Below are 141,275 nucleotides of genomic sequence, written 5' to 3'. Positions count from 1 at the left end.
TGGGCCACATGGTTCTTCAGTAAATGAGAATGTCTTTCACAACCCTTGGGCAAGATGCAGCACACCTCGACCCCACCAGCCCTACCCCAACCAAAACTAAGAGAAAGCTTAAGGTATTCCCAGTTCCACCACAGCATGAACCTTGATAGTGGTTTAGGAGACACAGCCTGGCTCCTAAAGTCTGCTCACAGGGGCTGCTGATTAATCACTGGAACAGCAATCTAGGGCTGGGGTTGCAGCTCCAGATAAACACAAAAAGCCCACCTTGTACCTCAGCTTTGAAGGGAAGCAGTGCCCCAATCCTGCTCAGTTTCGCAGGCCTCTGGGATGGTCTGTCAGGCCAAACTGCTCCTGCTTTACTCCTGATCTCTGGAGGAGGCTCTGCAGTGCCTGGTGTCTGATGGCACACTGAGGGCTGGGAATGGCCTCTAAAATTGGTGGGATCCGTCCAGTATGGCCACAGGTGTTTTGAACTGCCCACAGGCCATGTCCTGTGTACTTTGGGAAACCTGGTTTATAGTCTTGGCCTGCCAAAGAATCAGGGCTGCTGCAGATGCCAAATATGACACCTCCCCTGAGCACACTGAGGGCATCTCCACCATGATGGTAATATGGCTGAGGCCGTCTCCTCTCAGACCTGTAGGACAGTCATGTACCAACTCGGTGTTTCAGATGTTGTAAAGCAACTCGTGCTTCCACAGTGGTGAAATTGGTCATAAGAGATGAATGAAGACTTCCAGGGTTCTGTGTGGGCTGGCTGCTCCCTAAAGGACAGGGAGCTGGAAGCCAAGTGTGATAGCACAGCCATGGGAACAAGGCTCCCCCCAGGGATCTCATCCCACTATACCTGATCAAGGGGAGCAGAGCAGTTTGTGGGAAGTAGCCAGGCTCAGCCACCAGTCCAGATCAGCAAACAGGCAGATGGGGATAAGGCAGATCCCAGTTCAAGCTGGGAATCAGGTCCCTGGCTGGGGGCCATGTGAGTGGGTGGCACATCCAGGTATAGGCATGGCTGCACTGTAGCGCAGGCAGGAGCCAGGAATGAGAGCCTCAGCTTAAAAGCAGCTGCTAAGCAAAGGAGGGAGGAAAATGCTGAGGATCCCTCCAGGTCTTTCCCAGGAACAGCCTGTATCTGTGAGCTGACCTTGAGCAGCCAGCTGGGCTTCTGGAACGCTGGGAAGCTGTGTCCTGTCGGGGACACCACAAACCATCCTACCACCTCAAACCTTGTTTGTAACTTGGCTGCTTTAGCTAATGCACGGTTTGCCCTCAGTTCCACCCCACTGAGGCTCCTCAGGAATGGTACACAGTTTCCTTTCCCAGCATTCAACCTGGCATTACAGAAGCCCTGCCTCAGCATGACTGGGCCAGTTCACATAAAAATTCAAGCTGTCAGGTTGCCCATATATTATTCAGAACTTTATTATAATTACTGTAGTTCTCAAGCTCTTGAGGAACTGAATAAAATTTCTCCAGAAACAGCTCCTCTCCATGCATCTTCAATGCAGCACTGCATTATCTGGGTTACATGGTCCCAAGCTGCATGCATTCTGCTGCAGAACCAAGGCCACCATGTCTGAAGCCCTCTGAAACATCGCAACTACCTCTGTTTGGTACCAGCATCTGTGTGAGGAGGTGCACGCTGTGGTGCTGCCTAAAAAACTGCCCAGGGTTCACACAGGATGTAGAGGCATAGAGGCTGCTTCTCAACTGGAGCCCATGTACTCACTTCTCTTTGCGCACCATGCTTCCTCCCCTCGCTCCGCATTTCTACCCAAGGACAGGTACAAGGGGTGTGGGCTATTTGAGTATAACATTTTCTACCTCCATCAGTACTGCTACAGAGACAAACCTGACAAGCCCATCACAGCTTATTGGCCTGAGGTTCGCTCCACAGCATGTGTCACCTCTGTCATTTTGTGCCTCCTTGACTGGTGATTTGAAGTAAGCACTGTAGCTCATACAAAGTTAATGCTCTGAGCACTGTCAAGCCATACAAGTATAGACATAGGGTCTTGCTGGTACATACTGGAGTTTCTTGGTGTTTTCATTGTTTTGCTCCAAACACTTTATCACCTGCCCGCTGGGGTGTCTTGCTGGCTTTGCAGTGGAATGTCACCCGATGTTACCTTGCGTACCCTCACCTCCCTTTCTCCTGTGGGTGCTGGAGAGCCTTCCATCCTCCTGACCTTGCCTCCAACACTGCGAGGACAGCTCTGACCCCTCTGACAAGTTCTTTGTGTGTCTCTGCCCTCTGAGCTAAAAAATGCAGTGCTGGGCTGTCTGCTTTTCACTGACTTCTCTTGTTCCTCTTTGCCACTCTGAAAGCAACTGTGATTAGGAAACTGAACTTACATTTCAATACTTGTTTCAATACCTCTGTGACTCATCTCTGGCAACATTTTCAACCTGTCTTGACCAGAAGTTCTGGCTTTATTTGAGCTTTCCTTATCTAAATGGCTCAGGGGCTCTCCTGGGGAGGGGAACATCAGCAGCCCCAGGTTCTCTCACATTTTTTCTGATCCAGCTCATCATTTGCCTCCTTCCAATGTTCTGCTGCACTATCCTCGATGCTGAACTTTCCACTTCTCACATTTTTGTCTGCAAACCTGTCCTTCATCCAGGGTGCATATTTTGGGCTGACTTGGCTCTGTATCCAGTCTTGACTTTCTCCTAGCCTCTTTCTGTGTCCACGGACATCCTGGATCCCAGCAGAAACAACGTTCGTCATCACCCCCTCAATCTGCAAAGAACTTTCACTTCTCCATTTCTATCACACAAGCGTGTTATGTGTCATCTTTTTCAGTACCCAGTTCAAAGCTGCCTTGCCCTTTGTCTCGACAAACTTCAGTGGATTCACACTGACAGGTCACTGATGTGACCTCTCTGCGCTCTTCCATCTCCCCCCTGCAGTGGCCTTTGGGTCCTTCCAGTACAGCCTCCCCTGCCTTGGTCTCCTCTGCCCATTCTCCAAGTGGAAGTGGCCATGCAGCTCCTGCTCATCTCCTTTCCTATATGGGTTAAATTACTTTGAATATAAGTCTCTCCCCATACATTTTTATTTTAGCTCTGTTCTTTAACTTTGGGGACCATTGGTGATGTGCTGAAGTCACAGACACCAGGCATTTTCACATTATCCTTCCACCATATGTTGCGCTGTAGATGGATATAGGACTTGATAATGCTAATATAACAAGAACAAACACTTGCTCTATTAATAAAAACTGCTGAGACGCAAAGAGTGAGGAGGGCTACCTACCCACAGATGTTGTAGATTCCCTCTGTAACATAAAGTCTTCAAATCAAGGCTGAAAGTGTTTTTAAGAAATGGTCTATAACTCATCCAGAAGCTATCGGCCTGATGCAGAAATCAGTTGGTGAAGTTTTGTAGCCTACTGTATGCTGAAGCTGAGGCCAGAAGGTTGCAATGCTCCCTTCAGGCTCTGAAATCTTGGACTCCGCAGAGCTCACGTTGTTTGTTGGATATGTTCTATCTAAAAAGAAGCCTTCACTCACACGTAAGAAGCTCCTGATGTCTATTCCAGTGTCCTGCTGAAAGTGTCATTTTCTTTACATGCCAGTGTATTGATTTCTAAATAATCACTGGAGATACAAAGTGCACAATGGCAAGCAGGTTATGGCACCTGTCATGCCCACAGCTCTCAGCTGGCAGCTGCTGGCTGAGTTACTGCAGCCCTGAGCAGACCTCTCTGTTTCTGCCTGCTCTGAATTATCCTGGTAGCTTCGAGCTGCACCTCCTAACCCCTGCATGATGTCCTCCTCCTACTGAAGGGCTAAAATGGGGCATAGGAAAGTAATGATGGACATCCTACACAAAGCTGCCATGAATGTACATAAATATTTGCTCGATTCACTGTGACTGCTGCCTACCTCGTTAGCCATTTAATTTCTATACTAATTTTTGGATGAGGTTGTCCTGCTTAGCTTTAAATAATGCTTTGGCATATAAGCACCTCAGGTAAATTATACACTATGACAAAGGAGTTTCTCTGATGCATTGTCCTTTAACTATGCTAAGTGTTCCCTTCTCTTGGTTTGCAAAATCAGTTTGATGTCCTTTCCATCATCAAGTGACAGAGTAGTCTGCCTTGTTTAAAGACAAGTGTGTGTGTTTGGAGGGAAATCCAGGGAGATCTAGTTTTGTACCATTAAGTCTTCAAATACATTTAAAATTGGGAAGCTCAATGGCGAGCTTCCAAAAATCATCCCCTGTATCTCTGTATCTACTGAAGATAGTAGATAGAGTGGGCAGTTCTGGGAGACGGCTCAGTCTAGAGCAAGACAGTAGGAGAAACTCTCTAACAGTAAGTATTAGGACAGGATGACTTTCCTCTGTAGGACAGGCATTAGGATAGGACACCTGTCTTGGAGATACTTCATTGGGTAGGTTAAGGACATTAAGAACAGGTTACACAAACCTCTGACATGATTGGTTTGAGTATAGTGAATCCCACATACAGCTGGAGAAGGTCTAGAGTGCTTGGTGAAGTCTTTAAGAGCTGTAATTGCTATGTTTCTATGAATAAGAAGTTAAGATGCCAAGAACATCACTTATTCCACTGCCATTCAGAAGACAGAAGCCTTCTACCAAGGGTGAAGCCTGATGGCCCAGTTTGGGAAGATGAGTGCCCTTTTTTTTCCCCAGAGGAAACAGCCTCGTTCTCCAGACCCCAAGCATTAAAACTGTATCAATAATATGAAAATTACAAGATGAACATAAATGATGTCGGGGAAGCTAAGTATCCTGACCCACCAGTGCAGTAAAGAGCTGCTCTTATCAATGTCACACTGCTAATGGGCACAGTTCAAATTTCACTGTCTCTCAGTCTGGAAACAAGATTACCTTTCATACTGGAAGGAGAAGCCTGAGCAGGTAAAGGCTTGATCTTATGGATACACCAGATACCTTTCATGAAGTTGCTTGTGAAGAAACTCAGCATCTTCCTAGTTTTTGCACATATGGTTGGCTACAACCCATTGCAAACAGCTTCTTGCCTAGAACCTTGCCAGGGACTGGATTTAACTTGTGGCTGTAGCACTGGGAAGAAGTACTCAGTGGGATTTTTCCTTCAGTGCACCTACAAAGGTGTTGGTGTTTCCAAAGCTGGAGTGCACAGACAATCTGACAATGATCTAACAAGGTGGTGGGACCAGCTGCAACCTTCCTCACTGCATCCTATGGTGAGGCCCTTAAGGAGCACATGTGAGGAGGCAGGGTGCTGCCCCTACCCACACCCGTGACCCCACCATTGGGTCCTGCACCTCTTGTGGGTCCAGAGTGTGTGTCATACCTGGAAGCTGCTTTCCCATGTGCTGGGTGTGAAGCCATGGGAAGGGGCCCTGTTGCCAGGACATTAGGTCTGTCCAGGCAGTGGTCTTGGAAGGGCAGAATGCCCCAGCAGAGGAGATGGTTTCCTGTCTGCCTTGACCCACTCCTTTTGAGCTGCTCAGGCAGCAGGGAAGGAGGGGAAACAGCTTCCAGACTTGTGGTCTGGGTTCCTGTGCACAACATAACCACCCTGGGTGCAGCTCCTCCTTCAGTGTGCAGCACTCTGGGCTTCCAGGTCCCAGAGGGGGCAGCTGGGTGAGCTCCTTGGGGACCCTCCCTCTCAACAGGGTGCTCCCATAGATGGACCTTGCCCAGGTCCCAAACTGGGCATCCTGCCATGTCCAGCACGAGCTCAGGGTTACACAGGGAGCTGCCACAATGTGTTACAAATCCTGGAGCATGGGGGAATCCGGAATCCCAACTGAAGTGTCTGGGTGGAACAGAGACACTGTGGGCGCGTGGCACCAGCTGGGGCAGGGATGCTGGAGCCGGAGGCAATTATTCAGACGCAGGCTGGTATAACCTCAGATGCACATGGGTTTGGGGATGCAGCACAGTGCCATGGCAGGGCATGGGTAAAAAACACCTCGGGGAGGCAGTGGGTCAGGAGCAAAACTTCTTCCCTGCAGGTACTCAGCACCACATCCTGCCTTCCCTGGTGTCCAGAGAGGCTGTGTAAGCCCCTGCATACCAAGAAGGACCAAGACCATCCAGTGGCCTCCTTACTCAGAACCCTTTTAGGAGGGATTTTAATTTGTGTAAATGAGTGTTTTTAATTTGTTATACTGGCCTTTATCTCTATTACCATCTCATTTGCTTTTAAACCTAGTTTTGCCATTCTGACTGAATTCCATTTGATGCATTAGGAGTAATTCTCTTCCCAAAGGGTTAGACATTTTCTCTCTACATAAAAGTCGCTTATTTTGGATAAAGAGACGATTAGATTTATCTTTAATATTTTAATGGCAGCCAGGATTATTGGGTGGGCAGCCCCGGGTTTGGTTGTTGTTGGGGGATTAGACTCTAATAAACTCTTCAGATTGGGATTTTTTTTCCCCTGTTTTGCACAAAGTACTTTATTTTAAAAATTCACTTCTTTTTGAGTCATAAATTCCATTTGCTGCTTCCTATTAGTATTAAATCAAATTGATTAAATTCATAGTGACTATTTGCACATATATCTTTTTAATTTTAACATCCACAACATAAAATCTTTAATGGTGCAATTTGAAATACCTGCAACATACATTGCTTCTGCTGTTTAAACAGATGGAAATGAGGCTCCAGAGGGAGGGGAGAAGGGATGGGGAGATGGGTGTTGAAAAGGGGGTGAAATGTAATGTTAAAGATTTAGGGGTTTATAAGGAGATAGAATCTGGAAAGAGCTCCCTTCCTCCCCTCAAAGTCACCAGCATCTCTGGTCAGCAGCAGGAGCTCACAGCCCTCCCAGGGCCACAAGCCCAGCAGCTCCCCTCATAGCCCTCCCAGGGCCAGGAGCCAAGCAGCCCCTGGAAGGTGGTGTTCGTTTAGAGCAGATGCTTGCGGGGCTGGGCGGTTGCAAACCCAAAGAGCAGGCGCCCCTCGGTGCCCCGCACCCTGCCTTGGCTGTCATAGATCCTAGTTTAGGCTAATCGGAAACTTGGTAATAGAATAAAATGTCAGCAAAGTAGAAATCAATAAGTGTTAATGCTCCAGGACTTTCACTGCTGGGCTGCCCTCTCGGGCTCCCCCCTCTCGCACCATCCTGTCCCTTTGATTTCAGTCCCTTCTCTAATCCCCACCTCATCAGCTCCGGGAAGGGCTGATCTGCAGCAGAAAATCCCTCATTCGGGGCAAAATCAGCTTAATTTGCAGCAATTTGTAGCAGGTCTTTGCTGGGATTTGAGTCTCAAAATTATCCCGCGCGTGGGGGCCGGAGCCCCTTGCAATATGGGCAGAGATTTCCCCGCTCCTCGCTTTGCAGAGATTTGTCTGGGCAGTAATTACAGGCGGGGGGCGCAGCCCGGCCCGAGCCCCCGGTCCCCGGCCCCGCCGCTGCGCGCCCCCCTCCCGCGGGGCCTGGCACGGAGCGAGCGGCCGAACACGCAGCCGCCCGGATTAGCAGCATTAGCAGCCAGCGCCGAGCAACAATTAATCATTTGCTGGTAAATACAAGCGGCGGCCTCTCCCGGCTGGCGGGGAGGGAAGGGGAGAGGAGGGGGGGTGGTTCCTTACCCCGCCCGGCGTGCAATGGAGCAGTGAGGAAAGGGAAGGGATGGGATGGGATGGAAGCACCGGGGACCTTGTGGCCTCGGGACAGGAGATCAGAGCAGGCAACTTTCCTTCCGCTAATGCCGCTAATTACCCGCGGCAGCTCCGGCGTCGGCCGAGGAGGGCTCCGGACACGGGGACCCCCAGTTCCCCCAGAGCACAGAGCGCCGGGCGAGCACCTTTCCCGCGGAGCAGCCTCCGGGGGAGCCGGACCAGTTCCAGGCTGTTGCGGTGCCGCTTCGCACGGCCTGGGGTGAAGGCGCTCGGATCCACAGTACCAATAACCCCGGGGGATGCATGCCCAAAGGGGAGCATGGTTTGGAGTGCAAAGCGTTTTCCAGGAGGGGAGGAACAAAGTGGAGTGGAGGGAGCTGTTGTGAGGGCGCATTTAGGTGTCGGGCTAGCTGGCAGCCAGCGACTTTCTAGGAAAGAAATTAGCTGGAGGTGCACACATTAAATGAATTAAAAGCCGACTAATCAGTGGTTCTGAAAAATTCACCTGGGAATCGTCTGTTGGCAGAGAAGATTCAAAGATGGGTTGCCTAGAAATCAGTTCTTGGTCCATACTGCGTAGTATCTCTGTGGCAACTCAAGAAAATACAAAATCAATGCTGGTAATGATTTCTACTTGACATAAAAATTGGTGGAGTGATAAATAATGATGGGAGCGGGTCAGATACTGAGCAATCTGGATCACTTGGCAGGCTCTGCTCATTTAAACAATATGTGATTTTAATATAGCCAAATGAAAGATCATATATCTGAGAACAGAAAATGAAGGTCACAGGATGCTGTCATGGGAAGCAGTGGCTCTGAGGAAGATGGAGGAGATGTGGCACATAATAAAAACTAAACGTCTATTTTTTGTGTAATCTGCTCTATTGGAATTATGCAATTTTGGGATGCATTGGCAATATTACCTAACAGGATGAGATGGTCTTGGCAGCCCAAGATCATAATGATTCGTATTGTGTCTGTTGCTGGTGTCTGCCTTTCCCAAAATAACACCAAACAAGTGAAAACTGTTCAAAGAGCTTCAGGAACAGCCCACAAGCTGGGAAACCTGCAGTACAGTGAGAATGGGCAAGCTCAATCTTTTCAGCTTGTTAGGGAGAAAATTAGGAGGAGGCTTAGTCACCCTCTGTAAGCAGTTAGGAGACGCTTCTGGAGGGTGGAAGGTTCTTTAATTTTTAGACAAAGGCATAACAGGGCTCAGCACTGGAAGGTCAAGCTGACTAATTAATAATTAACGTAATTAATTTGATTAAATATAAGTATTAATATAAGGGAGGATAATTAGTAGAATAGGTGAGACATTTCTAAAAGAGCTTCTTGCTGGAAAAAAAGCTGTTTTGATGGAAACGTTTGGGGCTTTTGTAGAAAAATAGTCGCTCACAGAAATTCCTACAGCAATGTATCCTGAAATAGTTTCACAAACTTGGTCTGAAATGTATTTTCTCATGTTAATTTATGGATTTTCATTTTATATTATTGTCCTATTATCACATGATATCATGAAAAATTGTTGAAATCTATTTTCATTTTGATTTTTGAAATGTTAAGTACATTTGCTACGTACCTACTGAGTGAATGCCAAACTGATGGAAAATCCTTTCCTTCGCACACAGCAGAGAATCTTCACGCTGCCACAAGTGTGAAATATTTCATGTGCCATGGAGTTCCGGATGACCTTAATGATTTTAGAAGATAAGATAGGAATCACTGGCTCCGTTGTCAGTCACGGTGTGTTGCCAGCAATAGGTGTGTATACACTGCAGGCAGCGCTTGCTGTCAGCTATTGCTGATGACCTGTAGGACCAGCAGAAAAAAACTGCAATGAAATTACAAAACAGCATCTTAAAATTACAACGTTAATTCTCCATGGAAAGAAAATACTTCACAATGATAGAAGTTCCCACAGTATGAGAAAACCTGATTTACAGCCACAGTGGTAAAACTGCTTACCTGAGGAATGGTCTTTTCCACTTAGACCTTCTAAAATACGTGTGCCAGCACAGACTTACAGCCCTGGCACAGGCTGAACTCAGCAAGTAATGACTCTGTCTACATTGAACAAGGGTTTTGGAACCAGAGTGCACTCTGCATTTGAAGGTCCTGATTCACCTCCACTGCTGCCCTTTGCGTTGGGCAGGGTCGTAGCAGACACAACCTGGTGCCCTTGTGGATGAAATGGGATAAGAGGATGATGTGGTATGTGATCCCCCTTCCAGCACCCTCCACCTGCTGATGGGTCCTTAGTCCATGGCACCAGAGAAGAGCTAATTCAAGGAAATGTCCAAATTCAGTTAACCCTAATTCAAGCTACAGTGGAGAAGCCAGATCTTCAGCACCCGCTGCCATTAGTGCCTCCTCTAACAAATTAATAACCTGCAGGGCAGACAGAGCCACAGAATGCCTGCAGAAAATGTGGGCATGGGCAATCAGGGTGGAGGGAATGGAGTCAAAAGATCCCTCATGTGGGCAGCCTCAGGAGGGTTTAAATGGGCGATACTCCCAAGCCAGGGCTTCCTGTGACCCCATGGTACCCTTGCTCCTACAGCAGGCAGGAAGGTTGTGCTCTACGTGCCCGGGCTTCTAGCAGAAGTTGTCACTTGCACCACTTTGGTTTAAATCACTGAAGTTCCATCAGCCCTCTCCTTCCCCCTTGGTGACCCGAAGGACTTGGATGGAAAAATGAGCCCAGGGTGCCTTCTTGTTTCCTCAGACTTCATGTTAGCAGCTGGGATATCTCATGGCTATCCCGGCTTTGTGTTGCTTGGGGTAGGTCCATGATTTATGAATGTACCTGGGCCTCTTCCTCATTTTACATCCTTGCATAATATCTTCCAATATACACCCTATTTTATTGGAAAATATGTCCCCTTCTGTTAGAAAATAGCCTCTATTTAGCAACACATCTCTGCCTTCACCCTTGTGTGAAGCCGAGCATCCCATCTACAGGTCAGCATGGATTTCTGAAAATGCCACAGTCTCACTCCCCAGGCTCTTCACAACCCAGCCCAGAAGACTCAAAAGAGTATTTTGGCAGCTTGCGATGGGGGAAGCCTCTATCAGTGCTGCTGCTCTGGTATGGTAGAAATGGGCAAAGCTGGCTTACAGCTACCTGCCCCGGCTTTCATTTACAAGGCAGAGGTGGGGAATGAGCCAGAACATAGGCATGTTTGTTAGGTGGGAATCAGTTAAAGAGACAAGGAAGTGCTTTGAACTGAACTAGATGGTTTGGAGGCCCTGGAGGGAAAATGGTGTTTGCTCTCCAGGGTTGAGGCTGAGCAAAGCCACTGGTGCAGGATGGTGCAGCTGCCTCTCCCGGACAGCCTGCAGGAGTATCAGCTGCAGGAGGTCTTCACATGGGCTGGAGATGTCACCTGGCTTTAGTGTGCTAAAAGCCACCGTCTTCTGACAAAGCAGGGATATGACTGAAGTTCAGTGTTCCTGGTCCCTCTCCTCATGCCATGGCACTGCCCTTCATCTTCAGACTGCTAAGAAAACCTACACTGAAAAGCAAAGCTAAACATTGCTCAGGGCATTGCAGTATGTTCTTAGATCGGTTGAAAATGAACATCCTTTCCCCAGAAACCTCCATAACAACCATAAAAAAAACAAACAAACAAACAGCTTCAAACTGAGGCTCCTCCAGAGGTTAATAACCATTAGAAAAGCAGGTACTACAACCTTGATGGAAACAATGCAAAAGAAAGGAGAATGGGAAGGTAATGCATGCTAAGGGTTTGATTATGCCTCACACATCCCCTAACATAAATCTAACTCTAGGAAAACTAACAATAGAGAAACATTTCAGTAACCCCTTTAACTTTGAATCTCTGCAGCAGAAATACCAAGGTGCTTTCATGTGGACTTCAGAGGTGGGCTTATAAAACAGAAGAAAACACTATTTTCTAGACATAAAGCACGAGTATACCTTCAGTAACTATACATGTTTTACATTAACATAAGGGCAGATTTGCTATCTCTCCTCATATTATCATATTGAATAATACTCACAGAAGCCAATGGAACTACTTGTGAGTAAAATATTACCCAAAAAGGTAAGATTGTCAAAGCCAAATCATATGTAAATAATACCTTCAAAGCCTGCTGAACACGTCTCCTAGCCACAGAGCGCTAACATTTTAATTACCAAAACATAAAAATTCTCACTGCAAAAGCCCAGGAGCCCAAAGTTTTTGAATTAAGTCCATAAAAAATAAATATATTAGGTTGGAAATTCTGGAAGGCTTTAAATAATGCATTAAGCTTCTTTTCTTTTTTGAGCATTCGAATGGCTCCAGTTGGTGCTGTCAAACCTTTAACAGCAGCAGTGGCAGTGGAGACACATTTCAACAGAAGCTGAAATTTTCTTGTAATCTCTTGGCTCTTAGGGGTCTGTGAAAACACAAATACATTGAGAAGCAAACCAACACTGTGAACTTGGACAACTACTTAGAAATTACAACTAATGAACTATTTTGCTTGCTCCTGTAAAGGAGATGTCTTACCATAGCAAGATCTTGATCAGCTTCCTTTGGAGCTGATTGGTAGTTCGTCCTGGACTATCTGTTAAGTTACTGGTTAAGCAGGGAATAAATATGGACCCTGTGCCTCCAGCACTTACATGGACTAGCTCACCAGAATAAAGCTCTGTAAGTATTTTTGAAGGGCAGGGTGGGTTTTCCACAGAAAAGACAAAGTAACTGCCCCAAGAGCGCATGTTACTGGAATGACAAAGTAAATCTTCTTCACATTTACATTTGTGCTGATGGAAGAGGATGAATGACAGCGTAATCAAAACTTCACTCATTTTGTAGTAATTAATTTCTATTACGTTCTAAATGGTTGTGGGTTTTGATGCTGACATTCTCAAAACCAATTTTGTGAAATGCTTACTGGTTCTTGTTACTAGTTGTAGTATTCTTTTATGTCTAGAAATACTCTTCTATTTTAAAGAAATTAAAGGTGCATTAAAAGGTAAAATATCCACCAAAATATCCATCCTAATGTCATCAGTGACCTCACCAAAATGCACTGCAGCCCATTAAATTGTATGTTAAATTTTCTCTCTGGCCTTTAGGCCTTTGGTCTCTCAGATATCTGCTCCTCCTCAGTAGAGACAAAAGGGTTTATGCTGTTAAGCTGCACAGAACCAGGCTGGATACCTCAAAATGCAGCAGCTCCTTTAAAACTGGCAGTACAGTCTTTACCTAAGATGAGGAAGTCTGCAATAATTAAAAAGGCAGAGAACTGATCACCATACCACCTCTAAAAGAACCTCCTCCTTAAAGTTTTCTTTGACTAAGCAGTGTAGAAGATAACAGAAGTACCAACATGCAAAGTGTTATTTATATCAAATGATCTGTACTGAATTGCATTCATAGGATGCTTAGATGCCGTGGCAATGAACACAGCACAAAAGTCTAGATTGGATACTTCAAGTAGATGTTTGTGAATAATACTTCCATGTACAACACTGCTGCATGGAGCCTGAGCCATGCTTGGTCCTTCTCCTCTCCCTGTTAACTCAGACCTCTCTGCAGCAAAGGTGAGACCTCAGCCTTGAATTCCTGTGCAAGTGTTGAGCCTGATCAGATCTCACCAATGCCAATGAAACAGGGTAGATCTTAGTACAGACACAGCTTGGGAATGTGGATTTAAATGTATGTTGGAGAAACACAGGAGCTGATTTGTCTGACTTTCCAAACACTGCAGTTGTCCCTGAGAGATGGAGCAGCCTTTTGTGGACTGGTTTTGGGAGAAGGGATATGGACTGCGGATGGCTTAGCGGTTAGAAAAGTGAAAGGTGGACCTTCTGCTGTAAGCAGTGTTCTTAAGGGTGAAGTCTGAAGAGGGAGCAGACCTTTTAACTCAAATGGGGTGTCAGGGAAGATAGCATTCACATATTAAACCAAGACATTGAAGGTTTTAAATACCAGGTACTTTAGTACAGGTACCCGAGGTTGACAGTGAATAAGCCTGGGGTTTCAGCTTCATTTTTCCTGTAAAAAAAGGGTTTCTCTAAGCCATATCCCTAATCAGCATTGCCCATATCTGACAAGCTCAACACTGAGCTAGGGGATAAATCTAACTAAGGTTGTTAACTCACAGTTTACAAATGAAGTTATGAAATTACCTGAAATAAACAGTCCACTCCGGTTTGGCAGTGACCATGAGCAAATTATTTTATTTCCTTGTTCTAATTTACAAGAGGAGTAAAAATAACATAATAATAGTTTTTAGTTATTCAGCTTCATGCCATTGCAAGTAACAGCGAGCAACGGAGGTTTGCACCAGGAGTCCCAGCTGACATAGGTGGGTGACAGCTAGGAGGGAGAGAAGGAGGAAGGGAGCTCTGTTAGACTAGGTGGGGGACCCCCAAGGAGCATTCAGGTTATCAGAATGCTCTACTTTTCTCTCTGTTGTTTTCTGCCTCCAATCCCCAGAGCTGCACGCTCAGCCTGGCTCTGGAATATTGTGGCTGTAGTCTTGGGAGAGGAGGAAATAACACTGAAAAAATAAATCCATGACAAGTTTCCTGGAAAAGTCTGTGTTGTGCTTCTCCAGGGAGAGACACTGTGGGGCTCAGGGACCTGCTGCTGGTTCTTCCTGGTGGAAAAGGAGGAGCCTCTGTGCTGCTTATGATTTTATTACACCCAGCACAATGTAGAAATGGCTCTGCACAACTCCAAAAGACACAGAGAGGGAAACCTGAAAAAAAACCTGGCTTAGGAATCCAGGGAAAAGGCAGCAATTCCCAAAATGTTTAACAAAAAAGTGAGAGTATAAAGACCATCATCAACATGGCTTGAAAAACAGGGTGTTAACACAGTCAGAAGCTCTTGCTGGTCAGACCTGCCAGGACATCCCCAGCTACACGCGTGTATCAGCAGCTGGGGGTGGGGGGGGGCAGTTAACTCTGTTGACACAGGAGGAGAAAGTGGAGAGAAGGCACAGGAAGCATGGAGACCAGGAGCAAAAAAGAAAGAAGAGAGAAGGCAGGGAGAGAGAGGAAAGAAAGGAGGGAGAAAAAAGGGAAAAGGAGAAAGAGATAAAAGTGGGGAGGGGGGAGAGAAGAAGAGAAATGGGGAAGGCAAGCAAGCGAGACTGTATTTCTATAATTACTGTGGATTGGCTCGGATTAAGGGCAACTAGCTATCTCTTGGTTTTTCCTTTTTACATAACAACTAATCTCCTTCTAATCGGTTATTATTAAATTATATTCCATTTTTAATTCATTCACAGATCACTGATGGCACAATTCGGACATCTGGACAGATAATTGAATAGAGATAATTTATGTAAATGAGGAACAGTTGTGTACAGAGTTGGGGGAAGGGAGATTTCGGCTCCTGAGACCGCTGACCTAATGAGGAGTCTCCAAAAGCTGCCCTTGCTCCCTGGGAGGACTCAGGTGTGAGGGGGGATTCTGGGGATATTTGGGTATTGTGTGCTAGATATTAACACACATACCAGAGGCCATCAAGCCTGAGCTGTCTCACTCAACCCGAGGGACCAACCTGTATTGAACATAATTTCTCCCAAGGCTGAAGACACTGGTGAAATCAGCATCTGAAGATGCCCCTTGTCTCACAGGAAGAGATTGTCTCTGATCCAGACCTTTTGACCACCATGATTCGCAGTGAATCCCAAAGCTGCACTGATCACAGTATGCTAGAGATTGGAAGGGACCTCAAAAGATCATCTAGTCCAATCCCCCTGCCGGAGCAGGAACACCTAGATAAGGTTACACAGGAACGTGTCCAGGCGGGTTTTGAATGTCTCCAAAGAAGGAGATTCCACAACCTCCCTGGGCAGCCTGTTCCAGTGTTCCGTCACCCTCACTGAGAAGAAGTTTCTTCTCAGGTTTAAGTGGAACCTCTTGTGTTCCAATTTGTACCCATTTCCCCTTGTCCTTTCATTGTTTGCCACTGAGAAGAGCCTGGCTCCATCCTCATGACACTCCCCCTTTATATATTTATATACACTAATAAGGTCACCCCTCAATCTCCTCTTCTCCAAACTATAGAGACCCAGCTCCCTCTGTGGGGCTGGGGCAGCACAGGAGATACCCCATCTCAGTTTTCCCAGTTGGAGCCAAGCAACCCAGGGAAAGGCCCTGGGTGATGTCAGTGATGGTCTTTCCCAGGGAGTGAACTTCCAGCTCAGCCTGCTCGGGAGAGCTAGGCGCCCTGAGCCAGGGATGAGGGACAGAGCAGGCTTGGCTCAGTCACAGACACATCAGGCTTCTAAAGTGACTGAGTGCCATTTTGTTATCTTGCAAAATTAGAATCTCTCAAAGCTAGACACCCACCACCAGGACTGCTGGGTGGATGAACACCAGCCAGCTGCCAAGCCTAGTGCCTTATGCAGGCCCAATCTTAACCCCTGGGAATATTTCTTACTCCTCAAAATGCCTTTGTGCTCTTTGATAGACATGGTCTAATCCCTTTTTGCTTGTCCTGAACCCTGATTTTCTGAATCAGGACAAACCTATGTAGCATTCAAAGAGAGCTTTCACAATCAAGGCAATAGCTAAGCACCACAGAGGATCTAGACTAAAGCACTGTGTTAGCAGCAACAGAGAAAAATTTACCCCAGGTTTCTGCTTATTGTTGTCTGCATGGGAACTATCAGAACGAGTGAACGGGCATCTGAAATCAAATAACACCCAGAGAGAGAACACAATGCAGCAATGCAATTCATCAGAATTGATGCATGGACACCTACAGCACAGGGAGTCTACATTGAGTGCACTACCATTCTAGCCAGTGGGCTCTGGTCAGTAGGCTCAATAGAGCCTAGGGCACAGTTTGTCTTGAAATAGCTGTCCACACTGGGTTAGATTAACTGTCTGACTTTGTTGACAATTTTAATATTGACTACAAAAGTAGCCCATGACTAGGTCAGGTGTAGGCATCTGAATTTAGGTGGGATGGATCCCACTCTAAGAAAGGCAAGGTATTAATTCTGCTTTTGCAGTAATGGAACAGCACAAAAGGATATTCCTCTGTCTTGGAACAAAGGCAAAGATTAAAAAGAAGTTTCTGTTCTGGGCTGTATTTTTCTGCTACATTTGGATGCCACATGTCTATGGGCTGAAGAAAGGAACATAGAATCATAGTGGTTTGGGTTAGAAGGCACCTTAAAGATCATCTAGCTCCAGCGCCCCTGCCACAGGCAGGGACACCCTTTACTAGACATGATAGATAAATCTATCTTCCAAAGGGGGGAAGAATGCTAGATTCAATTGCCATGGCAAAAATCTTATTTCCATCACTCTATCATAACAGGAGGGATTTTGCTGAATTGTCTTAGCATCATGGAACCGTTAGAGGAAGGGAACATCACAGGTGCGTTCAGCATGTGCGAAAACTACTCACAAGATTTGTTTGTCAAAATAAATTCAGGTTGAATTGCCAAGGACATGATCCAAATGAAATGAAACTGGTTCGAGTGACCTTCTTGCCCAGTGTCAGAAGTACACTGGGCTTTGTTAGCTCTGTGGTCTATCTTGTAGATTAAACAGCTCCCTTTTCAGGTCTGTTCTTGAGGCTCTAATTAGCAAAATGAGAAATTGCCACAGGGAAAATGAGTGTGAATTTTCAGATAGGAGTTGTCAGTGAGAATGAGAATGCAGCCAGATGACTGTAAATATTAGGCTCTAAGTGTAACTGTTAGGCTGGGACAGAAGTTCTCCAGCAAAGAGAGTTTAAATCTGCCCTTCTTCAAGTCTTCATAAGTGGCAGAGAAAGCAAACCAAGCTGTTTGTTCATGCCATTTGTAGATGATACTGAGTTGAAAGGATTTGTGCCTATCCTTGTGTGGGGAGAGAACCAGAATGCTGCAGCAGAGAACGTAGGTTGGAGTCAACTCAGCAAACTGTCATGGGGGGAAAATCCCAGAGCCAAAACCATGCCTGAGGGACAGACAGACAGTGAGAACAGCTGGAAATAATAGTTTGGTGTGATCACAGTGTATATTTGCAATATGACAAAACTGTAAAGAAGATTGAGGCAGCTCCATGCTCTGAAACGTGACAGGGTGGAGCAGACCACTAACACTATATTGCTCTAATGCTGAGTTCAGACTCAGATTTTCTGTGCAGTTTTGCACATTTGTTTTTTAAGGGAATACTGATGAACTGAACAAAGTCTAGAGAAGAGGAAAGAATATGACCAGGAACTTGTGGGTTTGGTCTGTGAGCTATGCAGAGATGTGCCTGCCTTGCTAAAGTCACAACTAAAGGGAAGGGAGAAGTTATCCCTCAACTACCAGAAAGGTAGAAAATCCGGTGAGGAAGACTGAACATTTGGGCTAGTGATCTAGACATTTGGGCTAGATCACAGATCACCTACGCACAGGATAAAGGTGAGCACTGAGAGGGATGGGTGACACTAAACTGCAGACATTTCCCCAGAGTAACTGGTAGGACTGTGGGAGCTCTGTCATGGGGAGCATTTAATAGATTAGATGTTTTCACTTGCCCTCTTACCAGTGGTAGCCACCAGTGCCAGACACAGGGGCTGTGCAATGATTCTGACTCCTTGCATCCTTCATGTTTGGCTCATACAGGTCCTGGTAACTCAATCCATTTGTCCTTATGACCATTAAACTATGTGGGTAACTGTTAGAATAGAATGGTAAGAACGGACTATTGGACTGTTCTGTTTCACTTAATCATACTTTACAATATTATGCCATCTTTTCTGTTATAGTCGAAAAGCTTCTTAAGAAAGGGAGAATTGTTGTGTGTCCTAAACTTATCCAGTCTGGAGTAGTGTATTTCCTTTTCAAACTTACTCAGTAGCCAAACTTCCTTGACATTTATCTCTGTTTCATCTCCTGTTTCCCTCACTTCATCACAGATTTAGTCAACTGCATTTTCCCAAAGGAGCAGGTAGGCTGGGATGTAAACGCAGCCTCAGACATATGAGCCGCTCATAGTCTGAGGAAATATGGAACCTTGGAATGCATCCACCTTTAATCCCAGGTATTGTGACCCTAAGTCCAAGGCCCATCTGGCAAAGGGACTATGATCCTCTTGTGGTCTCTCTCTCATGCCAAAAGAAAGGATGAAAGGGTTTGTGCTTCTCAGACAGGCAGGGGTGTGCAGAATATCAAGTGTGATACAAGGGTGTGGCACAAGCATCCTGGCCTGTATCAGAAATAGCATGTCCAGCAGAACTATCCCCCTGTACTTTGCACTGGTGAGTCCACTCCTTTAATCCCATGTTCAGTTCTGAGCCACTCACTACAGGAAAGACATTGAGGTGCTGGAATGGGTCCAGAAAAGGGCAACAAAGCTGGTGAAGGGCCTGGAGCAGAAGTGTGGTGAGGAATGGCTGAGGGAACTGAGGTTATTTACTCTGGAGGAAAGGAGGTTTAGTGAGGACTTCATCGCTCTCTACAACTACCTGAAAGGAGGCTGTAGCAAGGAGGGTGTCATTTTCTTCTCCCAAGTGACAAGCAATAGGACAAGAGGAAACAGCCTCAAGTTGCTCAAGGGTAGTTTTAGACTGGACATTGTGAAAAATTTCTTCACTAAAAGAGTTGTCAAGTATTGGAAGAGGCTGCCTAGGGAAGTGGTTGGGTCACCATACCTGGAGGTATTTAAAAGACATGTAGATGTGGCCCTTAGAGACATGGTTTAGTGGTGGATTGAGCAGTGTTAGGTTTACAGTTAGGCTTTATGATCTTAAAGGTCTTTTCCAACCTAAGTGATCCTATGAATCTGTGATTCTGTTCTGTGAATGGGAACGCATGCGGCCAAGGAAAGAAGGTGACAAAGAATGAGCATACAGACTGACAATAGCTGGAAATAGAGAGAAAGGGGCAAGGAAAGATTTCCAGCCTGTAACTGGAACTCCATTACTTGAGGTGGATACTCATTCAATCCTTCTATATTTCCAGCCTCCCAAGATTTCCCCAAGTAAATGTTTCAGAAACAGATATTTCTATTAAGGTATATAGGCAGTTTATAGTAAGTCTTTAATTCATTGCTTAATTCAGATTTCCTAGCCGAGAGGAGCAATACCAGCAGTCAGGTTGGTTATCTGGTGGTGATAGGGAGGCAGATGCTCACAGCACTATCGTAACTCTTCCAGCAGCACTTAGTCAGTCATGGGTTGGCATGGTAGTGATCTGGGTGGCTTGACTCTGCCCTTTTTCTTCAGCCAGATCCCAGAAGATGGCAGGGATCCACACTTTGTCCATCTCAAAGGTTCAGTCATCTCTCAGGTCTCCATCATGTCATCATACTTGGTTAGTAAGCATATGCTGGGGTGTGAGTGAGGAGAACAATGCGTTCAGTGAACCCGTGGCACTTCCTCATGACTCATCCCTCTCTGTGTATTTCCATCTCCAATATTGCTGAACGTTACAGGGTGGATGTCAGAAATTAAGAGATGGACTCTAAGAAACTAGGTCTGGAAGGAACCTGGAAAGGCTGCCTCTTCCTCCTCTCTGCCTCATGACATGATAGGCTATGCGTGTCTCATTCTTGACAGATGGACAAGCACCTAATCGATCTATTCCAGTAGCTCTCTTGCAGTTTCCACCCCCCTGCCCTTTTCCTGAATTTTGTTCCTAATGTCTAACACAGATCTTACTATGATTTTCTGTGGACTTACCTGCCTGCCATGGGCACAGAGGACAAAATTTTCTCTCTCCCTTCACCCTCTATCAGTCATCCTTCTTCAGGTCACACAACACCACTTCTTTTGGTTTTTCCTTTCAGGGCGTGTCTCAGGTATGTGATCATTCTCTTTGCTCTCCTTTAGACACCCTCCAATGGGTCCACATTGAGAGGCAATGTCAAAAGTGGGCTCAAAACACCAACTAAAGTCTCAGTATCATCGATGCTGATTACAAGAAAAAATCATTTCCAGAGGCCTTGACACCTGGGCTCTTATTTATCCCTTACAGTAGGAGATTTGCTTCTTTGCAACAGCACACTATTTTGACACGACATTCTAACCCCTAGTGCTTTTTTGGAAGAATCGCTGCCTAACAGGTTGTTTTCCACCCCCTGTTTATGCTTTTCATTTTTTTTCCTGCATCACTGATGTTCTTGCATGGCTTCTTACTGACTTCCATCTATATTTTTTCAACCACTTTCCGAGTTTGCCAAGATGATTTTGAATGCTCAGCCTGTCCTTCAGTGTACTTAAAGTGTCTTTCAGGTCTGTGTCTTCCTGATGTGCTCACTCTCTTTGTCATCCATGTTGTTAATTAAATCAGTGAGCAGAACTAGACCCACAATAGATCTTTGTGGAGCTATTCTCAATACATCCTTTATTTTGATAGTAAACCACCATGGACTATTCACTGAACACAGTTTTTCAACTAATTTTCATCTATCTAACAGTAGTTTCTGGTAATTTATATTTCCCTAGTTTACTTATAAAGATGACTTTTGAAATGGATGCTGAACAGCTTATTGATGTAAAGATACACAATGTCATCTGTTCCTTCCTTATCCACAAGACCTGTTGCATTGCAACAGCAAGAAATGAGAGCGACTGGAAGGGACTGATCCTTGACAAATCCACACAATGAAATTGATTGTCTCATTTTGCCTTTGATATCTAGTGATAACTTGGTGATTTATTCCAGAATTTTAATGGGAATTGGAATTAGGCTGATTGGCCCATAATTACCCATGGCCCTCTCCTTCACTTTTTAAAGAGCGGTGCCTCTGGTTTTCCTGTACTTCAGCACATCTCTACAGGTTCTGGAAGACAGCCACTACTGACTCTGAAACTGCTGTAGCCAAATCTCTAAGTACCTACAATGAAGCTCATTACACCAAATAAATCTGAATGCATCTAACTCTACCATACTCTTTCCTTACTTTATGCCAAGACCTTACCTCTTTATCACTGTTATTAGTTTCTTTAATACTATCCTCTGTCAATAATTTTCACTCCCTGTTGAGCAGTGATCCAATGTTTTGCTTAGTCTTCCTCATGCTACTAATGAATTTACAGAATGATTTCTTGTTCCCTTTGATTATCCTGCTACTTGCAAACTTATTTTATGCTTGGCCTTTTGATTATGTTCCTGCATGCCTCTGCTGTTCTTCTAGACTCGCCTTTTCTGCTCCAACCTGCTGCTTATCTCCGATATCCTTCCTGCCCAGGTGTGAGGCAGTTGGGCCATTTGTGTACTAAGTAGGTTGATTTTTAACTATTTTTTTCTATTTTATGATGGGGCTGCTCCTCCTGGAGTCAAGGAGGACAAAGGGGCTCAGGTAAATGGGGCTGGTGCTCCATGACCTTGCTGCTCCACCACCTTCCAGTGGAAGAAGAAAGTTAAGAAGCAAGTTGCAGGTTTCAGATTGGCAATTGAATTAGAAGATGCCAGAGGCAGGGAAATACAGGAGAGCTTTTTCCCACAGTTGTGTTTGTTGTAAAGCAACTGTTTTGAACATTATTAAAGTTCATAACCATAGCTCTTATAATATTTGTTTGAAGGCAGTGTAAGCTGCAGCCTTGGACTCTGCAGCCTCAGGTGTGTTAGCCTACTACTCCAACCTGGGTGAAGCCGGTTAGTCTGATCCTCAGTCAACTGACTAACAGTGCCAGTAGTGCGCAGATTGAGGACGGGTGGGAGACCACAATGGTGTGCTGCAAGGAGGCCATGCACTGCAAACAAGGCACCCAGGGACAACACCGGGGCCCCAGCATACCCCTGCACTGTGCCCCTGTTACCTCTCACTAGGCACCAGCACCAAGCCCTCCTCCAGCATCCTACCTCAAAAAAGCCCTAAGGGCTAAGTGCATGGGCAGAGGGCCTGGGAGGATGCCCAGGTGAGGTCCTCACTGCCCCATCACATCATCTTGCCAATGCTGTCCCATGCCCATGTCTTCTCCAGCTCACAGCACCAGTGTCTTTGCCCCTTTATGCCCCCTCTTCTACCCTGACAACAGGTCCTCCTCTTCCTCCTCCTGGTAGCCTGGGGGTCTATGCAGACAGTCCCCCTCCCTGTGCTCCTCATTAACACCCCTCCAACCCAGCAGGCACAGACACCACCAGCAGCTCCTTTCCCCTCCAATCCCCTCCCCTTTCCTTCCATAATCTATCTACATATTAAAATGAGTTTGTCCCTGATTTACATGAGTAAGAAGGGATGTAATAATGAGGACGTAGATTAGAAGATTTAGCACAATCGTTTGTGTAGATTGTGTCCCATCAAAGGGCAGCTCTGACGAGCCGAGATTAAGGAGCAAACAGCTGCCGCTGGAATTCAGTCCATTTGTTTGTTTGCTGTTTTCTCTCTTGACTCCAGCAAACAGTCTCATTAACATGCAAGTGATTTGCCCCTTAAGCCTTTTCCTGTTTATTATTGGGGGAGTTGCTGACGAGGGCTTTGTAGAGTCCCTGGCCCAGTTCTGAGAGATCTACGCGCAAATCAAGATTAAAATGGGAAGTAATTAAAAACAATGAAGGAGCCAGGACACCTTGGTCCCCTCTTTTGAGGGGTCATAAAGTTAGAGCACTGGGAGAAGGTGTGGGGCAGGGGGAAAGGAGCACTACCACCATGTCTGTGTGCCCTGGTGGGTCCCTTTCAGCTGCAGCACTGTGTTCTCCCTTTCTCCTGCTCTCCCATACTTCCCCCTCTGCCTCCCCCCTCCTCAAAATGTCTGTCTGTCTACTAGACTCATTTACGCCCTTTGCTTCGATGGCCTCATTTGGCAGCACATTCCATATGGCCCCTGCCTGCTACCCGCTGTGGCCTCAGGACACTGGGCAGCACCTCCTGCACCGGCCGCTGCCTTCTCATGTGTGGCCTCTAGCCCAGGGCTGTCTGTGCCCCCATAGCAGTGGTGTCCCCATCCAGCATCATGATCTCACCAACAGACCCTGCAGCCATCAGCATGCACAGTGGGAGAGGGACTGGGGCATGCAGGGATCATGGAGTGGCCACGCTCATAGGCACAGATGACGATGCACCGAGGGCTCCTAATGCAGTGGTCTCCTGGAGCAACCCTGGTTGTGAAGGGTAGCTCAGGTCGCTGGAGCAACAACAAATCAGCAGTGTGTCTTTCAGCAGCATTCAGATTCAGCTGGGTAACTGCCACAGCCTTGGGGAAATGCTGCTGGTGAGAGCACAGGGACAGCAATGGTGTGCTCATCCACTGACTCCCCAGGTCCAGTGCACCCTATCTGCCACTGGTTAGGGATGATAACTGTAAGGAGCAGCACGAAGGATTTCCTGGGCTGAGAGAGAGACTGACACATAAATCCTCTGCAAATCAAGAAGCCCTTTCTTTTCATTTATCAGAGCACCTCCTGTGTTCCCTGCAAGACAAGTAAAACTATAATGAAGCCTAGAAACTTGCCCTGGGAAGCAGTAATGGTTATTAAGTGCGTGTCTACACAGACAAGCAGGGACATATGCGGGTTTGCTTTGGCTGGCAGTCGGCTCCATCCTGGCAGTGTGGAGATGTGCTGGAGCATCTCTAAACCCAGCCTCGTGTCTTGGTCACCCTCAAAGCTCCCAGCTTGGACAGAGCTGCTCCTGGACCCAAGAACGCAGCACGCTTGCACCTCACTGAGCAGACTGGCACGCACATGTACACATACCCTCAGTGCCAGGGTGAGGCTGCTCACAAGGTGCTACCACACAGCACGAAGTGGTTATGAAATCTGTAACCTTCTTCCATGGTTTCTTAAGTGCCTGGTGCTGTGCACCTTTCCATGGGGCCCAGCAGGAGCTGAGCATAGGAGCCTGCCCTAAGCCAGCCCAAAACCCCAGGCTGGGAGGAGTGGCCACAGTTTTCAGTGAAGTTACCCAGTTATCACTGAAGTTTCATGCATGACCAGGGCGAGACTGCAGCACTGCAGATTGCATTGCAGACTGCATTGTAATGGAGAGGTGTAGGAGAACCATGAGGTGTGGTGTAAGCACTTTCTAACCTGACTGCTTTATTTTTGTAATCTTGGGGTAGAGCTGCACAGAGGGCTGGTCAGGAAGACCTCACTTTTCACTTTGCTCTAGTTAGCTGTCAGGTCCAGAGAAGGTCACAGCTGTCATAGGACTGACCAGAGCAGCAGTGCCTTCCCCTCAAACTGCTTCTGCCACTTGCCGGGCAATGCAGCAAAGAACAACCAAACCAAAACGTGGCTACCTCAATGGTATGGCATTGCGCTAAGCAGACAAGGTGGCGGTCATGATCCTTACAAACACCCAGCACTGCATACAGACAGGCAGGTTGTTGTGAATTCCCTACTGTTGTTCTGTTGGCCAAAACAGTTGGTGACATAGTGATGGGGTTTGCTTTTTCAGACTCAGAAAATGGCACGGCTTCATTGCTCACCCAGCTGCTTTTCATGCTTGTTATGACAGTACAAAGCAGAGGAGAGCAGTTTCCCAGAGGGGCACTGCCTGCAGGACAGCAGTCTGGTACACCTGGAGCGGCCAGGAAAGTTCAAACGGCATCAGGGATAGGAGCAAGTATCTTTGTTTTCCTGCCTCGTACCTGAAGAGCTGCTGGATTCCTCTGATCTGCCCTGGTGCTGCTCATGTACTTCCTCCTCCTCTCCAGGAGGTACCTCCCAGCCAGTGCCCGGGCTCCAGTTGCTCACCTAAGAGGTGGCCATGAGTGGTCCCAGCCAGGGTCAGGGCTTCCCCCAGAGGCAGTGCTCAGCCATACAGCACCTTGCAGGCTCACCCTGCGTGCAGCCCCATCGGCTGGGAGGTGTCCAGGCAGCTCCAGCAGCGGCGGCAGCAGCCCACCAGCAATAGGGCTGCCTGTCTCAGCATGATTTTTTGACCTGTAACAGCTCAGCCCTGTTGCAATTGATTTTCAGTGGATCATTGAAAGCTGCTCCATCAGTCTGGCCCGAACAGACTTCTACTCCCTGCTTCTATGCTGTGTTTCTTTCTCTTCATTTTCCACAAAGATAGAGTTTTGGCTTATAATGGGGCAAGGGTTCCCTGGCTGGGCACTTAACCTCATAAACACCTGAACCCTCTTTGCTCAAAACCAGCACAGTCAAAGCAACAGCTGCTTCCTTGAATGGAGACCAGATCTGGAGAACTTCTCACTCCCAGACCAGAAGAGTTCTGAGTGATTAAGAAAGCAGCTGATAACAGCTTATAACAGCTTAGTTAACCTTGATGTAAGTCGTTTGAGTGCTCCAGCTCTAAATGGGAATGAGCCTGCCAAATCTGTGTGTATCTGCAGCTTGCTGCTGTTCACCTGCAGCTCATGTCATCATTTGTGACACCACCACACAGAGTATCCCTCCCAAGCTGGTCCTTGGGGATGTGCTGATGGACACCAGTGCTTCATCCAAAGGAAGACCTGTGATGGAGAGCTGGGTCTGGAAGAAAAACACTCAAAAATTGAGGGAAGTAAGGATATTGGAGTGGTTCCTGATTTCTCAAAAAAGAGCCATCCCCCTAGGACAGTCCAGAGATCACCCTGAGATGAAAGGTGGAGGAGAAGCTCTGGAAGGTGGTGGCTTTGCAAGGGGGACAGAGGGGACACCAAAACCCCTAGCGTCTCCTGGGCTCCTGCATTATGTGTGCAGTAGGGTCCCTGCCCAGGCCTCCTGCTGTGGTAATAAGCACTTGACTGAGAACAGGGCAGGTGGAAAAAACAAGAGGAGCCTCGTGGGCCAGGCTGCAGCATGTGGCACCGTGTGAGCTGGGAAGGTGGGGGGCTCTAATCCCCCGGGGCCAGGCCAGCTGCCAGGATCCGGCTTGTTCCCAGCATGGCAGCACCGCAGCCCTGCTCTCGTCACTGGGGGCTTGTGCTCCAAACAGCTGCAGGCACACAACTGCCACGTTTGATGTGCACCTTCTCTTGAGAGGTCCAGGGGGCTTTTGGGACCTGCACACTTAGCAGGGTCAAGGGGACAGGCTGAATCTGATACCTTGCCCCTCTAGCTGCTGGTTGTTTCATGCACCAACTTCGCCAGGCCTGCGCTGGGCTATTGCTTTTCCTCTCTGTGAGGAATAAAACATAAAATCGTTCTTCTGGGTACAGCAGAGGAATTTTAAATCAAAGCCATTTCAATGCAGGCAGCTTCTCTTTTCAGAGCCAAGAGATCCAACCCACCCTCCACTGCACCCTTCTTCTCTTAACTATGAGCACTGTCACATTGCTATTGTTATTGTTATTATGTCATAGATTGACGTCTTATGTTGCTGTTTGTTATCCGGGGATTCTGCTCTAATCTTGCCGATTGCTAATGCAGTGTAAATCCAGCGCACTGGGTGATAATCTGGCTACATTAAAAAAGAAAAGTACTTTCTAGGCATAATCAAAACCTTTCACTTTAATATTGTGCACAATAATTTTACTATGAAACTGCGTTTCCCTCTGCCCTCCTTCACCACTGCTCAGAGGGGCACTGTGCTCTGTTTGTGTTTAAATAAAGCTGGCACTTGCTGGGATTTAGGATTCAGGATCTGGCCCCCACTGCAGCATAGAGCAGTTCACATCCTGCATCTGAAAGCTGGCAGGAGCCCTGCTCCCTCCCTGGCCTCAGCAGAAACGTTTCCCCTCTGCCAAACAGAGCTCTGGAAGATGAGGGTTGGTTTGGGTTGTGTTAGTTCCACAGGAAAATTAATGCAACATGACTCACTTTTACAGGTAGCAATTAATACCTGCTGAAACTCTGCTTTCCATCCACATGTGTCTTCACACCAGTAAGTAGGTGTGCTCAGAAACTGAGGTGGGCCTGGGTCAGTGAACACGGGGTTGTGCTGCAGTTCGCCTTCTCAGAGAGACATTAAAAGCATATGACTGCAGAAAGCACGGCAAAACAGGGAGAGAAAACAGAGAGGGCGAGATGATACATTGAGGCACGATGGTGCAATTAAGCAAAAGAACTATCCCCACCCTAGACGCACTCCTCGGCTCTTTGCAGGCTGGGGCTCCCAAGCATCTCCTGGGGGCTGCCCCACACTTTTGGGGGCAGGAAATCCCCCCTCACCCCATGGCCCCTCCACCACGTTGCCGCAGCAGCAGGCCCGGGGTCGGGGTGCCGCGCGTGGGGCGGGCGCCCGGGTGTCGGTGGCAGGGCGTCCGGGAATGCGCCGCTGATCCTAACCAAGTTTGCCAGCCATGCTTTTCTCATGGCTCCCGCACAATGGCCCGTTTTCTGCCCACCTGCCGATTATGCTTAATTAGGCGAAGAGTTGATTAATTTGAGGTAATTGACAGCTAATTACAAGCCTGAGGGCTCATTAACTTGACGTGCTGTCGGAGGGAATCGGCTGGAGGGGGTCAGGTGATGTGCAGCCCCGCTCCAGTGCCCGCTCCCTGCCCACTTACCTGGGCAGCCCGGGGATGGGGACAAGCAAGAACACCCTGGCAGGACCCGGGCTGCTATGGGGCCATGGCCATAGGTGCTCACGGAGGACAAACACCCCCAGAAGGGACACAGCATGAGGGATGCCTTGGGGTGGGAGGGCTCCCTGCAGGGATAAAGCAGGGAGAGTGGGTTTGGAGGTCAGTCATGGGGTGTGGGGCTCACAGATAAAGAAAACAGCAAGTAGGAGGAGAGGGGGACGTGGGCAGCCCAAGGCTGTGGCTCCCCATAGGCTTGGCCAGCAGTCACCATCACACCCATGGCTGCAGTGGGGGTCCATGGGAGTGGAAGGGTGCCACAGCTCCATCATCCCAACAGGAACCTGCAGCAGCTGCTGGCAGGCTGCAAACACCCATGCTCACCATACAGCCAGCCATGGCAAGGCATCGTTAGTCATTTGTGTTTATATCAGAGAACACAACCACTGAAAACAGGGAATTTTTTGAATAAGACTTTTCTCAGTTGCTCTTTACTGCATGCAAATCATGAGACAGCAAGAGAGCTGTTTACCCACCATCCTACACAATCTCCCCCACCAGAGAATTCGGGCATGTCCTCCGGATTTACTATATGCCTTGCTGCTGTCTAATTACATCAGGCAAGACATGGCCAAAGAAATGTACTTGGAAGGTCACAAAAGGATAGGCAAGGTTTGTGATGGCTTCTTCTTGCTGTGGGAATGCTCATAAACTGAGGTGGGCCTGGGCCAGTGAACAAGCTTAGACTCCCTCTTAGACTCCATTGTTTGTAAGTCTTGCCCCAATGTGGTACATCATGGATTATTAACTGATTATTAACTGATTATTATGGTACAACTGATTATTAACCTTGGTTCAGGATTCAGTGGGAAGCCAGAACAGAAAGTGGCAGAGAGACTGAATTAAAAGCCGTGCCTGTGAGCAGAGTGACTACAGGACACACAATAGCTGGACTGTCCTAGCAGCCACAGCCTTCATACCAAGACACTTTGCACTGCTACTGGTAATGAAAGCTCGGATAACTGAAGTGGAAGGAATGGGATCTCCTGGCAAAATTGCAGACAGCTCTTCCTGGGTGCCCATATGCAGCATAAACCACGGTTTGACCTGATGTTCACTGAGGCTCTTCAGCCAAAGGAAGCTGCATCAAAACTGCAGCCTTCTTGGACACTTCACCCATTGGCATCCTCCCTCTGCCTTACTGTGGCCTTATTCTGTCTGTGGCTCCTCTGAAACCACTGCAGTCCTCCCATTCTTGGTGTGATCAGAAGGGATGAAAAATAGTTAGAGGTGTCTCATATGCATATTGCTGACAGTGGTTTTTAGAAACCTGACTAAACCACTTGCTTTGACACCCTGATACTGCATTCCACAGCTAACTTATACACTGCCCTTTATCCCTTTGAAGCTTCATTTTCTGTGCTCCCTTGTTTAAATTTCATGGAGTTGGGTAAAGCTGACTGGTCTCTATGGCAATCATTATTTAATACCCTTCTCCCATTTGTTGTTCCTGCTTTCTACCCCAAAGGCACCCAGCCTTGCTGGTGATTCATGGTATGGAGGCCAAATAGACGCATGCGACAAATAAATTGTGCTCACCTGCTCAGAACCTTTCCCGTGTCTGTCTCTTTCAGGAGAAGGTGTCTATAATTTAAGTTGCATTTGAGAGGAGAACACCCCAACAACTTTTATTATGGCATTTATCACTTCGCACCTGGGAGAGGAGTTATTCGGAGGAGCCCAGACAGGTAGTTTCCTCGTTTTTCTCTCTAGATGCATTGTTGGAATTGGCTGAACCTTGACCATTTCTCATCTTGACTATTACAGGGCAGTTGCCTTCTAGTGTAAATACAAAGACTATACGTTGGTGCAATATTAAGCATTCGGCATAGCTCTGGACTACCTAGTGGTGACTTTCTTCATCTCTTCTGTGTTGACACAGATCCCACCAATAGTGTATGACAGTGTCATAAACAGGGATACATTTAACCATATACATTTCCTATAAGATTGCTTAATGTTATTGTCAGCTTACATATGGAGCACTGGAATCCAGGTAGATTAAGTGGTTGCCCACATTTAACAGGGTGTCTGAGGTAGATCCTGATAGGAAAAGCACATTCTCTGTGTTTTAACTCACTGAGCCTTCAGAGCACTCTCTGACTACAGAAAGCTTCACCCATCAAGCACCACACAGCTATGCTGAATGCCTTTCTGAAGAAGAAATGTTTTGTGGGGATCATGTCTCTTCTGAGGCCTAAGCTTGAGGAAAACTTCCTTTTTGATACTGATTATTTGCCTGAATTCCCAAGTCATCACTTGAGGCCAAAAGCCCCACTCAGTTGAGTCAGGAACTCCTTCTGTCTATAAGGACATTGCTGAATCTGGGTTTAGGGGGTTAGTTCTAGTAGCAGGAAATTTTACACAGGTGTAAATCTCTGGGTAGGCAGCAACAGATACGATCCTCAAGGGGGTGGTAAGCAGCCTCACTGAGACTGTCATATTAGATCTGCGGATCAGGATAGTGTAGGATCATTAATTTCAGTCATGTTTTGACTTCATCTGATGTCACTTCAGCCAGAGAGATTAGTTATTGGTATAAGTTCATGACAAGTTATTGGTGTTTGAACACAGGTCTCTTGGACATCCAGAATTTCATTACATTTAGGCCATCTGATCTAGTTGAAGATGTCCCTGCTCATTGCAGGGGGATTGGAGTAGATGACCTTTGAGCGTCCCTTCGAACCCAAACTATTCCATGATTCTATTCTATGTTTCTATCCCCTTTCTGTACTAAGTCTGTGGATGCTGGAATAAAAAAAGAAGAATTGGAGAAGACACCAGTACTTAAAGAGAGGTGCAGAATACCAGTAGTCTGTTTTACAGCAGTGGAAGTGCAAGTATTTCCTACACACAAGCTTTCTAAATAAGTCAACAGAATGGAAATTATTGCTGAGATGAAGGATGGGCTAACCTGTTTGAATTTAAGTTGCTTTTTATCTCAGAATTTTGGCTTTGGAATCCTCTGGCTCTTGGGAATCCAAAGAAGAGGGGAAGGTTTAGGCAAATAGTTTGTCTGTGGGAGGCAACTTTACCATTTTTTGAAAAGCGATACGGACTTCCAGCATGCTGGAGCGTTTCAGAAAGTCTCCAGATTTAAAGGAAGAAGGAAAGATAATCCTGCTTCTGATCATTACCTAAGCAGTTGCAAGGATGAAGTTACTGATGCCCATGCCAGCGTAAAATGTGTCAGCCATCACCAAAGCACTCATTTATGTTTCCTGCATGAGAACTGTGCCCAGATGTGGACTGATGACATGGCTTGTTCTTTCTGGGATACCTTTTCCTTTGCTCTCCTCTTTGGGCATAGCTTGGGCCATTTAATGAGGAATAGTATTTGATCTAAAATACTAAGATTTTCTTGTATCTCCATCTGTTCCTCTCCAGCTTGGCAGATACAAGCTGTTGTTCAGCACTAACATACCTGGAGCCCTTGTCCAGCCACAGATGCCTACCTCATAACTGCATTTGCAGCCAAAGCTGTGTCTGAACCTACCCCCAACACTACTCACAATCAGTGACGGTTTTTAAAGCAACTTGCTGATTCTCCAACGTCTTCATTTATTTCAGGTATCTCTGTGGCATGAGATAATACAAGCAGACAAGAGGACTGCTCTGAGCCCAAGCAGTATGAACGTCTGGAGGGAGGGTTTCTTAGGTCTGAGCTTTCTAAAATACTTACAGCTCTTTTTCTTACCTAAGATAATTTCTTCTGTAACATATGGAGGGAGTGACCATCAAAAATAAGCTCTTTCTAGTGAGTCTGGCTCTAGAAGTCATTTATTTTCAGATACACAGGGTGCGTGTGACTAAACACAAGGCTGTGATGCCAACAACAGCAGCTTGATGAAGCGTTTCTTTAAAATCCAGGTCATAACTATTATGTATGTACACATGCCAATGTTTGTACATGTGTATGTTGGCATCTACTTTACAGAGGCTGGAATGACAACTCTCCCAGGTCAATGAGAACACTGGCAGTGCCATGGCTGAATTTTAGGTCAAGATCCTGGCCAACAGCTTCAAAACGTGCCACAAATATCCTTATCCCAGGCCAACTTCCCCGTTCTGAAGTTCAAGTAAAGGTATTTTTCAGGTGCTGCCTATGTAAGTGGCATAGCTCCCAATCACCAGCAAACCAGCCCATATTTTAAACCTCAGCCTTGAATGAGACCTCAGGATTGAAATTCTACACTTCCATCCCAAATGCAGTACATGATGCACAAATTACTGATACACATAGAATAACAGAATCATAGAATAGTTAGGGTTGGAAAGGACCTTAAGATCATCTAGTTCCAACCCCCCTGCCATGGGCAGGGACACGTCACACTAAACCATATCACCCAAGGCCTCGTTCAACCTGGCCTTGAACACCGCCAGGGATGGAGCATTCACAACCTCCCTGGGCAACCCATTCCAGTGCCTCACCACCCTAACAGGAAAGAATTTTCTCCTTATATCCAATCTAAACTTCCCCTATTTAAGTTTGAACCTGTTACCCCTTGTCCTGTCACTACAGTCCCTAATGAAGAGTCCATCCCCAGCATCCTTATAGCTCCCCTTCAGATACTGGAAGGCTGCTATGAGGTCTCCACACAGCTTTCTGTTCTCCAGGCTGAACAGTCCCAACTTTCTCAGCCTATCTTCATACGGGAGGTGCTCCAGTCCCCTGATCATCCTCATGGCCCTTCTCTGGACTTGTTCCAACAGTTCTATGTCCTTTTTATGTTGAGGACACCAGAACTGCACACAATAATCCAGGTGAGATTGCACAAGAGCAGAGTAGAGGGACAGGATCACCTCCTTTGACCTGCTGGTCACACTCCTTTTGATGCAGCCCAGGATACGGTTGGCTTTCTGGACTGTGAGCGCACACTGAAGCTGGCTCATATTCATTTTCTCATCGACCAGCACCCCCAAGTCCTTCTCTGCAGGGCTGCTCTGTATCTCTTCCCAGCCTGTAGCTGTGCCTGGGATTGCTCTGACCCAGGTGTAGGACCTTGCACTTGGCATGGTTAAACTTCATGAGGTTGGCATCAGCCCACCTCACAAGCGTGTCAAGGTCCCTCTGGATGGCATTTAACTTAATTTGACTGAGAATTCAGTGAGCAGAAGAGTGTACACAGGTGCGCAGACATTTTATATCATTTCAAACATATTTCATCTTGAAGAGCTTTCAAGTAACTATTCACTATCAATATCTGGGTTTCAGAAGAGAAGCTGCCTGATCGATTACCTTGCTCAGGAGTAAGGGGATTACTGCAATTATCTTGTTGCCAGAAAAAGAAGAACATTTATCTCATTTTAGGTTAGCAGAAGAAATAGCAATTGTGAAATTTATCATTAGTCCAAATGTATTTATATTTTGCTGGTGAAAAGATGTTGAATGACTGACCTTTGTACTAATATTTTCCCCCATATTTCTGCAGGAATTTTATATTAAATTTTCCAGAAAATGCTATTTTTCCAGATATTTGACCAACCGCAGAACAAACCACCTTATTCTTATGTAACCTGCATTTTAACATTTAGAAGAGAGAGAACTGAAAGCCATCAAGTTCCGTGCTGTAGAAAATAATGAATACTTCTGCACGCTTTGCTCACATGAGACTGTTTATGCTCATGCGCAGCAGTGCTGACTTGTTGCAAACTTGTTTGAAATAAGCTGAAGGGCCCCAAGAGGCATCTCATATCTAATGTGTTTGAAGGTGCTGAAAGTGTAAAACACAATCACCAAAGAGAAGGAAACCTTTCTTTTTAGATCAGCATGTCACCAGGAGGACTAGTTTCCTGGAGCCCATGAGAACGGCTGGTTACCTTGGAAAGGGCAAGCCACTAAGTGAGTTTATCCTTCTTAGGATCCACCTTTCTGTACATCCAAGTACCCTAAGTGCAGAGTGAAGAGGGCACTTTGATAATGCGGGACGGGCAGGGGGGGAACAAATGATCTGCCATCCAACAGCAGAAGTCATGGGCAAGCAGTAAAAGGTTTGCCTGTGAATCATCTTTTGACTAATGCACTGACAGTACCTCCTGCAGATCTGGAGGAGGGAGTCTGAGGACAGGAGCATGGGGACAGCCGATTCAGAGTACCTATACACACCTCCTCCCAGTAAAGGTATTTTGAAGTTGTGCGGGTGCTACACATTAAAAGACATCAGATACTCACTCCTTTGAAGTCCAGATCCTGTTTACTTTGGTGTAACTCTGAGCTGGGATTTATAACCAATTTAGCAAGACATCTTCTCAGAATTCATAGAGGTTGATTATTTTGGCATTAGTTTGATGACTGATCTCCAATCCAATATTGAGACTAAATTAATTTACCTATCTATCTGATAAGATAGCATTCTTTTTGTTAGCTTCCCTCAGTAATACTTATAGCTTACATATGTATATAGCTTATTCGGATGTGTCATTTTTGTTCCATATTAGTTGAAGACTTTTATGAACATTATAATAAAAGCCATGTACAAATTCTCTCCTAATAGTTCTTCAGTAGGCAATAACAGTTGCCCAGAATGGATATTACCAGGCAAAAAGCCTGACTGGATTCACTTAAGAAGTTAATGATTTCCACGTTTGTTTCACTGACAGTACATTTGGCTTGTCAAGTATACAGCATTCTGCCTGTACATTAAAGTTTTGAGGACAGGAGCTTGTGACAAAGAGATATGTACTCATTCACCATACGGAAAATGACAAATATTACCTTTTTTTTTACCACAGACAATAATTTTGTTAAGTTACAAAAACTAGAAAGCTGCCTAGAGAAAAGGAATGGTGCCATTGATCGTAGAAAAGGAAAAAGGCAACTTTAGAGTGCTCAGGAATATCTATTGCCAGTAAAATAACAGAATAAAAAAAAGGGGAAAATAATCACTAACCCCCTAAGGGTAAGAAAACAAGTATCAGCACTAAGGATTTGTAAAAACAAAACTGTGCTGGAGAAACCTGATTGCTTTTTAAAATAGAATTATAGAATTAGTTGATGAAGGGAACACGATGGATTTGATACCTTTGAATTTTAGTAAAGATTTGATACATAAATCCTACTCCAAATGAATTGAAACTGGCGTGGCTACACCACCACATGGAATGAAAAGTTGGCTGCAGACCCATAAATAAAGGATAATGATGCATAGAAAGGTATTGTGTTTTAGGGAGAGGTCTCCCTCCCTCCCAGCGATCAGCAGTCAGTTCTGTCTTATTTAACACTTCTTGACATGACACCTTCTGCTTGGAAATCAGGAAATTTTGTTAAATGAGTGAAATGTATTTCACCCATTTAACCAGCTAAAAATAAAACAGGATCCCAGTAAAATTCCAAGTATTAGCCAAACCACAGTATCCGGTCATGAGGAGGTCCCTACAAAACACCGGATCAGAATCACTACAAGAGAAACCAGTGAGGTGGGAATTTGCAGTGGAGGACAGCAGAAAATAGCCAGAGCATCTGAGTATCAGAGCTGCCGTTCATCCTGGTATGGAAAGACCAGGCGGCTTTTGCATTGTCTGTGTCCCACATATGCCCTCACCAAGGGCGCGGGCAGGTTTTGGTGGCATAGCTGATAGGGGAGCTCCTGGAGTCTCCTATTGGATACTGGAGACAGAACTGCAGTAAAGATTTTTCTCCCCAGAAACAACCAGTGTGGATACGTGCAGTGAAGTTAGCCTGGCATAGGAGGAAGGCTTTAAATGGATCCCTGTTAATTCTTTTTTTTTTTTTTTAATGTAAAACCAGGAAAGAAAATTACAATAAAGCAAATTAAATGCATTAATAGCAGACATAAATCCCCATTTTCCTAATGTTTTCCCTTTCTGTATCACTCAGTCCATTTGCAATTTCATCTATTCACCATCTTATTGTACCACCCATTCACAGGTGTACGAGGGGGTCCCAATGGCTTTGGAACCCGCAGGCCAATTTCAGACAGCTTTGCAGAGGGTAGGTAATACATTTCTGTATGTTTTATGTTAATTGGCTGACCAAAAAAAAGAAATCTACTGACCACCCTCACTGAAGTGTGAGTATTACCTCTGTTAAGCATCAAAGAGTCTACATATATGATGCAATCTTGAGAGACATATCTGCAAGGAAACCCATGCTTCCCTGCTGTTTCTACTGCTCACAGAACTGCTTTTCTCGGAAAACCACTTCTTCTTGCTGAAAATCACTGCCTGTTCCTACGTGCTCCCCTTCTGGTTTGCTTTTTATTTTATTTTATTTTATTTTATTTTTTTACTATTTTTTCTTCTTACGTTGCATTTGTTAGAGTCTGCCTTTGCTTTTTTGCATTGTCTCCATCCTGCCCATGCCTCGCTGTCTTCCAGACCGCGCTTTCTTACCTCACTTGGTCTCCTCTCCTCTGGTTTTAAATCCCTGTTTTTAAATTCTTCTCATTTCTCTGTGTTTTCTTTGCCTTCCACATCGCTCTGTTTCCACAGTCTCACCAAAACAGCTTGCTAACAATATTTTGATACTTGCTAGTGGAACTCCTGTAAACCTTACCCAGATGCATTAGACTAATATTTACTGTAGCAAGTTCCTCCCTTTCCAAAAGGGAGTGAGAGAAGTGATCTTTGTTTGATAGATCAAATAGTTTTCAGCTCCCTAGAGAGCTGCAGTGATCATTTCAGTAGTGTTCTCTGTTAAGGCAGGATGAAACCTGCAAAGTATCAGAGCAAGAGCAAAGATTTCAACATGGCAAAATTAGGAAAGAACATGTTTTTATTGCCCTTCTCACTCGACAAACATTTGGACTGAACAAATGTAGAATTACATGAAATCTGGAGTACTTACACCCTCTCTGCATGAGTGTGAAAGGCTCAGGAAGGTCAGGATAAGTGCTCTACATCAGTGAAGGTGTAATTACTATTAGGATCTCTGTAATGCTCATAGCTCTCCTAAATGCACACATACACTGGCAGTTAATAGCACTGTGAGAAACCCTCATTTTTTAGTGTTCTGCTTTTAAATTCTCCATCTTTAACACTGTATTAATGTGACTTTTAAAAAAATTTAATTCTCTGAATAGTTCTTACAGGTCTTTAACAAAAGATTAAAATGTCTGGCATTGCACTGTAATTTATTATTATTGTTGTTTAAATTACTAATGCCTGTCGATTGCTTAGGCACTTGTTTTGGGTTTTTTTTAAAGCCACATCTATTTAATGAAACAACCAGGCAGATGGCAAGCAGTGGAAAAGCCATGGGACTATGCCTAAGAAGTTACAGGGATAACCTCCAACAAGTCTCTCTATGTCTTGGTGTCTCCTCTGCTCCTCCTACTCTTGTACTGCTTTGCCTGCTTATAAGCTCTTGGGGACAGAGACCTTCACCCAATAACATGCTTCTTCACAGCACAATCAAGTTCTGATACTTGCTGAGGTCACCATGATTTAAAATGGCTACTGTAATGCAACTGGTAACTCTAACTGCTAAAGAGACGTCCTCCAAACACCTATGGCCTACAGGACAGGTACTGTGCAATTAGTATGTGGAATGTGAATGCCAGAAGGTCCTAGTGAAGGACAAAAGAAGCCCCACTGCACCCTTTCCCTCCATCTGCATGTTCTTCACCTGTCTTCACAATATGCTTGAGCACTGCTCATCTCTATGTTCTTCACCAGAATGTCCTCCTCACGAGGAAACACAACCAACATTTTTTTGTATTCAGTTGATCCTTACTTGCATTTGGAAGTCAGAAATTTGGCATTATATTATTAATACACCAGGATGACAGACCAGTAAATTGGAGGTGTAACAAGCAAGGACCCCAATACTTCCTTGGGTAAAGAAACTGAGATAAAGTGGAAGAAGCAGCAATGTGTCTTAGGAGACTTTTCTCCTGGTGTCTGCCAGTGAGGTCCAGTCTCTTGAGGGAGGCTTGACATGGGAAGTGTCACCAGTCCTTACTCAGGGTGGTGCCCTGACTCCTGAGCTTCCACGGTGTGAAAATGGAGATGGGTATGATAGTCTTCAGTTTTCTGCCATTGAATTGGGACTCTTTCTCAGATCAAGACTGAAGCATCTAGAAGGCGAGGTAAGTTGCCATTCAGTGTAACAGGCAGTAACAGCAGTTTTTCCCCTGAAGAAACTGGTGTTAAGGGTATGTTCTGCCAGGACACTTGAAAGCAGTGGTGATGTGGATTTCACTGAGCATCCATTGGAGAGCCTCAGGTCAGGTGGAGTAACTGTGTTCAGATGTTTCTCTCTCTGCCTCTTTCTTTTTGTGAAGCAGAGTAAAAGCTGCCTACTCACTGGGTAAGGCAGGAGCAATCAAGCTTTTTGCCTTTCCTCTCTGGGTTTAGTAAGAGGATTACATATCTCCTCCTTCTAGAATAAACCTCTTTACAGGGAAGATACTTCTCAAGCCCTCTGGAGATCAGTCCCTGCATCAAGACTCCTAAGACTCAAGCCATACAGCAGCCAGGAGGAAATTAACCCCAGGCTTTTATAGCTCCGCAGGACTGCACGCCGAGGACATAGTATCCATGCTGCCACAGGGAAAGGGTCCTTGCTGGCTTCACAACTACTGGGGACAGAAAAATAAGGAGACGCAAGCACAGAGCAGAGCTCAAGCTTCACCCAAGATGACAGAAGGCTGTTGCTGGAGCCTTGGAAAGATGCAGTTAGCCCTCTTGCTGGAACAGCTTCAGCATCAAGGACAAATAACCCACCAAAGAAAAGAGGGAACCTCTTGTAACTTTAGCACTTGACCAAGTATGTCTAAAAACAGTACCCAAACATGCATGAGTGCATGCAGTGAGTACACTGTAAAAACAGATGAAGCAAATTGAAAGCTTTAAGATGTAATTATGTTTTACTACATCTAGCCCAAGTACACTGATTAATTAAGGACCTGTAGAAGGCCCGTAACATCCAAGTAAGACTTAATCACTAATACATGCCCATAACTTTGGAAACATCAACCAGCAATTACTTCTGCAAGTTACTACATTCATTTAGAAAACCATCTGTGCACTAAAATGAAAGCCTGTGTGACAAGTAAATAAACTTCTTGCTGCCGCTCACCCTCCCCAGCAGTTCTTCCCTTCTGCTGAGTCTACCTCAACCATTGTGACACTGCGGACCTGCTCTGGCTCCTGTTTTGTCTTCCATCTCTCTTATTACTCTCTCTGCTCTCACTGTAGCAGGTTTAGGCCAATGGCATGAAAGTACACTTCTTTCTTTGAGTGTTTCCTATGGCACTCTTGGTCATCATCTTCACCTGCCTTAACCTACGTGAATCATTGCAATTTTACCTAACTGCTTTCCTGGGGAAGATGAAACATCCTGATACATACTTAGATCTTCCTTCTCACCTCAGACCATAAGCATCTCACCATCAGCATATAGAGGGATAGTCTGATTCACCTCCATGTTACCTCTCATCTTTCAGCTTTCCCCTTCCTCACCACACAGGGACTTGTGATGATCACAACTCAGAGATGTATTTCTTGACAGCATTTGGAGGCCCTAGCAATTCCTCAAGTCTCTCCCACCTCTGCAGGACAGAAGACAACACTTTGCACCCTATGTGAAGGGACACTGGGAACAAAGGATTGCTGGAGCTCAACCTGTTGTTGCTGCAGCATTGTGCCCCTTCCCTCTTTCTGTTGACCATTTTAGTGGTTCTTCTGCACTTTTGGATGACCGATGGATGTGTCATATGCGAACTCATACACACAGCGTTTGCCCGGCTTGCCCAGCAAGATGGTCGGTGTTTGGAAGGGCCAGCTGCAGCTGCTGGGACTGCTGGTTGTAGAAACATTTGCCTCCCGAGCCCGTTAATTAGCACAGTAACGGTAACTGTGCTCCATTAGCCAACCCATGTGGTCAAGTCCCCTCCTCATCCACCAACCTTGCCCTTAATGAGAGCTGGAAGGGGGACACTCACAAAACACTGCCTCAGAATAATATTCGGCTTTGTCCGCTCCGGTAACAAGAGCTGACAGGATCACTACGTCCATTTCTCTTCTAATTAGCACACTTCCAGCTCGGCCTGAGCCAACAGCCAGAGAAAAGCGATCGGACAACCGTACCGAATCACAAACACAAAGAGGCCCATTCCCCGTAATTAGGTGAGACAATCCCTCAGTCTTTTCTCGGCTGGAGCCTGCCGGTAAGACTCTCGCTGTTTTGGTAAGTCCCAGCAACACAAGTTACACGTCTCCCCAGGACACTAATAAGCCCCTAATTGTCTTCCGCTTCACACGGCTCCTACCATAGGTCTGACTTGGGGGGAATTCTTCTAACGAGCAGCAGCCAGCACTCCCTGCACCGCAGACGGACGGGGAGCTGCCTCTCGGGCACCGGGAGGAGAAGGGGACGGGGAGAAACAGCCAGAAAAGCAGCACTGGGGCACAGCTATGTGGCACAGGGCCAACGGTTGGGCAGCAGCCACCCACTGCTGGGGACACGGAATGTCTGCACTCTCTGTCCATCGTCACCATTCCACCTGCGTGGCAGAAACCCAAGTTCAATTCTCTGGCCTGCCTCCTCCTTTCTCATCTCCAGCAGTACGCAACCACCCGCTCTTCCACACAGAAATTCACCATCAAAACCAAACATCTGATTGCAAAGATTTGCCTTAAGTCTCTGCTATGGCTTGCTGGGGGCTACCCTTAGAAATGCACCTGGCCTGTGCTTTTGAGGCCATGCCATGGGTCTGTCTCAGGCTGGGAAGGGGCATGGGTGTAAACAAGAGCCTGAAAACATGGGAATTTCCAGAAGCAGCTGTGAAGTGGATAGGAGGCCCCAGCTCAAGCTTCCTGATCAAAACATGGCAAAGGCAGACACATACTCCCTCTAACTTTCAACCTGACGCTTCCTTGAGACACCATCATCGACCAAGTATTCTTCAGCAAAACATTTTCCTAATTTTTTACAAGCTCATTTTGAGCAAAATACCTCAGCTGATCCCCTTAAGGAAACTCAGGGTCTGCACACCCCTCTGCCTCTCATGCAGCTGATTACAAACTGATCCTTCTGCACATCAGGGCGTACCCTTATCCCTCCTATAACACACCCCAGCAGAAGCGATTTGTCCCCCAGTTTTACATGTGCTATTCAGCCTTAGTGGGCTAAGCATGGGGAGAAACCTAAAATAGGGTGACAAACTGATCCATGCAGAGTATAAGAGAGAGGTGCCAGTGAAAGGCAATTGAGGATAGCCAGTAGACCTATATATAAATAAATCATTTAGCTAGCTATAACTAATAGGTTACTTTAATACAGAGAGAAGAAAACAAAAATAAGACCACAGAACCAGGCAGCCTGGGTGTTTGTGAGTGCTTGGGTCACTCTGCTATTCTCCTGTCCCTCCTTCTTCTGTAGCTGATGGGCCCTCTTCCTGCCTCTTCCTACATAACCCACAGCATTTTGGGCTATTGCGGTAAGTGGAAGATGGCAAATAGGAAATGTCTGATGCTTCAGAATTAGCTTTAAAATTCTGTGATTACAAGGAAAGTTGCTAGATGTGCTTGGTGTTCTGGGAGGGGAATCCTCCCTGGCATTCAAATGCCTGCAAGCACAAAATTTAATTACCCTATATTATTACGCCTACTCATCAGCTATTGGCCAAGGAGCCAGCCTTTCAAGTGATACAGAACCAAGTCAAGTACTTTGTCCCCTCAGAGAGCTGGTCAATAAATAAGGTGCAAGGTCATTCTTATTACCCATTTTTTCCACTAGCAATTAAGTAAGGGCTTTCAAGCTCAGCCCTCTTCCTCTTTTCTGTTCCTTACTGGGATGTCTGTAACAGAGACAGACAGGGAAGGTTCTGGCTTCACTGGTCACTGATCTGCATTATAGGAATCAGCAGGCAGGCCAGAGGTCAACCACACAAACCCAACAAGAAAATGCCTATTCTGTAGCACACATTAGCTGCCTGAAGTCAGTCATCCTGCTCAAAGGGACATGACGGAAAAGGTCAAGTCTAAAAATCAACAGTTTCACTGGACAATAAAGTCAAAATGTAAAGAGATCTTGCCATGATGAAAATCTAGCACAGTCTAAATGAAAACATTATTACACATATTCTAGGTAGAACGTGGATTACACTCTATAGAAACTGAATCAATCCATACTTCTCTGGACACTTAAGCTTTTAAATATCTTTATGACTGGCCACAACTGACTTCAGGATTTTGCATTTCACATCCTCCTGAATGAAATGCAAAGCACTGATGTCAGGACTGGTTCACAGAGATAACACGCCTCTAGAATAGCTTTGATTCCAGGAATCACACTATGACAGGAAACCAAAAGAATCCAGTCTTTTTAATTTCTTTTTCCCTTTCTTCAGGTTTTTTTTTTTTCACCTCCCCCCCCCCCCCCCTTATTTTCTTGCCTTTTAAAAGTATCAACGTCTGGCTTTTATCAGGGCAATGTGCATTTGGCATCACATATACAATACTTTTGGAAGCATATGGCACACTGGCTGATGTATATGCTGGGATGTGCATGTAGGAGTCATGGGTTTTGTTATTTCTGTGGTGGGAAGTTTTTAACTGTAGTGATTACAGTAATGTGTTTACAACATTTGTACTTGCTATTCTAAGCAATTCTATTCCATTTAGAGTTTGTTGGCCCATGGGAATTGTCTGTCCAACTCTTACTGTGCTGGGCTGAAGACACAGAGAGAACCTTCTGGAAAATTGTCTTTCAGTGAATTATGATTTTCTACTAAAGTCTGCTTATTTAATGACAAGTGTCAGTACAGAATGGCATATGAAAATAGGGGCCCAACACTAAGAAGGAAGGATTATTTTCGTGTTGTATTAAGTTGGTATGCTGTGTTCCTCGAAGACATTATCTCCCCCTTACAATACCCTTGTTGCCTGGGGTTTTTCCTTAGGCAGAACTCAAGAGTAAATGTGAGTAAATGCCTTCATCAAGATATCTCTGGTGTTGTGAATGAGTGTTAGCTCTAGAAGAGCAGATATATATATCAGTTTGTGGATTTTTCTGCAATAATAATTTACAAGTTTTTTTTCTTTTATTGTATATGCCTAAAAACTGCTATTAGAAGTATTACAGAAATGTCTATGCAATATTACTGAACTTGTGGTAGGATAGGAGTCCAGGATTTCAGACCATACAACAACAACGTAATTTATCTTTTTCATGTACTGCATAGGTTGATGATCGGATTACCTGGTATCACCTCCTCAACATGAAGTGGTTGGCCTTAACTGTGATGATTTGGAAAAAGTGTTGCTTCCCAGAGAAAAGTTGCTGTGGATGAAGATGAAGTGGGTGAGATCAGCTGCATGCACAGACTGCAGGTGTAAGTGATGATCCTGTTCTTTGAGATACTCAGAACAGGATTTAGCCCATGATGATGGGGCAGAAAACAGCAGAGGAACAAAATACAAGCTGCAATTAGGATTTACACGCCTCCACAGTATGCTTGCACTCTGAATACTCTGCAGTTTTGATTGTGCCATGTCAGGCTGTAATAGAAAACGGACAATTGAACATTGTGAACATAAGGAAGGTGCACATAACCATGGAATCAAAACCATAGCAGGAGCTGAGAAGTTATAAGTAATGCACAGACAACAAAGAACGAAAAAAAAACAACTGTTTCTAACAATAAAGCAAATGTAAGGTTCAAAATAGAGTTACCAGGTAAGCAGGTTTAAAACAAACAATGAACTACATCCCCCACATCCCTTCTTCTTTTCTCACTGTCCAGGGCCATTTTAGAGGCCAAAGTACAGACAAATTAGGACTAAGGCAAATTTATGGAGAGCAGGGTCTACAATTGACCTGATTCAACTAAAACAGGTTGCTGGATGCTGTGTAAGTTACCTTAAAGCAAAAATATATCATGTAAGCCTTTTGTTTATATATTTCCCTATCCTTCTACAACTGTGTATAATCAAGGAGAAGATTGCAGATCAGATGGGCTTGTTATTTGACTTGTAATTGCATCTTACATTTTCATGTAATGTAAAAATATCTATAAACCAGAACAAGGTTCAAACGTTACCTCAAAGTTGAATTAGTCAATTTTCATTCATCTGTTATTTCAACAGGGTGACTTGTTGAGGGAAATACAAAGCAAAGTTGAGAACTGTGAGTTATAGGATTGTTCAAAACCCGTTGATTTTGTCATGGCAAAACTCTGAGATAAATGGAATATTGTGCTCTTCAGTTGCCAGTGCAACTAGACTTTTATTTTTATACTGATTAACACAGAAAACAAGAATTTCTTCACAGCTGGATTAAACAGCAAAGCATTTGATACTGAAGTGAGTAGCCTTTACGACTGAATATATGCAACACTGGCATTTAAAAGGAACTAAATACATATTGGGTTTATTTCCAAGAACTTCACAGTAACACTTACCATGCCAACACATGAAATAAAGCAATGCATTAGCTTGATTAATATTACCAAATCTTGATTTTCTTATACTCTTCATTTCCACCATTTATCAAAACTTTTGTTTGTTTGTTTGTTTCAAAATACAGAAGGTTATCGGGAACAAGAAGTCACAGATTTTCTTGTATAGATAGATACTGGAGGGATGTCAGGAAGGACATAAGAGAAGGCAAAAAAACAGGACTCAAAAGGGTATGAAAACCCTTAGTGCCATTTGGATATTGACAAACATTAATTTACTGATGGGGATGGAGAATCCATAGGCCAAACCTTTAGGTAGTGGCATACAGAAGTGTGAAGAGCCTGAGAAACAGTATTGCCTAAGAGGCTAAGCCAAAGCTTTTGCATCTCCGAGGGCTGTTTTGGAAACCCAGACAGATCTCTGAGCTTTGTATTTGTTTATTATCAAACCACAAACCAGTAACAGACAAACTACAATCCTCTGGCTAACAAACAAAAATACATAAATATTACCAATAAAAAAAATACATCACTCACCTGTCTCTACGGATGACAAGTATAAAGCCAATAAATATCACTATGCTAAAGCATATGTTACTGGCTGCCCTATAGAAGGTAAGTATTGCATACGGTAAAAGGGTTTTTTGTTTTGTTTTTAGAAACACCTGCATGTTATTAAAACTACCTAAAGTTCAAAATGCCTTACTGAACATAGCAGAAAATATACATATACTTCCATGCCAGGCTTTTCGTAAGTTGCTCCTCCTTTCAGACCTCAACTCCTTAATGTGTTGGACCAACAAACCTCTATAAAACGCACAAACTTATACTGGTGATGCAGATGAAGTATTCCATTATGTCATATATGTGTATATGTATTATATATACAGTATACAAACTTAAAGTTTCATTCAAAAGGTACAATTTAATACTTAAAGCTACATCAACATCAGCTCACACCAGCAGGTTTCCCAACTCCTAATAATCAACTTTGAGCTTCTCTTTACATTCATCTGTCTTAACCTTCCTGTTCTCAAGAGATGGAGTTCCTGTTAAGCTCAGCCTTGCATAAACTGAGAAGTACAGAAGTAAATCCACTGAGTTAAAAATCATACTCCTGACATTCCTATGTATGACATTCCTATATATTCAGGTTTGTGCAGGGTCTTCCTGGGATGCGGGATTTAACTGCTTAGTATCAGATTAACGGGCGCTGTACAAAATGATCCTAGTTCTGACCAGTAATAACCAAGATTACAGACTGCAAAACAAAAGGCCACCAGCATTTTAGTAAAAACTCTGAGAGGTGAACTTGGTTAAAAAAAATCTCCTCTTTATGGCACATACATCTGAGAAGAGTCACCTCTCTCTGCAAAGACAGAAAAACGCAATGCTTTAGCGCAGACTGTTACATGTACTATTTCCAAGTCATTTCTCCTTTCACCTGTGACTGCAGCCTGGGAAATTACAAGTTTTAAAAAGCCTGCATGGGAAGAATAACATCCCTAAATAGAGAAAAAACCCTGCTCTCCATCCAGTGCTTCAATATTATGTTGTGCCTTAAAAAGAACGTATGTACTAATGCTTAAAATGTTGTTTTCTAAGACAAGGGAAGAGGATGAAATGAAAAATTTTTTCTCTTAAATTAAACAAAAAGTCTGACCATGTCCCTTCACTCTCGTCTCAGGGGGCAACATTAACATTAATGTGCATTAACAGAAGGAAAAGGCATTAAACTAAGATTAATAAACCCAAAACTGTGTGCTGAAAGAGACCAGGTCACAGAAAATTCTGTTTAAAAATTCTGGGTTTGTAGGGAAAGCAAATTTGGGGGTTGCTGCTTTAGAAGTTATTAAAAATACCACAAAATGTTACTTTCAGAAATTGTAAGATCCTGTATAAGCGGACCACCCTCGCAATGTGGCTAACAGTCCTGCTGGTCCTTCTTGGAGCACTACCAGAAAATATTATTGCCTTTCAATTTTTCATTTACTTCAGTTTCTAGCTCTGTAAGAAGCAGAGAATGGCAGGGGGCTGACAAAGCTGTGTACTCACTGAACTTTCTGTAGGGGTATTTTCTTTCATGCCACAGTAATACCTCTTACTTCCTATGGTTTGTCAGTCTCAATTTCACTAGAGAGCTGTTTGGCAGTGAGATGAAGCTGCTGCTACACCAAAGCTCTGGAGGTCCTCCTCAGAGTACCAGACACGCTTCTCAAAGGCAGTGAGTAACTTTAATGCACAGACTACATTCAGCTTCTACACTAAAAGCATATGCTCCTGCTGAACCAGTGCTCTTGGTCAATCCACACCCCAAATTATGCTCAAATCTTTCAGCACAGAAGCTGCACATAAGAAATCAGTACATCTAAGAAAGGATGCTCAAAGGGCCAATGCCTTATGAGACAGGTCTGCTGTGTACTTCAAACAGGTGCTGCCACTGACAGCAATTGAGTAAGGACACTATGGCTGTTCCCTCCGAATAGCTGATTAGGACAGGTAACTTTGCCACAGCATGTCAGGGCTAAGTCCTCCTGTTGGACATCTTTGGGTCAGATGAAGTCCAAAGTTCAACACAACCAATTGCAGTCCTTGTGACATGTGCATGCCATACATCTCTGTAAGGAAATGAGCTGTGGAAGCGAAAAGTGATGCTTGCTTCTGGAGGTCTAGAGCAAGAGGTTTGCAGAAGTTCTAGGTTTCATCTGGATCCGCAGTACATAAAATGATCTAGCTGGGGTATTTCTGTCCAAATTCCAGATGTAGCAGCTACTTTTTGGGTTTTTCCAGGATGTTCAGGAATTTCCCTCGAGTCATTTCTCTAGCTGAAATCACAAGGGAAGAAAAAGAGATTAGTATTTTTTAAAAAGCCAGGAAACCCAAACAATTCCCTAATTTACAGACTTTTACCAGAGGATATGAAATTCCTTTATATTTCTGCTTATGCCAGTAGTAAGAATCTTTGGTTTTTTCATTTATTTATAAGTGGAAAAATAAATAAAACTGCATTCCATCTTGAATTCCTGACATCCTAGAAATCCAGGCAGGGCCTGGAATTTTCTAAACTCAGCAATAATTCCCACAGGCTGTCTCATTACATTCAATCTACACTTTGTATTCCTACTGCATTATGCTCTCGCAGCATCTCCTTTTCTCTGTACTATCCATCTCTGAATGGTGTAATCCCGATTTCCATCACTCTATCTCAGCGCAATTGTTCCTGGATGTTATAATCTGTCAGAGATTATGGAACTATCTCCATTTCAGGATTATTGGTCCCTGGTTGCTATGATCTTCAACAGAAATTAGACAGCATTTTCTCTCTCTCAGTAGTGTCAGTCCCTGGATGCTGTAATATAATGGGGTTTATATTCCTTCAATGCAGTTCATCTATGGATGGTGTAATAAAGTAAAGTTTATAGAGCTTTGGTCTTCTATCTCTCTCTGCATTGTCAGTCCTTCGATGTTTAATACAGCAAGGCAAGGTTTATATGTCTCGCTCTCACTCCTGGCACCATCAATCTCTGGTAGCTGCATTACAGCAGGGTTTACACAGCCACTTTTCTGCCCATTTCTGACTTGTGAGCCCATAAGCTCACAAGCTGGCAGAGCAACCCTAATACTATCTTTGTCATGCAATAACAATATAATGTATCAAAGACAACACAATTAGCAATTGAGTCCTGGAGAAAGACAATCTTTCCAATGGCACTTCCCTTCATTTCTTTTTAATAAAGGTGTAAGCTTTGTGTCAGACTGACAGGCATCAAAACATGAAGGTTTTATTCACAGGATTGATGAAAGCATGCATGTTACCCACACCTAGAGAGACTCTGGAAGGAGATGGGAATTAATTTTCTGTTTTATCCATCCAATTCCTGACCTCTCTACTGAAAGGAACAACAGAAATAACCATCAGCATAAAAACTGGAGGTGGGTTTGGTGCTGATGTCGGATTTTCTTTTGACATTACTAATTATCTGTTAGAACAGAACTAAAATGCAATAAAAAAGCTCAGCTTAAAAAACTCAGTACAGACCCTCAAGTAAAGACATTTTGTTATTCTTTACCTGAAGGTTAGAATTTGTGCCTTATAGCTCTCCTTTAAACGATTACATTTTAATTCATCTACCCAGAATTGCATCACAAGGTATTGCCATTAACCAGATCCCTATAAAACAATTAATGGTATTATGAACTGGCTGGTACATACTGATATTCATAGCTTCAAAGTGCACTGCCATGAGTGGAACATGGTTCAGACTAGCTGTAGATTCAAACGGATCACTGCATTATTTGCTTGGTTCATCCCTCCAGCTGTGAATTATATCATCTGGGATCCATCCCCAACTCTGCTTCTGATTTACAGTGTGAACTACCACAGTAAGTACTCATTTGTATCTCTACTTCCTCATCCACAAGATAGCTTTTATCTTTCAAGTGCTACTGAAGTGACACCTAGATAGAAGGTGCTGCAGAAGGGCAGAGTGGATTGTTATTTTGCCAGGAACTAAATTGTTATACACAAATGACATGATTAAATAAAAATGAAAGCTTTAAAAATCTCAGCTAGGAATGGATTTTCAGCACCAGTTCTTTGACCATCAACAATGCGTGGCTTTAAAGCACTCTTAACAGGGAAAGCACAAAGCCAAACTGTAGCTGACGGAGTGGAAAGTTTTCCGGAGTGCAAGTCCCATATAGGAGATATACGAATGGATGACAATTCTGTTCCCCCAAAGAGGGCTGCACCCTATAAATCAGGCAGAGAGCACAGACTCCTTTTGTGTGCTGAATGAAATTACTGTGGGTCGGGGGTTGCTCCAGAGCACGTGCCCTCCTGTTCACTTGTCATTGGAGATGTTAACATTTCTGATTAATTCACAGACCTCTCATTTTATTCTTCATTCCTTTATCCTTGCTATCCTGTTCTGCTGCAGCTTAAGATTCTTACCGACCTGCTACAATAATCACCGCCCGCTTCCCCCCCCAACCTGGTGAAATTGTTTAGTGATGCCAACCGCGCTTTTAATTTGCAAGACATCAGACACAGAGGTAATTTATACCAACATCTGTTCATTTCTGACTTCTGAAACAAACTCGCACATGCTGCTACAAAATCCCATTAGGAGCAGAAGACAGCCTTCTGCTATTCTGTATTCTTCTTCTCACACACTCAGGCTTGCATTGGAGCTTTATTTTTAAAGATATGATGCCAAACTGAAAAAAAAAATAAAAAAGGACCTTACATTGTTGTATGTGTATGAAAATGGCTAGGAAATAACATCCTCTTAGCACACACACAAAAAACATCACATCCAAACTACGGGTGAAACTTGCCCTTAGTTTACAACCATTAACCATTGTTTTCCCTGTTTCAGCTGCTTTTCTTATCTGCCCAAGAACTACAGTTCACTGTAATCCTGGTAACAGGACAAATATATATTGCACGGTACTGTGTTCAAATGCCTCAGCTATTCCTTCCCCTTTGTTCCTCTTTAATCTGCACTGGAGTATGATTTGAGCTTGGGTTTTGAGCAGAAAAGCCTGATATTAAATTGACTCCTCTGTTCAGTATTGCTTCTGATAAATGAATACTTAATAAGGGGAGTATCATTTCCAGTGGGGGCTTTTGGAGCTTCCTGGAGTGAGGGTAGAGCTTGTGAATGAAGAAACCATCACCCACATTCTAAAGATGATTGCTGCCTAAGAAAGACAGTAAAACCTGCCTTAAGCAGCTACCCAAGGGACCAGCAGAAGCCGGTTGCATAGTAGAAAGAGGTGGATTTTTTTAATTAAAAGGTTGGACAAAACTGTAGTGAAAACCTTAGGGATTTTTTCTTTACAATGGTTGCTTAAACCACAGTGAAGAGAGAGCTCAAGTGCAGGTTTCATTGTACCAGCAACAGACACTACACAGGCTGTGCAGCATGAAACAGAAACATGAATCTCCATGTCAAGTCACGATTTACAACCTTGCCTATGCTGTGCATCTACTACAATAGAAAAATCAACAATGGCTATGATTGCAATAGCTTGGATACAAATTAGTCTCACCTATAAGGGAAGAGGAAGAGGACACTGAAGACCATAGAAAAAACCACTGTAACATGTTATCAGCACTGGTTTTAACAGAAGTTGAGTGCTTGAATAGACTCTTTCAGAGCAATGTATTGAAAATGGCACCAGCTAATATAATTAACAGAAAATGCTGTGCTGTGTGAATTAAGTTTGCTGCCTGGCAACATCTGCCAAGCAGGTCTCAAGAACAGGTACTGGTTAGGAAAGGCTGGGCCTGAACGGAGGAGCCATTTCTACTTGACAGGGGAGCAGAATAAGGTTTAATATAATCTCCTCTTTAAAACTTCAATCTCTCAATCCTGCATTTAGCCTTGTTGTCTGGGGCTCCTTTTCTACTAGAATTGTCCCCAAGCTGCCTCTCCGCAGTAAATTTTGTGGTTGCTGGTTGAAAAGATTCAGTAGTACAGATTGATTTCCTACAAGTGAGGAGATGAGGGATTACCAAAAGCAGTCCTGGTTAACAAGATTGGGTGCAGAATCTCCTGCTAGAGCAGCCCACTCTGCCAGTGCTTTGCATCCTTTCACTATGACATATGGGTTTCATTACACAAAGATTTTCCTGATTTTAACTTGGAGGCGATTACATTGGAAACCCAGAGCTATCTTTACATCTGTAGCAATTTAAAGGTTAAGTAACTTTTAATCAAATGACAAAGACTCATAATGTTTTTTCCTCAACTGAAAATGAAAACTGCTGTTCCGGATATTCCTTCCAGTGACAATTTAATTAGAAAAAAAACACTGCACTAGAGATTGGGGTCCAGCCTGATTGCTCCCCATAAAAAGCCTTCTCACACATACGGCAGCACAGGACAGACTGTGTCATAAGGTCTGGATAGCCAGGAAATAATGGAAGGATTTACTGCTAGAAAACCAACAAGGAAAAGAGTGATTTACACTTATATAATCAACTTTCATCCAGGAGAATCCCTAAGCAACACACATATGTACACACTTTTTTAACAGAATATACACTTAAATGCAAAAGTGGAACACACTTGGTGATAAAGTGTATGTAAAAGATATATGTAACCAACTGCATTTATCACACATTCATCATGAACATTATACCTTCACTACTTGCTACTTTTGGTCTTATTTAAGAATCTCAAAACAAAGCCCGTGAGCATCTTCAAATCACAGATACTTTAAAATTAATTCAACCACTAAAGAAGCATTTCCCTGCCTTCCCCCATGATGTACACCTTACAGGACAGATCCGACTGTGCTTCTCTGACCTAAAAATGCACCCTTGTTGAAATCTCAGAAAGTCTTGCTACTAAAAATCCTAGAAATAAAATTAATGCCATGGGAACAGAACATGTTTTTACCCTGAAATGTTTTGCAGTACCACACACTGAATGCTACAGTCTTGTCTAAACAGAGGTTATTTTAGGCATTTTGTTAGCTTATTAGTTACCCTCCCATTCAGTTGTTTTACAGTAACTAAAGTACTTGTTTTTCAACACGTAAGGATTCCACTGTCAAACTACTGCAGTGTCTCAGGACTATACAGAAAACAAAACCAAAGGGGTTTATTTCTGAAGAACTGTAAGTGGAAATTACCAGTTCAGAGCAAAGAACATGACTTACAGAGACAGCAGAGCACTCCTCTGGTTTTTAACCCTTCCACCACAACAGTCTTGTGCATCAGAAATCATTTCTTTTGTTCTGGGACACAATGCAATAAGATGACACAACCATTCTTTTTCTCAGTTGGTAGGCCACAAGAAAGTCCTAGAGGAATCTGCCCTCATAACTGAGTCCTCCTTGAGTGGACTTGTGAAAGCCAGTGGCAGAGCCACATCTTTTGGCTGGGCTCAACTAATAATGCATTTGGAAGGGAAATTAAAAACAACCAACCAGTTGTGGGGTAGGGGGATTTTAGGCAAAAATGCATTCCAAAATAAGAAAAAATATTTAAGATTGACATTATTACTGAACAGCCCTTAAAGAAAAAAGAGGTTTATGTCAGACAAAACTGACAGAGTATTATTACCCAGCCACCATAATCTGGACTTCTATCAGAGAGATCTGTGTGGACCACATACTATCTTGAGACCAGACCCCCAAAATCCTACCACCAGCTGAATACCTGCTGACACCTGTTGCTTCTCTTCCTTCATAAAAAGAGCTCCAATTACTCTGCTAATTCCATACTTCCTAAACATACTTGTCAAATGAACTGCTGCTTGATGACCATGGGCCTTTGACAAATACTTATCAGTGAAAGCTACAACAAGCCCAATTTCATGAAGAACTGGAACTGCCATCTCAGGAGAGCAGTAGTTAGTGAAAGCAATGTCAGTTACCCTTACTGAAAGTGGAACTGGCACATGCAGATACTCAAACCCATGCTTCAGGAACTATTATATTTACAGTGAAGACCAGGATAATCACTCAGTGATCCTGAAACACATTTTTCAGGTAAGACAGCAGAATCAGCATAAAACTCCAGGTGGAATAAGCTTGCATTACCATGGCATCTTTCAATAATCAATATCAAAGCACTTGCAAAGTTTATCAAGCTTCACCGTATTCTTGAGACACACAGTGATTTAATTCCCATCTTACAGATGGGGTCACAGCCTCAGTAAGGAGTGATGTACAGATGTATGCTAAAGGAGTCAGCAACCATGCTAGAATTCAGGCTCTGAAAGATGAGCTCTGTCAAGTCCTGCTGCAGCACTTTAAAATATTACCACCACCTCTGGTACAAAAAACCACTGTCCTTCCCTTGGTGAAAGAGATGGCAGAATCTGCCCTTACTTCAGCTGTAGTTCACAGTCTGGGAGGACTGGTTTTGAAATGCCAAAGAAGGTGGAGACTTGCCCAAAAGTCAGGCTGTGAATCAGAGCAGGTGAGGCACATGGGCCACTCCTCCCAGCGTGCTATGAAAACTATCATCTCTGACAGAGAGTGGTAAATAGATGAGACTGACAAAGTTCTAAACCACTCAAACAGTGGTACAGAACACTCAGTGAATGTTAGCTAGAGCCTTAAGAATTGGGATCAAATACCTAATGCTCTCCTGAATAATGAAATCCACACAACATCCTTATGCTTCATTTTTCTCAGAGTAGTGCTGTTTTCTCGTATTCCTGACAAGAGATCTCAAAAATAATTCAGGATTATCCAGAATGGTGATAAGAGATCTGCTGCAGATTAAGACAGCCTCAAAAATGTTACTGTTGCTATCAATAAACACCAAAATACTATCCTCTCTAAAAAAAAAATAAAATTAGATTGCTTCTCTGAAGAATAACCTACCTTGTACTCCTAAATCAGATTTCCCTACCTTGCAAAGCAGTACCATTCTGCTTGCATTCAGTTCCAAACAGCGATGTTCACAGAGCTTTAAATGCAAAAACTACAAACAGTATTCATTCACATACAGATGGACAAAACTAGTCAATGAAAACACTCAAAGCAAGGGGCAGTGACATCCCTGACAATGCCCATGGAGGTACTAAACTTCTGTTCCAGGTCACAGATATTAGGATGTGCAGATATTTTGTCCCGAGTCCCCCTCCCCAGTTAAAGGAAACTCCTACAGTACCTCCCACTTGTAGAAGCTGCCTGCAGCCAACATCCTGAGGGGCCAAAGACCTGATCCCTTTGACCGCCAAAGCAGGGAAAGAGTTACATCTTCTCTCTGTGAAGCCAATAAAAACCTCTCTTGATTATAATTTAGATAAGAGCCACTGGATTGAATAATAATGTCTGAAAGTCCCCTGGCTGTTTCACCTTGAGACGTCCATCACTGGGTTAAACATGATGCTAATTGCATTTGGATTGATTAATTTCTCTCACTCCTGTCTATTCGAATAATGCTTAACAAAATAATCACAGCACCCAGAGCCAAATCTTCTCCGTCAAAGGAATGAAGCCATCAGAACCAGCAGAGATGAAAGAAATGAAGATGACCCGTAATTACTGCTACGGTGATATCATTACCATATTACAGAAAATGAGTGTACGTGGGGGGAGCGGGGGCTGCGATTATTATTTATTTTTTAATGGAACCTCACATCCCAGGAATACAGATCTGCCACAGTGCAGCGTGCAGGAATGCAGAACTAAAACATTATTGTGCATTAAACTGCAAAATACAGTGAACGCTGGAACTCCAGATACATTGAGTGTCTTGTACTGTGAGCTGCTGTTTATTCACTTCACTATTTTTTCATTGCAATAATACTTTGTATATGGCTAGCATAGAGATTTAAGATGCCTACCTTCCCCAAAAGATCCTCAACAGAACTCACCCATAACCCTGATGCTAAAGCCATTCTCCTTTAATATCATTAAAAGTCATCTTACTGGCATTCAGATTTTAAAACCACAAGACCTAACTTGATGCTAAGCAAGAAAAGCCAGCAGGTGAAAAATTTTTATTCTTAAATGCCAATTCCTGTCTGAAGGCAGTTATAAATTGCATCACCAGCCACAGTAGATCACTTTCAACTAATCATTCTGCTGGTTCTGTGAAGGCATCAAATGTAGGAAGAAGCCTGGAAGAATTTAAACTAGGATTTGAAAAAAGAAAACAAAAAGGCACCAAATAAAACCAACCCAAACCCACAACCCTGACATCTAAATGGAAGGCCTTCTGCTCCCTTTATTCTCTGAAATGCGCTCCCAAAGCCCCTCTCATTTGAGAAACAAATAGCTTGGCAATTGTGTAAGATTTTCAGACACCTGTGCACTGCAATTGTAATTGTGGTTTATACAGTTCAATTCTCCCAGTGCTGCTTATGTCTGCCCCCTAGTCTCAGACCAAAGACAAAAAAAACCCACACGCAAAACCAGCAGCTTAAAATATTTATTCTGGAATAAAGCCAAGGTCAAATACACAAAAAGATTTCACATGCCAAAAATGTCAAGACCCAAGACCAGGTGCTGACTCATGAAGCTAATTAAACACAGAAAAATTATGTTCAAGTGTTTTATAAGGCTTAAAGAAAGAAATTCAAGTCCTGCTTCCTTTGAAAAGCCATATATGAAAGGCAATTTTATATCAGTTTGCAATATTTTCAAGTATACCTGAAAAGGATTTTACTAGCCTAAGTTTTCACTGGAACAGCTACAGTTTGTGAGAGCTTTGACCACCAAATCCCACAGATGTTGAAGGCAAAAGTGGGATAGAAATGGCGTGAGTTTTAACAAGAAGCACTCTAAAGGGTTTTTTCCTACATGTTTGTACCAAAAGGAAGAATAACCCTTTCCTGGCCTCTTCACTCCTGTGGCAGACCAAGAGTTCTCAATGGTTTAGGTTTTCTCACCACAGCATGTCAAAGAGAAATCTTTATCAAGCAACATAGGGAAATAAGATCAAAACTGTTTGCTCAAGAACTCTTGAGGATAAAACACATGAAGAAGCTAGGTGGAGAGGTCTGCATTGAATATGCCTATGAAGCCGTGTATGAAAGGTTTCTGGAGGTGAACAGACCCTTATCAGAAGGCATGCAGGTGAAGTGCTGCCCAAGCTCCCACAAAGTGCACCATGATGTGATGCCCCTGCCTGCAGTGGGGAGCAGGTATTTATTTACTGGTTGGGAGCAAAGCAGGTGAACCTTGAAACTAACAAATATTTCAAGACTTATCAGCAGCCAGGGCACACAGGCCACAGCAAAATCTGAGCCCAGGAGCCAATAGGAACAAAGAGATTAAGAGTTATTAGGAGTAGAGAGAATTACATATTTACAGAGCAGTTACTGGAAAATAATCGTGTAATGATTATGTAAGTCCCTATACTCCTTTTGGCTAATAATGTTGGGATACAAGCTGGATGGTTATGCAAGCCAGGGCGCACAAATCCAATCAGAAGACATCAAGGCATGTTTATTGGGAGGCTTGCAGCTCTGCTTCAGGAACGATATAGCTTCCTTAACCTCCCAAAGCCAGAAACATGCCCCTGTCAGTAGGTTAGCTAGTAACCTGAGCTGTGAAACACAACTGAATTTTTAAACTTAACTTGTGTCAACAAGCTTGATGGGAAGAACTACGTGGATGAAAGCAGCTCATACCTCTGAACAAATACATCGAGACTACCATTGTACTTAAAAATGGTTTCTAATCCCAGGGTTCCTTATTGAAACATTTTCCCATATAAATGAGTGCAGCCCTTGACACGACAATGAATTACCAATATTAAAGATCTTCATGAAGACTCACACTTTTTATAAAGAACAGTATTATTTGATTTACACATGAAATAACCAAAGATTCCATTAGTACAACAATACAACATATTAAATTACATAGAGAACTCCCATAATAAAAAATCCAAGTAAAAAGCCTGTATGACCAAATACATGTAAATGATTGAAGTCTCGGTGTTCCAAGGCCAAAGTCTCAACCTTAGTTCAACCGGAACTATGGAAGAGCAGCAAAATGCAATTTGTGAAGATTTTCTTATGCAGCTCACAACGCCATCATTTTATTCTTTCCTCCATGTAAATCAAAGGAACTTTCTTTAATGACTACCCTTACCCCTATCCTCAACCTTCCCAGTATATCCACTGCTTGCTTCAGTCCAGCTTTTTCAGTTATACTACTGACTAGTTTCATGTGCTCTGCACACCACAATCCTCTTGGCAACCATGCCCTGAGATGAGAGATATTTTAAGTCCAGTAGAGGGTTCAGGGAATTCAAAACCATCTTTACCAACCCAAAGTTGGTCACAGGACATCTGCGGAAATGCAGTGTCTTAAAAATGCTATAGTTCTTACAGCATCCGTTCTTATGCTATAGTCAAGTTCAAACAAATAGAGAAAAAGAAAAACCACCCATATTTGGAAAAGTTAAAAATCATGGGGAAGTTGTTGTTACTCACAGAAACTATCAGTGGTTATAATCTGACCTGCTTGATAACAAAACCATAATACCACTAAGGGCCCTTTGGAACAGATATTGAAGTATTAACAATGCAGGCTATGCTACAATTATTACAATTTAGCTGCTAATGAGATCAAAGGCAACTAGGCAAAGCCCAGTTGTAAAAGAGATGTAAAAGATGTACCAAAAAATAAACTCTCCCAGACCCAAGAAAAACTGTGAGAACATTTTTCATAAACACCCTCTCACTTCTAGTACCCACGGGCTTTGAAGAAAAGCTTAAAGACATGATTCAAATGCAAGAAATACAGAGGTATTGGAGTCTGCAGATACCTCCTGAGAGTAGCGGCCAGAAGAAACTTGTTTCGTGTAACACAGAAATAAAGCACACTAGTCAATTATCATTCCTAAAAAACCCAAGCCAAAACAAACAAAACATTATTTTTCACTCCAGAAAGTCTACTGAGAGCAGCCCAGTAAGCTCTAGTACTTCCAAAAATCTCTTCATGCTTATTCCCAGTCATGAGGCCATGTCTACCATTACCTTCTCATGAAAGCTTGATGAAGTGACATAGCTATCTTAATAAACACACTAGTGTTCTTCATCCATTACTGGAACTGAAGAACAGAGGCACTGCAGCAAAGCAGATGGCAAACCAGCTACAAAAGCAGCTCAAAAAGTAAAGCAGAAAGTGGTCATGGCCATGAGGAGACTCAATAGATACAGTGACTGCTGAGATTGCTCTGAAGGTTGAGGGGCTTTGAGGAAACTTTGGAAACCCAGAGAACTCAGAAGGCTCCATGATCCACTGACAATGGGACAATCAGACAGTTGAAGATAGAAAGCCACAGCAGAGTAGAGGAAGTAAAATGAGGATATAAGGAAAAAAGTGACGAGTGAGTAAAATTTAATCTACAAGATCAAATGATAAGCTATATAGTACAGTATCAGTTGAGGAAAATCATACAGAAAACCATTCAGGTTTGAAAGGACCGTGGCAGGTTCCCAGTCAACCTCTGTTCAGAACAGACACGCTGCACAGGGCTTCAGCTTGTCAAGTCTTAAAAACATCCATGGATGGAGACTGCACAACCTCTCTTCGCAATCTTTCCAATACTTGACTGCTCCACACTGAAAAGGTTTTCTCTTGAATCCAGTCAGAAACCTCTTTGCTTCAGTTTATGACTGTTGTCTCTTGTCCCCCCACCATGCAGCACTGCAGAGCCTGACTCCATCTTCTCAGTAACCTTCTTGCAGGTACTGGCAAGCAGCTATCAGGTCCCTGTGAAGTCATCTCCATGCCAAACAAGCCTCTGTTCACACGGCAAGTGCTTCAGCCCCCAGTCATCTTGGCGGCCCTTCACTGAATTCACTCTAGTTTACCAATGCCTTCCTCATGCTTGGGCATGGAGAACACCACTGGAGTGGCACTGAGGATGCAGCAGAGGTGGACACACACCTCTCTTGACCTACCGGCCTTGCTCCTGTCAAGAGATGTATATGCAATCCTGCATTCCTTTTCCAAATATTACCTACTTGCTATATTCCTGTTCAAGACTGCTTCCTCACCTTTAACCCTCCATGTAGTCACCACTTTGCTTATTGTTCCAGGAAACCTGAGCACTACTGTCAGGGGTCAGTGCATCTCTTGCTGAGATGGGAGGAACTGTTTGCTCCTCCAAGTTTTATATGCATACATTAGTAAATAGAAATTTAAGCATATTTAAGAATTAGTATGTTCTCTATATTTCCAAGCAAGCCAGGTACTAGGAGTGAAAATCTTGCAGCAACCCAGAGAACTATCTGTTGAAAATCAAATGACGGCTTGGCCTGCTATCCAGAAACATCCATCACCCAGCCCTTTTCTGTTGGGATTTGTGTTGAATGACGTCTTCTGCAGGTTAACAATGAGTTTTTAGCATAAGAGCCCTATGTCATCATCATCATCTCCCCAAGAGAAACAGGATGAGCAATTTTTAGATTATATGCTCTGATAAGACATAGGCTCCTGGCTCCCCGTGTGCTTGTGCCATGCAGGCCACCTGCTCTATGGAGCTGCCACTGGGGACACCCTTGAAAAGGTTTAATAATTATGTTCTCTCTAGAGATGTAACTCAGTGCATGCCTCGAATTTACATTCTTATATCAATGACTAAAATCTTGTATATAAAAAAAAAATATCTTACCAATAGACAGCATCTGAGCCCAGTCACAAACCAAGACTGTAGAAATGTTATTGCTTATTAAACAAGAATCTGCCAGGTCTGTAGTCATAACAAATGTAAATGGACACAGGAACTGATAGATCAGGGCAGATCAGTGATCTACCCAGTCAGGTATCCTGCCTGACTGCACCTGCTATCAAAAACAGCACAGAAAGAAAAAAAAAAGGCAAGGAACCCCATTATGAAGACATATGAAATAGTAGTCTCTGAAAGATTCCTCCTCTTCCTAAGTATTTGTTTTATATCCTGAAACATGTATTTCCTTCTTCATTTTAGATTTTATTCTGCTCCAAGCAGAACTGTTCCCATCATTCATTTAATTGTCTGATTCCTTTCCAGTAGCTGCTAAGTACTTGGTCTAAAAAAAAAAAAATATTAAAAAAATCACAGTGTGGCAGAAAGTTCCACATCAAATTATTCACTGCCTAAAAAGGATTCCTTTCTGCTACTTTTCATCTGCCTGGCTTCCATTACTTTTTTCCCCGAATGTCTTGGAGTTTCACTCAAGTTTGAAGACATACAGGGGTAGAGAAAGCTGCTCTGCTTTAGCATGCTGGGGCCTGTGTTTCCATCTGGCTGTTCTGGACCATCCCAGGAGCTCAGAAGGCTTAAGGGCCACATGCAAAACATAGGTAAACACAGACACATTCACCAACTACACACAACTCCAATTACTTTGTGTAATTCTCTAGCAAGTTCAAATAGATTTATCATGAAAGTTCTGCCAAACAGCAAGTTTTTATTTCAGAAACATCAAAATCCTATAGAAACACCCAACATACAGAATATCAGAACAACTTAGCGTAATTATTCTTACCAGCCAGGTATAAAGAGCTATCACGTGAAGCTGGCCTAAGTACAGATCTTTGTGTCACTAACTTCTATTCAACTCATCTTATGCCAATTATTTTGAAACCTACTCTTTACAAACCTACCAAGGTGACAACTTGGTTAGGGAAAAAAACTACATCAGTGTAGTTTAACTAAAACTGCGATTACAAATGCATACGAAGATCATACTTACTTGGTTAACTTTCTCCGACTTACCTAAGCAGAAGTAACAGCAAATTACAATTACTTTCATTTCTTGAAAGAAATTATTTTGCTACTTATGTACATGACATAAAACAAGTAAAGACATTATGGCCCTTCAAGCAGCCTGCAACTTACACAGAAAGTAATGGTCAAAAGAACAAATTTTAATCCACTCTCTCCTTTCTATTTTATAATAGACAAAAAAGCAAAGCTGTGACTAATTGCTGCCATGTTTGAACTTCAAGCATATCCTCTTCTGTTTCTGATAACAGTTCCGAACATTATTCTGGTATCAGAAAGCATTATCTCAAATACAGTAACAGTTGTGTTACTCATAGGTAAAGTTTTCTTTGATAGCTACAACTACTGGGCTGGAATGACAGCATGTCCCAGCTGACAGCACTTTAGCATGCAAACGGAAATCCGGTTTCTACTCCTGATATTTCTCTACACTCTTCAGTATTGTATCAAACCACTTTTCTTCCTCTTCCTGGTTGTCTGAAGGACCTGGCGTGTTCAGTCTGGAGAACAGAAGGCTCAGGGGGACCTTATCGCTCTCTACAACTGCCTGACAGGAAGATGAAGCAAGGAGGGGCCTGGTCTCTGCTCCCAAGGAACAAGGGACAGGACAAGAGGAAATGGCCTCAAGCTGCCCCAGGGGAGGTTTAGATGGAGATTAGGAACTATTCCTTCCTTAGAGGGTGCTCAGGTACTGGAACAGGCTGCCCAGGGCAGTGCTGGAGTCACCATCCCTGGAAGCGTTCACAAATGGTGTAGACAAGGCCCTCAGTGCCATGGGTTAGTGGTGGCCTTGGCAGTGCTGGAGGAATAGTTGGACTTGATGATCTTTTCCAGCCTGGTTGATTCCAATCTGGTTGATTCTATGATTCTATCTTGGTCACAGTCAAAATATTGAGCTCATCTTTGTGAGTGTAACAAAATTTATTCAGATTAGAGTAGAAGATTCTGGAAAAGGTGCAACATTATAAGAACTTGGATAACAGCTGTGTGGGTGGATATGAAATGTTTTATTCTATAGGTGCTATATATAAAAGTGGAAGAAGATTTATATTATAGCTTGAATGCCTTGACTTACTGGAGAGTCAAGCATTACACTTAGTCATGAGGCTAAAAGACAGAACAGCAGCAGTGTTCACAGTCATCAAGAGAGGAATAACAATTTGTTTGAAATAGGAAGAGTAAAAAGCTCCAGTTTCCACATTTACTCAGGTCCTCAAATATAAAGCAATTCAAGGGGCTGGTAAAAGGCATTTTTAATCACACAGGTTGTAGAAAGGTAGCGATGTTCATTAGCTCCCAGTGTGGTCTAAATACTCTGAAATAGGCATGTTGCTAAATTACAGTCACAATACAGAACAGTATATAAACAATATGAGGCAAACAAAGCCATGCTATATAGTTCTGACTGGGCAGTCATGCTAGTTCTATGTGATAGTTGTGTTTCACGTACATAAATCTTGTAATTTCTTTCAAATTATTTGGCTGCTCAGGAGTAATAAAACATAGAATCATAGAATGGTTTGGGTTGGAAGTGACCTTAGAGATCATCCAATTCCAACCCCCCTGCCATGGGCAAGGACACTAGATAAGGCTGCTCAATGTCCCATCCAGCCTGGCCTTGAACACTGCCAGGGATGGGGCTGCCACAACTTTTCTGGGCAGCCTCTTCCAGTGTCTCACGTCATTTGCATGAGTACAGTACTGCTTGTACTGAAATTAAACAGTATATTTATTGCAATAAAGAATAAAGACAGAAGAATACAGAAAAGACTGGAAACAAAGATAAACATGCTATAGAACTGAGGTTTTCTTCATGCATAGCATTGATTTTTCACTTCTCAGCTTTGTTGTCATAGCTCATTGCCATCTGAATCATTACACTACATCTAAATTCCACTATTCCCATGATTTAATTATAAGCTAAGTGATACCCACTCTAAATATCAGCAGCATCCACAATCTCTCCTCCTCCCAGTGACCAATCTGCAAACGCCCTAGAAATGCCTACTGCCACCAGCCCTAAGAAAGGCCCTTCACTGGGACAGATGCTGACACTGGTTTGAAGACCTTGTGCCCGCTCTGGGAATCAAGCAGCAGCAGGTCTGAGCCAGTAAGTATCACAGGACTACTCCAAAGGATGAGTGCTTAACACTGCCTTTGGTGATGACCTTATTGAAAGATCACCAAAACAGATTTTGTTGCAAGGTACAGTACACCAGCCTTAAATTCCTCTCTCATAAATCATGTATGTGTTGGCTTTTGTTTACCCACTAGGCAGAGGGCACTCAAAACCCTCATTCAAAAGTGACCCACTGCTATGCACCAGGGAAAAGGGAAGAGTACAGCCTGCAGGATTTCAGATTTTGACACTGCTTTGCAAGAAGAGGGAGCAGGAGATACATTTTCAATGCCATCTGCTGGATAAGATGGACAACTCTAATAAAGGTGAGAAACCACTGTTTTTCATCTATTATCATCAACACATACCAACACTTCCCTCCTCTTCATATCTTACCTAAACAGAGATCAAAATTCCAGTTGTTTTAATAGGTATGTCTTATTCCCCACACTGTCAATGCATCCAAGATAGCAAATAAGCCAATAATGATGAAAAAGTTTGGATGAATAAAAATGACTGCATGAAACTCCTACTGAGAATTCAACGGGGTCTGAAAGTGAAAAACAGCATAGATTTTCTGAGAAGAGCTTGACCCCTAAGTTGCAAAATGTATTTCTGCACTGGGCACATCTCATCTCCCACCCTAGAATGGCTAATACTTCTTTCTGAGGACAGCAATGAAAAAGTCACAAGACAAGAAGGTTTTTTCCTCTTGCCTAAAGGGTATTTTTTTCCCATTGGGAAGACCAACAACTGGCAGTGTTTGCTCAGCTAAAGGAGTAGAAACAGACCTGTATGTCAAAACAGAACAGACCACTACTCGGGAAAGACATGTAACTTCCATTGCTAAGAAGTCCAATGCAGAAAGTACCCTAGAATTTCAGACAAGTATTTATTAACACAGGGTGAATAAAACGTTGGCTTGATCTTGAAATGAGGAACAACTTTCTGACTTCTGTGAATTATAACTTACATACTGGGCGTTCAAATTGCAAAGCTTCATTAAATGTTTCAACTGTCTGTAGAAACCACTGACACTACACTTGCCTACAACTTCTCATAAAGGACACCTGGAGACATTCCTCTTGTGATAGTGCAAAGAACTTCTGGAGACACTGGTAGAATGACCCTCTTGCCCTGTCATGATTCAGACAGCCTGTTGGATCATCAGGATTCCGTAAAAAAAGAGAGGAATGGACATGAAATGGTGTCTGGCATGAGGCTGATATAATTTGTGTAAGAGATGCAGCAACAGATTGAGCTCCCAGGTCCTCAAATACAAAAATCGTACTTGCTGACGTGAAAAAACAACAATTGTTAATAAACAGATATTCTGCTCTTCAACACTCCATATGGCAGTCTGATGGATTAAACACCAACAGAGTGTTGATCACTCTAAAAGCTCATATTGAGATGATCTGGAAAATCTGTCTATCTACAATTTACGAATTCTGGTTAATTTAATTAAAATGCTGCATCACTAAGTGCCTTAATATGTGGAAAGCCATAAGCTTGTGAGGTTCCTGGCACATGCCTGCTTTCAGAGAAGCTACAGAACAAATAGCAAGAATCTCCTTTTTAATTCAGGATACACCAAGGAAAACTGAGCTAGAAAAATCAGTGTTTACATGCAGGGAGAAGAGAGCAGAAAAAGCTCCAAAATACGCAGAGGGACAGGTGATACACTAAGACTAAGGATGCCAGTAGTATGAGAGAAGCAAGGACACAGGCTGTCAAGGTACTGGTGACTTCTTTGAAATAGGACAACCAAGGTTAAAGGAAACTAGATGGGTTATAGTTAGCAGATGGAGAAGTAGAAAAAGAGGAATGGGGCTCAGGAGAAGAACTGCCCCCCTGCAAGGGGACAAAGGCCAGCAGTCCCAAGAGAGGAGTCCATGATCAACACACTTGGCCAAAGATAAGCCCAATGCTGCAATCTATTTTTACCAAGGAAGACTTCAGGTCTGGCTTATTCTTAAACTGAGAGGCTACAGCACATACACAATCAGTTATTGCAATTTAGCTAAGGGGGTGGTACTTGTTAATTTTCAGTTTGGTGCCAACACCATGAAAGAGCATCCTTGAGGCTGAGCCAGCTTAGAACATTTTTTTCCCTGCTAGAAGCACAGCTGGATGAAGGAACACAGATATTCCCAACCCCAAAATCCTCTGACAAAAGACAAGTGAGTAAACTGCTGGGATGTGGAGGCACATGATAGTTTGACAAACAGATGGAAAACGCTTCCCTTGTCTGCAGCAGCTCTGAGTTAATGGAAGCCAAAACATTCCTGGTACATTCATTAACTGTCTTTGGAATGGACCCATGTATATCAATACTTTTCTTACACTTAATAGTATCTACTTTTGATCTTGCTAAACAAAAGACAATGATGCAAAGTTCTTAGCAGCTGAAGCTGATGATGCATTCTCAAACTACCTAGAGTAGGAGAAAATTTCCTAGAAGGAAGGAACTGCAATTTGCCTCAGGAACATGTTAGTTTAGGCTCATTTACCGTTAAGAAACGTTAAACAGAAACAACCTTGCATTTTTTTCTGCTGAACGATCATCTTATTTGGAAAAAAGAGGAGCAGTCTCTCTAGAATGGCAATTGGTCCCATGCTTGCACAAGCAGATGAGTTTCTGCCTGCATAACCCAGGAGGATCTCTTCCTGAAACAGATGATGGGACACGTGAAGTTGTGAAGGTGGCCTGATGTGTTCTATATCTAGCACAGTATTATAAAGGAACACTATCACCCATTAAGGACCACTCCAGATGTCTCTCTACAATTCATTGCATGACAAGAAACACTGACATTTTACAAAGCACACTGCTATACTAATCTTTCCCATAGTGGCAGAACTCAGAAAAATTGATCATAAGTAAATAAAAAATAAAGCCAGGTGCTTAGAGAATAAATCCCATTTTAAAAAAGCATGATCGCATTTACATTTTACTCTCCAGTATAATCTCTGTGCTTCCTCTAGACTATTTCAAACTATTTTTCAGGACATGTGACTGAGCATGCTGGAGCCAAAGTTGATTACATCCATATTAAAACACAAGAGTACTGATCTTCTATGCTATTACAAACATAAGAGCCAAGAAAAAATGCCTAAGACAGAATGGAAGGTGAGGAAAAAAAAACCAAACCCCAACCCCAACCTTTCTTCCCCTAAGTCTTCTGTGCTTCTGAGAGACCAAGCAGGCTGGTTTCAAAACAAAAGCAAGTGATATAACCAAACAAAAGCAGATATGAAAAGTGAGCAAACCCCACAAGCCACACAGTCATTATTACTGTGTTGACAGCACACTTGTTAAAAATGTATATTTTAATTTTCTGTATTGCTAAAGGTCCCAATTTGCCACGGGATCTAGCTAAGCTGCCATTTTCTACCACGACAGAGTCTAATCTTTATTTAATAGATTTAGCATCTATCTTCACTAGAGTGGTCTCTAAGGGAAAGGGGAGGGGAGTATGAAGGGGCATGAAGAGATGATCAGAGCCCCCCTCTCCTTCATCCATCCGGCGCTCATGTTTGTGTTCAAAATTCAATTACCTCCTTATTGATACTTCACAGAGATATTTAAGCTGCAAACATGAAGCCCTGATTTCCCAGGGGGCCATGCCCCTCTCTATTTCACTGCTCTGCTTCCCCCAGGGTGAATTCCTGAGGCGTCCATATTAATAGGTAATCAGTCACAATTCATTTATTAAACAGCTAGCAAGGTTTATCAGCCTGCCCTGATTAGCCGGAAGAAGCCACTGAATTCCTAATTTATTTATGGAAATGTAAGTGTCTTTTTGAATTCCATTCATGAAAGACAGGGGTGCCATGGGTCTGGCACACTGAATTCTAACAGGGAAGCAGCAGGAAACCCGGAAACTGAGCAACTTCAGCCCAGGAAACGCACTACCATGACTCTAGGGTGAGGTTTAGGTCCAGACCCTCATACGAGCATTCACAAGCAGGTATTGCCACCCACTGCAACTTGAGAATTACCATCCTGACTTCTCAGTGTGGATCAGCTGAAAAAAAAATCCCTAAACAGAACAGGTCATGGGGTGAAACTGGGTCAAAATAATAGGGGAGAAAAAGGAAAAAAAAGCATCTTTTAGAGCTCCAATAAAACATTCAGAATAGTGCTGAAAACAAGTACCAGGTAACACTAAGATACACATTTACACATAAAGTTCAGCTTTTTGAAAACTGAAGACTGTTAGACCCTTTACATTATTTTTGCTGTAATAATTCCACCTGAACTGGTTTTAAAATGCAACAAATACTGCCACTGTACTTTCAAAATAGACACAGAAACTCAGTGACCACGCTGGATTACTAGAAAGTAACAATGGCTAACAACAAAGTTACATTTCTATTGTGACTTTAAGAAATGCATTTACTCAGCAAAATGCAGACCTTGAAGTGAAAAGACTTACATATGCACTTAATACATCTTAAGGCAATTAGGATGCAGTCTCTGATAACATAAAGCTTATACACAGGCAAGCCTCTGAAGGTTCAAGGCCATCACTGGTAAAAACACTAGTGTTTTTATTCCTTTCAGCTGTGTAGCGATCACTGAAACCCATATTCACCTGAATTTTACCCATCATAGTTACTTAAGTACAACTAGGAATGGAAAACTATAGAAAATGCTGTTATCTTTTTTCTTCTCCATACAGATTTGTGTCAAGTAACTTTCACCATAATCCCCCTCTGCATTTAGTGACTTTTCTGAACACCTCAACTGGGAAGTAAACACTTGGGATTTCATTTGTAAATGCTCTGAACAAGGAGGATGTCCCTTGGGCAAACACAAAAGGGTATTTTAAGTTATTGTTTTCTGAATTATTTACATCTCAGAACTGGCAGGGTTTAATAAAGTACAGTGTTATATGAAATACAGACTGAAGCATGTTTAAATATATTGTGAGCATTTCTGTAACACTAATTCTGATACACTTATGAGACATTTTGGTCAGTAACTTCAGTACTCTGACATGATTATTAACCAACTAGGAAAGCAGTCAAAACTAACAAGTCAAAGCATAAATAGAAGAGGATGCAGATGCCACTCCACAATACTGTATCTCACAAACAGTAGTTCAGTTCAATTACTTGAAAATACATTTCAAATAACAAACACAAATTCTATGTGGTTTAAAACCGGCTACACCTATGTTTACCCTCTGAATTTATAAGCACAAGCTCAATAGCTGCATACAAGGTTTTAATTTGCTTAAGATCTCCTTATGCAAAAAATTCACTGGTGTATTAAAATCAATATAAAATCCCCACTTCAATGAAACAGTTACAACCCATACCCTTAAATTAAAAAGATACTATTTCCTCTCAAATTAGGGGCCAAACACGAAAAAATGCAATACACGCAATAAACACATCCAAAATGCTAGGAATAAGCACTTGAATTCCTCTATGACCAGAACTCGTGTGTTGCAGGTGTCTGAAGTGTGGGATGGCATGAAGAAACAATTTCTGGAACAAGCATCTTTTCAATGCCCAAAAAAGCAATCAATAGCTTAATTGCCATTAATTTGTGTTTTATGCAGACAAGGGTAATTCAGCGTATTTTTCCTACCATGAAAAGTAGCTCCTACTACTCCTTCCCTAAAAGAAGGGAAAAAACAGAGTTTATGGGAAAGATTTTTTTTTAATATGTTTCCTTCACTGCATATGAAGGATTTCCACACTGTCACAACCAGCAGACACCACAAGATTTTACAACAGGCCCAAACAAATTAACATGTGGGTCTCAACAGCCAGTTTTTTAGCCCTCATTGCCTGGGGAACTGCAGATGCTACCAACGAAAATAAAACAACCTGCTCCCTTCCTGAATCTAGCCATACTTCACCTTTTCTCCCTCCAGTAAATTCACAACAGTGATTTGAAGCAAGGGCTTTGCAGAGTACACAAGACAGAACTCACCAGGGAACAGGTAAAGCAGGACACTCATGTATGTTCTTACTGGGGAGCTCACCGAGCATCAAACTCAACACTATTTTCACTCTCTCAATGCTCCTTATCATACACTAAACTGCAACACCATCCATAATGGACATCCAACCCATGCTACCCAACCATATTGGAAAATATAAGCTGTAATCACATTGCAGCTATTTCTAGTCTTCACAGATGTTATTTCTAGTCTTCACAGCTTTCAAAACTCAACTGACTAAAAGCCATACAGCACTGGCTTTCTGAAAATGAAGACAACTGCTTTAGGAGATGCAAACTGTTGTCATTCATGTCAGTAAATGTTTCTTCCTTGTCTATGTTTGAGACATCAGCATTCACAGCAAAATTATTACATACTGCTGTTTGTGTTAGTACATACACCTAATAAAAGGGCTTACCTACTCAACTGCCTTGCATTCTTATCCAGATGTCAAGCCCCCTAAATATCACCAGTTAGCTTCCCAAGCCATCAGCTTCCCTTATGCAATGCTCTGTCAGTACAAAGAACATGTATATGGAAAAGCAAACCTACAAAACTATTAAGGTAACAGAATTTAGTATTACAGCAAGGAACACAGCATTACAATCTGTAACTGCTTGACTCATTTTCAAACTAACCATTTTAAAGTCCATTTTCATTTAACCAAGGCTGATAGAAAATACCCAGTCAAACCCAGCACGATGCTGCACATCTACCAGGGCAGAGCTGGAAGTCATGTCCCTGTGTAACACAAAAAGGAATGGCCTGGAAATAAAACTCAAAAGTATTACAGAGATATTCCTACCTTTCTAATATCACTTCATACAACTAGATGACAAATGCCTTTTACTCTGCTGAAAATTACTGCTCATACTTTCATCCCACCTCATCCAGTCATCCATCTTACACATTTATTTCTAACACTCCTGTAACAATACCCATATACTTCTAAGGTTTCTACAATAATGAACTGCAGCTACACTAAAGACTGGGACAATTATTTCCTGCTTTTCTTGCACATACAGTCAGTGCTGATAACATGTGACTTACACAAGGAGCTTTGCAAACTGCATACACAAAAATTATTTCCTACACTACTTAAATGCTGTAACAGGATGGCCATTTACACACAGAACAGACCAGTTAGTTTAAAATAAAAATGAGAATCTCTAATTGACACTGGAGAAAATTAGATTCTAATTGCATATGCTGTATTTTGCTGATGGTGAGGTTAGCATTTCCAAAATTTTATTAGCTCATTAATGACCAACAGGTTATTAACACTTTTGTCATGTAACTCATTGGAAATGTAACATTTCCAACAGCAGAGAGCCCTCTAGAGCTACCACGGGATAACAGTTCATCAACCCACGGGGAGAAGGGCACAAATGCTGCGTAATGCAACATCTGGGCTCTTCACAGATTCTCCTTCACAGGATTCTCCTCCACCTGGTTCAGTAGAACTGATACTAAACCCTAGAATGAGAACACAGAAGTCACATTTTAATTTGAAGAAAATGGGAGCTAATGTTTTTTGAATGGCCACTGAACCTAGAAAGCTTTAAAATGTAACAACAGGTTTCAGAGACAACCTGCAAGGAGTTAAGGAGAAACTTATATTATTTGTGATACAGATGTCTGTAAAACTTAACCAAATATCCGTGAAGCCAGATCCAGACTTTACATGACAGTGTGTACAGACACCAAAATAACTGGCGCTTTGTGCAGTTAACATGTGGATGTATGCCTCAGAGCACATAAACCTCTCCATATGGAAATGCTCTACCAACATAAAATAATTTCTACACAGAAAATATAGTGCAGAATTTTAATCAGCTTCACTGGCTTTCACTAAAACAGTGCTAATAAGACACAAGCAAAATCTGCTTAATCAGATATTGGACGCCTTTCAATTACCTCCTTGCCCCTTGTGCTTGTGCTGTAGCAACCCATCATTGAAAATATCTCCTCAAAATTAAATTACAAACTGAAAATCTCTACTTATGCAGCATGGAGTTTCCTATTCCCATGTCCCCAGTTACAGCAAAAAATTGTAAGATAAATGACAGGAAAATAACTGAATGATATCCTTTAGCTTTACTGTCAAGACTTACAACTGTGAAAAGCAGTAAACACAACTTTATTCTCTCCTCATTGCAACCCAAAATTCCTGAAAGAATAAACCCATGCATTTTCCTAGAAACAAATCCCACCAGTATATAACATTATGGGACTGACAACTGAATTACAGCACACCAACCACAGGTTTGCTTCCACGTTTTAAGAACCAAAGTTAACCACTGGAAGTTATGAGCTTCACTTCCTGTGGGTTAATTCATCAGGCTTAATTATGATACGAGTATGCAGTGTGCTCAGGGAACAACAATCTCTTGGACACCTTAAAGAATCCACAAACAGCCTTCAAACATGCTTTCATGGGCAAGTATAAAGTAATGTTTTATTACCAAAATAAATTTCTAAGAGCCAGCACTTCACTGGAAGGGGGAGGTGAAGAACAAACTTGCAATGAATATGATGAGAAGAGGCAGTATGTTTACTCTGCTGGCAGTGGCATTAAGCACCCTTTTTTGATCTCAAAAAGCTACAGCAAAACCCTCCTGTACAGAACCAATTAAAAATTCACTTTCGGATCAAGAGTTGTGTATTTTATAGCTAAGTAAGCAATAGGTGTGTAGTAAATGTAGTAAATTCTCCATCACTATTAATTTGGTTTAGTGAGACAGGAATTTTTTAAAGACAATTTCTTGAACAAGGGATTTCAGGCAAGAAATTAATTCAAAGAAGTCTGTTAGCCACATGAGCAAAATTTTTCTTGTGACCTACTAAACTGTACCACTTCCCCACAGCTCAGGCTGGGTCTCATTTACAGGCTCCATTTACCTACAGGGGCCATTTAGGATGCTCTGGAAGAGCTGGAGAGAAGTGCTCTCCTTAAATTCTAGTCATCTCAAAAGATCTCCCCCTAGGCCTAAAACCAGACTGACTACACTTAGAGAGTAACATACAAGTAAGAGCAATAAAACACTGTTTTCAACATTCAAATCCATAGAGTCACTGGAACATATTAGTATGATCTATTTTAACTTGTGCTGAATTTACTAACATACTTTGACTTCAGATTGGGATGAACAGAGTCATCTAAAAACAGAAATTAAACAAAAATGAGACCTAGTACCAAAAATGTTAGGTTCATTTCCGTCCCCTTCCTACATACTTCTGTCTTACTGTCTGACCTTGTACATGTGTTCCACAGTCTTGTGATTGATCTAGCATTAAACCCCCTACCCTCAGGCAGCCTATACTTTTAGCTCTCAGTATTATGCAATTGGTAGGTTATCTGGTGAATATATACTTCCAAGCACCCTCAACTAGGTCGAAGAAAATGTTCTCAAAGGTCTCCCCTTTCCTATCTCTTTTTGAAACTTGCCATCTGGGTCACCCAGCTTCATGAATAAATACATTCTCTCCTCACAGCTTCCTCAAGTAGCAGTAACCTGAACTTCATTTTTCCTCTCTACAAGCCAGCATGGAGACAGAGGAGACCTGTTATTTTCACTCTATAGACTCTGAAAAGACCAGCATTATAAGTAGCAAAGTAAGCCACATGAGCTCTCAGTCCAGTACAACAGTATCACACCACATCCAATGAATTCATACATGTGAAGCCCTTTTATAGCCATTAAAGTTAGATTTATTTAATGAAAACAAACTCTATTGAAATGAATTAGAAAACCCAGAGGAACAATAATGAAATCAGTCTAAAGAAATCTGTAAGAGGAAATAAAGGCAAAACAAAATTTTCAAAGAGATAAAAGTTTTAGATCACTAGACTAACAGATATAGCTGGGGGGAAACGTAAGCTTTCATGCACTCAAGTTATTAGCTCTTTAATTAAAACTCTTATGTCACTCTATTGTTAAATTTAACAAGCTCCTGAAGAAATATTACATAAAAATGTAGAAATAGGCATACTTTCAATAGATAAAGCTATAGAAGCCTCGTGTTTCAGGGAATACACTTAAGTGCTGCTGGAGAGGCTTGGGAAAAAACTTCCCTTAAATACTTCTCTGCAACTGTGCATAACAGCGAGTAACTCTTCACACAAAGTCCACTGTTGGGGGCAAGATACTACAGGAGTATTGGTGTGACTATGACAATTCTCATGGTCGTGTGTTAAAAGCTGTTTCTTGAATTGATAATAATGTTGTGATCTATGCCATTACTGGCAGAAAACATTTAATTTAACCCAAGAGTTCCACCTGCTAATTCCAACACAGCACTTGAAATCCAAACAAACCTAACAAAACACAAAAAAAGCCCCTCAAAACCAACCACGCAAAAAAAACCCAAACCACACCCCCCACATCAAAAGGCTATCCTGGAAGACAGGAGTACAGTTCCCCATTCCAGCTCTTTTTATCTCAAGCCCACTGCTATATTCATATATATCTATATATATACATATATAAATGTATGCGTCCATTGCATATGTATATACATACACACAATTCTAAAGGAGAAAATGCTCAGGGGAAAGCAAAAAGTAATAAATCATCACTCTTTTTTTTATATAGCTTGGCCACTTCTCTGTCCTAAACCCCCAGAAGTTCATGGCCATAAATTCCAGTCCTGTTGAGACACACAGTCCTGTGTAATGAATGACACAGAGGAAATCCACACCATGACCAGAGAGGAACAAGAACACACAGCCATACTCATTTGAAACACATCAGGGCAGTAAACTGCATGAGTAAACTGAGGGTCATAGCAGAGTCCTCAGCTTCTTTTCCCTCCCCCCATAAAATGTATATTTCTGCAAGAGATATATGGGAACTAGTTATGAAAGTCAAGCAATTAAAAAGCATTTCTGAGGTATTCATGGGACTGTACCAGCCACAAGTGCCTGACAGCTCTATGTGTGTGCAAGTCCCTGGAGAGCCATCACACTTCAATTACTATCACTAACATTAGTCATTATCAGCCTGGCTTCATTCCCTGGGGAAGGCAGCTTGTGATGACAATATCCAGCCTCTGCTTGTAAAACAATTCATTAGGCAAAGTGGAACAGCTGGGGCAGCCACATGGAGGTCTGCAGAGTGGCCACCCCACCAGGACCTCCAGCCCCCCTTTTCCTTTCCAAGAGGGGCAGCCACCGCCCCCATGACAGCTGTAAAAGCCTCTGGGGACACTTCAGGTTTAATCAGTGCTCCTTATTCTCAGGGGAAGTATTTGATTGCAAACTTAAACTAATGGCACTCAGAAGGTTATGACAATCATCAGATAAGAGGCTTTAGGGCATTTTTATCTTGTTCTAATGCTCACAAGTTAATGAGGCAATAAGACAAGATACTACCAGACTTAGCAGGGCAACATTATACAGAGGGGATGTTCAGAGCTGCATTCACTGGAGATGCAAAAGGTAAGGTGGTAAGTTCATTATGGATCTTACAGGAGATTTAGGCTTCATGCTCAGAACAACCAAAACTACTCAATAAGGTGACAAAATGCTAGATTTTTCACACAGCATTGTATTACCTGATCCAAAATAAGGAAAACTGTAAGGGAATATAGCAATATTGCACCAACACATGTTTAGTCTACTTGACAAATATACTGTATTTCCCTTCTCAAAGCACAAATGCAAAACAGTGAGACTGATCCTCCTGTAATGAGTAACTCCACTGCCTCTGAGCTAGCTGGGCAAATGTGCCACCAAAGAGGTGAATAATCCCTGGTTATCAGTATGGATACATACTAATGATTTTTAATCTTTATGCCACTTGGAAATACAAATATTTTTACATTTAATGTCTGTAAATGACTGAAAATAGCCTTGCTTTTTTTAGTTATTTTGCTTGGGTCCCAGGCTGAAGGGCACTTGATATTAGGATCTGTTTCATCACCACATCCTCATTTTACTTCTACTGATGACATACACAATATTCAAAAGATACCTTCCTGTGGCATATACAGCACCATGCATGGGATAACAACAAACAGTACGCAGGATAGAAGACCTAAGACACAGGATTTACACGCTGGGTTTTTAAATCTCTGGTTTTTCCAATGTCTTGCAAAAGAAAGTTAACGTGAACTCTACCTTACAGCTAGGGAAATAGGGAGGGACATGTGAAAAGGCAAATAAACTGACAGAGCAGAACAGCGGTAGTGCCAGAAACTGAACCAAGGTCCCCAAAGTCACACACTAGTGTGATTTTCACCAGGATCAGCTGCTGCTCTGCAAATAGGTCCAGCTGCCCATGCTGTGGACGAAAATTTTCTTTGCTCCTGCCAGAAGCAAAAATTGACATGAAAAGATTTCAGACAGAGGTGATACAGGAACAATCTTTCCGGTATTTGTAAATACAAAGAAAATGTTCCATTATCAGAGAAGAAGTAGAAAAGTTTTAACTATATAAAGATACAGACGGCGAACAAATTTTAAATACTAAATACAGACCAGTTGCAAAGGTTTGAGAGTCCCTACCAGAGTCTCCTGAGATTTGTTTGGCACTTTTGTGTTTTTAAATCGTAATGGAAAAATGCACATAACCTTATGCTTGATCAAACTTTTCCCCATCCTCAATTCCTCCACTGTCAGTAGTCTACAAGTTATCCTGTCAGAATAAGAGTAGCAAAAAATAGGCTTCTGACAGTATAATGTAAGAACATTTTGTTTGTAGTCATGTTTCTTTCTGTGCCAAGCATGCGGCAGATAGAAATGCTTTAATGTGACAGCCCATTCCTTTACTTTTGTGGCTAAAAGCTCTTCAGTCAAGCCCCATTGAACCCCTGCTTGTCTAGCCAGATGATGGTGTTTCCACTGTTCATTTCAGCTTAGACACAAGAACCTCTGTGTATGTTTAGGACCATTCTCTTCCTCTGCTTAAAGAATGGCATTGAATGGACTGTACCTCCCTACACAGAAAAACAGGCTCACCATCCCAAGTTGCATAATCAGCTCTGTGAATGGAATTACCTGGAAGTCCACTCTTCATCCCCAGAAAGAATGAAAGCAATCACTGTGACACTAGAATCCTTAGGTTTCTTGCTCCTAATCAGGCTGCTCACATGGAGACAGACCGTGTTGTTGCTCACAGCTCACAAGCTGAACCCACTGTTTGGTGCTGCTTTCAGATGAGATTGTAGAATGCATGCATTTACTTCTGGAAAGGATCTTAGACTGCAGAATCAACCAATCACTGGATAATCTGGGTTACGAGGGCTCAGAAGGTCTCCTGCGCAAAGCAGGGTCAATTATGGGGTCAGATCATGTCACTGAAGACTTTATTCAGTTATATCCGGAAAACCTCCAAGAACAGAGACTGCAGAAACCACCCTGGTGGATGCACGTTCCACTATTTGACTGACCAATGCTAATACTTCAGATGTTCTCACAAAGTACAAATTACTGCTTTGAGTAGCACACCAAAGATCCTGCAAAAGCCAAAGGTGATGTAGCAGATTAATGATTTCAGAGTCTTCAAAGCAGTTTGGTCAGTCTTAAGATTAATCAGATCTCGTCTTCTTCCCCACTAACACTGAAAAGGCTCTTGACCACAGGAAGTACCTAGATCACCTTTCACTCTATCAACACAAACTCAACAGCTCTGTCCAGAAAGGATCAAGCTATTGCAGCATTTCTTTCTACAACTGAACAAACTCTAGGAGACAAAGGGGACTTTAAGAAGAGACATTTTTAGAAAGAAATGCCAGGGTATAACACAAATGTTTTGTGGGGTTTTTTTTGTTTGAGTTTGGTTTTGTTTTAATAAAGCAAGTGATACATCCTGTTTGAAGAACTTTTCAGAGGTGACCTTTGTTTTAACAAAAGCAGATCCACAAACTAGGTATGGAGAGGTAGATAAGGAGAGGAAGAAGATGCGAGAAAAGGAAAAAAAAGATGGACATTTCAATAAAGACCAAGTAAAAGCATCTTCTAGTAACAGCTTTTATTTAGGCTATTGCTGTTGCATTGAGCATCACTCATTAAGATCAACAGCAGTTTTAAGAGCACAGTTATCTGCCAGCTATTGGGCCACTTAGCACATGGTCCTTATACATAACTTTGGAAACTCAGCTACCAGAGCTAGATGGACACTAACACTTGAAAAGCTCCCCTTTGTATTTTCAACATCAGGTTTCAGAAGTAATAACCAATGCAATGGCAGGTGCCATCTTAGCATTTCTAACACTCCTACATCTATGCACATTTAAAAGCTACCACGCAGTCACAGAGTTTACATTGTTTATGATCTCCCATCTGTAAAGGGTGTCCAGCAGACTTAACAAAAATTCAGTAAGCTGCATATGGAGGTCTCAATGGATACCTGACATAATGGAAATTTGGGGGTTTACAGTAACTTTGAATATTTAAAAATTATTCTGTGAGAAAATAATTGCATTCTTACTGTGACCAAAAAAAAAAATAAATCAGTAAGTCACAGACAAAAAATAACCTGACCCAAACTATATAAACTAACAAAAGGAGATTCCACATACCCAGATATCAATGACAGGCACCAAACAGAAAATAAAAGCAAACAGAAATTGTAGACTGTTGAACTTCTGACACATTTAGGAGAGCTTTAGGGATTTTTTTTTTCTCTTTTCTCAAACTCCACCAGTATACACCACCTTCTTTCTGCAGCAAGCACAGTCATCAATGCCTGGAGACTAAGATGCTGTATTAGTACTTGCCATCAAAATCCACAACCATGTTTTCCCCTTGGAGTAGGGGAGGGGGAAAAAGGCAAAGATGCGGAAATTTCTTGAAGCTTAGAGAAATATTTATTCTACTTCACCAGCAGCCACAGAACACCCCAAGGATTCATGCAGTATTTTTTCCATATCTGACAGTTACCTAGATACAATGTTTGTTTTATGGTAAGAATGTACAATTTATGCATATGGGTAGCATCACATTTGATACCATCAGTAGAGTCTATCTCCTGGATTTTCTATTTAAGAGAAGTCTGCACCTGCTTTCATTTTTTTTTTTCCCTGCACATAGAGGGCAACTCAACCACATACCCACTTATTTCAGAAAAACAATAGCAGCCAACATCCAGACTCAATTTCCACCCTCACCATCATAACCTAATCTCCTGGCAAGTTAATGCAAATCAAAGCGAACACTCCGCTGACACTGGTAGCAAAACGTGTTCCTCTCCCAAGAGAGACCTGTAAAACAGGACAGTCACTGACAGCAGTACAATTACTGACACAGATACAGACTTTATGGACATGTTTATCTCTCCTGTAAATCCACACTCTCTCTCCACTCCGATTCATGAGTCATAAAGAAATTGCAGATAATGAAAAAGTTGGAGAAATTTACAGCATGTCGGAAACCTCAGACAGCCAGAAGAAATTAAAGAGCTGACTGAGGATAAATCACACAGGTACAATTAAAACTTCCTATACCTTCTTCACTTCCAAACTGGGGCACAGCCAATGGAGATGATGAAAAGTTGAGGTCATGACTCCTCTGACTGTAATAATTTCTTAACTACCTACATGTCAAAATTAGCCAATTCACAGATCACACACGAATGGCAATTTCAAGTTGGCATTCTGATGTCTCGCTCTTCAACAGGAGCTGCCCTGGAAGCATCCTGCCTGTAAATAAGTCACCCAGTAAGCAGTATAAGGAAAGGTGACTTCCTTGTCCCTCTGCAGATGCAGAGTATCTCTTACCATAGCACTGTGCATTAAAATGAAGAAGCAGAGCTACAGAGTGGGAGGAGGGTACAAGGAGAATCAGGAAAAAGGCCAAGGTTTCACATGGAAATCATAGCAGCTCTGACATCACAGTGACAGGGCCATATAAACACTTTAATAGACAATGTAAGCATTCTTTTCACCTTTCTGAAGCAATCAAATAAGGTTCAAGAATTACTATGAATATAAACTGAAAACAGCCTCCATATTTTTTCCCTTCTAAGGGAATCAAAACCCAAGATTTCAACTCATTGTGTAGTTCTCAAAAAATTCTGTGATCATCTCCTAACCCACAAATGAACCATACAAAATGTGAAACATTTTCTGGGAGAAGTCTACTAACTCTGCAAAGTAACTCCTTAAGCTGTGTATTACAGAAATCCAGTGTCCAAAGAGCATAATTTTGTTGTCCAGCTATAAAACTCTGCCTTCAAGCTTTGAAGCACATGAAGCATATTATTTCACATGAAGTCCTTGCCAAACACAGTACTAAATAACGAAATAAGGGAGAAATATGCTTTCAGGCAAAACTGAAACATGAAGATTCATTCAGCAAGACAGGGAATGTAGAAAACAACCAAGAATAAAACAGTCAGTGCAAAGAAAATTCTAAGCAGAGCAGAAATAACTAAAGTACATGTACCTCAACTGCTTCCTCCTATGCAGGACAGCTCACCTTGCAAGAGTAAACACACTGCATACTTTAAGTTTAGGGACATAATGGCACACAATGCTCTCTTCAGTCCAACATATTTAAAACAATGTAGGCAATTCTGACATGTATTTTCTTCCTTCTTGTTTCACATTTATACAGACACACTAGCACTAGACGCACTATACTTCTGGAGGTGTCAGCTTTTAACAAGCGAGCATCCTCATTACTCTTGTCAGCTGTCAAGATGCTAAGCACACTGCTGTATTTTTCTAATAACTGGCACTGAGGCTCCTGCTGTGGGATCTAGAATTGGATCCACACCATGTGATCCTCTTTCACTTTATTTCCTTCTTCTTTCTCCAAAAGTCAGTTCTCTTGTCCAGCTCCACCACAACGCTCTAGGGAAGCTACTTCTCCAAGGAAGTAAGGAAAAAGTTCGTGTTCAGGAAAGAGTGTTCTACACAGAGATTCCAAAACCTCATTTTGGCTAACAAGAAACCATAAGAATCCAGCTCATTTTTTCATGCAATTTCCCAGACTGCAGAGAGTCAATATGCAGCTTCTACTAAAATGGACCAACAAGAGATTTCAGAAGATGCCATGAGATAGGCACCCTGGTGATACACTGAATATTAAAACACTCTTTACTTACACATACCTGTTGATATGTTCACTTCCTACAATGGAAGGATCTGAAATATTCTCTTACAAACAAGTATACATGCAGACAGGAACAGGCACTAGGCAACTCTACTGCAGGAACTGGGGGTATGTTCACAAGTGCTTCTGAGCTTAAAAAGCCTCTATGTCAATTGACTCAGGACTAAAGAAGTGGTTATGGTCAGGAAATATTTTTTCTGATCAATTACATCACTGATGTAAGCCTGTTTGGGTACAAAAAACAGGTGTTTTGCATGGAGCCTAAAGGCTGCATGTTGGTACTACATGTAGACACTCTTGGAAAAGATAATCCATTACAGAAAAAGAAAGATGTTTCAGTAAGAGAATACATTATCTTCCCTCCTTTCATTACTTTGATTCTAATTCAATAACTTACACAACATTCAAGTTTTAGAACTAAATGTATGCCCTTCTTTTTTTTTTTTTTTTAGTTTAATAGATAATACAAGTTCAGTTCACCAAAGATGAAGTCTTTGATTTAAAGATATCCTACCTACCATCAGCAAAAAAGGAAGCAAAACAAAAAAAAACCTCCACACTCAATGAGTAAATGCACATTCAACCATGTAAGAAAGAGCTATGGCAGCTGTCGTGGTTAAGACCCAGACAGACAGCTTTTTCACTCACTCACTCACTCACTCACTCACTCACTCACTCACTCACTCACCCCTCTTCTTGCCCTCCCCCTACTCCTGGAGGGACAGATACGAGAATCAAAGAGAATGCAACTCCCACAGGTTGAGATAAGAACAGTTCAGTAGCTAAGGTATAACACAAATCACTACTGCTGCCACCAATAATAGCAATGATAAAGGAAATAACAAGGGAAGAGAATACAATGCCCCATCACTAGGCGACCAGTAACTGCCCCACCCCCCAGCCTGACCAAGCACCAACCGATACCTCCTCCAACTCCGCAGTCTACCTAGCCCTTCCAATTACATCCTGGGCATGACGTGCTGTGGTATGGAATACCTCTATGGGCAGTTTGGGTCAGGTGTCCTGTCTCTGCTTCCTCCCAGCTTCCCCTCCTCCCTGGCAGAGCATGAGGCTCACAAAGTCCTTGGCCAAACCAAATCATCATTGTTATCAGCTCTGTTCCCAGGCCGAAAGTCAAAACACAGCACTGCACCAGCTACCAAGAAGGAGAAAATTGACTGCTACTGCTAAACCCAGGACTCAGCTTTGAAATTATCCATGTCAAGAGTAGCTTGAAAGGATCACAGGCAGAACTAAGCACACGTTTTAAAATATGCTACAGTTAAATCCTGATGAAGAAAAGAGATGGAACTGCTCTATCCATCCAAACCTACAAAAAAAGCTGAACTTGTAGGCAGGAGATCATGATAGACAGCATTTATCTGAGAGAAATGAAAAACTGAAGACTACCAATCTAATAAAGAGTGGCAATCTGTAAATAGCTTGGAGTTCAGAAGGACTCCTTTATGATTTTCCAGAAATTTCAGAGGCTGTAGAGGACTACAATTCACAACCAAGGACAGCTTAACTTGGGAGCAAGGTAGCTGTTCCTCATCCGTGTGCTCATTCGTCTCTTGCTGTCTCTGGAAGGGTCTCTCCATTACAGGGACACCTCACTGATTTCTGGTAGCAGTCACTCAACTACCATGCAGTCTATCCTACTACTAAAACAAAAAAATAAACAAAACAACCCCACTGTCACACAAAAGATCCTTCCAACCAACTACCCTAACATGCTGATGGCAAAAGCTTACAGTAGAGTGTAACAGCAGTGAAGCACGCAGCTGTACCTGCCTAGAAATCTCTTCCAGCTTTCTGCATCTGTAAGATTTCCAACCACTGGTGACTTCTCTGTGGTCAGACACCCTTGATAGATTTATCTTCCAATCATTTGTCTCATTTACTGAGTGAGATAAACTCCATGCCCACAACCTCCAGGGGCAATGAGTTCTGACTTTAACGCACAGCCCAAGTATCTCCTCATGTCTGTCCTGACACACTATTTTATTCTCTCTGGCTCTCATACTATGAGAAACAGTGAAGAGTCATCATCTCCTATTCACACATTCTCTGCATTAATCAGTTTTACAGATGTTTTTCACATACTGCACTATTTGTCTCCTTCCAAGCTAAAAATTCCTAGTCACTTACTCATTCTTCATGTTAAGAAAAACTATCACTGACTGACTAAACCCTGGCTGACTTTATCAGTCTGTGATGCTACAAGATGGCCAACTTTTTGCTGTTCACCTGACATCTCCCAGGTCATCCAGGTCTAATTCTTGGGCCCTTGATAAGACAGCATCAAATAACTCTTCCACTGTATACTCGGTATTTAATTTGCTTGAACATATATGGAAAATAAATCAGTGTTACACAGCAAATAGAAGCAAAGTTGCTAGAGTACAACAAAATCCAGGGCACACAAAACCATGGGGACTATAAACAGGGAGACTTGGTTGAGCATGTTCAGTAACTGTCTCAGTTGCACTTGAAAGAGCATGAAGATTTGATATTGGATAGTCATTCTTAAATTCCTAATTTTACAGGAAGAAAACCACAAAACAGCCTAACCTCAAATAAAAAAGCAATCTAACATACGCAAGCAGACTAGCAAAAATCACTGTCATAGAAATTATAAATGGTCCTCACATCTGTGGGATCAGTTAGCCCTTTCTAATATTTAAGGCAGATACAGCACAAAAGCATCATTACCTCCACAAATATATTAGGCCTCAAAAAGTCATAAACTTTTCAGGAATCCTTGCACCAGCAACATCACTGAAGCTATACTGTGACAGCATAGCAACCAGATAATCTCTCTGGCATCAGTGACATTTTATAAATATGGCTGTGATACCACACACACACTTTAGGACTTCTGAACCAGTATAGCAGGCGTTATCTGAAAGGTATCAGAGATTCACAGAGAAGCATTATCAAGGCTTTCAGAAAGTCCCTGGATAACCACACTCCTTCAGTGACATTAGCACCTAGTTAGACTTGCTTAAAAGCAATGTATGCACTTGCAGAGCTGCTAACTCATGAAACCAAAACTTGAAAATCTTCTAAAGTCAGCTTTGACTCAGTTGTTCTGAAGGCTGTAATAGGTGACTATAGTGGAACAACAGAGCTAAGATGCAGTTACTAACGCAAACCAAATAATACTAGATGCTTTATGGTCTACAAACACTGAGTCAGGATCTGTGACTGGGGTCCCAGGTAAGAACTACCTCCCTCTTGCTTGCCCCATCAGCTGGGGTTTCCTCATTCTGCAGTGCTCACTACTCTACTCCAAGCAAAGCTGGAGGGACAGAGAGGAGAACAAAAGCCCATAAAGAGGCAATGTGCCTACAACCTTCTCCTTCCCCCTGATGTCTGCCAAAAGCAGAGATGAGACCCACTAACTGGCTGCAGCTCACATGCAGCAGTAATACTATGCCTCCCGAAGTCACTCTTACTACATGAACAATTAAAAGTAGGTGTGTTCATTGACTCCTGTTTCTCCTCCTACCCTTACAATAACCATACTAACAGGGATGGCAAAATCCACACAAAGCAGGATTTATAATACTAAAAATAGTTTCCATGTATTCTAATCAATAAAATAACTTCTTAACAGAAGGCAAATAGAAGCTATAATGAGAGAACAGATGCAAAAAGAGAAAAGCAGCAACAAGCTAGAAGACGAGATAGAATTTTACATGGCTTAGAAAAAGAGGCAAGGAAACACAAGCTGAGACCTCAGGAGAGGTACTGAGATTTATTTTTTATTTTGGGGGGGGGGTGTGTTTTGGGGTTTTTTTAAAGATTTTATTATTATTGATACCAAGTCCTGAGTCTGGAACCTGGAGAACTCCAGAACCACCTTGTAGCAAAGAATAAATACACAAACCAGAGACCTAAGGATAGCCTATCCTTTAAGAGAAGAGTAAAGGAATTAAAACCATTGGTTCACACTACATAAAACCCTGCTTCATTCAAGGAAGGCTGACCTTCAGATGAGCTCTGGGCTACAGAAGGAAAGAATATTCTGCCAGGCAAAGACATGGTGAGCAAAAATCCACCTACTAGCATGCTAGGAGGAGAGCTGAAGAAGAGATTCCCCATGATCACCCTGGAGATCCTTTCTAATCCACAAGGAAGATACTCAGTTTAAGTAATCAGCAAATTAATGGTGGAAAGCCTGCATTGTAGTAAAAGGCAGATGAAATTATAGCTCATGAAAGGTAAAACAACATCAAAAATAAGCAACTTATGTTGCCTGAGTTGGAACTAAATGTATTAAGTACTACTGAAGCTAGAAGATACATAACTGGACTGATCTACAGTTACCTTATTCAGAAAGTAACTGAACCTCCTGACAAGTGAGAAACAGCATTATCAAAAATAGCATTTACCATTTCAATTGTCAAAGGGCTCCTTTGACATTATCACTCCACACACTCAGAGACTTTTGTGTTATCCAATGAGGCTACTGAAGTCTAAACAGATAACCTGCTATACCAAATAGGAACCATAGCAGAAGGTAAGAAGCCCAACTCCTCAGATGCCCATATAAAATACCAGAGGAAGGTCTGCTGGAATTATTCCAGCTGAATGACATTCACTGTATCTCAGACCTCTGACAGTAAGTCACCTCTGACATTTCTAGTCATCTGTTTCTTGAACTTACTGTTACAAGCCAAGCAATGCAAGCGTATTCAGTTTCATCTGATAAAGAAGAACTTTCACAGAACTCTGCACTAATTAAGATATAACCATTTAAGTCACATGAGAATATACAGCTTAAAATGCAAACTGGTGAAATAGCAGCAAATGTAAAACTGGCTATTTTTAAAAAAGTGGAGGACAACTGTAAATCAACCCAGGCATCAAATAAGCAGGAAAGAACACATCAGTTATGCATAAACAATTTCATTTGACGAACAGAAGTCATGGGGCATTCAAAATAGGAAAGATGGAGTTACAGAAGTAAAGGTAACCCTTTGGGAAAAAGAGAAGAGGAAGTTAGCTGTAAAGAACAGAGATGTATGAGAAGCAAGAAACAAACAAAAAAAACCAACACACAACAAATCCATGGCCAAAAAGTCTGGGCAGCAGAAAATATATACAAGAGTGCGGAATCCAGGTAATAGTACTCAACCATTCATAGACAAAAGCAGTGAAGATGGATAAAACATTCAATACATTTGTTCTAAATTTGTCAAGAATATTTATATAGACATTTATATAGGCAAAATAAGAAAGTTCATAAGAATTTAAGAAACAAGGCATTTAATTCAGTAATTATTTATTTATCAAACTACACCATGGTAAATCAATTGCTCAGATTTCAGTTTTATCATTGCAGTAGTACCTTGATGAATAAACTTTTCAAAAGATACCAAATCCTACCCGTCACTTTGCCTGATGAATTCTAATGCAAAACTAACATGAAGTGTGCTGTAAACTGGTTCAATAACAGACCTCACAGCATAATTACAAAGTCACTCAATAACTACATTTGTCATGGAGTGCTGCAGGAATCACACTGGTCCTGTACTGCATTTTACCAATAACTTGGATGAAAATAGAAGCCTTTGAAATATAAAGTATTTGAGATGGGACATGGAAGAGGACAGCTGGAAGGAAAAGTAAGTTTCTAACACAGTGAAGTAGAACTGTTTCTCACACTCAATACAGGTAAAAAGTTTAAAGATACTGTAAAAAAATAAACAAACAAAAAAAACAACCAACCAACCAAAAAAGACATAGCACATTGAGAACAGGAAACGTCACAAAACCCAATCTTGATAAGAACTTCAAATCATGACTGAAACAGTAGTTTTATTAATAAATAAATAAATAAATAAATAAATAGAAAAGCGTCATCCTGCCATCTAGAGGAGACTGGTCAGCAGTGGGTTTAATCCTAGTTTTGATAGCCAGGACTTTCAATAAGCAGTCAAGTTCAATTTCTACTATTAAATTTCAATACACAAAGATATAATCAAATCCAATACCTCTGGACCAAAACCACAAGTCCCTTAACTTTATTAAAAAGGTATTTTGGATTTTATTTCTTGTTTTCTTAATTATATAATCTGTAAGAGAAAAGAACTTAAAGACAGTACTAAGAAAAATAGTCCTGAGAAGCTCTGTTCAAACTTTGCATCTAATTTTCTGTGAAATCTTTAAGATAAATATATGACAAACAAAGCATTCAATGTATCATAACGTGAAGGAAAATAGACTTCGGTAACAAGAAGTTACAAACATGGCGAGATTTCACAAAGCTTGAAAATCCAAGATTTCAGTTACTAGAGAATAGGGGTTATAACTGCCAGACCTAAAGATATTTAATTGTTCACTCTGTCTTCTTTCTGTATTTATTTGTTCTCAGCAAAAATAAATGGAAATGCATGCAACAAATATTACTAATGAAACAACAACCTTGTCAGCCTTAATGTAACTCAGCCTCTGCTCTCCATTTAGCAGAACATTTAGCTAGCTGACACTTAAGCCTATAGCTTAACTGAGAAAACAAGCCATCGTCCAATCTCTGTATTCGACTCAGTTTTATATTGTTATAGTTTAACTTCTACCCCATTAAATGCTTTACACAGTTGTAACATGTTAGCACTGAGAGCAAAACAAACTTGCAGAGAGTATGATAAAATAGGCTTAATGATCTGTGCATAAGGAAGCATTAGGATATCCTAGGTTTACAGCGAGGAAGATTCTAGATGTCTGTTACTGCTTTTTTGTTACCCACTGAAGGGAAGGTGAAAGACCTCTAAATTTTAAAACTTTTGGTGCTTTGTGTAGCCCAAGAGTAACTGCAACTAAGGTCTACACTAGAGTAAAATTAAGCCGAAAATAATTAAACATGTCAGTATGTACAGGTTGCATTTAAAAGAAATGCAATACTCTTGACACCCTCAAAGCTGAATCAATCTGTTAACATTTTAATCCTAAACGTGATGCTGAAAGCAGCTTCTTTGTGAGAAAAAAAGATGAAAATTGGCGGCTTGTAAGAGGGATGAAGGTCAATTCTGGAACTCAACAACACCTCCCAGCACAACTGGGGTAGGGGGGGAGGGAAAAGAGGGGAAAAAAAAACCCACAGAAAACAGCTACAGAAGCAGAAAAACGTACGAACACTGAGTGACAGGGGAATCCTATACACAAGTGGAAGCTACCCTTTGCATGAAGTTTGACAAAAGCACTGCCACAAGTATTCCAAGAAATAGCTTTAACATCTGAGTGAGAAATTAAGCAAAGTGACCTGATTTATCTCAGGCAACATTATGTGCCACTAGACAACACCAGATTGACATGTGACCACTTGTTACCTCTGCATGGTTTACCCCATGCAAGTAGGCTGTAAGTTGGAGATGCAAGCTCGTGCTCTCATCCTGTTTTGGAAAGTCACTGTGATTGTCAGACACCTGCCAAATCTGTCAACACACTTTTACAGCAACAGATGTACCCTGACCGCATGCTTTAGTGGGAAGACTTGCAATGCAGTCAGTCACATCTGTGTACAGCACTTACATTCATCCAGTCCCAGCTGATAAGCCAGGTTCTGCAGGCCACGAACTTTTTCCATTAGGTTAGCGGTAGTGAGGCTCCCCAGCTCTAAGAAGAAAGAAAAGTGGGAATTTTAACACTGTCTATAGCCATCTAATGATAGTTTACCTGTTTAATACTTCACAGAGCACTTTTAAATCGTACTTCTGACAAGATATATTTCCAGTGAACAGAGCACGTTCTAAATTCAGATTGATGGCACACCTGGTATTAACATACTGAGAAAAGACAAGCTTTTTCTGTTGAAAAAGACAGCTACTGATCTGTTTCATAAGGTAATCTGCTACAATTGCAATGAGCTAACTTGCCGGATATTTTGGAAGTTCTTGTAAATTCATATTGCTATGTGAACAACCTATAACAGTATGCAAGGGAATGTACATAAATATTAATATTAATAATGTGTGCTTAAGCACACTTCTTGCAGAAAGCCAAAGTTAATTTGTCCCACTTTGTAACAGTTTATCTGCAATTCATAAAAGAGGCAGAACATGGTCAAGGATGTTTACTGCAAACTAATAGTTATAACACGCAGCAAATCTACATGCTAGATAGACCTCTGTAACTTGCTCACAGAGACTTACTGTTCGATTAGACATTCTAGATCTGTAAGTGAAGGTGCATGGGCATCAGATCTCTGAACATGTCAATCAATAAGTCTATACTGCTCACCAAGTTTGATCAGCTAAACTCCACCAAAAAATTCATGCCACCTCTCAAAATACAAGAGACACACACTATACATACAAAAGCAAGAGACTAGTAAGCATGGTAACTGAAATATATTTTTACATTACACTGTTTCAGCTGGTTCCTCCATGCTTGTTTTGAAAAGTCAGCCTGACATTCGGATATTCTCTTGGAGATAACTGGATTCATGAAAAATGTATATCATTAATGGGACAGAGAGACTCCTGAGCTGGAGATTCTGCAAACAGGGAGGCTAGAGATCAGAGGCCACAGCGCCACTTCCAAAACATTTAACAAACATATTCTAAGCCTCTTAAGTAAGTACTGAATTCACATCTGCCCTGGAGACCTTACTCTCTACCCACAATGTCCATACTCACCCTTTAACATGTCGATATCGTCATTTTCTAATTCAGCCATCCACTTGGGAGGGGAACTTGTAATAGGCTGTTTGGGGGAAAAAAAAAGTTCATACTCAGGTGCATTTTTAGAGTTATACCAAAGAGTCCTTGACAAGAAAACTCCAGATACTCTGTAGAAATATTTTTATGTCTAATCACGTTTGCTACCTTTCCCCAAACTTTTTAAAGTCAAAAAAAGCACACTATCACCCACAAGCCAAAGCCAGTATGAAAATCATAACACAGAATCATAGAATGGTTTGGCCTAGAAGGGACCTTAAAGCTCATCTAGTTTCACCCCCCTCTGCTACAGGCAGGGACACCTTCCACTAGACCAGGTTGCTCAAAGCCCTGTCCAACCTAGCCTTGAACCCTTCCAGGGATGGGGCAGCCACAGCCTCTCTGGGCAACCTGTGCCAGTGCCCCAGCACACTCTCATTAATTAACTTGTTATATCCAATATAAATCTATTCCTTTTCATTTTAAAACAGTTCCCCCTTGTCCTGTCACTACATGCCCTGGTAAAAGTTCCCACTCCAGATTCCTCGTAGGCCCCCTTTAGGCACTGCAAGGAAGGAGAAAAAAAAAAGGGGGTGGGGGGGAGGGAAGAAAGCGGGATTTCCTAAAGTTTAAAACCTTTTATTTCTTCCAAGATGCAATTCTCATTAACAGCTGCACAAGGTATTAAAAGAACACAAAAGAGGTATTAAACACACAAGGATTAAGCTAGCATATACTGAGGCTATACTCGAGACATACTTCACAGAACAAAGATTTGAAGCCCGCAAGAGGAAACAGCGGAGCTACAATCAGACGGGAAGGCGTAAACGCGACAGGCAAAGCAGCGATCGATTACTTACGCTTTTGAAGGAGGCGGCGAATTCGGCAACCCCAGGCACTGCCAAAACAAAACGAAGGGTAGCGATGGGTGCGCGTCTCTGGCGGCAGCGTCCCGCACCCGCCGGGCCTCTGTGGGCCAAAGCCCGCACCGCACAGCCACCCGAGAAAGAGCCGGGCCTGGCCGGGTCTACGCTCCCGCCCCGCAGCTGTCAGACCGCCGCCGGCCCGGCAGACTTACACTGCTCTGGCCACAGGTCCGGGGAGGCGCGGTCCAGCTTCTCGAAGCTCAGAAGCGAGGCCTCCAGATCAGTACCTGCAACAGAGAAGGGGTAAAGCACGGCCCCCGCCTCGCCAACGGAACAAAACAACACTAACAACCCTTCCCGCCTTACCTTCTGCGGGAGCCGCCATGTCGCCCGCCTCACGTGACGCGACGCCGTTCCCCCCGCCCCAGTGACCCCGCCCCCCGTGACCCCGCCCTCTCAGCAGAGCCCGAGGGAAGGGAGCGACAACAAACCACAGCCCGAACCCCACGTGTCGCTCTCGCCGCCACCGGCGGGAGGTGTTGCCGGGGGCGGTGCTCGGCCAATCGGGGCCCCGGTGGTCAGTGGGCGGCTTAGCTCTCGCGGCCAATCCACGGCCCGACACGGGGGGCGTGCAGGAGGGGGACGAGGCCACCGGCTCGCTGACGGCGATTGGCTGCACGCCCCGAGAGCCCCGCCGGAGCGGGTACAGCAGTGGCAGAGGCCGGTGCTCGGGAGGCCAATGAGCGCGCGGGGGCGGGGCCTCGGGAGGGCGGGGGGCGGGGCGAGAGGCGCCGTCGAGGGGGCGCGGTGCAGCGACCCTCGGCCGGGATGTCGGTGGCTGCGGTGGTGGCGCGTGGTGCTTGGGGCGGGCGGCCGCGGGTGGCGCTGAGGGTGAGGCCCCAGCCCCGGCTCGGGGTGGCAGGAGGGGACAGGGGAGGGGAAAGGAGCGGGCGGCGGAGGGGGGTCGCGGCCCACCTGGCCCGGTAGGTTGGACGGTCCCGAGGGGGAAGCCGGCGATGGCGGGGGATGGGTGGTTAGATGGACTCGTGCGCAGGGCGCGGGGGTCTGAGGCGGTCGGGAGCCCTGAGGAACCGGGCTGCTCTGTGCTTCCCCTCTTGTCCAGCTGCCGCGGAGACCCGGTGCCCCCTGGATCACCTCAGCCGCTGCCTCTTTCTCCTCGACTTCGGTGGTGAGTGCCCGTCCCAAGGAGCGGAGCCGGAGAGCAGGGAGGGCTGCGGAGCCCGGGGGGGGGGGCTGTTTCCTTCGTGAGGTAGTGTGGGGCAGCGCAGCCCAGCTGCCTTCTCTAAGGCTCCCGGTGGGTGTGTCTGGAGCAAACATTCGGGGCTGCCCGTGCACCGGGCACGGAGGGCCCCGCGCTCAGCAGGATGGGGGGGAAACAGTTCAGTGTCAGATTTGTTTGGCTCAGGAGCGCCGTCTCGGGCCGCTCCCACCGCGGGTCCCGGGTAGCCGTCCAGGGAATCAGCCACCATGTAGCGATCGAGCCCTGCCTGGCCCAGCGGGTATACCCCTAAGGACGGTGCGTTAGCTCAGTGTTTTCTCCATGTTCCTCAAGTAGCACGCCGGTTTTTCCCCGAGTTTTAGATTTCTTTTACTATGTGTAATATTCCTACAATAAGATCGGCAAAAATGGAGACTATATGACTAATGATAATATGTGAAAAAAAAAGTGGTATTGAGCTGTGGATGGGTGTCATATCATCCATTTGTGGCAGAGACAGAATCTGGTTTTGTTTGGGCAGTACTGAAGAACTTTAACTGTTACAGTGCCATTTTTCTTCCAGTATCCATGGCTGTACACTCTGTAGGCTGTGAACAGCTAAATCATGATTCTCCAAAACGTTTGCTTTGTAAGCATAGCAGGCTCATTCTGTACAGGAAAAAGGTGGTGATCTTGAGGAAAAAGTGTGATCACTCTTAATTCAGCATTTTCTGGCTCACTTAAAATATTTTTCCTTGTATGTGCGATTTTATAGATACCCATTTGAAGCAATTTGAAAACAAATATATCCTTAAGTTCCACTGCACTGAAGTCTACGTGGGTCACAGATTACTGGATCTTGTAGGTCCACTGAAGAGACCTTTTCTGACAGTCAGGAAACTCAGTCAAGCGACTCAGATATCCTGTGCTTCCTTCCAGGTTCTAGAGGGGTTGTGTTTTCATAAGCACAGACTTCTGCCTCTCTTTCTCAAGTGTAGTTCCAGCTACATAATCATCTGAAACATTTTATTCTTGATTATCCCCTGGTCTTGCATCCTAAAAAAAGGTCTTGCTTATCTGTTAACAGCCTTACTTTGTACTTCTCATTCTAGCTTTCTCTGCTTGTCTGTCTCTCATTGCTGTTCACTTTTTTCACTCTCAACCACTTCTCACTATCATTGTTTGTCCAGTCAACACCGTTTATATTCCTGATTCTTTCTCTGATCTCTTTCCCTTCATTACACCTTGGACAGCATCCTAATCCTCATCTCCCTCTCATAATTCCACATCCTAATTTCTTCGTACAGTTTTGTGATATGTTTGGGTTTATATCCCAGTTCTGTTGATCTGCCCCATTATTATTCTTCATGCAGCATTTGTGTCTTCATGCAGCAGATCTCTTTCCCCACCCTCTTATCCATTCTCCCCAAGCCACTGTTCTGTGGCATGATTAACTGGTTCTTGCTTTCTCCTAGTTCTCTCCTTACCTCCCAGTATCAATTCTTAGTTTCTGGTTTCTTCATTTATAGAGTCCCAGTCTGGTTTCCTACATGATGCAGTTCTGTTGCCTATCCAGCGCTAGTTACAGCTTCTACCTCTGCTTTTCCTTCTGTTCTACATTTACCAGAACTCCTTCTTCCAAACTTTCATCTTCTCTTCTCTGCATCTGAGTTGGAAAGTTCTGTTTTCTATGCTGCCTGTCCAGAGAGTCACTGTGAAACCTGCGGATGCAGGTTCCTTGCTGTCAGTTGCAGGACCAAGTGGGGAGCAGGGAAAGTCCTATTTTATGCCTGTAGCCATTAGTTGGAGAGATGAACCTACTTAGTGGCTTGATGGAAGGAAACACATAGGACAGTGTGCACTGGGTACATGGAATTCTTACAAGGTTTCTTCTGACCACTTACTGTACTTAGTGGCTTGATGGAAGGAAACACATAGGACAGTGTGCACTGGGTACATGGAATTCTTCCAAGGTTTCTTCTGACCACTTATTGTAGGATTTTCAGTTTTGTAACTTAGTAAATAGGTGATTGAGTGGATTGAAATAGTTCTGAACATAAGCATAGCAATGTATTTTTTCTATAACTTCTTGTGGAGAGAGTTTTGGCTGTTTTGGTGTGAAGTGAGGAAAAAAATAGGGCAGAGAGCATGTAAAACTTCAGCCTAAGCAGTTAGCTAAGTCTTGCTGTAAATACTGGATCTAGACTCTCTAGCAGGCAGTGTAGTGGTAAATGGTGAGGCACACTGGTGTTTAGGCACCTTGAGATGAAGAACACTTACTGTCCAGTATTTTGTCCCCCACAGCCAACAACCAAACTCTTCATTGATGGGAAGTTTGTTGAGTCCAAAACTACTGAATGGATTGATATCCACAACCCGGTAAGTGAAATGGTCTCAGCTTGTATATTAGGGATCACTGTGCAGCAAGGGTCTGTGCCTCTGTTCAAGTACATATGTTTTGTGAGAAAGGTTTATACTTGGAGCTTAAGATGGATTTTACACTGTGTAATTGCTTCTTAACTTCGATTTCACATGAAATGTCAGTCTTAGGAAAGTGATGATCTCCTTTATCTCCCCTGTGTAGTAAACCCCTGATCTCTGGAAAGCAAGCTTAAACTCTGCTTATGGTTTTTTTGCTCATAGACAGGCTCTGTGATCAGTATGTCAAATTTCTGAAGGGTTTCTTTCACCTGTATGTGAAATCAACCAGGTGTGATTTGGTGCCAGTGAGTCCTGATAGAGACTGATTTCACTCTCAGACCAAGGTAAAAAATGTTGACAGCTGAAGCTCCTCTCTTTTCAGAGAGTTTCTAACTGTGAGACACAATACTCCCCGTGAATTTATAGGTTAGATGCTATGCAGTGCAAAATAATCTTAGACTAGTAGCACTTGTCAGAGTCTTCCACCAAAGACAAATAGGGTTGCACTCACAACTCCTACCCTTCTGACACCCCTAGTAAGCCCTTAGTGATTTCTAAAACTTTTCTCTGTAAAGCCCTATTTTGGTTTCTTGTGTGGAGGTGATCAGAGCAGTGAGCTGTGTTTATGAAGCTCATTTCGTCTATATGTGGCAACCACTGTTCTTGTTTAATTTTCTTTCATTTTGAGTACTTTCTCGCTTAGTGATGTCCCTGTTTGTTTGGTTTTTTTTTTTTGTGGTGTCAAAGCAGATTTAATTTTTAAGAGTGCATTACAAGGAAGTTAAACTGGCAAAGACAAGCTTTTAAAGTTAAAATACTGTAGAACTAAGGTTGCTGGTAAAAATCTTACTTTCGCCTAGTGGTCTAGGTAAACTAACATCAGTGCCAGTGCACAGTCAGATACTGTTTTTTCATAAGGAACTTTGATTCTTTTAATGTGCAAGAGGGACAGCAGATGAGCCAAGACGATGCAGAAGGAAAAAGACCACAGTCCACAGAAGTCTACACTTACTGGAAGCTTCCAAATAGAGAAGTCATTTCAACTCCCAACTTGAAAATCAGCATTGCATTTGCACCTTTCTGGGTGCCAAGTCTGAGATGTGTAGAGGGCAGATTTTCAGAACTCTTCCAACTGTAGCCCAGGCCTTTGAGTGCACCAAGGAAGGAGTCTCTTTTGTGCTCAGATCCTTTTAGAACAAGGAAATTAAGTGTGTGGTGTGAAAGGACTGCTGACTGGTTGGCAAGAACAGGTGGAAAATTTGAGGTTTGCTGCAGTTTGATTTTTCCTTCAGGCCACAAATGAAGTGGTTAGCCGTGTACCAAAAGCCACAGCCAGTGAGATGGAGGCAGCTGTGGCTTCTTGCAAAAAGGCATTTCGGAACTGGTCAGAGACTTCTGTTTTGAGTCGCCAGCAAATCTTCTTGCGTTACCAACAGCTCATCAAGGACAATCTGGTGAGACAGCATGGCTTTGTGTGATGGCTGTTGAATGCGTTGCAGTCGACTTTAGGAATTGGTAGACTTGGGGTTTACATAGTTCTTGATGAGGTATTGTTGCCACAGTTGAGAAGCCAACTGAGCCACTGGCATTGAGAGGTGTAGCAAAGCACTCTCCATCAAATGGGGACAGAGAGGCACTGCTTTTCAGGGAATATTATTCTGCATTCCTCCCTTTACCGGAAGACCACAAGAGGAACAAACTTTCAGCCTCGATGGAAAGTGTGCCAGCTGGGAAAGAAGTGGGAGAAGTATGTTACTGTGTCTTTGGGTTTCCCTGATTGCTTTTCCAGTGTGTCTGGGGTGTGACATGTGGAAGCTGTGCAGTACAGGCCAACCTGCTTTTTTTTTTTTTTTTGTCATGTGTGTGCTTTACTGGCTCCTTGTCTATAAAGAGCAAATCAGTCAGTGTGGCTCTTCCGGGTTGTACTCAGTCTGTTCATTGTGATCTTCAGCTCTCTTAAATTATCTTATCCCTGCACCCTATTTCATGGGCAGGCACTTTTCTAACATTCATAAACTTTCTGATTTCCATTTTCAGAAAGAAATATCAAAACTCATCACCTTTGAGCAAGGGAAGACCCTGGCTGATGCTGAGGGAGATGTGTTCCGAGGCCTCCGTAAGCTGCTGGCTGCTCCTGTTAAAAAGGGGGCTTTGAGAACCTCTAGGAAGGGAAGGAGGTCTTCTGAGCAACTCATTGCTCTGGGGTCCTGTACATGTAGCTCCCTTCATAGCCTCATACTGAAAGAAAAGGGGCAATTGTAACTCTAACCTGAAAAGTTCCCTCAGAGTTTCCTAAAATCACTTCCAAGTTATTAGTTCATTCCTTTTCATAGGAGTGACTACAGATTGCTCTGAAGGGGTAAGAACTTCTTGCTTGTACTCAGATGACTAAGGTTTCATTGCGGATGGTACAGAAATACTGTATCTGTGCTGCTTTTACTGGGGGTGTGTGTCTTTGTTCCTATCACATGGGCATATAATGCACTTGAGAGATAATCCATTTACAGTAAGCTCACAGTGCTTGCAGAGCAAAGGGATTTTCTGGAGCACAATGAGTTTTAAGTTGTGGGAAGGAGAGCAAAACAAACCTGGATCAAAGCAGTGGTAAGAAGGGAGTCTGGGGACTAATGGGTAACAGATCATCTAGTGGCATATTGCACTTTCTGCCGCAGAGGTGGTTGAACATGCTTGCAGTGTGACATCCCTCATACTGGGAGAGACCATGCCCTCCATCACTAAAGACATGGACACTTATACCTACCGCCTGCCTCTGGGTGTGTGTGCTGGAATTGCACCGTTCAATTTCCCAGCCATGATTCCTCTTTGGATGTTCCCTATGGCCATGGTCTGTGGAAACACCTTCTTAATGAAACCATCTGAGCGCGTGCCAGGAGCACTCATGTTCCTTGCCAAGCTGTTTCAGGATGCTGGTGCCCCCGATGGGACCCTGAATATCATCCATGGACAACATGAAGGTAATAAGAGCCCTTCTTGGGAGATGGCTGAAGTGTGTGTTGTGGTGTGTGATCAATGGAGGTACCATTTGGAGAGTTTGATACTGAAGCTGTTAGATAGGTTTGAACAAATGTGTCAGACTTCTTGATGGAGATGAAGGGAGGTGACTAGGAGATTCTCTGCCATCTTGTACCAAATCTTCAGGAGATATGTAGAGTGGACAAAATTTTGGGAGCTGGGATCAGAGTTCCCAAAGGATGTTAAGTGCTTAATGGTATTTAGCAATCTGAGCTCCAACTGAAATATATAGATAAATCACCCTGGTTTAACAAGGAAGCCTGACCTAGAATTTAATGCCTCATTAACTATGCAGTGGATGCCAGTGTTCTTGCCTCCTAAGATGGTATTTTTGACAGCACACAAGTAACTTCAGAACATGAGGGTACAAACAGACAACAGTTACTTTGCTTTGGCATCACTCAGGCACTTTGAGAGATGCTCAAAGCATGAACAGATGGCAGAGAGCCAAGTGCCTGAGGACAGGGGCAGGAGTACACATGCTGAGAAATTAATGGAAAGAGGCATTAAATAGGCAGTGGGGGGGAATGCAGGTGTAAGAAATATGGAATTCTGAGAAGATACATAGATTTAGCACTGTGGGGATGGGAACTGAGGGAAGCATTTGTGTACCACAGCTATAATGTATTATTTCCTGTTTGAAGCTGTGAATTTCATTTGTGACCATCCGGATATCAGAGCAATCAGCTTTGTGGGATCTAACCAAGCTGGCGAGTACATCTATGAGAGAGGATCCCGGAATGGCAAGAGAGTCCAGGCCAACATGGTAATGAATGTAGAGCACACTTCAGCATGTAGACTACCTCTGTCTCCTGTGAATGTTAAGAAAGACCATGCCACTCAGCCCCAGGAGCTGACTTTGATACTTGTAGTTAAGTGATGAGGCTGCCCTTCTTGCCAGCCTGTTGGTAGCAGAGACATAGCTACTATATGAGGATACTGCCAGAGAGCTAGAGAAGTGGGCTGGGGTGATTAATAATGGCAGATTGTGGATGTGTTATATTTCAGGGAGCCAAGAACCATGGTGTGGTGATGCCTGATGCCAACAAAGAGAACACCTTGAACCAGCTGGTTGGAGCTGCTTTTGGAGCAGCTGGACAACGCTGCATGGCCCTGTCTACAGCAATTCTAGTGGGAGGAGCTCAGAAATGGCTGCCAGAGCTTGTGGATAGAGCCAAAAACCTACGTGTAAATGCAGGTACAGACTGTGATAATTTCTTACAAGGTACTTCACTTCTGTACAACTGTAGGATTTTAGGTCGGTTGCAGTGTGCCTCTTGAACCTATTTGCACTATAGATTTAATATGTAGAGGCAGGAGCTAGCAGATTGTGTGGACTGGGGAACACAGCCCTAGACTCAGGAGTTAGGAATATGTAGGAAGGCTTGGTAGTATGACTCTGATGCAAGGCTTACAGGATAGGTCTTGTTTTAACTAGAGTTTTGTGGTTATGGTTAACTCAAACCTACCATTTATATTTATATATATATACTTGGGAGATCCTTCCCATTTTTAGTAAGCTGCAATAAAAAGGAAAAATAGAAACAAGTACTTTGGAAAAACTAGGCTTGTTAATACTAGGATAATGATCTTTTATTTATGTTCAATAAAGTCCTGCAAAGTGGAAGAGTTTCCTTTCTGAGAAGAATCCATTGTCGAATTTTGGCTTCCCAGTGATCTAAAATTATGCTTCTCTTACTTGTTGATTATGAGAGTTGAAGGCGATTACTCTTCTTCATTAATGTCTCAAATCTTTGTTATGTGTCTCAGAAACATCAGGAATTTCACATTTTTCCTGCCAGTGTGGTTAGCTCCTTGGTGCTTGTGAAGACAAAGCTGTCAGGGTTAAAAACTTGGCATCTCTGCCTCTTCACAGGAGACCAGCCTGGAGCAGACCTAGGGCCTCTAATCAGTCCCCAGGCTAAGGAGCGGGTTTGCCATCTGATTGAGAAAGGAGTACAGGAAGGTGCCAGCCTTCTTCTGGATGGACGTAATGTCAAAGTGAAGGGTTATGAAAATGGCAATTTTGTTGGGCCAACGATCCTTGCCAAAGTCAAGGTAAGATAACCAAAACAAGTGCTTGATAGTGTGTATTGCAGGCACAATTGAAAAAATGGGTTACTCAAATCAGTCAGGGTCAATAATCACCACACAGAAAGCCCCTAAACAGCTCAGCCTTCCCTTGCACCATTCCAGTGAAGTACTCATTGTCATACTGTTGTGAAGGTGATAGAGATTTGCAACATACTCTGAATGAGGTTAATAATCTTAAATTGAACGGATTGCAGTCAACTAAAAGAAGATACGGGCAGCTTATATCATGTTAAACTAACTGTCCATGGAGCATAGTGTACTATCTGTGGTAGTGGCTAGCAGCTGATGCCTAAGGAGGAGTATGAACAGCCAAACCTGCAGTTTTCCTTCCTCTGTTATACATTCTTGCAGTTTGCAATTTAAGGACTTGCAGAAGCAAAAGTTAAATACTTGGAAATCTTCATGAGAATAATATAATGTACAAAAATCTCTTGGTTGTCGAATATATCCATAACTTTGTTGAGTGAGCCACTCAACATAATGCATGTTGTGCAAGAGATGGACACTACTCCGAGCAAATATTCTTTACCGGGTACATCCATGTGAGTTTTCATACCTAAATTCATTCTTTTGTGTTTATGCAATTAGCTGGTATGGTTCCTTAATATTTAAGTAATCAGTTCTTCATGGGCCTTTCGGTGAGTGATTCCATGAGATCAAACCAATTTTAATAATTCTGCTATTGTACTTTATTAGTTTTATGCTATTATTAATTTTATGCTATGACATAACTCAGGCTTTTAATATAGCTCAGCATTTTCTTGTCTCATTTTCATTAATCTTAAAATGCTTCACTTTACTGTGGTGTGTCATAAATACTGTTAGGTATTCAAAAGCAAATGTTTCACTGCGGTTTTATGATTCCTAGTTTTCTTACAGAGTAGTTAATAACATAGTAAGCTATGTAAAACTTGTCAAGTGAGTGTTTTGTAGTTTGCTGTGCTAGCTGTTAGTGATTAAAGTACTCTCCAGCTGATGGTTTTGGATGTGTCATGTGCTAATTATCAGACATAAATCCTGGACACTGAGTTGGACAGCAGGTTCTAGTCACTTTGTCAACAAGAACTGAAGTAAACTATCCTGAATTAATAGGATTAATTGAATTAAACTATCAGTCTTAATCAGCCTTGGTCAAAGTAGACCTGTAAGTGAGGTTAGGCAGGTGGTAAAAGCAGAAAGAGCTCTTGAGATGAGAAGCAGTACCCTTTTTAGTGGACTATGTAGATGCCAGGGCATGGGAAACAGTGAAAAAGCAAGGAGGACTGAAGGATGGCCTTTGGCAATGCAGTATGATGGGTGATCCAAGGAATGCCCAGAGCATTAGCAGTATGCGTGTTTATTGTATCCAATCTACTAGGATATTTTTATTTTACCCTATTATATTCTATATGCAAGCTGCTTTTTCTGCTGTTTGTCTTGGCAGCCAAACATGACTTGCTACAAGGAAGAAATCTTTGGACCTGTCTTAGTGGTTCTGGAAGCAGATACTTTGGATGATGCCATTGAGATGGTAAACAGCAACCCCTACGGAAATGGAACTGCAATCTTCACCACCAATGGAGCCACAGCCCGGAAATACTCTCACTTAGTAGATGTAGGGCAGGTATGTTCAAGTTAAAATTGTTGCTGTTAGTACTCACCATTTACCATGGGTAGCCATCCAGCTATAGTGACTGATAAGAGACTACTCAGCCAACAGTACTCAGCCTCAGATTTAAGGAAACAAAGTGTGGTAGCTTTCAGAAAGTGTTCTGCAATCTGTTCCTTAAGGAAGGATGTTCCTTAATCATCCTTCTGTGATTAATATGGTAGCTTTCCTTTCTTTTAGGTGGGTGTCAATGTTCCAATCCCAGTACCTCTGCCCATGTTTTCTTTCACTGGTTCCCGTGCTTCTTTCAGAGGTGACGCCAATTTCTATGGCAAGCAGGTAACTTGCTGATTCGGAGTGTGCTATTGGGTTGAACTTTGATAAATCACATTACAAAAGGCAATGGCGAGATGGTTGTCAGACCTCATTAGTAAGGAGACTTTGAAGCCCTCTCAATCAGGAAACTGAAGTGCAGCCAGTGATCACAGCCACCATAATGCATGTTACAATAGCCAATTCTATCAAGCCTTTTTTTAGGAGCTTGAGAAGGGAGCAAGAACTAAGTAGCAAACTTTCTTACAGAACCAGAATCTTTGGGGAGCTAGTAAAAAGAACAGGCTGACAGGAATTGTCCCCAATCACCTTTTTGTAGATAAAGCAAAAGCTGTTTGATACACCACTAAAACAGACCTCAAAAATTCATAAGGCCAGATATCTGCTTCACGTGTCTCTACTTTCCTCTAGGGAGTGCACTTCTACACGCAGCTGAAAACTGTCATTTCACAATGGAAAGAGGAAGATGCCACTGTTACAAAGCCTGCTGTGGTTATGCCAACTATGGGAAATTAAATCAGCCTTTGCAGATGGTGTTCCTGGTGCCCTTCTTCTATGCTGCTCTTCCCAGCTTTGTCCCAGTTATCATCATTTTCTTGGGAATGAATAGAAAGCTCTGTTTTCTCAAGGACCTCTGTTTCTGAGCAGATCAGGCAGGCTCATGTAATCTACAGTCTGGGTTTTCTGTTGTTGTCGGTGTCTTTTGGCTAGTGGAATGCAACTCTTTACCTACAACCTACTGGAGACAAAACCGCTATGTAACTGAAAAGGCAGACAGTGAGATAGGTCTTGATTTGCATTTTTCCACACCCTCTGAACTTGAACATTCCTCTGGTTTTCACTTCAGTTTCTTTTGCCTTAGTGACTCACTCCTGGTTACATCTTGTAGCAATTTTCTTTCAGCTCTTTATCTTACATGTTAAGGTTTTGAGCACCTTAAATCAGAGTACTCATTTTGAATGATGTACCTGGGATACCTTGGGTGTCCCATACAAGTGACTTTACACACAATGAGGACAGCAAGTCTGGGAGTTGAAAATGTCAGTCTCCAGAACACTTGGGAAATAGCTTTCTAAAGATTTCCCCGGAAAGCATATTTGATTGCTTGTCTGACGATGGAAGACATTCCTGTATGTTACAGTGACCTTCACTGTGCCTCTGACAGCTTGAAAACTTCTCTTCCTGTTGTGCATGTGGCTTGTCTTCTCCAGCCTGCTGTCAGTTCCATTACACCTGGAAACTGTTCAGTGCCTTTTTCACTGTGCTAAAAGATATGTGCCTACAGATCCTGTAACAGAATTAAACTGTGGAAGCAGAAATGTAAGAATGTGTATGTATCTTCAGGTCACATCATGTGGGTCTGGGTGGACAGTAAGTAGACAGGTCAGTAGCAAGAAAGAACTCTTTTTTTAATCACGAACCTCTTCTGTTGGTTTCTTTTCCTGACTGTAGCTGTATTTCTTATGTTGACATGTTGACTGCTTGTCACATTTGCTCAAATACAGTCATGTTTTCTGCAGAATACAGGTCCCATTACTGGAGAAAGGTAAGACTTTGCACACCCCGTTGGAGCTGGAGAGCTTATATTTTTATTCCCAGTTCCTGGAAGATGATGCAGCCATGAGGGATCTGCAGAGAACTCATTCAAGCACCTATGTAAAATAATATTATTCTAATGACTGTAACCATTACTTGTTCTAATTAAAAAACCTGAATGTGAACACTTTGTATCCTGCCTTCTGGTGAAGATGCCTAGTAACAGTTATGTATTAGTGCAATTGCTATGCACTCACTAATGTTTGTATCTTGTTTTTTTCTTCTCATATACCCTAGAGGAAAATCCTCACCTTGAGTGTGATTACAAATTAAAAACATGCTAATAAATTTATGTAGACTATAACTCTTCCTTGGTAAGACATTATTCATGTGTGATGTTGACTTTATTCCCCTCTTTGCAGAGGCTGGTCTGTGACTCCTGTAACCCATGGATACATTCTCTTTACAGTATTTCAGGAACCTCTGGACCAATTTCCTCATAGAGCTTTAAAATAATGCCTTGTTTCTGTTTCCACATACATATCATTTGATCACACTCTTAAGCTTCATGTAAATTACTTTATTGCAAACTGAAACTAGATCTTCATCAAATTGTATCAACTCATATACAGAGAGTTCTAACCACTAGTCCAAATCCCAGTGCTTAGTACAGGGTGATCTGAGCTTCTGGCTTGGAGAGAATAAAATCTTTAGAAAAGAGGAAAAAAACTGTGTTTCAGGTGGATTTCAAACACTTAGTCAAAACAGTGGTGCAGCAGACAGAGGATTTAGAATTTACAGCTTTGCTCACAAGATAACTTCCCAAATGAAAAGTGCAGATGAGTCACTAATTGCTGTGGCTGCTGGTTGTGGTGTCAACAACTGAATATGCAGGATTATTGCACAGGATGATGACGATGAAGAATCTGGTAATTCAGCCTGCTGTGTAATGAGTATTAGGTTGGGAGAATTATTTTCTGTGCTGCAAAAGTGAAATATTCTAGGTAAATCACAAGACATAGGCATTCACTCAAACACCTGTGAAAAGGGTACTAGTTAACAGGCTCTATACTATTATCTACAGTCATTCACTTTCAAAACACCCTTATTTTCTTCCTAATCTGTTGTCCTGGGTTTAGCAGCAGCAGTCATTTTTTCTCCTTCTTGGTAGCTGGTGCAGTGCTGTGTTTTGACTTTCGGGCTCGGAACAAAGCTGATAAAAATGGTGTTTTGGTTTGGCCAAGGACTTTGTGAGTCTCATGCTCTGCCAGGGAGGAGGGGAGGCCGGGAGGAAGCAGAGACAGGACACCTGACCCAAACTGACCAAAGAGGTATTCCATACCACAGCACGTCATGCCGAGGGGGGAACTGGGGGGGAACCCGGAAGGGGAGGGGGTCGGCCGGGTCGGACTGGCGGTTCGGCGCGTGGTATTGTACTCCTTTCCTTTGCTGTTTTCTCTTATCATTGTTGTCGTTGGTGGTAGCAGTGGTGATTCGTATTGTACCTTAGTTACTAAACTGTTCTTATCTCAAGCCGTGGGAGTTGCATTTCTTTTTGATTCTCCTCTCCGTTCCCCCAGGAGTAGGGGGAGGGCAAGAAGGGGGGGGAGTGGGTAACAAGCTGTCTGGCTGTCTAGGCGGGTGTCCCCTTCCTCCCTCACCGCTCCACGTGCGTCCCTCCCGAAGCTGCGCGCTCGGTCGAAGAGGACGACCTTCCCCGATAGAGGCGGTACCGGTCATCGGTCACGGGTATACGGTAGCTGCGCTCCCCTGCTAGAACCTCCAAACAAGCTCAAGGTCCAGTTGTAGGAGAACGTAGGGTAGTCAAGCTTCCAAGACTGCAGACACATCCAAGTGAGGCGCTGCACGTGGCAGTCTGCCATTCTTTAAAGACTAGTCCCTATAAAGCTGCTAAGATTGAAGTGGCTCAGATGGACTTAGATTGGCAACATAAGGGTGAATTATTTTTGGCCCGGTGGGCCCATGACACTTCAGGCCATCAGGGCAGAGATGCAACATATAGATGGGCCCGTGATCGAGGGGTGGACTTAACAATGGACACTATTGAAAAAACGCCCGATCTCGTCTGATCTCGGAAGCTAAGCAGGGTCGGGCTCGGTTAGTACTTGGATGGGGAAGTCCGATGTGTACCTAATGATCCTTCCGCAGAATTGCTATTCTGACTTTTATGTCATCCTATTAAAACCTATTACATCGTTCCTTTAGAAATTCTAAAATCCAGTTTCTCCTGGAGCAAAAGCAGTCTTTATTATCAAAGTTTACCTGTTCCCTGAAGCATTGCAGGAGGATCTCTGCACTTTCTCTGAACCTGTTTGAGGTACTTCTATAATCTTTTCATTTGTGTAAATATGTTTTCTGATTATCTGCATTTCCAACAGTATTTTTTAAACAGCTGGGTTTGAGTAATTGTACTAGACATACAGTCTTGCATCTGCCTTTTTTAGTTGATGAAATGCCTTTTTCGGTGAACCTGCAGATGCTGACTGATGATGACATAACCTGCCTCATCTCACTGCTTTTCGCTCACCCGTTTATTCTCCTTTTTATTTCAACATTTACTATTAAGAAAAAAAAAAAAATGTATCTTCTATATTATACTAAAGTATAATCCAGGTATAAAGTATCTTATAATAAATTTCTTTAGACTCCATTAAAATACAAACCTTTATAGTCAACCCTTTGTCTCCTGTGAACAGTTGGTTCTTGCCTAGAAGGCACTACAGTCGAGATTCTCAAAGTTATTTAATAGTATTACATGCAAAAATTATGTTAAAATAGTTCAGCCACCTGTCCTGAGTTCAGCAGTAGCAGTCAGTTTTCTCCTTAGTAGCTGGTGCAGTGCTGTGGTTTTGATTTTCAGCCTGGGAACAGAGCTGATAACACAGATGTTTTTAGTTACTGCTCAGATGTTTAGACTGACCAAGGACTTTGTGAGCCTCATGCTCTGCCAGAGAGGAGGGAAAGCTGGGAGGAAGCAGAGACAGGACACCTGACCCAAACTGACCAAAGAGGTATTCCATACCACAGCACATCATGCCCAGTATATAAACTGGGGGCAGTTACCCGGAAGGGCTAGGGCACTGCACAGTTGGACGAGGTATCGGTCAGTGCTTGGTCAGGCAGGGTGGGGCAAGTTTTCGGTCGGTGGATGGTGAGGTGTTGTATTCTCTTCCCTTGTTATTTCTTTTATCATTATTATTATTGGTGGTAGCAGTAGTGATTTGTGTTATACCTTAGTTACTGGACTGTTCTTATCTCAATCCGTAGGAGTTGCATTCTTTTGATTCTCCTTCCCATCCCTCTGGGAGCAGGGGGAGGGTGAAAAGGGGGGCAGCGAGAGAACGACTGCGTGATTTATGGCTGACTTTGTTTAAACCACGACACCACCTTTCAGAATTGGGCCCTGTGACATCCACTTCTGTTTTTTTTTAACCTGTCTCTGCAAAAAAGGCTACAACTCACTTCCACTGTTTCTGGAGGTGGCAGTCTGCCTCTCCAAAGAGGTGTCTCATCTTTCCATATACATCCCTTTAGGGCTCCTGCTTATGAACAGTTAGCTGGTCATTTGATGTTTGAGTATCACATTTTGTTTTGTGTGCTTGACTACCCCACATCTGACATAATGGCATGCCAGAACTCCCCCCTGCTTACTCCTCCAGACAAGTTAATATTGCTTGCCTTATAATTACCTATATATTTGTATCTGAGTCTATACTGGAAAATCAGGCATATGAATCTTCATCCTGGTCTATTCTAAGTGATGCTACAGTGAACCCCTACATCAGCTTAATAGATTTTGCCTTTTAATCAAAACTGTGTTAGCTGAAAATGTGTCTCTTTGTATGATTTGTATGTTCACAAGAGAACCCTCCAAAAATAATGAAGCTGCTTTTCAATAAGAGGAGGCTTTAAGGAGGCAAAGACCATTTTTTTTTTCAGGACAGCTGAGTCTGAATGCCTGCTGCTAAAAGATGAGTATTACCAGAAAGTTCAAACTAAATTAAAGATTCCTTTTTCTTGTCACACAAACATTTATGTGTATATAGATACACTAACATATATCTTCAGACAAACCAAAGTACTCTAAAGTGGGAAGAATGACAGAGACAATTGCATCCATTTATATATAACCAAGGCTGAGGTGATGTTAGTGTGGAATAATTTAGTATCTTACCCAGTTTTGCTTTCTTCTTTAGTATCAGCAGTAGCTGAAACTGAAGTAGCCAGAACTCTGGTGTACTGCCTGTGGGGAAGACACAACAGCAAAGTAATCCTCATCTAATGGTAATTTATACTGACAGGTTTATAATCCCACACCAAACTTGTTTTCTAAACCAAACAGCAAGCAAGAAATGCTAGGGCACCTGAGCTATTGCAGTACACTCTCCAAACCCAGCACCATGGTTCAAACATGAATTCAGTTCACTACGGAATTCCATATTTTCTGGCAAAATCATTACAATTAAAAGGGAACGAGGTGAAATAAACAAAAGAGTGGGTTTTAATAGAACAAAAAGTTTAGTTATAAATCAGCTTAAAATGTAGTGCCTGTATTCAATTTCTCCAGCTTTCACACTACAGCTTTGTGAGTGCTTGTATATTGGCAAATACTCATAGGAGGAGTTAAATCCATGCATAAATTGGAATCTTACGAGCATTTCATTACATGTTTCTTACTTCCATTGTAATGACCTTAAAATTTGAGAAAGTTCCATTAATGTAACTTTTACAAACAAAATTTAACTTAACTTTTTAAAAACTAAATAAACTCTTTTAACACAGAGAAGCTGATATTGCACCCTAAGCATTAGGTCTCCCCAAATGACATTAAAAATCATAGCATTTTAGATTTCTATTTGGGCCCTGCTATGCCTCAGTTCACAGTTTATATTTAATGCAGTTTGAACTATGCATTTCCAGCGTAAGCCATATTTTAGGGATCCCTAAAGTCATACCCTGGAGTTTCTTACGCAGACAGCAATGAGCTATAGAATATGTACACCTTTAATACTCTGGTTGAGGGTATTTGCACTTATTAATACTGCACAGGTCGCTTTACAGCCTATTAAAAGGAAATATATGTGGAGGAGTGCTAGTGTCATAGTATACATTATGTACTTGTTTGTTAAAGATGGACTGAGCTTCATTAATGTCTGAACAAAATTAATCCCACTGCAGCAAGTAAAATTAATTCTCCTCACATCTCTCTTCCTCAGCACTACCAAAAATAGCTTCCACTTGCTTTTCTTTTGCTATTACACACAAAGATCTAACAGTGTTGTCTGCTGCATGTCCAATATTAGTATATGGTATATCACCTTTTTCAAAAGGTTAAATCACCTTTTTCAAAAGTTAGATGTGTCTCACACCACGCCTCACAGTTAACTAGATTCTTATGCTAGATTCAGTGTTTCTTGGAATCCCTGACCTGGAGATACCAGCCCAGCTCCTCTAACAGAGAAAGATCAGCATGCACCTACTCAAGAAACAGAATATTACCATGGATTTGTGCCATTCATTTTGGCAAAAAGCAATCGCAGAACATGTTCTTTTTGCCTCCATGTCAAATCACTGATACCCACTTTTTCAAACTGCATTTTTTCCCTGAAAAACACAGAAATATCAACATATTAGAAGAAAAATCCAAATGGATTCTGTATGTATGAAACAGGTTTTAAATTCTAGCTCTTCATTGCTCTTGTTCAGCTACTTGTAGCATGTAAATTCAAAAAATAAATCTGACCACTCAGTGCTGTGACTTCTAAATCTATGGTTGTTGAAACTAAACGAAACAAAACCAATGATTTTTGTTACACATGTAGTAGTTATAAATAGGATCACAGAATCATAGAATACTTAGGGTTGAAGAGGACCTTAAGATCATCTAGTTCTAGCCCCCCTGCCATGGGCAGGGACATGTCACACTAAACCATGTCACCCAAGGCTGTCCAACCTGGACTTGAACACTGCCAGGGATGGAGCATTCACAACCTCCCTGGGCAACCCATTCCAGTGCCTCACCACCCTAACAGGAAAGAACTTCTTCCTTATATCCAATCTAAACTACCTCTGTTTAAGTTTTAACCGATTACCCCATGTCCTATCACTACAGTCCCTAATGAAGAGCCCCTCCCCAGCATCCCTATAGACCTCCTTCAGATACTGGAAGGCTCCTATGAGGTCTCCATGCAGCCTTCTCCTCTCCAAGCTCAACAGCCCCAACTTTCTCAGCCTATCTTCATACGGAAGGTGCTCCAGTCCCCTGATCATCCTTGTAGCCCTCCTCTGGACTTGTTCCAACAGTTCCATGTCCTTTTTATGTTGAGGACACCAGAACTGCACACAATACTCCAAGTGAGGTCTCACAAGAGCAGAGTAAAGGGGCAGAGTCACCTCCTTCAACCTGCTGGTCACGCTCCTCTTGATGCAGCCCAGGATACGGTTGGCTTTCTGGGCTGCAAGTGCACACTGAAGCCGGCTCATGTTCATTTTCTCATTGACCAGCACCTCCAAGTCCTTCTCCACAGGGCTGCTCTGAATCTCTTCTCTGCCCAGCCTGTAGCTGTGTCTGGGATTGCTCCGACCCAGGTGTAGGACCTTGCACTTGTCATGGTTAAACTTCATGAGGTTGGCATCAGCCCCCCTCACAAGCGTGTCAAGGTCCCTCTGGATGGCATTCCTTCCCTCCAGCATATCAACCAAACCACACAGCTTGGTGTCATCAGCAAACTTGCTGAGGGCACACCCAATCCCACTGTCCATGTTAGTACTAACATATATTTAGTTTCAAGTACATTGTCCTTCTTTTGCTTCTCTTTCATATTTAAAAGGGTCAATACATACAATGATTTTCATTCTCAGTTTCAGTCTCCCTCTTCTCTTGCTCAAAGAAGCATCTTTAGATCCCAATAACTACTTCCACCTCTGATTCTTCATGAAGGTTTTCTGCTGTATCATTTTTGAGATAAGATACCTGAACAAAGCATTCCAACTGACGGTGTGTCACCAAGTTATTCAATAGCCAATGCACACTAAGCAAACTTTTTATATGGGAGTATGATAATTTTTATCTCTCACCAAGAATGTATGCAAAGCTTCAGCTATGGGGGAGCTTAACTCTATGGCTTAAAATGTAAGTGCCTGAACACTGCTGCAGTTGTAGGCACAGATTTCTAGTGGCAGGTTGGAGACCTGTAATCCTGGCCATTGTGGCACGTGCAGCCCTAATTTCAACCAAGCTGAATTCGGAGATACTCACACCCGGGATTTTGTTTTATGCATTATAACATGGAATCCTGTCAATCACATGTATTGCCTATGGTCTTGGTTTTGATATGTGTCCATTTCATGTAATGGCTTAATTTTTAGAATAATATTTATTTTATTTAGATAATAAAGCTTGAGGAAAACAGCCTCTGAAAGCACAACTTGAAGTAGGGGCTTCTGACACTGAAGACCAATTGAAAAAAGACCAGATTTGACATCTACTGGATGTTTCTGTTAAAATGATCAGCAACGTAGTAAAGATCTGTCAGCATCTTAATTGCAACATTCAGGCTTCAGTGTTGTCAGCTCACTGGAGTTAGTAAAAAATCAAAAGAGCAATACTGGAAGAGCAATGCCTATAAACAAAAAAATCGCAAAACTTAGAGAAGCAACAATAATTATTAAATGTAATGTGCAAAAGCACACCTATACTGGAAATTTTATATCAAATTCCACAGCACATGGCAGAATATGCAACAAACTTTTTCATCTTTAATTTGATGCTTAGAAATAACGTCCAAAAAGTGACAGCCTGGTTGAAATTAGTTGCCCACAAAGTTGTTACTAATTGATAGGATATTATACCTCATACAATTATTCTCACTACAGAAGCCTCCACAAGCATTCCAAACCTAGACAGTATTATCATGCAAAGGGTTTTTTCAGGTATAGTGGGAGGATAGACACTAATTTTTCATATTTCAATACCAGTACCGTTTATTTTCTTCTTCTAGGTCTCTGTACACACAATTTGTGCTATTTATGTTGCTTTCGAATGTTTTGATTTTGGAAAATTCTTCCTTCCCTGCACATGTCTCCACCATTTTTCTGTAATAGGCACTTTGGTCCTTTTTCTTATACTGCTGGATATATATATTTCTTATACTGGATATGATCTCCTGTTTCAAATGTTCCAGAGCATTTAGGAAGAACCTTTTCACCGTGGTCCTCTCATTTAAGATATTCTGGGCTAGTTCCTTCACTCAGTTCATCTCCCGATCCTTCATTTCTAGTAGTTGCTGCAGCTTCTTGATCTCGACCATGCGTGCCTGGTTTTGTATCAGTGCCTGATGCTGTATTTCCTGAGTCTCTCCCTCAGATTCTGTGGTCACGTGATGCAAGTCCATCTCCAGCTTTTCTACTTTACGCTGCAGATCTCCAATCTGTGCTTTCTGGCAACTGATCTGTAGGATCATTTTCTGAATCAAACCCTCAGTGGTTTCCTAAAAGATGAAAATAAATTGCTTGGGGTTTTATTTCATTTGCACCAAATCTGGAGGTGTGGTTTTACAGTCTTTTTTCCTCCAACACTGTGTAGAGTAAACATGCAGGCACCTTCATACTGGAGAGTGAATGCTTCCCTAGGATCAGGTTTTTATTTACAAGAAAAGCCAGATAAAGAAGACTTGGTAAATAGTATACATTACAGAGAGACTTATTCTTAATGGGCTAGCATAAGAAATCCTTCATTCTTTCTCCTCCATGATGAAGATGGAATAAGAACTGTCCTTCAGACACCTCCAAATTCAGCAACTGCAGAAATATCTGACCCCTTCCTGGAAGAGAATGGAACAGAACTAAAACCAGAGGGGAAACCTTCTCCTGTAACAGAAGACCTTTGTCCTCTTCTAACTTCTGTTTGATTTTCTCCAATTCCACTGGTCCTTTCAGCTGGTAAGCAAATCCACTGTGAAGACAAACATCCACTTAAATACTTCTCTCTCAGTGCTGGTCTGCTGCCTGAACAGAGGGAAACAAAATCCAAAAGCTTTAATCACAACCCTTCTTGTTTGTTTTGTTTGTTATTTGTTTGGGGTTTTGGTTTTTTTTTAATAATTAAATCAACATTTCAGTGTCTTAAATTAAGAGCTAAGCTGTAAAATTCTTACAGATCTCTACCAAGTTTTCACAGCTTTGCTTCTAGTCCTGTATCTGGACTATAAGAATGAAGGAAACAGCAGTACTATCATGGTAATATTACTCCTCTAGGGTCTTACCATATAAAAGTAAGTGCTGCCTCAGTCATCACTGATTTTGCCCTTCAAAGCCCATGTAATAACATGAACAACTTACTTAGAACACAGCACTAAGATGATTTTGTAAAGCAGAAAACAGGAAAAGCAAGTATTTCCTATGAATAAGTCTCACGCTGGGCAGTATCTGCCATCATTGTTTGCTTTCTCTCAACTTTTTCTTCCGGTCTTTTCTAAAAGGAAGAAAAAAAAATGTTTAAATTTTGCGTGAGACCTGTGGCACCAAAGGTAAAATCTGAAACAGTGTAAATTCTAAAATCACACCCACACTTTTCATCTCACTCACCTCTTGTTAGGGAAAGAATGAACCTCCAAGGGCACTGAAGTTTCTGATGGAAACGAGGAATACTGTCTTTCAGGGATCCTGACATCCCATGGTTTTCCTTAAAAAGCTGCACTTAGCCTCCAACTCATTCATCATACTTGCAGTAACATGGGAAATTGTTCAAATACTCATCAAAGAACTGTGAAAACTGTATAAACCCGAGTAGTCAATGGAAGAAATCATTTTGTTCTAATAAAAGTTAAACTGCCTTTTCTTATAAAATATACCTGCCTTTTTTTTATAAATAAAACTGCCTTTTCTTCAAACAACCTCCTCTCCAATCTCACAAACACTTCCTGATGTCCCTGTTTGAGACCCCTATACTTTAACTATGATAAAACCCAGAATTTCTTTAATAATGGTATTTTATGTCAGCCATATAACTAAAATCGTCGATGCACTCTCAAGAAGGAAATTTGGCACTACTATAAAATTCTATAATTCTACCAAATTACTACCTGCCACTACCAATAGTCTCCATCAATGTTTTACATAATCTATAAAATTCACTTAACCTTCTGACTTGTATTACTGCTTTGTGTCCCCTTTGCAGTTCACTTGTGTCCATAATTTCACATCGCTGACTGTAATTTACAATCTATCACTCTGTTTAGTGATCAGTTTTAGAAATCTGCTTTACTTTATCTATTCATTCAGTCACCAAGATCGTTCAAAGTCCAATGCCTTGAGTGTTCCTTGAAAAATGTCTGACTAACATGCATTTAATAGTGTAAAGGCAACTACCCCTGCCTATGGCAGGGGGTTGGAACTAGATGATCTTTAAGGTCCCTTCCAACCCAAACCATTCTATGATTCTGTATGTTAAGAATCCAGTTGCTGTTGACCAGTCATTTGTCTCCATGGAAAGCATTTGGCATTGTTTCTAAGTCCCTTCTTGTGGTTGAAAAAAAAATCCAGCTGAGTTGAGTCAGCAAAGCACTTGAATTGTTCAAGGCCCTTTCTTCATGTCAGCTGGGATACTTCTTTATATTTTACAGTCAGTACTACTGTTTAGTATTTGTATTATAGCTCCAAAGTATTTCTAATTAGGTCATGTGCTATGTAAGTTCTTAGTGAAAAACAGTCCCTAGTTTTATATACTAAATAGCTTACATGGTTGAAAAGACGATACCATACTGGCATTCACATCTTAACTGAGCTAACTAGTGAGAAAGCAGTCAGACTTAGATTGACTTGTAGCAATTGATTTGTAGTCAATTGCTAGCTCCTTCATACATTTCTTTAAAGGGTGTGCTAGATGCTGAGTCTACCCACATGTTTGTATGATTCCATGTTAGTCTGTAAACAAACAAACAAACCTACAGCACTGAACCATTACATAAGTGAGTTCTGGCTACAGAACCTGCATTTTATCAACCTAGTGCTTTTCTTCACTCTCTGTAAGGAAAACAATGCAGTAGATTGGCCATATCCTCCACTCCCAATTTCCATGCTGTCTTGCATACAGAAAAGTTACATTACAAATGCATATTTATGACAAACTTATATCTTCCAGCTCTTTCTCATTAGCCGCTTGTCCCCTATAGAACTCCCTTATTAATTTCAGTTCTAATTTAATTTGCCCAATTTCTCTTATTTTTTTCTGACATTTCCAGTTGTTTTTCTGTTAGGCATAATAGTCTGCCTGCAATCAGAAATTGAGATAAACCAATCATCATCATATTATAACATAAAACACAGAGCATACACAACTGAACGTCTGAAATTCTATGCCATGTTGTTTTAAAAAAAAACTACGAAGAATCCATCATTAGAAGAAATGCTGCAAACTCAGCAGAGGCTACACTCCAGTGAAATAACAAGTATAGAAATTAAGTTTAAAGGAACATCCATAATATAATTGTATTGGGTTAACATGGCAAGGTTTTGGTAGTGGAGAGGTGGGAGGACTACAAGAGAGGCTTCTGTGAGAAGCTGCCAGAAGCTTCTCAGGTGTCTAACAAAGCCAAAACCAGCTCCAAGATGGTCCCACCACTAGTGAAAGCTGAGCCCACCAGCAATAGTGGTAGCGCCTCTAGGATAACGCGTTTAAGAGGGGGAAACCACTGTTGCACAGCTTTGGAAAGAGAGGAGTGAGAGTACGTGAGAGACCAACTCTGCAGACATCAAGATCAGTTCTGTGTTTCTTATTTGAGCTAGATTAACAAACAGTAATTTTCTCAGTTCTTTTTAAGAAGTCATGATTCAACAGTAATGAGTGAAGAACTGTAAAGCAATTCAAAGTAGTTATAGTTTAGCTAATTAAAAATGAAGTATGTTTTTGCTGTGCCTCAGGTCTTACAGTTATCCAGCTAGTTGCTAATACTATTTCAGAATATATATAATAGTCCTATTACTACCTGATACAGTACTACAGAGTCGTGGGATAATTCCCACATCACCATTGTTGTTGGTGGGTTTTGGTCTTTTTCAAACTCTTCATGCAGCATTTTTGAATCAAAACCTGTTAATCAAAATCATTAACTGCACAAGCTCATTCCTCATACTAAAATCAGAAGTAATTTTCAGCCTGCTCAGAAGATTCCCACTGTTACAAGGACAAAGAAAAAAGTTCATTCACCACCTTCTTGTCATTTTGCACTTGGTGTTTTAAATCAGTCAGCTCCTGCTTCTGTTTTTCAATCTATGGCAACAGAAATCAAGAAACAGTAACTGTGAGGGGAAAAAACATCCTTGCTGTGTTCTTCTCTGACAGAAATAGGAGAAAGATCTCTTATTTGCAATGTTCAGGTCAATTAAACCATGCTTAAAACTTTGATTTGTGTTAATGATAAGAAATTTAAAAGCTTAAACTATAACCCCCCCTGCCATGTATTCAACACAAACAGATCTGTGACTCTACTGAAGAATTAAGCTATGCGGAGAGCAGGTTTTCTTCCTTACTGTTTTGGATAGTGATGCAGTGTTAGAGAAACAGTTTAGAAAAGGAGAACAAAAGACACAAAAAGAGGCAGATGGAAAAAGGTCTGAGTAAGATCTTCTATACTGAAGAGTCTGAAAGAAAACAGTAGCATGTGAGCAAGGAAATTGTCTCCTACCATTTGACCTCACCAGTGTCCTGGGGATCAGAGCTTTGCATCTTCTTTCATATATATATATATATATATATATACACACACACACATACATATAAAGTTAAAATAATTCCAGTTTCCACTGTTTGTTTGGTTTTTTTCCTAACTGAAAAAGGGTTTTGCTTCGTACTTGGCTTTAGAAAAGTAGAAATGGGACTAAGGTGAAATAGTCTCTGATAGAGGAAATGGAAGCTACAGTGCAGGGCTTCTTTTTCTTCCTTGTGTTCCGAGTGGAGTTTGCCTCTATTTTCTCTAAAACCTTCTCCAGGCAGCTAAATCCATCGTATTCCCTCTTAACTTTCTCTTTTTCTTTCTAGCTGACAAACGCTTCTGCCTCTTCTTGTACACTATGTGCTGTTGCAGCATTTTGCTCTCTCCTCTGTACAGAGGGGGAGCCAGACAGGACGCCGGTTTCTCCTGTAAAGGAGCAGGCGGGCACCCGAGGCGAGGCTTCCAATTCGCAGCCCAGTCCGCCAACAGCAGTCCCGCCGCCGGGGAGCGCTGCTGCTTCACCCTCGTCCACCTTCGGCTGCAGGAACAGAAGCAGCCGGGTGGGCCGCGAGGTGTTTTGCTGCGGGCCGAGAAGCTATAGCCAGGGCGGATAGGAGGGGCCTGCCCAGCTGCACGCACACCTCCTCCGCCTTCTCCTGGCCCGGCTTCGTGAAGCAGGCCATAGCGGCCGCCGGTTCCCTTCCCTAGTCCTGCCGCCGTCACAGCAGCTCCGCGTTGCTCCTGGCCAGCCGTTGGAGCTTCAGCGTACTCAGCCCGGGAGGCTTCGGTGGCCGCCGGCCCAGCCTCCCATAGCGCCGCGTCCACCTCGACCCACTTTTTCTCAGACACCTAGGCTGCCAGTCCAGCCTACCGCCAGGCTGCGGGAGCGGGAGCGGGAGCAACTGCGACGGAGCGCGGACCACCCGCCGGCAGTGCTCCCTGCCGCCGCCCCGCTGCCTCCGTTACCGGCCGCCTCGGGCCTGCCCCCAGCACCCTCCGTGGCCAAAGCGAGGAGCGCGCGTGGCGGCCCGTTCCCATGGACACCAGACGGCGCCCTCCCGCGACGCACAACTCGCGCGACGGGTGCGTCACGTGGGCGCGCTGACGCGGCGCGCAGGGGCGGTGAGATGTGGCGCCGCCAGCGAGCCGAGGAACCGGTGAGCGCTCTCAGCGGCGCCCGGGGCTGGGGAGCGGGGAGGTGTATGACAGCGTCGTGTTGTCATGGAAACAGCGGCCCTGTGCGACGGGAGCGGGAGCTGGGGGCTGCCGCGTCCTGCCCGGTGCGGCAGCGAAGCGGTCAGCGAGCCGTTCCGAGCCTGGGTGACACCCCACACGCACACACCCCAGCCCGGGTCCCGGCGCTCCGCCGAGGCGGCCTCAGGGAACGGCGTGAGACACTTGGAAGCGAAGGAGTCAGCGGCGTTTCCGTTACTCCGCGCGGCGCGGCCGCCCGGGGAGGGCAGAAGGACGGGTAACAGCTGCGGGTGGCTCACGGGGCAGCGGTCCGTGTTCCCACCAGTGTTCCCGCTTGGTGGTGTCGGTGCCGGTGTCGGGATCCCGAGAGCTGTGCTCCCCCCTCCCTACCCCCGGAGCCGCTGGGGCTTTTGCTTTGTGGGGAGAGAATGAAGGTCGGGGAATTGGGTGTCAGGGCTTAGATTGCGGCTGTCGGACGTGGAGAAAGGCAGAAGGCTTTGGCGCTGGGGTGCGGTAACGGCAGTTAGGTTTGGGAAAGGGCCGTTACCCAGCCAGTCTCCCAAGTTACTTCAGGTGAAGCTCTGAGGGGCGCTTTCAAAGCGCGCAGCCAGCAGCGCTGTGCTCAAATCAGCGCTGGAGTTCTCCCCGCGCTTAGACTGAAGCTGAAGCCCTCTGCACCCAAAATCGGTTTCCCGAGAGCAGCGGTTGTTCCCATAGAAGGTGTTAGTGACAGCCCCGGAGGTCTAGATATGGTCACAGGGTTGTAAAGGGACGCGCTGACACGCTGCAGGAGGGAAACGCAGCGCTCTCTTGGGAAGCTGCTTTGGCCTAATTAAATAGTAAGACTGAAAACCCACTTGGCTAGAAATGAGCATAAATAAGTGATGTGTACTTGGAACCGCAGTACAGGGGAAAGATCAACACTCTGATAACACATGTTGGTGAGTTGGGTCTGGTTTTGGGGTTGTTTTTTCATGTCAGTGAGTTGATTTCTATTTTTTTGAAGCTCTAGATGCAGAATTTTCCCCAGAAGGTATGTGTGCAAAGAATATTGTGTCATCACCTGTACGGAAGTGCTGGGAAATGCAGTCAGTGAGCTCAGTTGTTTTTCCCGTTGTGATTCTTAAGCTGTGTACTTTTAATAAGCTTAAATTTTTTACAAAAAAAAAAAAAAAAGCTTTCTTTTTTTCTTTTTTTTTTTTTTTTTTTAAGGTCGGTAAAAATAAGCCCAGGAAACCTGAAATGATTTTTTGTTTCTGGGGAAAAAAAATGAAAAATGTATTTGTCTAGTCCTGAGTGCAGCTCATCTGGAAAACAGATCTTGTTATAACAGCTGCTCATCTGAAAAAGAGATTTTGTTACTGGTGTAGTGCAGAAAATAGGCTTTGATCTGAATGATTTCTGGCGTGCTTGAGCAGTAACAATATGAATTGAATTACATCATCAATTTTGTTTTTCTAAAATATTTACCTATATCATAAATATTTTTAATGTTTTATTTATATATAATAAATATTTCCCAGTAGTATTTTAGGAAACGGAAGGGAGGTTCTTGTGTATCTTCCCCTCAGATCAGACAGATTCCTTTTTACAAGGAGATGCTCCTGTTGCTGTGGTTTAGGTTTTGCATGTTCTTTTGTCAGAAATATTCAAGAGTGTGGGTGAGATTTATTGTGTTGAAAATTACCAGTGTCTCTGTGTGTTCTGGGCTCTAAGAAAGGTTGTGGTTTGCTGCCTTGAGGGTTTTTATGATTGCTCTGGCATTATTATTGCTTTTGTGTTTAAGAAGGGTTTGGTTGCGGGTTTGAGGGTTTTCTGTTTCTCCCTTTTCTTCTTATTCATGCTTCCAGTCTTGGCTTCAACATTTTGGTCTGGTATCGAAAATCTAGCTTGTACCAGTGATGTTTATGTGTGTTTCTCTGTGTTGGGACGTAAGTGTTCTACCTTGTGTCACTGGACTCAGGCCAGTGCTGTTGAGGTCAATGTAATGTTTGTGTAAATGTTTTACTAACTTGTTGAACTCGGTTTAACTTTCAACTTATTTAAGTTCATCCCATGTAATTATCTGAGCATGTTTCACTGCTTGTACTGGTCAATGATAAACTCAAATTTGAATAAAGCAGGTCGACTGATATTTTATGTGCCTCAATGACTTACAATTTTCCAGACATAGTCCACTCCTACTAGCTGAAAGCAAAGGTGAAGAAAAGAAGTGCAGACACAGTGTCTCTTGTCACGCTGCTCCTAAGTGGTTTTCATTAGGAGTCTCTTGAGTGGAATAGCTTTTCCTTCCATCGTGTTTCAGGTGTGCACCTAGTGTATTCATGATTTATGTTAATTATAACTGCTTATTTATAAAGGCAGTAGCTGGAGCGTACTGATGGTGGTCTGTGTGTTTTACCTGCTGAACTGCTTGCTCATATTAATCAAGTTATATTAGTGATACCCTGTTTTTTTTTCCTTTCTGTTTGTTGTTCATTTTATCCATCTGTTGTATTCTGATAACAGCTAGGATTTTAAGTTGCTTGAGAAGAAATCTCTTGGAAACGTTTTTCGTTCTTGGTAAAACTAGTCTCTTTTCTATCGCTACCCTAAATTTTTTCTTCCATTCTTGCTTCTGACCCTGTCTTTCCAAATTCATTTTCCATTGCCATTTCTGTTACACTCTGCCAATTTCTTTCTCTTGTCTCTGATTTCTTACTGTCATAATCTATTTTTATGCTTCTTGTGGACAGTTTTGCTAGTGTGCCTGATTAAATGGTCTTCAGCACTCATTAAAGAGGCTCCATGTGCTTTTTTCATTCTTAATGGGGATGGAGAAAAATAAATCCCAGGGTTGTTTAGGGTTGCCGTTATTTTGCCCTTATGAGCATAGAGGTGGAAAGTTAAAAAAAGGAAGAAGCTGAGAATGAAAAGTGTGAAATGGTGGTAGATGTCATAGAAGGGAGAGAGGAGAGAAGCTTAGGGAGGGAGTACTTCCTGGAAGGCTAAGGCTCATCCACTAGTAGATCACAAGAAAAGTATGTGTTAATGATGGCAGTTGCTGGGATATTTTCTCATCATCAGAGATGCTGAGGCTTGCGTTGTCACATGTGAGGTCTGTAATAGGACCCTGCAGTTTGTTCTTAAGGCAGGTGCTTGGGTTGTATTTGTGATGGATCAGCAAGCAAAATCCTTACACTGCGTGAGAATAACAACACGGAAGGTAGTACTCATTACTGTGGCTTATGTTCTGTTAAAAGCATGGCCTCTTAGATTTTCAGTAGACCTCCTTGCTGTGATGAAGCAAACGTGGGTAATGCCAGCTGAGTCTTAGTACAGATCCATAGCTATGAAGCTGTCAAAAGGCTTAGCGCTTTTCATTAACTCTGTTCAGGATAGGAAGTTGTTGCAGATTAGAATTAAGTTTTTACTCATTTCCACATGAAATGCAGATACTTTAGAAACTACTACAGTTGGAGTTGATCTGTCACAGAAGGGTGGCCAGCGGTATCACCACTTTATGTGGAATCATAAAGTCACTTCTTCCTCTTCTCAGAGTGTGCTTCAAGGGCAGAGTGGATCAAGAGCTTGTGCTTCTGCCTGCAGCACTCTGCATTTAGTAGGAGCAAGAGGGTAGAAATACAGGTCACATAAGACAGGCAAGGTTACCCTTCTACAGGGGGCTGTGTGTTTTGTGCTCTAGAGATAGCTGAACACTTGAGTGAGTTAGTGAGACATTTGAGGAATGACCCAACGTGATGTTGTTTACCGAGTATGGATAAAAGTTAATCACACTTTGCTGTAACTGGGGACAAAGGTGAAGGGTGGAAACAATAAGTCATGCAAAGGCAAAATCTGGGATAAAAGGTAGTGGAGGATAAGTGAATTCTTTGGGTGTCCTTCAGGGATCGGTGTTGGGACCGGTCTTGTTTAACATCTTCGTTGCTGACATGGACAGTGGGATTGAGTGCGCCCTCAGCAAGTTTGCCGATGACACCAAGCTGTGTGGTTCGGTTGATACGCTGGAGGGAAGGAATGCCATCCAGAGGGACCTTGACACGCTTGTGAGGTGGACTGATGCCAACCTCATGAAGTTTAACCATGACAAGTACAAGGTCCTACACCTGGGTCGGAGCAATCCCAGGCACAGCTACAGGCTGGGCAGAGAAGAGATTCAGAGCAGCCCTGCAGAGAAGGACTTGGAGGTGCTGGTCGATGAGAAAATGAACATGAGCTGGCTTCAGTGGGCGCTTGCAGCCCAGAAAGCCAACTGTATCCTGGGCTGCATCAAAAGGAGCATGACCAGCAGGTCGAAGGAGGTGATCCTGCCCCCTCTACTCTGCTCTCGTGAGACCTCACTTGGAGTATTGTGTGCAGTTCTGGTGTCCTCAACATAAAAAGGACATGGAACTGTTGGAACAAGTCCAGAGGAGGGCCACGAGAACGATCAGAGGACTGGAGCACCTCCCATATGAAGACAGGCTGAGAAAGTTGGGGCTGTTCACCCTGGAGAAGAGAAGGCTGCGTGGAGACCTCAAAGCAGCCTTCCACTATCTGAAGGGGGCCTATAGGGATGCTGGGGAGGAACTCTTCATTAGGGACTGTAGTGATAGGAAATGGGGTAATGGGTTCAAACTTAAACAGGGGAAGTTTAGATTGGATATAAGGAGGAAATCCTTTCCTGTTAGGGTGGTGAGGCACTGGAATGGGTTGTCCAGGGAGGTTTTGAATGCTTCATCCCTGGCAGTGTTCAAGGCCAGGTTGGACGAGGCCTTGGGTGATATGGTTTAGAGCGAGGTGTCTCTGCCCATGGCAGGGGGGTTGGAACTTGATGATCTGAAGGTCCTTTCCAACCCTAACTATTCTATGATTCTATGATTCTATGATTCTATGATAAGGTGTGTGGAAATAGAGGCTATGTCTGATTCATATAGAAAGGTAAGGAGAGGTTCGGAATTAGGAATGACTAAATGTGGGATAGAGATATCAAGCAAAGATTCTGAGAATGAATGTAGTGGGGCTGAGCAGATCACCAAAATACAGTCAAATGTGAGGATTAGAAGTGGGTGAGGGTCTCGGGCAGAGCAGATAAACAGGCATATGATGTAAAATGTTCAGTGCTGTGGGTGGACAAATGTGTTACCAAGTGTCTGGAGAGTGATAAGGAGCTGTTTGCTCCTCCTGCATGCTGAGTGCTCTGTGTGTATGTCAGCACAGGCGATACTGCATATGGTGGGACATCTGGCCACATGCTCTTTTCTGCTGTTAAAATGCAAATAACAAAGATAGCTATATATTCGCCTCCCTTATACTTGGGCACCTGATGAGCCCTATCATTTTTGTGCCCATATCTTTTCTTTATTAGCATTTCTTAGGAAAAATATATGCAAAGAGTTAAGTGTTAACAGAGAGGAGGTGTGCTTGTGTCTTGATATCCAATACTGCATCACAGAACTTTGGGCCCTTGGCTTATTGAATCTATTGTTAGAAGTTGTGTAAGCAACCTGAGTGCTCAGGGCAACCGGTTTGGGTGTGAGACTGTGGTGGGGTTTTGCTGTTTTTTTTCTGATTCTGAAAATGAAAACTGTGTCAGGAAAAAATGATGAAAAACTGAAATGAAGACAGAAAGGGGAAGTATGAAAAACGCACTGTATGGTTCCGTCCCTCTTGTGTAGCATAGGCTTTTCTTGGGGATGAGGATGCTGCTGGAAGGATATGCCTTCACACCCTCTTGTGTGCTAATCTCTCCCAGCAGCTGTTCTTAGCCCAAGATGAAATTCTCTTTGTTTGTGACTCTGAATAACACTTGTGTTTTGCCATGGCATCCCAAGTATGTAAATGTTAGGGTGATGTGGTTTGCTCTGAGCTCCCCTTTGGTGATGCTTCTTTTCAGGTAACATTTGGGCTTTTTGGAGGTTGTTTGAAGGTACTCCAGATGCTGAGATCCTTTAAGCCAAATCAGAGAAAAATATTGTCTAAATAAAGGCAAAACCAGAAGTATTGGGAAACAAACTAACTCTTCTGCATTTGGGAAATGGAGAAGCCTTTACTCTGTTAGAACACTTGGATGTAGTTGTAACACTAAGTGAAGTAAATCACATCTTTTGGATGAAGCGTTGAAAAGCATCTAAAGGGCAGAATGTATATGTACAGACTGTTGTGGGGTTTGGGTTTTTTGGGGGGAGATTTGGAATTTTTTTGTATTTTTTTGTGTTTGGGTTTTTTAATTTGTTTTGATTGTGGGGTTTTGTTTGGGTTTTGGGTTTTTTGTTTTATTGGTTTGGGTTTTTTTCTGTGTTTTTGTTTTTACTTTTTTCCTAGAGACTTTCAAAGGAGAGGGTTCTTGGTAATTTATATTCCTGCTTTTCTTCCTCTCTACAGGACCCACTGCAGCTCTGTGATTGCTGATCCATGTTTAACTGCCTAAGGAGTCCTGGCAAGATGGCATTTTCCAGACTTCCCATCCTTCTAGCACTGGCATTTTCCTCTCTTTCCTTTGTTCTTTCCCATTTGAACAGAGAGATGTGGTTTCAGGATTTCTTTCCACCCAACACGTGCCCTATAAATGCCAAAGACAACACTTTTTATGGCATAATGTTTGACGCAGGAAGCACTGGAACCAGGATTCACATTTACACCTTTGTGCAGAAGAGCCCAGGTAAGACCCTCCATGAGTCTGTGCACTTGGAGTGTGTTGAGTTAGGTTCCAACTTCCAAAAGGAGGTTATTTTCTCCCAACACAGCATTTGGAAACAATTGGAGATTTCTACAGTTTGTCCTTTAAATGGTCCTTTGGCAGATGATTATTGTACGTTTGTGGTGGTGTTTTGCTGTGAAAATATGTTTTTTTGTAGATCTTTTAAAATGCAAAGTTTAATTCTGAGTATACTGGAGAGTTCTGAATTTACAAATATTTTCATCTATGTAGCTCTTTAGAGGAATATTTAACTGAATTGGAAAGAGACTTGCACTGTTGCATTACCTTGAATTATATCAAGAGCACTGAAGGTTTGAGCCGTTTCCAGGAGAACTGTCTGCAGATGTACTATGCTCCAGTATGTCTGCTTCTTACACAGTGCAGAGGTACCCAAGTTGGCTGCACATGCAACAGGATTCAAGAGGGTGAATTAGCTTGGGCACAGTGAGTCAGCAAATTGGCAAAGGCTGAAGGTTGTTTGATGGACTCAGATAATAAGCCCTTTGGGGTCACACATAGTGCCTGTGCAGCTTCATGTGATTTCAACCATAGTTTGGAAGGACTGGTACAATGTCCAGGTCTGATGGACTCAGCCTGGCTTGTAATATGCAATACTCCAGCGTAGCTTCTAGACCAAAGCTGCTGTAGGAACAACGGTCACACTTGAGCTCAGTCAGTTCTGTTCTGTGTTTGTGAAATTAATGAATCACCTAATGATTATCAGGAGTTGACTGTGTGTGTTTTGATATGAATTAGCATTGCACAATTAGCATGGGGACAGAAAGGGAAAGAAATTTTATTAAGGTAAGGCAGCATTCATAATGCATTGCTATATTTCACTGTAGTTCACAAATGCAAAATGAACATACTTCTAATTCTAACAACGGGTTCTTAGTAAATTGTGAACTTGGAGGATACAAGGGCAACATTCTATTAAATATGTTTTTGAAGTTAAGGAGCAGTGCTTGTTTTAGGAGGCAAGTGGAACTTTTGACAGGGGAAATCAAAAACAGTCACTTTGCAGGGATTGCAAACAACCTGTTCGAAACTAAAGAAAAAGATTGAAGTTGTCAACTGTTTCATGTAATGTTTCATTTGTGCAGAAGACCTTCCAGAACTGGAAGGGGAAATCTTTGAGTCTGTCAAGCCCGGTCTCTCTGCATATGCTGATCAGCCTGAAAAGGTAAGGCTCTCCTTCATTTCCTGTCAGTTGGTCTTGCTTCTACTAATATCATTTGGATGCTACCAAGCAGTTCAAGTATTACCTATTGTAATTGCAGAGAGTCAAGAAAAAATATGAATGTTCTACTGCTGGTTCTCTAAACCTGTTGTTCTACTTTTGTGAGCTAATTTCTACACAGTGAAATGGGAGCTGTTCTTTCACATGTTTCAGCAATGGAACAACGACTTAATTGCTTAAATACTATATATAACTACACTGTATGCCTTTGAGAATTTCAGAGACAAAGTGATTTGAGGGTTATAGCAGCATCCATATTCAGTGTTTATTTCCCCTAAAGCTACCGCATATTAGTATAAATATATACTTCTGTCTCACTGACTAATAGTTTTCTCAGGTTTTCCTTTGGGTTGAAATCTTCAGTGCTGGTCACAGTTCAAAATGGGCATATTTTGTTTTGATATGTTTAATTCCAGTAAGGGGTTAAGACTGCGGGGGTTCTTTTTTATTCATGTTACACTGAGGGTTTGTTTCTCTGACTGCTAAAAATATTAAACTTTTTGGTGTGAATATTTTTTGTTATTGTGTGTTATTTTTTGTTAATAACTTATGGAGAAGGGGAACAATAAACATGCACTTATCAGGTTAAGTCAGGCCTTAATATTTCTTCAGGTGTATTCTCTGTTTCTCTCATCAGACTTTTAATAATTTATTTTGATTCTCTGCTGTTATCTTTGGAACCATGGCTTAGAAGCCAGTGCTCAGTGTTGGACTCATTTCAGTCATGATCAGTTCAAACACCTGATTACTGTTTTAGCTGAATAGCAATTTATGTACAGGTAATTTATGTACGCTTCTACTGCCTCAGGACTTTTGTTGTTTTGTTTATATATTGATATTTTCAAAACACATCTGGACAGTTCCATCTTTCATAATCAGATGTATTAATTAACATATAAATTTATAATTTTAATAAGAAAATGAAGTTAGGTGCCACCTTTATTTTCAAATGGGAGTGGTTGTGAATTCATGCCCATTGCCCTAGTTCCATGCCTCTCTATTGAATCACGAGTCAGAAATGAGCAACAGAGCAGAGAGACCTAAAATAGTCCTGTTGTTGTGATACAGAGGGCCAGTCCTGAAGTAATCTGCCATTTTCCACATCCCCTGTGCTGACAGTAAGCTGTTACACAAGCTAAAGGAGGTGCCAGAGAAATTACAGATTAGGTACTCTATCTTGTGTGCTTTAGCAGTCTTGAAGTTGAGGGCTAGCATAGGGGGAGTTTCAGGTTTCTCATTTTGTTCAGTTGTATTCAGTGCTACAAGAATTTGAGTGTGTAAATTTATGGAAGAGTGAATGGCTTTGGGTTTGTCTTCTTTTAACTTCCGTGATATCTCCCATGATTTCACTAAATCATCTTCTTTGTTGGGTAGGAGAGGAGAAGAATTCATCCCACAATAAATTTGTTGATATTTCACAATGTTTATTGCTAATGCCAAATTGTAATTTTTAGAGCAGTGTAAATAGTTGAGGGCCCAGCAGTGATGCCTGTACCTTATGTGGTAGCCATTTAGAGCTGGCATTTTAATTACAATGCTTACTGTGGCCACACTTGGAATTCATATGCTGCGTTTACTGAAGTCTCCAGACATTCCCGTGACCTTGGTAATTTCAGTCTATAATTGCACCACTTAGTTTCATCATACTGCGAGATGTTCAGGTTTGTCAGGTAATCAGTTCCCTCAGCTCCCTCCATCCTTTCCAAAAAATACTTTCCACAAACAATAACATTTCTCTCACCTAAGATATATCTTTGAATACACTTTTCTTTCCAATGCAGACATTATCTTTAAGGTTCTAATAGATCTAGCACAGTTTTTATACGTATCTTGAGTGTGGGTGTTTTCAGGTATTGAATACCAATTTCACTGGCGCTGAGGGGGAATTAGGAGGCCTATTTTCTAATAGCCTGTAGGAGGAAACTAAGAAAAACATCTTTGTTTTTTTAGGGAGCTGAAACTGTCAAAAGATTGCTGGACATGGCCATAGATGCTGTGCCACCTCATCTCTGGAAGAAGACCCCAGTAGTGTTAAAAGCCACAGCTGGTCTACGCTTGCTGTCAGAGGAGAAAGCTCAGTCTTTGCTTTTAGAGGTAATGTTAAGATCTTTTTACTGCACTAGTATTGCTCTCCCTGTTCCATCTTTTATGACTCGGTTCTCCATGCTATTTAGCGTAAGAGAATTTCAGCTGTGAAAAATGACTGTAATCCCATGATAGCATGAAAATCCCAGACTTTACAGACTTCCTTGTCTGGTCCTGAAATCCTCTGTCTTGATGTGGATAGAAAACATGGGGCGAGAAACCTACAATACTTGTTTCTTTTTTTCCTGGCCCTTGAAAGAGAAAGAATAACGTCTACTCCACACGCTTGTCTTATTTTGTACTGCTGTAAAAAAGAAAACTTTCTCTGTCACCCTGAGAGCAGAACAAGACTCTTAAGACCAAGGAATCTTAATTATTATTTCTTTCTTCAGGTGAGAGAAGTCTTTGAGGAATCACCATTTCTCGTTCCAGAGGACAGTGTTAGCATCATGGACGGGTCTTATGAAGGTACTTTTTAGAAGAAGGAAAAAGCAGAAGCAAAGAGAAATGGAGGGGGAGGGAAGAGAGAGGGGGGCAGGATCTTATACATGTGAGAGGGACAGAAAAATGGCCACTAACCTGAAGGAAAAAATAAAAGGTTTCTATCCCTGTTTGAAACAATGCAATCCTGCTCCTCCTAAAAAGTGTTGATTACTTTGTCATCTTTTAAGCTACAAATGCAGATGTGTAAGTTAGCTAGATAAAGGTTCATCTGAAACCTTCTGAGGTTCCAAAACAGAACATTATCTCAGAAATAAGTATGCAGGCTAAGTAGCTGAAGCCTACTCTTGTGAACTGATGGAAGAAAGATGGTGGCCAGCTCTGAAAGGCCTTGTGACAATATATAGTAAGCAGGGAAGCTTACGAAAAGTGCCTCGTAAATTCTACAATATCAGCATTAAAAATAATTATTATAATGAGATCATCAATTTTCAGGTTAAAGTTGGAAGCATTTTGACTGTAGAGAAGAATAAAAGATAATTGTCAAGTACTAAAAAATAATTAACATAACAAAATAATAAATTTTATAAATATTTTGATGGGAAAATTGCAGCTAGTAAATTAGGAAAGGAAGTAACATAAAATACAGGGGAAGGTGAAATACATTGTAGGTTTGGAGTGAGTGATGATAACACTGTAACATTTTGGCTACATATCCAGACATATTACCTTGGGGAATAGGCAGGTAATAATCCCTCTGTGTGGATGCCTGAAAAGAGCCATCTGTGACGTTATACAGTTTTGAACATTTCATTGTGGCAGATATATTGCCAGTTTGGAAGGTGTTCAAGGAAAGCAGAAAGAATTATTGTAACTCTTAAGCAACTAGTAAATGGTCAGATTTTACTCTTTAATATTCCTTCATATGGGCCAAGAGAAAAGGAGAAGTAGCATAAAGTCTGCAAGTGTTTAGTGAAATGCAGTGCAATGCATAGTCTTTCATTAGGGGTAACAGGTATATTTTATAGCAGGGAGAAGTGTTGTATTGACAGGGAACAGGCACAACAGAGCACAGTGTAGCCTGCCAAGGTTTATTTAGAAATCCCACCTCTTGACTGTCACGTGTTTGCCTGTGTTTGGGTGACAATCATGCCAGTGTCAAGCAAGCCGCTGGAGTCAGAGGAGTTGTTACTGTTTTACTGATTGCTATTCTGTCTGTAATGTATTTACAGAAACCACAAGAGTAAAACGCAGAGTAGTGTGTATGCAGTTTCTGGATTAGGAATTGAAATGCTGGGGGGGGGGGGAGAAATTGCACAAGAAAACTCAGGCATTCTGTCAGCTCATTCTTTGTATGTTGTTTGGATAATAGACATTTGCATACTTCAGTTACATGGATATTACAAACATTTTACCTATTCCATCTTAGGAGACTTTAATGAATCAATAACGCATCATATCAATTATAAGTTTGAATTAATCTCTGAAGTATGGGGTGGTTACATTAAGTCAGTCATAATTTCCAGGTACATAAATAACATGGAGGGGTGGTAATAGCGGGCAGGAGATTGTGGGAGTATTCGGTGGTGACTTTCTTTTTTTCTTCACTCTTTGCAGGAATTTTAGCCTGGATCACTGTGAACTTTCTGACAGGTACTTAATTCTGTATAACTTCTCTCTGAATATGATTTTAATTCTTTTCTGTGGAGGTGGTGGCCCTTAACTTGCTCAGCTTTGGTTGCTGTGTCCCGCTTTTCCTTCCCACTGTGGCACCAGTGCTAAAGCAGTGAATTGTCCTGGGCAGATTGTGTTCCAGAGGGTGAGCCACACCTGTGGTAAGAAGGAGGCATCTTAATCCAGAAGCTGCCAGGATTTGCTCAGGACTGGGAGGCACCGGCAAGCGGGTTTCTCTCATGTACATAGGGGGGTGGTGCTGCTAATCTGTTGGAAGGTGGGAAACAAGGTTTTGCAATGTTCTTCATCTCAGCCTGAACTATGCAGCTAAAATGGTACAACAGGGAATGCCCTGCTGCTTTAGTCCTAACAGCTTTAAGAAGTTCTGGGAATGCAGTCTAGTGAAAAGAAAATCAGTACTCTGGTAGGTACATGAACAAGCAAAAAAAGCTGCTCTGGGTGAAGAAAAGTTATAAACTTTGTCTCTTATGTTTCAGCTTTTGCTGGATACCTTGAGATTTATCTGTTCTTTGGATATGAAATTGGAATCAAGGAGAAATGTCCTATGAATCTTTTTGTAGTACTTTCTGCTTGCCTACCTTTACCTCTTTTGTCTTTGAAGGCCAGCTCAGCCCTCCTGTGTTGCTGTGATGACTTGGTGACTGTCTGAATATACATGCAGTACCCACATTTGAGCATTTCTGCAGCTCTTGGGGCTGCTCTGAGCATGATATTGTTTGCAGGGCAGCTGTCAGGCCAGAACCAGCATACTGTTGGGACTCTGGACTTGGGAGGAGCCTCAACCCAGATCACATTCCTGCCGCAGTTTGAGGTGAGCAGTGGTTCAGAGTGTGTGGGTTGGGACTGCATGAACTGGAGAGCCCTGAGCAGTGCTGTGCTCTTTGATACCACTTTGTCACCAGTGGCACAAGCAGAACATCTGTGGTGTACAGAACATCTGTATTTCTGTTCCCTTTGACATCAGCAGTTGGCTGACAGGCACTTGCAAACAAAGGAGCCTAGATTGCAAGGAAATAAAAAGAAAGCAAGCAAATGGGTAAACCCAAAGAGAAACAGCCATTGTTTTCTAGACCCAGGCTGGGAAAGCAGATATTACTTTGTATTCAGTAAGTGTAGAACATTTCCTGGGAGTATTCATACGTATTAGAAGAAATCTAGGGTCTGCTCTGAGTTATCTTTTTGCTTTTTTTCATCCCAGTCTAATAACATCCTTGCTAGATTTTGGAGGGAGGGGTAGCAGGGTGGAGGGGGAGCGTCTCTTGGGGTGAACATCTTACAATAGCACAGTCAGTCCTGTTTTCTTACCAGTTTCTTCTCATTTCCTTTGAGAATTCCTCTCTGTCTCTCAGTCCATACCTCCTGTATTTGTCAGAAATTCTATGGCTCTTTAGAAACAGACTGAACTGGGACCCACGTCTAAAATTTGCATGGGAAAATGACATTATTGGAAGGGCACTATAGCTTTCTGTAACCTGGTATTGTGAAGTTGTTTTTTGTCACTCTTTTGTAGAGAAATCCTTTGTTTAACTTTTATTTTTGTTTTTTACAAAAATTGAGGTTCTCGAAGGGTGTTTGGCAACCACAAAACACGTGGTTTTCATATCAGGATATTTTAGTTCTGCAGTAGTGGGTCATGTTGAAACATGACGTGCAACCTTATCCTGCCCAGCAAAGCCTCAAGTACTCCAGGCTTGCCCTCTGTTTTGTGTTGATAACACCTGCTGAAGTGGGCACTGGACCAAGAGGAAAGGGCGTTGTGTGTCAGGGTTCTGGAGAGCAGATGGAGCTGTGAAGTAGGCTAGGCTGCAGCTCAGGATTCAAACAACTCCTCAGAGCCTTGCAGGAAAAGGCCTTGAGGGTCTGCTTACTGACCAGGACCAATGGTGCAAATCCATAGGGCAGTGTAGAGTCAAGTTCATGTTGCCTGCTTGTACGCTGTGTCTGCTTCTTGCCTGTATTGTCAAGTTCATACAAAAAAGCTCATACATCACTCAGTATGTCTCTGAAGAGGTTTCCCATCTAGCTCAGTTAGCAGGAGTTTCCCCCTTTGATTTTCAGAGAGTTTTTCTCCCCACAGTCTGAGGCAGCCACACGTTTGTTCTTGTATTAATTTTGAATGAAACACTGTAGTAGTAAAAGATTCATTAATGAAACAGAGGTTACAGGCAAATAGAGGACAAACAGTGATAGCTGCATGGAACTGTTTTTGAGTATTTACCATGCTTTTCGTGGTATTGTTGCCAAAGGCATAAGCCACTGAAAAACAATCATAATCATGAAATTGGCAGTCTGGTGCCTGCCTCATTTAGGAAAGAGTGTGGATTTCTACATTTTTGTGAAAGTGAGGCAGGAAAAAAGCTGGTTGTTTTCTCCAAACATTTTTTTTAATTATTATTATTATTATTTTTCTTCAGGATCTCTTTTTTTTTATTATTTTTAGGGTTTTTTTGATGTGAAGTTTAGGAACAGAGCTCAAAATACGGCAGAGTCTGGGTGTGTTGGGCCAAAGAGGTGACTGCCATTCCAATGGAAATCTATCTGAGGCACAAAACAAGTTTCTGTTTGTGTTTGTTCGGTGGAAACTCAAGTTGAGACTGTTAAATCTCTTCCAGCTTTGAGCAGGCTTCTGTCTAGGACACTGCAATTACTGGATCTGCTTACTGTAGTTGTCAGTTTACTGGTGACTACAGGGACTCTGCAGCTTCAGTCCTCTCTGAGGTTCTGCTGCTTGCCCCAGAGTAACAGGGTGTCTGATATGAATGCATAGGGCTAAGAAGGGTTGGGAGAATAAGGTCACTAGCAGAGGAAAGACAGAAAGTGGGATTGAGATCTCTGGGACTGAAAACAAAGGGACAAGGTAAATGACCTCTGAAGTGGTTCAGATTTTCAAGAATGTGAAAGTTAGTCTGGGAAGAAGGTAGGGACTGAGTACCAGTGGGGTGGAGGTGCACACTGAGGGAAGACTGAGAGGAGGAAAACAGGAGGTGGTAATTTAGAGGACAGCGCTTCAGATAGGAAGTAAAGCAGCCCTAAGAGTGGGAGTGAGTGGTCACAGTGTTTTCTTGAGCTATCAGCAAGACATTTAACATGATGAAAATGTGGCCTATGCTTTACTTTGCATTTTTGTTTCTTCTGAGTTGCTGAATTGAGGTGCCTACTCTGACTTGCAGAAGTTATAGCACTTCTAGTGCAGCTGATTTCAATGTGGACTCTCTGTATGAGAGTCTTACTTAGCATGTCAGTACTCTGAAAAATTCAGTTATCTTGAATTAGGAAGTATTTTCATTCTGATCAGTTGCGCATCCCTATTACACATAAAAGTAACACAGATATGCTTATAAATGAACTCGGTGTTAAAAGCAGTGTGCACTATTGGAAAACTGTTCTTTGTTTTCAAAGCAGATGAGTGTGCAGTAAACCCTATGGATGTATCTCTGATACAACATCAAAGTTGATTATTCTTTATTGCATAATAGAAACTAAAAGATTTCTTCTCTCACTTAACTTTTAGGAAACTTTGAAGGAAACCCCTGGGGATTTTCTTACCTCATTTGAAATGTTTAATAGCACCTACAAGCTCTATACCCACAGGTGAGGAGCAAAAAGGCTGCTGTCTCCACTGGGGAAATCAATCTTTCTGCAGCCCCTGAGCTGACCACAAATGGCTATGTCTTCTCGTTACCAGCTGTTGGAAACATGACTTTTTTACTAGTTTTCTTACCTGTTTGAAATGTTGGCGGAAGTGGAACATGACATTAGTTGACTGGAAACATTCCAGGTTCATGGTTAATACCACTGCAAAGGAATATTAGTCTGTCAAATGAAGAGGAAGCATTATGGGTCACTGTATTTAAGGAGAAGAATACTTCTTACAAAAGCAAGTTCTTATTACAAGCAAAAAGGTGGATGGCATGTCAGAACTAAACTCGGTCAGAGATTTGGAAAGAGGATACTCCTGAGGTTCCTTTCTTCCTAGTTCTTAGTTCAGAATGGCACATCTCATTGGCAACTGGACAGAAAGTAAAACCTAGACTGATGTAAACCAGAGAGACAACCACAGGCAGCTGTCAGAGACCATGGAGCACAACAGGTTCTTGAACCAACTGGAGGGGTTACTTGACCTGGAATAATATAATTGTGCTTACTACATTAAGCTGACAAGTTTGTGAGATGTCTGCAGTGAAATCCAGAGAGTTTCTCTGTATGACTTGCAGTCCAATGCAGACTTGCAGTCCACTCAACCATATATAATAGAGATCTCAGCCCATTACTAGTGTGGTACAGATTATCATCTTAGTCAGTTACAGAATATGCTTACTTGACAGCAGAGCTGGTTTAATAGTCCTCCTCTCCTTCCGCTTACATTTACTGATATAACTGATTGCTGTGTTCACCAATACAATCCACTAGATCATTTAAAAAAATTGGGATTGAAAATCATCTCCTGAGAAATGAGGGAGCTGGAGGTTAGTTTAACTCTGATTATTCTGTAAACGTTTATATGGACATGACTAAAGGGATGAGTACCCAAATACAGAGGTGGGAATGAAAGGCCAGAGGTTTTTAATCTAGCTGTGTTGCTGAAGCCAGCAACGTGTAATGACATTCTCATAAATGCTGTTCACATCCTAGCTTGTAATGAATATACTGGTAATTTGTGGAGTCAACAGAGGTGAATTTCACACAAAGGATTATCTCCCATTTAGTAGGAGGTTCTACAGTTCTGTTAGTTCTGCCCTAAGATGTGTCTTATGTGTGTGACATAAGAATCACCATCCTATTCCCCATGCGCTCCTCACATACCCTTCTTTCTCCCTCATTTTTAAGATTGTGCATTTTTGCTTTTCATTAATGTCTTGTAGAAATGTCACATCAACTGTAACCACCTCCTGCAGTTTTAGATTTACCCATTTTACAGCTCTTCGTAATTCTTGGGTTTGTGTCACTCTTTTGGTACTTGGAATGTTTCTAGTGAAGAGATCTCTGTTTTAGAGAGAGGAGACTTGTGAGAAGCAGCTGAAAGAAATGTGTTTTGGGTGTTCTAGGATTTAGGAGACTGTGGGTGAAGCATGCCAGATGTACAAGAATTAAAACTGTAATATCTGTCTTTGTTGTTTGCAGCTATTTGGGCTTTGGACTAAAAGCTGCGAGACTAGCAATTCTTGGAGCTTTGAATGTGGAAGGTATGTTCATGTGATAAGATATCCAAGATTTTTGAAGAGATGGTTAGACTTAGTCTTGTCTCAGTAGCCCATTTCTTGTGTCTTCCTTTCTGTATCATGTGCTTTTCTATGCTTTCACTGGTATAGATCTGTCCAGAAACAGGCAACTGCTTGATAAGGAGTTGTCTTGGGAGACAGGTGCTTTTCCCTGTTTCCAGGTTCAGCCAGCAGTGAGACCAAGTACAAATTCCAGAAATGCACATGTGGGGACATACAAGGACCATATAGGCACGGCCAGCCACAAATGCACAGCTTTGCAAGCATCCACAGAAAAACAAACAGCAGGAACAGATCCTTTTCCTAAGGACTGCTGCTTAGGCCAAACCCACTTCATAGATCTCTCTGGTATCCTTCTGGCCCACCATGTTCCCCCAGACTGCCTGCTGTATTCACTGATTAGCCTAGCTCGAAGTCCACAGGCATATCACACTCACTAACCTCAGTGCATACTTGCAGTCCTGACTCTTTCCAGGCTTTGCCCCAGATTTTAAGTCCTTCCAGTCTTCATGCCCAGAGCTTGGGCCTTTTGTCCAGTCTCTGCCTAGGACCTTGGGTCTCACCGCCTTCTGGATCCTTACTTGCCAGCAGAGGGACTTGTGGTAATTACTGGAATGTACTCAAAAATAGTTGGGGATAGGGTTTAAGAAAAAGATAGGACAGGCTGCAGTGACTGGCCACAAGGCTCAGCCAGAAAAGCATACTGACCAGCTGCCTTGTTACATGTGATTGCCTGTTGTCCCCTCTGTTTTCCCGCACTTGCACTTTCCTGATCCCTTGATTCCCCCTTTTTTTAACCTTCCCCTAAACATCCCATAGTGAATTTTGCAGTCCTACAATCCCCCTCAACCATTCTGTAAGAAGTTTGCTTTTTCTGAGAGACCTGTACTGGCCATAATAATAATGTTTTCCAGTTAACACTATTTGTGGATGAACCCTTCAAGTGGATCGTATATAGTGGCCACTGATCATTGACTTAAAAGCTTTTGTCTTCACTGCTCAGTTGTTTTGTTTATTTCGGTTATCTGCTCTTTGTTGGGGGTTGTGTATCTGTGTATTTAATTTATTACCTCTGATTTCTTGTCTCATGTGGTGAACCACCATTATCCAGTTATCCTTGCACCATTTACCTCGTTAACAATTGACAAGCCCAGCTGCTTTACAGGGCAAAATGGACACAGCTTTTCCAGACTGAAACTGGACCTTAATTCATAATCAGTTTGTGCAGCATCCATCAATTCAGATTTCCATACTTTCGCTTTAAGACCTTAATGAAGATCTTTCAGCCTTTTCTGGTTCTGTACTACTCAATAACTGTTAAATTTTATCCTGAGTCTCCTCTTTGGTTTCATTCCAGCTGTGGATGGACAAATGTTTCGCAGTTCGTGTTTACCAAAGCAGTTGGAGGCAGAGTGGCACTTTGGGGGAGTGAAATACCGGTATGGTGGCAACAAAGAAGGTAAATTAAGGAGACTTGTTGCTTCTTGTAAGATAAGTCTTGTCTTCAGAATCTGAGTTTTTCCTTGGCAAATACCCCATCAGTTACAGATGTGGATTTTTGACAGAGACAAAAAAAACCTCTGAAGCTGTAAGAATCTCTTAGTACAAATGCTACCTTTATAGGAACTATTAAGAGTTACTTGTGCAAATGAGAGAGGTTTTTCTGAGGCTTTGAACTAAGTGTACCCTGGCTGTGTTAGGGTACAAAAACTGGTAGGCTAAAGTGTATCATAGAATCATAGAATAGCTTGGGTTGGAAGGGACCTCTAAAGGTCATCAGGTTGACCAGAGAAGTGGTAGAGTCACCATCCCTAGGGGTGCCCAGGCTGGATGTGGTTCTGGGCAACCCGAACTAATTGAAGATGTCCCCCCCTGCTCATTGCAGGGGGCTTGGAACTAGATGATCTTTAAGGTCCCTTCCAACCCAAACCATTCTACCATTCTATGACCACAGAACAATGGAAGTTTTGCCTGATGTGGAGGAAGCTTTTCATACATCTACACTAGTTTGTGTATATTGCTATGATCTGCTATAACCAGTTCCTCTTGGTGCTGGTGATTTAGGGTCCTTGCCTACATGCAGGTGCCATGCTGGATTACAGAGGGATATCTAAACTCTTCTTAATTCCACTGAGGCTTTAATCTCTGCTTCTTCCCTTTTTCATCCTGTTGCTACTGACTTTTTCCATCTCCTGGATATGCCTCTTTGGCTTACCCCATCTATGTCTTTCTTGACAGGAGAAACAGGATTCAAGCCTTGCTACTTGGAAGTACTCAAGGTTGTCAAAGGGAAACTACACCAACCAGATGAGATTCGTGGACGTTCCTTCTATGCTTTCTCCTATTACTATGATCGAGCAGTTGACACCAACCTAATTGGTAAATTGGTTTGGGATAATCTACTACTTGTGAGCATGTCCATCAGTCCAGATCATAGAATCATAGAATAGTTAGGGTTGGAAAGGACCTTAAGATCAAGTTCCAACCCCCCTCCCATGGGCAGGGACACCTCACTCTAAACCGTATCACCCAAGGCCTCGTCCAACCTGGCCTTGAACACTGCCAGGGATGGAACATTCACAACCTCCTTGGGCAACCTATTCCAGTGCCTCACCACCCTAACAGGAAAGAATTTCCTCCTTATATCCAATCTAAACTTCCCCTGTTGTTTTAACCCATTACCCCTTGTCCTACCACTACAGTCCCTAATGAAGAGTCCCTCCCTAGCATCCCTATAGACCTCCTTCAGGTACTGGAAGGCTGCTATGAGGTCTCCACGCAGCCTTCTCTTCTCCAGGCTGAACAGCCCCAACTTTCTCAGCCTGTCTTCATATGGGAGGCGCTCCAGTCCTCTGATCATTCTCGTGGCCCTCCTCTGGGCTTGTTCCAACAGTTCCATGTCTTTTTATGTTGAGGACACCAGAACTGCACACAATACTCCAAGTGAGGTCTCACGAGAGCAGAATAAAGGGGCAGGATCACCTCCTTCGACCTGCTGGTCACGCTCCTTTTGATGCAGCCCAGGATACGGTTGGCTTTCTGGGCTGCAAGCGCACACTGAAGCTGGCTCATGTTCATTTTCTCATTGACCAACACCCCCAAGTCCTTCTCCGCAGGGCTGCTCTGAATCTCTTCTCTGCCCAGCCTGTAGCTGTGCCTGGGATTGCTCCGACCCAGGTGTAAGACCTTGCACTTGGCATGGTTAAACTTCATGAGGTTGGCATCAGCCCACCTCACAAGCGTGTCAAGGTCCCTCTGGATGGCATTCCTTCCCTCCAGCGTATCAACCGAACCACACAGCTTGGTGTCATCAGCAAACTTGCTGAGATAGAGGAACCCTGGAGGCTGGAGCCTTGGGGAGCAGGGAAAGGGAATGATGTAGAGAAAGGAAACACACAAAATGCCTTGAGGGAATGAACATACATCCATCAGTGCAGTTTAATGTTCAGAATACAGTAGATGACACTTGTGCTCTTAGCTCCACTTGTACTTGCAGCTCTACCTTCTGTTACTAACAGATCTCACTCCTTGTCCAGCACTACTGAGTTCCAATCTAGGGTAAATTTAGGTGTAGAATACAAATGCTTTCATGTCTATGATGATGTTTTCTTATCTCTTCCTTTTCAGATTATGAACAGGGAGGTGTTTTGGAAGTGAGAGATTTTGAAAGAAAAGCCAAAGAAGGTAATTGTTACAAGATTCGGGAAACTGCTGTGGATGAGAAATAACAAAAGCATGAATGTATAGGCAGTACGTGTGAGTTTGATAAAAAAAAGGTCTATTTAACATTCATTCTGCTTACACCTTCCATGTTATGTTACTTATGTCACTTACCTTTTATTAGCCAACAACTGCAACTGGTGCCCAAGAAAGTACTGATAGAGCAGTGAGGGGAAACAAAGTATTAACAGCTTTGCAGTTCTGTTCAGGAAGGGAGGAGATGTCAGTAGAAAGGAAAGTGAATTTGCTGTATGAAGAGCTCCTGACAAACTGCAACAAGAATGTGGACTTCCATAAACCTGTCACCTTAAACCCTTTTTAATCTCTAACAGAATGGAGAGAGTAGAGGTTGAGTCTGACAGCCTCTTCTGTGTTCCTTTCCCTCCCCCCTGGCTTTTTTCCTGAATGCTTGTTCTAGTTTTGTACCTCCTCCAGTGAAAAAAGAGCTGCCCCCTCGCCATGCAACTGGTGGCTAAGAACAAGACATTACCTCTGAGTTGGGATCATCCTCATGATGATTACTATACTGTATTTTCCACCAGAAGGTGCTTAATTATGTAGTTCAGGACTGACATTTCTCTAGAACAGGGTTGTTTTTTTTTTTTAGTTAATCTCCCTGGAAACTCAAGATGGTTTTGAATATGGGGATCAGGCTCTAAAGCTTGAGCATGTGTTGGTTGGTTTTTCCTCCCTGTATTTTGAGAGAGCTTATTTCCAGAGATGTGGCTTTTATCTAACACCATCAAACCATTTATTTAGCTCTAGAACATCAGATCAGTGATCCTAAATTATTTCTTCTTTCTCATCTCAGTAGTAGGAGGATGCTGCTTATTAATTGCTAAAGGGAACTCTGCTCTTGATGTTTGTAGAACAGAGCAGTAACAGTAGGTCTAGAAGGCAACTCCTAGTGCAAATCCATTTCCCAGTCATAGCTACCCTTGCTTAGGGAATCTTGACTTAGCTATAGTGAGGCAGTGGTTGGCTGGGCAATAGCTTCGTCCATGTCCTTGGACATATATGGTTGGAAAAAAATGAATGAAGCTGCCATCCTGAAAGATAGAATCTGTTACTGGAGCCATCCTTGGAGACTAGGCAAGGCAAACACATGATCCTGTGTTCTTGATTGATAGAGTAATCTACCAGCTCCCTGCCAGTTATCAATTGAGCAGAGATTCAGACTTCGAAAGAGCTATGTGGATGATGTTGCTGTTAAGGGAAGTACTGTCTGCTTTATTCCCCAGCATTACAGAACAGCTGTGTAGCATGCACCATGTGTCCTATGTACCTGTTTATAGAAGTGGGTGTCTTGTTTGAGTTGGTTTTGGCTTGAGGTCAGTTCAAGTGTACGATGTGGATAAAAGCTCTTATTTTGCTAAGATCTGAGATCCCCTCTTCTTTTTCCCTTCTCCAGTCTGTGATAACATGGAGAAGTACAACTCAGCCAGTCCTTTCCTCTGCATGGATCTTGTGTACATCACTGCTTTGCTAAAGGAAGGATTTGGATTTAGGGACAACACACTCTTACAGGTGAGAAAACCAGAAAAGTTAAATTGCAAAGCACAGCTTCCCAGTCCCTGTATCAATCAACATGCATTAGCTGATTTCTCTGGCTTATTATCTACCGAGTCTTTCCAGGGTTGTTATAAGAATTTGCTGTCATCTGTGAAACATACAAAACCAGAGAACTGTCAGGAACAACTTCTTTTTCTTCCTTTATAGTTAACAAAGAAAGTGAACAACGTAGAGACAAGCTGGACTTTGGGTGCTACCTTTCACCTACTGCAGTCTCTGGGAATCACTTACTGAGCTGTGACATTCGTGTGGACTATAGCATTTCTGAAAGGCTGAGAAAGCAATTGAAACCTCCAGGTACATTGTTCAGCTGGAGCTGGTCACAGAGCAAAACATGGACCAAAGCTATAGAACAGACCTTCACCCCAGACTGGCATTGTGCATAATGAGAGTTGCTACAGTATGATTTATAATTGTGATTGCCATAAGTGATCCAGAATCTACCTTCTGAAAGCCAGTAGCCCTAGACTCAAGCAGAGTATTGCAAGGGGCTCAAAGCCAGCTTTCACCAGCACCTTTGTATAGCCTCCCATTGCTAGAAGCACAGAGTACCTGGCATGTGGTGGCAGACCACAGACATTTGGCTTCCCACCCCCCTTTTATTTTAAACATGCATAACTTAAGTTTGCTTGTGAGATTTTAAATACAGAAATTACAGGTGACATCAACAGTCATTCAGAGAAAGGTAACTGGATGCTGCCAGCCTCCCTGTTCCAAGTACCTGGCTGTTAGCTTAGATAATATATTGCAAGAAGACTCCAGTCTTTCAAGAAGGGATCTGCTGTGAGTGCACTTTGGGCATGGTTTTGGGAAAGGTGTGGGCTAAAGCATATGTTGTAATGTACTGTGCATTTCTTTAGACAGTAATCATTTCCTGAACAGAATGCATGCCTGAGTCCCTTTTTGCTGCCTTTTGCAAGCCTGTGCAGCTGTACTGTGCATCTGGCTACCAGACCTGATAATTCACTTAGGGTGTAGTCATAACACAGACTTGTGCTGGCACAACCAGGCAGCAGTGCCAGCTATTTAAATTCTACAGCCAAAAGAAGTACTTGTCACGTTACACCCACAAGGAGATGAAGGGTGCAGTCAGATGAAAGGGCCCATCTGATTGATAGCTCACTTTGCAGTGAGAGGCAGTTCTGCTTCTCTGCTCTCAGCAAGGCACTCCCACAGCTTTCTTTCCTCTGATGCTGGTGCTTCTCCGGTTCCTTGAGGACTGGATTCCCAACACCAAATGTGAGTTAAATCAGATCACTAAAGGGTCAAGTCTAGGGCTAGCACAAGGAAAGAGGCATTGCAAAGCCTGGAGAGACCTGCTGGGCCAGGGAGCTGTTAGAAGGCCACAGCCCACTTTGTAGAGTGAGCTCTAAGGTGTGGTTTCCCATCTGAAAGTGTGGGCTTATCACTTCCTGTGCTGTCCTTAGAAACCTGCCGTGAATGCAGAGCTGTGGGGAAACAAGTTGTTTATGCAGTTGTTTGATAGACCAATATAGGAAGAGAGCGGAATTAGCATCAGAAACAGAGGGAGAACAAGAGCAGAAGTAGCTTTACTTTCTTATCCCTTGTCCATTTGAAATTGGTTTAAACTTCATTTCTGTTGAATTTAATGTAGCATAGTTACAGTATCACAGTATCACAGTATCACAGTAGGTTAGAGATTGGAAGGGACCTCAAAAGATCATCTAGTCCAATCCCCCTGCCGGAGCAGGAACACCTAGATAAGGTTACACAGGAACGTGTCCAGGCGGGTCTTGAATGTCTCCAAAGAAGGAGATTCCACAACCTCCCTGGGCAGCCTGTTCCAGTGTTCCGTCACCCTCACTGAGAAGAAGTTTCTTCTCAGGTTTAAGTGGAACCTCTTGTGCTCCAATTTGTATCCATTACCCCTTGTCCTTTCATTGTTTGCCACTGAGAAGAGCCTGGCTCCATCCTCGTGACACTCCCCCTTTATATATTTATATACACTAATAAGGTCACCCCTCAATCTCCTCTTCTCCAAACTGTAGAGACCCAGCTCCCTCAGTCTTTCCTCATAAGGGAGATGCTCCACTCCCTTAATCATCTTAGTTGCCCTGCGCTGGACTCTCTCCAGCAGGTCCCTGTCCTTTTTAAACTGAGGGGCCCAGAACTGGACACAATATTCCAGATGAGGTCTCACCAGGGCAGAGTAGAGGGGAAGGAGGACCTCTCTCGACCTACTAACCACCCCCCTTCTAATACACCCCAGGATGCCATTGGCCTTCTTGGCCACAAGGGCACAGTGTCGGCTCATGGTCACCCTGTCGTCCACCAGGACCCCCAGGTCCCTCTCCCCTACACTGCTCTCTAACAGGTCGTTCCCCAGCCTATACTGGAACCTGGGGTTGTTCCTGCCCAGATGCAGGACTCTACACTTTCCCTTGTTATATTTCATCAAGTTATTCCCCGCCCAGCTCTCCAGCCTGTCCAGGTCCCTCTGGATGGCAGCACAGCCTTCTGGCGTGTCGGCCACCCCTCCCAGCTTAGTGTCATCAGCAAACTTGCTGATAGTACACTCAATTCCCTCATCTAAATCGTTGATGAATATATTAAATAATACTGGTCCCAGTACCGACCCTTGAGGCACTCCACTAGATACAGGCCTCCAACTAGACTCCGCCCCATAGACTACAACTCTCTGGCTTCTCTCCTTCAGCCAGTTCACAGTCCACCTCACTACCCGATCATCCAGACCACACTTCCTCAATTTAGCCGCAAGGATGCTGTGGGAGACCGTGTCAAACGCTTTGCTGAAGTCGAGGTAGACCACATCCACCGCTCTACCATCATCCATCCACCGTGTTATTTCCTCATAAAAGGCTACGAGATTGGTCAAGCACGACTTCCCCTTGGTGAAGCCATGTTGACTGCCCCTCATAACCCTCTTATCCTTGATATGCCTTAAGATGGCACCAAGGATAAGGTGTTCCATCACTTTCCCAGGAACGGAGGTGAGGCTAACCGGTCTATAGTTACCCGGGTCCTCCTTCTTGCCCTTTTTGAAGACAGGAGTGACATTTGCTTTCCTCCAGTCCTCAGGCACCTCTCCCGTTTCCCAAGACTTGGTAAAGATGATGGAGAGCGGTCTAGCAATGACCTCAGCCAGTTCCCTCAGCACCCGCGGGTGCATCCCATCTGGACCCATGGATTTATGGATATCCAGATTGCTCAACTGGTCTTTAACCCATTCCTCATCGACTAAGGCAGACCGCTCCGTTGACCTATCTTCATCCGG

At 42.7% G+C, this 141,275-nt stretch overlaps 4 protein-coding genes across 4 annotated transcripts; 2 read left to right on the top strand and 2 right to left on the bottom strand.

Moving 5' to 3' along the window:
* Nucleotides 1–45,662: 45,662 nt before the first annotated feature.
* LIN52 (lin-52 DREAM MuvB core complex component) lies at nucleotides 45,663–89,638 on the bottom strand. Its single transcript, XM_061367364.1, has 6 exons — nucleotides 89,586–89,638; nucleotides 89,432–89,506; nucleotides 89,214–89,251; nucleotides 88,333–88,399; nucleotides 87,227–87,310; nucleotides 45,663–47,167 (listed from the first exon to the last, which is right to left on the bottom strand). Exons 1-6 carry the CDS (start codon nucleotides 89,602–89,604, stop codon nucleotides 47,112–47,114), a joined length of 339 nt encoding a protein of 112 aa, XP_061223348.1. The 5' UTR covers nucleotides 89,605–89,638; the 3' UTR covers nucleotides 45,663–47,111.
* A 374-nt stretch (nucleotides 89,639–90,012) lies between these two features.
* Nucleotides 90,013–101,226, top strand: ALDH6A1 (aldehyde dehydrogenase 6 family member A1). The gene is made up of 12 exons (XM_061367363.1): nucleotides 90,013–90,110; nucleotides 90,343–90,408; nucleotides 92,743–92,817; nucleotides 94,152–94,313; nucleotides 94,897–94,975; nucleotides 95,532–95,834; nucleotides 96,537–96,658; nucleotides 96,901–97,090; nucleotides 97,769–97,950; nucleotides 99,410–99,589; nucleotides 99,815–99,913; nucleotides 100,319–101,226. Exons 1-12 carry the CDS (start codon nucleotides 90,048–90,050, stop codon nucleotides 100,421–100,423), a joined length of 1,626 nt encoding a protein of 541 aa, XP_061223347.1. The 5' UTR covers nucleotides 90,013–90,047; the 3' UTR covers nucleotides 100,424–101,226.
* Nucleotides 101,227–102,151: 925 nt separating this feature from the next.
* Nucleotides 102,152–114,857, bottom strand: BBOF1 (basal body orientation factor 1). The gene is given in 11 exon segments (XM_061367293.1): nucleotides 102,152–102,385; nucleotides 105,639–105,707; nucleotides 106,964–107,068; nucleotides 109,439–109,953; nucleotides 110,327–110,436; nucleotides 110,439–110,470; nucleotides 112,428–112,486; nucleotides 112,584–112,712; nucleotides 113,205–113,244; nucleotides 113,644–113,732; nucleotides 114,816–114,857. Coding segments are annotated over 11 exon segments (1,236 nt in total). The 3' UTR covers nucleotides 102,152–102,339.
* Nucleotides 114,858–121,037: 6,180 nt separating this feature from the next.
* ENTPD5 (ectonucleoside triphosphate diphosphohydrolase 5 (inactive)) lies at nucleotides 121,038–139,636 on the top strand. Its single transcript, XM_061367362.1, is given in 15 exon segments — nucleotides 121,038–121,243; nucleotides 121,732–121,772; nucleotides 121,775–122,008; nucleotides 123,151–123,230; nucleotides 125,238–125,381; nucleotides 125,765–125,840; nucleotides 127,431–127,466; nucleotides 128,231–128,319; nucleotides 131,020–131,099; nucleotides 132,630–132,691; nucleotides 134,085–134,186; nucleotides 134,966–135,106; nucleotides 136,355–136,411; nucleotides 137,859–137,974; nucleotides 138,167–139,636. Coding segments are annotated over 15 exon segments (1,467 nt in total). The 5' UTR covers nucleotides 121,038–121,121; the 3' UTR covers nucleotides 138,254–139,636.
* The last annotated feature ends 1,639 nt before the right edge of the window (nucleotides 139,637–141,275 follow it).

Source organism: Neopsephotus bourkii, unplaced genomic scaffold (genome assembly GCF_033783945.1).
Source record: "Neopsephotus bourkii isolate Nb327-2 ecotype Australia unplaced genomic scaffold, CSIRO-AGI_Nbou_v1 NB_1376, whole genome shotgun sequence".
In the NCBI taxonomy this organism is placed as follows: domain Eukaryota; kingdom Metazoa; phylum Chordata; class Aves; order Psittaciformes; family Psittacidae; genus Neopsephotus; species Neopsephotus bourkii.
Note: the sequence above shows the minus strand (reverse complement) of the source record. Positions and strands in the feature narration are given on the sequence as shown.

Bases quoted from the DNA above. Each gene is read 5' to 3' on its own strand.
- LIN52 (XM_061367364.1), bottom strand. The intron at 88,400-89,213 runs GTAAGTAATCGA...TCCCCCAAACAG, and splicing joins TCGCCGCCTCCTTCAAAAGC to CCTATTACAAGTTCCCCTCC. The intron at 47,168-87,226 runs GTAAGTGCTGTA...TTGTGATTTCAG, and splicing joins TCAGCTGGGACTGGATGAAT to CTAGAGAAATGACTCGAGGG.
- ALDH6A1 (XM_061367363.1), top strand. From the start codon at position 90,048: ATGTCGGTGGCTGCGGTGGTGGCGCGTGGTGCTTGGGGCGGGCGGCCG. The intron at 95,835-96,536 runs GTAATAAGAGCC...TCCTGTTTGAAG, and splicing joins CATCCATGGACAACATGAAG to CTGTGAATTTCATTTGTGAC. The intron at 97,091-97,768 runs GTACAGACTGTG...GCCTCTTCACAG, and splicing joins AAACCTACGTGTAAATGCAG to GAGACCAGCCTGGAGCAGAC.